At 41.4% G+C, this 143,618-nt stretch overlaps 5 protein-coding genes and 1 non-coding gene across 7 annotated transcripts; all 6 read left to right on the top strand.

Annotated features, from left to right (window-relative positions):
• Positions 1 to 11,625: 11,625 nt before the first annotated feature.
• Positions 11,626 to 14,595, top strand: TMSB15A (thymosin beta 15A). The gene is made up of 3 exons (XM_004590146.3): positions 11,626 to 11,631; positions 13,322 to 13,426; positions 14,173 to 14,595. Exons 2-3 carry the CDS (start codon positions 13,327 to 13,329, stop codon positions 14,208 to 14,210), a joined length of 138 nt encoding a protein of 45 aa, XP_004590203.1. The 5' UTR covers positions 11,626 to 11,631; positions 13,322 to 13,326; the 3' UTR covers positions 14,211 to 14,595.
• Positions 14,596 to 23,420: 8,825 nt separating this feature from the next.
• On the top strand, positions 23,421 to 52,229 carry LOC101520271 (T-complex protein 11 X-linked protein 2-like). Of its 2 annotated transcripts, none has more exons than XM_058658579.1 (10): positions 23,421 to 23,709; positions 40,368 to 40,502; positions 44,501 to 44,633; positions 46,521 to 46,641; positions 47,315 to 47,535; positions 48,609 to 48,745; positions 49,165 to 49,388; positions 49,637 to 49,818; positions 50,870 to 51,033; positions 51,852 to 52,229. In XM_058658579.1, the coding sequence occupies exons 2-10, from the start codon at positions 40,379 to 40,381 to the stop codon at positions 52,082 to 52,084; spliced, it is 1,539 nt and encodes a 512-aa protein (XP_058514562.1). In that variant the 5' UTR covers positions 23,421 to 23,709; positions 40,368 to 40,378; the 3' UTR covers positions 52,085 to 52,229. The 2 variants fall into 2 exon arrangements, with proteins under 2 accessions (XP_058514562.1, XP_058514561.1); XM_058658578.1 differs by lacking the exon at positions 23,421 to 23,709 and adding an exon at positions 40,020 to 40,264.
• A 14,241-nt stretch (positions 52,230 to 66,470) lies between these two features.
• On the top strand, positions 66,471 to 96,067 carry LOC101520027 (nuclear RNA export factor 2). The gene is made up of 22 exons (XM_058658573.1): positions 66,471 to 66,545; positions 68,859 to 68,944; positions 87,189 to 87,372; positions 87,582 to 87,726; positions 88,021 to 88,104; positions 88,211 to 88,315; positions 88,417 to 88,497; positions 88,624 to 88,693; positions 88,845 to 88,933; positions 89,053 to 89,160; positions 89,332 to 89,441; positions 90,652 to 90,688; positions 91,082 to 91,150; positions 91,227 to 91,282; positions 91,431 to 91,538; positions 91,656 to 91,714; positions 91,809 to 91,924; positions 92,021 to 92,063; positions 92,832 to 92,901; positions 93,393 to 93,575; positions 95,647 to 95,707; positions 95,845 to 96,067. Exons 2-22 carry the CDS (start codon positions 68,902 to 68,904, stop codon positions 95,881 to 95,883), a joined length of 1,860 nt encoding a protein of 619 aa, XP_058514556.1. The 5' UTR covers positions 66,471 to 66,545; positions 68,859 to 68,901; the 3' UTR covers positions 95,884 to 96,067.
• A 5,508-nt stretch (positions 96,068 to 101,575) lies between these two features.
• Positions 101,576 to 118,820, top strand: LOC131478634 (fibrous sheath-interacting protein 2-like). Its single transcript, XM_058659140.1, has 11 exons — positions 101,576 to 101,756; positions 102,111 to 102,236; positions 104,158 to 104,297; positions 105,865 to 106,006; positions 106,331 to 106,441; positions 106,852 to 106,969; positions 113,082 to 113,156; positions 115,495 to 115,595; positions 116,959 to 117,024; positions 117,143 to 117,197; positions 118,621 to 118,820. The coding sequence occupies exons 1-11, from the start codon at positions 101,652 to 101,654 to the stop codon at positions 118,818 to 118,820; spliced, it is 1,239 nt and encodes a 412-aa protein (XP_058515123.1). The 5' UTR covers positions 101,576 to 101,651.
• A 4,778-nt stretch (positions 118,821 to 123,598) lies between these two features.
• On the top strand, positions 123,599 to 123,701 carry LOC118760517 (U6 spliceosomal RNA). Its single transcript, XR_004996825.1, has one exon. It is a non-coding gene; the product is annotated as a U6 spliceosomal RNA (small nuclear RNA).
• A 2,403-nt stretch (positions 123,702 to 126,104) lies between these two features.
• On the top strand, positions 126,105 to 138,556 carry LOC131478587 (fibrous sheath-interacting protein 2-like). The gene is made up of 3 exons (XM_058658939.1): positions 126,105 to 126,155; positions 133,160 to 133,196; positions 136,622 to 138,556. The coding sequence occupies exons 1-3, from the start codon at positions 126,124 to 126,126 to the stop codon at positions 137,927 to 137,929; spliced, it is 1,377 nt and encodes a 458-aa protein (XP_058514922.1). The 5' UTR covers positions 126,105 to 126,123; the 3' UTR covers positions 137,930 to 138,556.
• The last annotated feature ends 5,062 nt before the right edge of the window (positions 138,557 to 143,618 follow it).

The following is a 143,618-nucleotide window of genomic DNA, read 5'->3' as shown; positions in this document are numbered from 1 at the left end:
GGATGGCATGGGTCTGTGATGAGCACCGTTCCTTGGTTAGCAAGGCTACGAGGAGTTTCTGGCTGCGTGGCAAGGCCCAGCAGAATGTCTCTGGTTAGCTGATTGCTGCCTCAGCCCAATGTATGGACACTCAGTCACCTCTCTGGTATTTCATAGAATTCTCCTGAGGGTGTTGTTGTTTTTCTGCTAATGTGAAATGATTTCTGTAACGAGTATAAAACCTCAAACTGATCAGTCATGTTATGGTAAAAGCGTCTTTAGCAACTTAAGGCAATGACACACAGCTAAAAGCATACAATAGTGCAATTGAGCCCACATGTCTCCAAACATCCTGTTATATGCCCTAATATAAGTAATGTTTTCCTTAAGAAATGGCCTGATACAGCTTCAAGGAGTGGCCTACAATCTCCCCGTGCTGCTGCCTGGCACCCTCTGAGGCAGGTTCCCAAGCCTGGCTCCCACCCCTTGGATCTTATGCAGGAAACAGCCAAGGGTCTGGCCTACAAGCCCTGTCTTGTAGCTGACCCTTAAATACCTGTGCCAGGGTCCAGCGCGGTAGTATAGTGGCTAAAGTCCTTGCCTTGAACGTGCCAGGATCCCATATGGGCGCTGGTTCTAATCCCGGCGGCCCTGCTTCCCATCCAGCTACCTGCGTATGGTCTAGGGAAAGCAGTAGAGGATGGCCCAAAGCCTTGGGACCCTGTACCCATGTGGGAGACCTGGAAGAGCATCTTGGCTCCTGGCTTCAGATTGGCTCAGCTCCAGGCGTTGTAGCCACTTAGGGAGTGAATCATTGGATGGAAGATCTTCCTCTCTGTCTCTCCTTCTCTCTGCATATCTGCCTTTCCAATAAAAATAAATAAATCTTAAAAAAAAAAAAAATAAAACCTGTGGCAGACCAGCCCCCTAAAAAAAAAGAAGAAGAAGAAGAAGAAATGGCCTGATAACAGATGACAATCATGGAGGCACAAAGAGTTTGTTTGCCATGCACCTCAAACTGTTACAACATATGAAATGATGCATTTTGGTTTCTCACCACAGAAAGGAGAAAGTATATGGGGCATCTTCTAAAGGGAGATAAATGTGAATCCCCTCAAAAATGGCTTAAAATTTCTACCTTATATTGGCACTTATATTTAGAAAAAGAAAACAACTTATAAAAACTTCTACCTTCTATTGTCACTCATATTTAGGGAAAGAAAACAGTTTATAAGATAAAAAGAAGTTTCTTGTAAAGGCCCTGAGTTTGTAGAATGGCTGAGTTGCCCTGATCCCTTTCACTGCCCTTTAATGAAAGAACAAAAAACAATTGAATCAGTACTAGATGAAGGTGATGGTAATTAATGGATGACTGATTATAAGATTTAATAAAGAATCTGTTATATGTTTTTATAAATTCCTCTCATTTATGATCTTTTGTTTTAATTCTGTACTTGTAAGGCCCCCCCAACAGGGACAACCTTACCGTCTGTCCCCAAGAGAGTGAGTTTCCCCAATGATCACCGAAGACAAGACTTGATGCAAAGGCAGGAGGCTTTATTCGATCACCAGCGCGCTGGGGCCTGGACCGGCACCTCTCGCAGGAGGGCAGAATCCAGAGCCCCAAGCAATCTCTTAGCACACATTTTAAAAGCAAAACCACAACTTGGGCAACTTGGGAGGGGGACCACGAGGTTATGTTACATCAAGATCATAAGTTCTTGCGGTCCCAAGTTCTAAAAATAAGTTCCCGTTTGTCTGGGTAAGCAGGGAGTTTAGCAACTTCTGTATTCTAGCCTCTCTTAGTTCTGCAAGTTAAGGTTTTTGCAATGGCTGTTGGCCTAACCGCAAGTAAGTTACAGAAAGCAAGAAAGCAAATTAAACCTCTCTATATTTTGTAGCCTTCTTCAAAACTTTTGGTCCTAAATATTCCTTTTCATACTCTTGATATTTTAAGTAACATTAGTTAATTTATTCTTAGTGAAAATTGATTTTGGATTTAAGTAAACTACTTATCACTATGTAACTGCATGTGCTGCCAACCATGGAGTTCCTGGCTTCAGCCAGGTCACTGCAGGTTTGAATGAGTAGTAGCTTGCTGAAAATATTTTCTCTGAAGTAAAATAATAATAATGTTTTTTAGGATTGTTTTTGTAATAATTCTTTTATTATTTTTAAAAGATTTATTCATTTATGATTACAGCCAGATATACAGAGAGGAGGAGAAACAGAGAGGAAGATCTTCCGTCCGATGATTCACTCCCCAAGTGAGCCGCAACGGACCGGTGCGCGCCAATCCGAAGCCGGGAACCTGGAACCTCTTCCGGGTCTCCCATGCGGGTGCAGGGTCCCAATGCATTGGGCCGTCCTCAACTGCTTTCCCAGGCCACAAGCAGGGAGCTGGATGGGAAGTGGAGCTGCCGGGATTAGAACTGGCACCCATATGGGATCCCGGGGCTTTCAAGGCGAGGACTTTAGCTGCTAGGCCACGCCGCCGGGCCCTTAATCATTCTTTTATAATGAAGTAAAAGTGGACCAATTGGATATTGTGCAAAAATTTAAGATGATTTATGTATAAATAAAGAAGGCAACTTTTCTGAGCTGTCCATTATGAGCATCATGCCATAGTGGTCCATGCCTCCTCTGCCTTGTCCCGCTCCCACTTCTTATCTTCTTGCCGATTGACGCATCCTTCATAAGCTCTCTAGTCAGTTGGAGATGTATCTCTGGTAACTGACCAACCAAAAGCTGGTCTGTCTACCTATCTTCTACTTTGTTAAAAATAGTACTAAAGGGCCCAGAGCAGTTTCCTAGTGGTTGAGGTTCTTGCCTTGCATGCACCAGGATCCCATATGGGCTCTGGTTCATGTCCCGGTGCCCTGCTTCCCATCCAACTGCATGCTTGTGGCCTGGGAAAGCAGTCGAGGATGGCCCAAAGCCTTGGGACCCTGACCCTGCACCTGCATGGAAGACCCGGAAGAGGCTCCTGGCTCCTGGCTTCAAACTGGTGCAGCTCTGGCCATTGTGGCCACTTGGGCAGTGAACCATTAGATGGAAGATCTTCTTCTCTGTCTCTCCTCCTCTCTGTATATCTGACTTTCCAAGAAAATGGGATAAATCTTTAAAGAAAAGCAATACTAGAGGAAAATGGGATAGTTCATAAAGATGCAATTCAACATTAAGATGTTAAAACAAATTTGTACCCATGCTTTAAAATGTACTGAGCCAAAACATGTGCATCAAAAATTAATAGAAATAAGCGAGGAAATTATACACAGTAGAAACTGACAGAAGTAAATAAATGGACAAAACCGTGTTTTAATGGGACAGTTTGACATACTCCACTGAATGACAGATAAAACAAAAGGACAAAAAGCCAGATGAAGGTTTAAACAACATATGAAACAAAATTTACTTAACAGAACTCTCTACGTGGCAACACAAGTAATACATTAAAACAAGTCACATGCTTAGCCATAAAAAAGTCTCAAGAAACCTAAGGGGTAGAACAGTTTACAGTGGCTGCTGTGAAAACTCAAATGTACTGGTGGCTTCTTTGCCCATCCTTCTTCCCCAGTATTAATCTTTAGATTGTCAGCTTCCAATACTCTCCATCCCAAATGACTGCTCACACCCTGTCCTCCCACAACTCCTCAAAATCTGGACTTGAGAACACATTATGACCCAGATCTCCTCCTAAGGCAGAAAGACATTCCAGTTCATCCAGCAGCATGGACACAGGAAGCAAGGTTTTCCAGGTAGGACCAGTCTGAATGTATTAAAGCCCTTTTGAGGGCCCGGCGGCGTGGCCTAGCGGCTAAAGTCCTCGCCTTGAAAGCCCCGGGATCCCATATGGGCGCCGGTTCTAATCCCGGCAGCTCCACTTCCCATCCAGCTCCCTGCTTGTGGCCTGGGAAAGCAGGAGAGGACGGCCCAAGGCTTTGGGACCCTGCACCCGCATGGGAGACCCGGAAGAGGTTCCAGGTTCCTGGCATCGGATTGGCGCGTACCGGTCCGTTGCGGCTCACTTGGGGAGTGAAACATCGGATGGAAGATCTTCCTCTCTGTCTCTCCTCCTCTCTGTATATCTGACTTTCCAATAATAAAAAAAATCTTTAAAAAAAAAATTTCTGAAGCCCTTTTGAGTCCAATCCCTCCACAAAATAGGAGCAATTAGCCTGGATCCTCACTACTTTCCATTTAAATGGTAGTCTGTTGGGTGTCCTATTGGTTGAAGTGGAGGAGACCAGAATCCCTCTGCTATGTTAGGGGCCTAACACCAGTGCCTCACACTGATCAACTCACCAATTTTGCTTTCTGAAGGCAGTGACCTATTCCCAATGCTCTTACAGGATCTTTTGATGAGACTGTGAGGTCTGGAGCTGCAGGTTAGAGTAGGGTGAAGTATGGTTCTGAGAACGGGGGAGTGCAAGCTACAAATGACCTTCTCAAGGCCACACAAACAGGATGGAGTTCTCACAGCAAATTCCACCCCCCAAGGGCATAGAGAGGGGACCCCTGGAGGCCAGAGCAAACAATTCCTGTACTTAGTCCCCTCTCAATTTGCTACTAGCTGAACTCGCAGGAAGTCTTTTCCAATTAAGCCACTCCTGCAGAGGCAGTTAGAACCAGGAGGTCTGGCACCCATCTAATTGTTACCAATGAATTCAATTCCATCTACCAGGCCCTGGTGTTGACTTCATTTCACTGCATTCTTTCTTGGAACACAAAGAGACTTTATTTACAGAATCCTGGATTCCTTGCTCTCCCTGAATATGCCAAGCCTTAGGGAGAGGTAAGGGTTTCTCTAGAGATAATGCCTGTCCAGTGTGCAGAAGGGCACACACTGGAACGAAGAGCTGTTGAAGGGAGATAATTCCTCCTTTCATAACTTTTAAAAACTCTCCCTACATACTTGTATATGAAATTTACTTAAAGAAGCATAAAATTACAAAAAATATTTGAAAATACCCATGTGGCAGGAAATAACTATCCAGCCCAGGAACATTATATGAAGGGCTGACCTTAAATAAGTATCAAAAAATAGCAAGCAAAATTTGATGGTCACATATTGTAACATCTCTGGATTTTTATTCCTTTAGCCAGTGTGGTTTAAACTCTGTACACATGTTTAGTGGAAAACAATTTTTCTTTTCTAGATAAGTTAATTATTTACTATTTATGTATAAGCATATTAACACAAAGGCTTTTGATACTGTTTGCAAGTACATTCTCCTAGCTTCTCATGTTTTAATACTTTTTTGGTTTGAAAATATATAAAATATGGCCTGGCGCGATAGCGTAGTGGTTAAAGTCCTCGCCTTGAACACATCAGGATCCCATATAGGCGACCGTTCTAATCCTGGCAGCCCCACTTCCCACCCAGCTCCCTGCTTGTTGCCTGGGAAAGCAGTCGAGGACGGCCTAAAGCTTTGGGACCCTGCACCCGTGTGGGAGACCCGGAAGAAGCTCCGGGCTCCTGGCTTCGGATTGGCTCAGCTCTGGCCATTGCAGCCGCTTGGGGAGTAACCATCAGATGGAAGATCTTCCTCTCTGTCTCCCCTCCTCTGTATATCCGCCTTTCCAATAAAAATAAATTATATATTATATAATTATATATTATATATATATTTCGTATATATATATAATATATATATATATTTCTCAGTTCTGTTGACTTTGGGATTCTTTGTGAGCAGAGGGCGAGCAGACCCCAGAGGAAATTCATCTCTCCATGTACTGTATGTGCTTGTATGTGTGTGTACCTATATAAATAAATAAGCTACTGAAAAGAACAGGAAAGAACATGATGGATTTAGGTAAACTCAGTGAGTTCTAAGAGGGAGCCCAGCCGGAAGGAAGGAGTAGTGGGGCCTTTAGGGAAGCAACACTTACCTCCTTTGTACAACCCATTGACAGAAAAGCAGAACAGTATTTCCTGAAGGGGGAGAACTCAGCTGCTAAGTTGCCTCCTCAGCATTCCACCTACATCTGGATTTCTGGGTCTGCAAGTTGAAAGGTTCCCAGAAGCTGTCTGTGTGTTATGGAGAATCTACTTTCTGTCATCCCCTGATGTATACACTACTATTCACCTGCAACTCCAATTTCATCTGACTCTCCCTTCTCCCTTCCTTTTGGAGAGTTTAGAATCTTAATTTTGAGGGCCTCATTTGTAACGTTAGTATGCCATCCAGTTGTTACAGTTTGTTTCTAAACATATTCAAAGACAGCAATTTGTCCCAGGGAAATGGCTGATATGGCTAATCCTCCACCTCCAAATGCCGGCATCCCATATGGGTGCTGGAGTGTGTTCTGGCTGCTCCACTTCCCATCAAGTTCTTTGGTTATGGACTTGGAAAGCAGTGGAAGAGGGCTCAATGCCTTGAGACCTTGCACTTGCGTGGAAGACCCAGAAGAAACTTCTGGCTCCTGGGTTCAGGTCAGCTCAGTTCTGGCCATTTGAGGATTACTCACTATAAGGGACAATAATAGTCTTTGTACTCAAGCTGGATGGTTTTTCAGTCTGCTCAAGGACAGTCTATTATTACCCAGTTTACCATCTGTTGGGAAACAACAGAGTTCAATCTTTCTTTTATAGGAAACATTCTAAAATTTATTTCCTGCCAATTTTGTGCATGCTATTTGATTGGCTTCTGTGTTGTAGCAGCCAATGATCTCTCAGAGTGGCAATGATGATGTGTGGGACAAAGCCATCAGCATTGCCTAGGATTACTCTAGCCCATGAGACAGACACATTAGATGAGATAAGGAGACATTTCCAAAACTGAGATATATAAAGTCTATGCCCCTAATCAGTAGAAAGTAGCTACAGAAGATGTGATGAATCTATGTCATTCAACAACCCATATGAAAAAAAGGCCACGATGCACTTAAATAGCAGAATATTAAACTAGTAACTGTTATTAAAGGACTATACTACTGAGATAATATGGGGGAAAATAGTGGAAGGAGAAAATAGGGAGGGAGAAAAAAGCTGGGAAAGGGAGGAATCCCTATATCTACAAAAATGTATCATGGGCCCCGGCATGATAGCCTAGTGGCTGAAGTCCTTGCCTTACAGGTGCTAGGATCCCATATGGGCACTGGCTCCTGTCCCAGCTGCTCCACTTCCCATCCAGCCCCCTGCTTATGGCCTTGGAAAACAGTAGAGGATAGCCCATGGCCTTGGGACCCTGCACTCACATGGGAGACCCAGAAGAAGCTCCTGGCTCCTGGCTTTGGATTGGTTCAGTTCTGCCCATTGTGGCTGCTTTGGGAGTGAAACAGCAGATGGAAGATTTTCCTCTCTGTATCTCCTTCTCTCTGTAAATCTGAATTTCCAAGAAAAATAAAGAAATCTTTTTAAAAACTGTATCATGGAAAATAATAACAAAAAAAACTTTTTACAAAGAGAAAAAGATAATAAGGCTCAGAAATTTCTGATGGTAGAATAAAATGGGATGGCGGGCCCGGTAGCGTGGCCTAGCGGCTAAAGTCCTCGCCTAGAATGCGCCAGGATCCCATATGGGCGCCGGTTCTAATCCCGGCAGCTCCACTTCCCATCCAGCTCCCTGCTTGTGGCCTGGGAAAGCAGTTGAGGACGGCCCAATGCATTGGGACACTGCACCCGCGTGGGAGACCCGGAAGAGGTTCCAGGTTCCCAGCATTGGATCGGTGCGCACCGGCCATTGCGGCTCACTTGGGGAGTGAAACATTGGACGGAAGATCTTCCTCTCTGTCTCTCCTCCTCTCTGTATATCTGACTGTAATAAAATAAATAAATCTTTTTTTAAAAAAAGGAATAAAATGGGATGGGCAGGTAGCTAGGCTACAGTCAAGAATTGGAAGCCATACCTTCCTGATCCTATGTAATAGTGCTGGCCTACCTATTAATTAATTGACCCATTTCCACAGGATGTACTCTCCCTAATCTGGGACTTGGGGTGGTATAATGTAACCACTCTCCTTCCCAAGAAACCAGACAATGGGGAGAGGCAACATCTCTCTTTCCTCCAACACAAGATGAAAGCAGAAACACCTCTCCCACTTTCTTCTTCCCTGCCAACTCTGTTCCTGAATGTGACTCTCATGTGCCTGTGATTTCCTCACCTTTTAAATAAACTTTACGAAAAGTATCATTGATACAACATTACAGATGTATTACTACTTCTCAGTGTCTTCATTGAGGTAGATAAGTGTGATGTGCTTAAGGTTATTCTTTTTAAAAAAAAAAATCCTTATTTTTTATTGGAAAAGCAGATTTACAATGAGAAGGAGAGACAGAGAGATCTTCCATCCACTGGTTCACTCACCAAGCAGCTACAACAGCCATAACTGAGCCACTCCAAAGCCAGGAACCAGGAGTTTCTTCTGGGTCTCCCATGTGGGTACAGCGGCCCAACACTTTGGGCCATCCTTCACTGTTTTCCCAGGCTACAAGCAGGGAGCTGAATGGGAGATGGATTAGCTGGGACATGAACCGGCACCTATATGGGATCCTGACACTTGCAAGGGGAGGATTAGCCAACTGAGCCATTGCATTATGCCCCAGATGACCTTCTTCATCACACAATGAATGACAATAAATCAATATTTTACTTCCCTTCTTCCTCTTGATTTTACATGAAGAGGTAAAAATATTCCTAGTACACATCCATTATCTCAAATATTTGCCTTATTTTATTCCTTTGCCAATCCTCATCCTCTTCATAACAGCCCACTCCTTGGTTACACTGTTAACTGTCAGGTCTGGTATACTTTCCTTTTCATTCTTCATCTGATGTTGAATATACGCGTTTCCTCACTTTGTGAACCTTTGAGATGTAATTAAATATGTCCATTTCATATGCCCAAGAGGACTAAAATATGTGTAGTTTTCTATATGTGTATTATAGTCAAGAAAAATGAATAGGAGGGCTTTTGTGGGAACTTCAGATCTGATTCTCCGTTGCACAGGGTATCTTTGTAGGATTTTGAGCATAGATATGCTATGATTTGATTTATATATATATATATGTATATATATATATTTTAAGATGATAACTTCGTTTTCCAGTTGAAAATACAACACTAAAGGGTAATAATAGAAGTAGAAAGATCTGCCAAATATTTTTGCAGTTATCCAAATGCTGAGATGTGCTTGGATTGTGGGCAGATTTTGATATAAAGCTAAAATTATTTCCTTATGGAGTAGATATGTAGAAACAGAGAAAGGGACAAATTGTAACTTCAAGGCGTTTGGCCAAGCAGATGGATTTGCCATCAATCAAGGCAATAGTGTAGAGGATGCAGATTTTGTAGGAAAAAAGTATGAGTTCCATCTGTGACATTTTGAGTTTGAGATGCCTTTTAGATATCCAACTGTAGGTGTGAGAAGTCAGTTGTATATATCAGATCGAATTTTTAGAGACAGATCTGGCTTGCACACATGAATTAGGAAGCTGTCAACATAGGGCTTGTTCTATGTTCTGGAAGAGACTATCAAAGCAATGTGAACAGAAATGACTAGAACAGAGGCTGAGCCCTGGGACACTCCTATTTTTACAGGTCTGTAGGAAGGGGAGCTAGTGAAGGAAACAAGAAGGAGAAGCTGGTGAGACTGCAGGGAACAGGGATATCCTGGGAGGCCAAGTGAAGAAAGCAAACCAACGAAAACGCACCACATGTGCCCAATGTTGCTGATAGTTAAAATAAGATGAGGGGTCACTGGTTGAACTATTTTCAAGTCGTTTTGTGATCCTGGCAAAAGTAATTTCAGTGGAGTGGAGGAAGTGGATCCGTGAGAGAACTAGAAGAGAAAAATCAGAAACAATGAATAGAGGCAACTCTTAGAAGGGGGTGTGACAGCAAGCCGGGGATCTGGGGAAGACATTTCCTGACAGATGGAATAGATATTGCAAAGGCCCCTAGGCAACAGTGACCGTGCTTTCTGTGAGGAACAGCAGGATGACCTCAGCAAGGAGCGAGTGAGTGAGGAATAGGACGGGCAGGAGGAGTGGAGATGGGGATGGATGGCCGTTCAAGGCTCCCTCTTGTTACCAGAGTTATGCAGGTAGAGGACCTAGGGGACTGCAGTCTCAGGCCAGGAGCTCTGATTCAAATGTAACTTAGGTAGTGCAGGGAGATGTAACATCATTAATAAGCTGAAGAGCTATCTGGGAAAGTGTGGGGTGCTTGCTAAAGACACAGTACTACCTATATTCTTGTAGATACATTTGTTTTTATTTGAAAGGCAGAGTTTTACGGAGAGAAAAGGAGAAAAAGAGAAAGAGGTCTTCCATCTGCTGGTTAATTCCCCAAATAACTGTAATAGCCAGAGTTAATCTGATCCAAGACTGGAAGCTTGTTTCAGATCTCCCACATCAGTGCAGGAGCCAAGGACATGGGTCATCCCTCTGATGAAAGCGCCAAAGTGACCTTACTGTGAAAGCCCCAATATTACCTGCATTTTATATTAATGGTTCTTAGATTCAGGGAAAATATCCAGAAACAGACCTCTAGCATTTAGTTAATTTAAGTAACAGCTGAACCCTCACTTTTGTCTTCGAACAGACTGTTCAAACATTTTCCTCAATCATGGATTCATGATTTCAAGCTATAGACTTTATTCTTATTCAAAGTCTCCTGTGAGGTAAGCAAATGGTAGGCACCGGGGACCTAAAAATGAACAATCACAGATTTCCCTGTGATTATTTGAAGAGGTCTGTTATCACGTTCAGTGCTCAAGAACGTAAAATCAGTGCAGCTGTGGGAACGCATGACTAAAGCAGCGGCCATTCCATGTGCACCATTACTCCATGGCCTCCCAAGAATTAGTACAAACACCACAAACTGTGGCTTCCAAAGCCCTGTTTGGCCATCTCAGGTTCCTAAGCACCACAGCCTATGCAAACGCCCAGAGTCTAAGCACAGTTCAATCAGCTCAGCTCTCAGAGTTCCCCATGTCCCTGATGACAGAGTACCGTGTGTTCTACTCCTTGCAGAAACCCCTGCTACCCTGGGCAATCAGAAAGGACAGAAAGGGCAATCCCTGGGTACAGGTAAGCGGGTTGGTGGGTCAACCATGTCATCATTACCAAGCCCTGTTTGGTGGACTCAGGCCCTGCAAAGCTGAAAGTGCAAGGTAGGGAGCCTGCTTTGTGGCACAAGGGGTTAAGCTGCAATGCAGGCATCTCATTTGGTCTGGAGTTGTTCTGGCTGCTCCACTTCCAATCCAGTCCCCTACTCCTGCACTTGGAAATGCAGCCCAAGATGGTCCCTGCCACCCGCCTGGAGACCCTGATGGAATTCCTGGCTGCAGCCTTCAGCCCGGCTCAGCCCGGCTCAGCCCGGCTCAGCCCGGCTCAGCCTGGCTCGGTGCTGGGCACTGGGGTCATTTGCAGTCTCTCGCCCCTCCTCTCTATAACTCTTTCAAATAAACAAGTAAATCTGTAACAATACTAGTAATAACAGAAAAATAAAGCGGCGCAGGGTGGGGCAGGGAGGAGCCTGGAGTCCCTCGGCCAATCAGAGAAGGGTGGGGCGGGGTTGGAGATGGAGCCTGCAGCCCGGCTATAAGTGCAGGGCTCCCCCGCGGAAGCGCCAGCCTGGTCCTGCGTGAGCTGCAGTGCGCTCTTCCCACACACGTCTGTTCTCGGGTCTTCTTGTGTCCAGGTGAGGGGGGGACAGCCCCGCAGGACAAGGATGAGAAGGGAAGCGGGAGAGCGCCAGGGCCGCGCGGCCGTGGGTGAGGGTCGCGCTTTGAGGACCTTCGGGCGAGGTTGTGGTGGCGTTTCGCGGCGACGCCGCCGGGCACCCGGCGTCTTTGTCTTTTCGTGGCGCCCCTTGGGGCGCCGCCCAGCCCTTGGCGGGGTCGGGCTTTGGGTGTACGACGCAGGGTGGGCGAGAGGAGCTGGGGAGTCCCAGGGTGGGCGTTCGGAGGCCGCGGGGACCCAGAGGCGCGTTTGGGCCTCCCGGGAGCGCGCCTGGGCGGGGCCCTCGCCTCCCCGCGCGGCGGTCTGGGCGCGGTTCCTGCAAGCAGCCCAGCTGCTCCTGGCAGGCTGTGCTATTGTCTAGTTCCTTCTGGCTTCCTGGCTTAGGGGTTGGTGTCTTCGTCGCGGCCACCCAGGGTCTTTGGGTAGCCTGGACCTGAGGGAAGTAGGGGGAAGAGGGGTCCATCCGGCTGCGGGGGGTCCGTCCGGCTGCGGAGGTTCCTTTGGCTGCGAGGGTCCCTTCGGCTGCCGGGGGGGTCCCTCCGGCTGCCGGGGGGGGGGTCCGTCCGGCTGCGGGGGGTGTCCTTCCGGCTGCGGGGGTCCCTTCGGCTGCCGGGGGTGTCCGTCCGGCTGCGGGGGTCCCTTCGGCTGCCGGGGGTGTCCTTCCGGCTGCGGGGGTCCCTTCGGCTGCCGGGGGGGTCCGTCCGGCTGCGGGGGTCCCTCCGGCTGCGTGGGGTCCCTCCGACTGCGTGGGGTCCCTCCAGTTGCGGGGGTGTCCGTCCGACTGCTTGGGGTCCCTGCGGCTGCGTGGGGGTTCATCCGGCTGCGTGGCGGCCCTCCCCATTTCCTTCCGAGCACCCGACAGCTGTTTCCCTGCCTGGGTGGGGCCGGGTACGCACCGCAGCCCCGCCTTCCGGAGTCTGCAATCTCCTTTTGTCCCTTCAGGCAGGCCAGGAAGGGCTTGGCAAACCCGAGGTTCCCAGGGTCCCCCGTCCCTGAGCCTCGTCCCTAGCCTCTCCCTTTCCAGAGAAAACCTGGCGAAGTAAGACCCTCCTCTGCTTGGTTGACTGCATCCTTCTGGAGTCCTGGGTCTGTCCCTTACAGAAAGTGCCCCCAGAGCTCTCAGGAGAAATGTAATCAGGACCAGATTGGTTGCCTCCCTTCTGTAGCACCTTAGCTAGTGTTCTTGGGCATTTAACATGGAAAGAACTTCACACAGCTGTGCCACCCTGCTTTGTGTCCCCCTCCCCCCATGCCTAAGCAGAGCAGTTGAAGGGAAAGTGAAGATGCTGGAATAGTGCTGTCTGCTGCTATGGAAGGCTTTACCTGCTTAACCCAGTCTCCTTTCTTCTTCGTTGCAGTCGGCTCTTGGGGTTCCATCACCTCCATTTTACCTTTGCTGTAACTGAAAGTCAGACATATTGGCTCTGGCTCTCTAGTGCCGATACCTTCTGATCCAGGGGCATTTACGACCCGTGAGAAATGACCTAGTGATGCATACTAGGAAAGTATTCTTATAAAAACATGATCGCTTAAAGATGTATTGCTATTTTCCTGTTGAAACCAGTAGGTGAAGTATACATAGATATAAAATGAGTTGACTGATAACTTTAATATATTTCTGTTAACTGAAATTTACTTTTTTCATTTAGCCAAGATGAGTGACAAGCCAGACTTATCAGAAGTAGAGAAGTTTGACAAGTCAAAATTGAAGAAAACTAATACGGAAGAAAAAAATACTCTTCCATCAAAGGAAAGTAAGTCATGGGGAGTTTCTAATGGAGACACAGTGAAAGTTACTAGGCTCAGTAAATAAACCCATGTTCTAGTAAGTATTGGCACAAAGTAAGCAATAATTAGAGAATGGTTCTGTTTAGTACAATAGTTAGAACAGCAAACATAATAGAACATCAAATGTTTATCTTCTTAGCACATTAAGTGGTGTTGACATGATAGAGTGGAGCAGTAATGGAGGAAATCATATAGTTTATAGTAGCAGAATACTAAAAACTGCATTAAAGCCGATCTTGAAATATTGGTCTTAGTTGTAAAGAAATACCAGTTTTGCCCACTTTATGTATGTTAGACATTTTTTTTGCCTCCAACAATTTGATTATATCCCGAAAGAACTCGGGGAACTCTTTGTCATGTCTGCTTTGAAAATTCCAGGGTTACTGAAAATTTTCTGAAAAGGTGAAATCACCAATAGAATCAGTACAGGTACATCTGAAGAAAATAACATGTGTTTCTCAGTTCTAGAATGACATGGTAAAGTTGGCAGTGCATAGATCTACCTTTGGACTGGGGTAAAAGTTGACAGGGAAACACAGTTGTACATTCTAGCTATTGTTCTGGTGATCAGCATGCATTCCACATGCCTTTAGTATTCTAAACTTAGAGCATGTGTGGCAGACTTTAATAACTTACTAAAGAGCTCTTTTGGAAGAAGCTGAACTTAACTTTAGAAATACTCTCTTAATGATTGTTATTTTTTCCCCCCTAGCTATCCAGCAGGAGAAAGAATCCGTTCAAACATCATAAAATGAAGATGTCTTCCCAAAAGCAAATTTTAACATTGTCTGAGAGTTTTGGTTTCGGGCTTCGCTTTTGTAAATCTATTGTTTTGCTAGAGATTTTAGGCAGATTCTGATTTCCTATCACCTGTATTCTCTTGCAAAGAGTTCAGGAGTATCCCTTGTTTGCTTAAGTTCATTTTTAAACTTCCCACTGCTAAATAATTTCTAATGGCACATGGTATCAGTGTCTCCACTGCTGATCTCTGTGTGTGTGGTTGGTGTACCCCTTTAGGATAAGCATCCTTCTACAATGGATCCTTCAATCGCTTTGTAGCTTTCAGGAGGTTGCATGGTTTTACAGGTTCTCATGGTTTATTTTTGTTTCTAATGTAAGAATAAAACCGTATTATTTGAAACTTTTGTGGTTTATTCTTGATAGTTTTCTAAGGAATTAAAGATAGATAGGGTGTCCTTTTCAAGCAAGCAAAAGGGGTTCAAGGAAAAACATTATTATGTTTATTTGTGTTTGAGGAAACGTTCTCCTTTGTCCAGATACAGAGGTTTCTAACTTAGGGATGCTAGATGCTTTTCTCCTGGAGTTAGAATCACAGAAGTAGGAAACCTTAGGAAAGGCAGTCTGTTTAACAAGGAGATGAAGATGTAGAAATACGGGGCTTGAAGAGATCTACTGAGGGGAATAAGGGGCTGCAATTCAAGCTGAGCTCCTTTGGCTTCTGGAAATTGTCTTTCTACTTAATGGGTAAGATAACCTAAGGATGGTATTAGATGGGAAGTATGTAGGAACCATTTGTCAATGTGGACTGTACTGAGCAGATCACATTAAAAATTTTTTTTTATTGCAAAGTCAGCTATACAGAGGAGAGACAGAGAGGAAGATCTGTGCAATGATTCACTTCCCTAGTGACCACAATGGTAGGTGCTGTGCTGATCTGGAGCCTCTTCCTGGTCTCCCACACGGGTGCAATATCCCAAGGCTTTGAGCCATCCTCAACCGCTTCCCCAGGCCACAGGCAGGGAACTGGATGGGAAGTGGGCCCGCTGGGACACGAACAGGAGCCCTTGTGGGATCTTGGTGCATTCAAGGCAGGGACTTTAGCCGCTAGGCCATCATGCCGGGCCCCAGATCACATTTTAAACTGAATTTTAACTAGGAAACCTGATACCTGTCAATGTACAGGTGTGCAGACAGCTCTCAATATCCTTGGTTTCCATTTCTGTGGATTCAACTTGGATAAGAGATATTTGTAAGCAATTTTCTCTATAATGCAAATGTGCAGGGTGTTGGAAGTCATTGTTTGAACAATGCAGTATAACTACTTAGATAGCATTAATCTGCACTAGGTATTGTGAGTGAAAGACGATTTAAAACATGGGAGGTGAGCCTGGCATGGTAGCCTAGTGGCTAAAGTCTTCCCCTTGTACACACCAGTATGCCATGTGGGCATTGCTTCATGTCCAGGCTGCTCCACTTAGACCTAGAAAAACAGGATGGCTGAAACCCTTGGGACCCTGCACCCATATGGGAGACCCGGAAGGCTCCTGACTCCTGGCTTCAGATCATCTCAGCTCTGGTGCAGTCAGTTGGGGAGTGAACCAGTGCATGCAAGATCTTTCTCTCCTCTCTGTAATTCTGATTTTCCAATAAAAATAATAAAAAATGAGTGTTTGCCCGGGGCTTGGGGCGAGAGGTGCCCTCTGTAGTGTGGCAGCTGTGAAGGGTGCCTGAGCCAGGTTGGACACTGTCGCCACACATGGTGAGCAAGTCCTAGGCTGTTGAGTGGTCAGTGCTCCCAGTGGCTGCCAGGCTCTGCCTGCTGGCCTCCCGGCGGCAAGTTCTAGGGTTTTTTACGGTATGTAATCGCTGCCTACGTACATCCATAGATAAGGCCAGTGTGGGTGTAGGTGAGGGATGAATCCTGTGTAACTCGCAGCTATGGGATTACGGAACTTGCTGGCAAACGTGGGGACTGAGCCCTGATGGTTTGGAGGGGAGATTCCATAAGATTTATTTGGGCCAGACTGATTCACCAGCCCACATGGGAATCTTGAGATGGACTGTTAGTGTATAACATCACTAACTGACACACACCAGTCCACATGAAAGCTATGGATGGGGGCCTGTCTGGCAGGGCTAGGTACCAGTATCTGACTGGTGGAACAGGTCACACTTGGCAGGGTCAAGACACTAACCAGCACATGAGAGAACCAGGTCCGGGGGTAGATTCTGTGGGGGATGTGTGGGTACAACCTTGTGGGAATACTAGTCCCACTGGTCAGCTCGTGAGCTGGGGTGGTGATGGGCTGAGTTAGGTGTGACCAAGGAACCTGCTATCACTCACTGACAACAGTCTGGGCAGGTCAAGGCATCTGTGCATCCTAAACCAGGATGAGGGGTGGGCCGGGCTACAACTGGAAGGGGGCAGACCAGGCAGGGCCAAGCAAACCTTAACTCACAAGGAAGAACAGAAATCAGGCTGGAGCACAGGTCATGTCGAACTAGGTTCTTACACCGACTGGTCTGCATGAGCCAGGGATGCTAGACCACAGTATCAAAGGCAAAGGCTGAGACAGGTGAGGGGCCAAGACAATTGGGTCAGAGCAACTACTGGCATGTCCGTAATCTAGGGCTGGGAATAGACCTGGTTGGGGAGCTATGAGAGTACACACTTGCTGGGTTGGAGTTCCCACTGTTGAGTGCAGGGGCCAGACTGGGGGCTGCATTCTGGTCTGGACATGGCTGCAATCTCCCTTGGCACAAGTGTGAACTGAGGTTGGGCGCACCTAACCAGGCTAGACTCCAGCACCATCTGGTGCTCTGAAGGACCAGAGCAGATGTGGGATGGACTAGGCTAGGTCTCTGCCTCTGCTGAGCCATGTATGAGGTGTGTCTGGGTATGGACGAGCCTTGGCTGGACTGAAACATCCAACAGTAAGAACTGGAATGAATTGAAGGCCAATGAGGAAAGGCCACTGTTACTGCCAAGACAGGAGGTGGACTAAGTAGGGCTGACCCATGGACCCACCAGTATGCGCAAGACCTGGCATAGAGAAAGGTTCTGATGGAGGAGCTTGGGAAACTCCTCTGTCGGGTCACAGTCCCTGCAGGTAAGTGCAAGAACCATGATAGGGAGCAGCCCATACCAGGCTAGAGAAAGACACCCACTGGCATACATTTGGCATAGGTCGGGGGCAGACCAGGCTGAACCAGTTCACATCACCCGCTGGTGAATCCGAGCACCAGAACAGAGTGTGAGTCGGGTCAGGTTTGGTCGCAACATATATCGATACACATTATGGCTGGGATTGTATGCCTGCTGGGTTGGGCTAGGCTGTGACCCTTACCAGCGTCAGCTGGAATTGTGAGTGGGCTGGGCTGGGCCAAGCTATAACACCCACTGGCAAATGCCAAGATGACGTGGGCCGTACCAGACTGGGCCACAGTGCCCAACCAGCACACATGAGAACCAGGGAGGGAGGGGGCAAAGCCAGTAGAGGGAATGGGGCGGGCTCCTCTGTTGGACAGTCATTCCCATAGCAGAGCATGAGTTGGGATGGGGACAGACCAGACCAGGCAGGGCTACAACACCTGTGGGCCTCATGTGAGCTAGATCAGGGAAAAGCCATACTGGACTGACTGTTCCGACTGGTGCAAGCATAAATTAGAGCGGGTGAGGGTTTGTTGGGCTTTGCCGCAGCATCAGCTGGCAGAGGCTGGCACTGGGGGCTAATTCTGTCAAGTTACACTGCAGAGCCAACTGGAGAGTGCATAATCTGGGACTGGGAGTGGCCCAGCAGGGAAATAGTGGGCACATCCCTCTTGGGTTACCACTCCTACAGGAGAGCATGAAAACCAGGACAGGGACAGGGGCAGAGGTGACTAGACAGAACGGCACCCACCAGCATGAGTGTGGTTTGGATAGTAGGGCTGGTTGGGTGCCCATTGACAAGTACCAGAGCTAAATGAGATATGGGACAGACTGAACAAGTCTGTGGTATATTGTGGCAAGCATGGGAACCAGGACTGGGGGCAGGCTTGGTGGGGGTTATTGGGAGTCGCCCTGAGTAGGCTGCAACTCCCACTGGTTTGCATGAGGACTGAGTATGAAGTAGGTAGGATTGGGCTGGACTGCAATACACATTGGTTTGTGTGGAAGACAGGGTTGGAAACAGAACTGCAACCACCAGCATATGCATAAGCTGATTGCGGCAATGGACTGTGGCACTCACACACAAGAACCGGGTCTGGGATCACCTCACATGAAGTTTCTTTGGAGATCCCTCCAACTGAACTGCTGATCTCAGAACACCAACCATGAAGAGACTATGTCAGCCAGTGGATTCTGAAGAGATTTCATCGTGCTTGGAATGGTGAGATTGGCAGCAATTCAGAACTGTTGAACTATCATAACTGCTTGAGCAGGACCCCCGGAGCATGCCCACATCAGGGACCTGGGATGGGTTGGAGGCTGGGTGGGGCTTTTCCCTTTGTTTCTCCCCTGACCCCAGATACAGAAAAAAAAATAATATTAATGTGGAAGCAATGGTTTTATCCAATTTTCTATAGACCTTGACCCTTTGTGCCCTAATCAGCCATGTAAAGATTATCAAAATAAAAAAGTAATACAAAAAATAATTTAAAAAATTGTATGGGAGGTATGACACAAAAGTGCCTGTGGTTTGGCTCCCTAACTAGCTTCCTGTAATGCTTACCTTGGGAGACAGTAGTGATGACTCAAGTCACTGTGTTCCTACCACCCGTGTTGGGGACCTGGATTGCATTTCTGGCTCCTAACTTTGACCCTATCCAAGCCACACCTCTTTTAAACCTTTGGGAAATAATCCAATGGGTGGGGATAATTACTCTTTTTTCCCCCTCTTTGTTACTCAAATGCAGATTTTATAATATATGAAAGTTTTGCACATGTAAATACTATGTCGGTTTATGTTAGAGACTTGGGCACCAGTGGATTTTCCTATCTGTAGAGTTCTGGAAACACTCCCCATATATAAGGGATAACCCCCAGACTGGGAATTCATTGATACTGTGTAAAAGCAATTGTGATTGAGCTTGGTGCAATGGCCTAGTGGCTAAGCTTAAACCTTGCATGTGCCGGGATCCCATACGGGTCCAGGTTCTTGTCCTGGCTGCTCCACTTCCCATCTAGTTCCCTGCTTGTGGCCTGGGAAGGCAGTAGAGGATGGCCCAAAGCTGTGAGACTCTGTACCTGCGTGGCAGACCTAGAGGAGTTTCCTGGCTTTGGATCAACTTAACTCCGGCCTTTGCGGCCACTTGGGGAGTGACCCAGCAGATGGAAGATCTTTTCTCTCTGTCTCTGCTTCTCTCTGTGAGTCTGCCTTTCCAATAAAAATTAAAGTAAATATTTAAAAAAAGAAAAAAACATTGATGATGTTTGTGTCTTCTTGTAACCTCAAATATTATCCTGCCTTCCTTTCCCTAAGGGTTTACATTCTTAAATAATCAGTAGAGTTAGGGAAAATAGAAGCTGTTTTCTACATCATAGCACAGCTTAAAATTCTGTAAGCAAAATGGTAGGTAGGGCAATTTTCATCACTTTTCTTCTTAACCAAGTGGAGATTTTTCCCCTTATGTCCACTATATATAGCGCAGAGATTTGCACCCTGAAATTATTCATTAATTGCAAAACTGAAAGTACTAAGGACTTGTAGTCATTAATTTTAGGAAGAGAGGGTGAAGAGGGATGTAAGGCCTAGAGGAGAATGAGAACTGCAACGTTGTGGAGCTGCATTTAGTAGGTGGAACAAAAAAACAGGCAAAGACAGGAAAAGAGATGTTTTAAAATGAGGAATAAAGTTTCTACTCGTTACATAAAGAATATAATTTACGATTGTGAAAAACTTTACTTCGGTGTGATTATTTGTGAATATATCCAAAAGAAGGCATGGCTGCCCTTGGTTATTAGCGTGTGTTCCCAGTCCTAACCCTCCGGAGATACAGATTCAGTGAGCCCAACAGATATTCTCTTGTGAAGTAATATTGCAAAGTTATGATGTGTTTATCCCTACTTATCTCATGGACTTAATCTTTTGTTTCCAATATCAATATTCTGAGTCCCTTTAATGTAGAATATCTTCTTACTCAAAATTGGTATTACTGATGCTTCTAGAGGAAAAGGGAGTAATAAGTCTGCAGGACTAAAAATGTGGTCCCTAGGAGAGCAGCATGAGCATTGCCGGGAACTGTGTTCGAAACACAAATCCTCAGGTCTTTCCTCGGGCCAAATGAATCAGAAACTGAGAGAGAAGCTTATCAATTGGTGGTTTAACATTCTTTTCAGGTGATTGTGCTGAACACTCAAGTTTAGAAACTATTGATTTAGAGAAATGTTTCATTCAGAACACACTTTCTGGCCTGCGCTATAAGAGAGCATATTAAGTCACACATGATGAAAAGGATTGTATAATGATACTCTGAGGGGCACGTCCTGGCAGGTGTACTGGTTTCTTAGTTCATCAAATCTGAAAAAGTTTTTTTTTAAATATTTATTTTTATTGGAAAGTCAGATGTACAGATAGGATGAAAGACAGAGAGGAAGATCTTCTATCCAATGGTTCACTCCCCAAGTGGCCGCAACAGCTGAGCCAATCCAAAGCCAAGAGCCAGGAGCTTCCTCCAGGTATCCCACGTGGGTGCAGGGTCCCAAAGCTTTGGCCGTCCTCTCCTGCTTTCCCAGGCCACAAGCAGGGAGCTGGATGGGAAGCAGGGCTGCTGGGATTGGAACCGGCACCCATACGGGATCCCAGCACATTCAAGGCGAGGACTTTAGCTGCTAGGTCACTGCGCTGGACCCCACTTGTTTTTTAAAAAACAAAATCCTATCTCCTGGACAGATTGAGTGTTTATGACTTTTGGAATCTGGCACCAAGAGAAGCTGGTTGTCATATTCTTTTAGGGCTTTTCGCACCTGATATAAATTGACAACATCATCAAAGCGCAGAAAGGGTTTCCCATAATACATCTTGAAAAGAGAGCTTTTCATGGTTCAGCTCTAATACCTTAGACAGCAATCAGCTTAAATTTCCAGGTTAAGCTGGTAGCAGACTGATATAATGTTCCTGAAAGCTACCAATTGAAGGGATATTTAGAAGGCATTAGCTAAAGAGAGGTTAGCAATAGGAACAAGGAAATTGTCTGGGAAAAGAAACCAAGACTCTTAAACAAATGCGATGGAGCAGAGAGTGGGGAGAAACTCACCAACTGATATCTGGGTGAGATTCCAACTCCTGCTTCAGGCTCTTTGCTGACATGTCACTTTATAAGGTAGGCCTCAGTATATAACAAGCTCAATCTGTGGAATGGGCCCACTGAGGTAGCCTTGTATAGCCTATGGAGCTGTAGTATATCCCTGATCCTGTGGGCCAAGGTCAAAATGGGAAGGATTTTTCCTCCGGGAAGGTACCATCACCATTACTATTCCACCCTTCTGCCCCCAAATTCCAAACATTCTGCAATGTCAACAAGGACTTTCAAGTGGTCCACATTAACTCTTGCACTTGACTTGCTTTCTTACTCTTTGGGGGTCAATTGAAATCTTTTGTATACTCCCAGCTGTTTCCACAGCCCTACTAGTACTGAATTATTAATCTATTGTGTCAGAATCAACCCCTGTCCTTAGTAAATGTGCCCACATTTACCTTCTAGGTTACTTTACTAGCCAAGTTTCCTTCGTTATCTTAGTATCTTTTAGGTTTTATACTCCGGCTCTCTGGGCTATTTTTCATGTTGCAGTATCTACTCATTTTCAGCCTTTTCTGTGTTATTAATCACCTGAAATGCTGTATCTACTCTGTGGTTCTTGAGAATTTGGGGTCTCATAGCCAGTTACTGAAGCACTGCCTTTAGGCTTAGGGATGAGTATATGGATAGAGAATTCTCCGTAGATTTTGTTAACCTGGGGAGAGAAAAGGCATGGCTCTATGTGAGCCCAGCTTTGCTCAAGCATTAACTTGAACCCTGGCTTATGCCTAATGGCGGGATACGACATTCCAAGGTTTCCTTCTTGCAATTGAGATTACATTTCGACTCTTCCAGTTCTTTCCACCTTTCCAGGGCTCCCCATAGGTTGATTTAGATCAGAGATTACCATTTAACTTCTCAGTTTCCCAGTTATTTCCAGTTTCTTCTCCTCCTCTTCCTCCTCCTTCTTCCCACTACACCTATGCTCTTGGGCTCTAGGGGGCACTCTACCGCGCCTAGCACTCTTGGACCTTAGCGGCTTCCACCACTCCTAGGGCTCAACATGAGCCATAAGAGACATATTATATCCGGGTATTATTTGACCACGAAGCTTCAATGTGCCAGGGTCTGGATTGCACCCCCAGGGCAGTAATACACGTTCAAGCATCCTCAGATGCTGTCACCGCAGCCTGTCCTTTAGGTTCACTAGAATCTTAAAGCTGACGCTGCAGTGGTGGGGGTCGGATCTTAGTCTTCACAGGCGCAAAACCGTAGCTGGCTAGTAGCAACCTGCCACACTAGCTGAGAACCAGGAGCAAAGTAAGGAAGGAACCACAACAACAGCGCCCGTTGTGGTCGATCCGCTTATGTGGCTCCAGAGACTGCAGTCATTCTGGCCTAGAGCAGCCTGTACGGACTGTGGAACTAACATCCATAGGGCCCCTGGTACATTTACTGAACCCGTCACATGGCTCCATGCAGTATGCAAGCAAACCTTCAAAGCTTGAGCCTGCTGACATGGTAGAGAAAGGTGGGAGCATGACACACCACATCAAGCGTATCTGCACGTCAAGCAAGCAAACTGACATGCCTGAGGGGTGAGTTGCAGTGAAAGTGCAAGATTTTGCTGGAGATACGGAGTCATGAGCTTTAGTTCAATCAGTTCTAGGAGCCAGACACTGGATGGTGTAAGACCTGCCTGGGGAAACCAGATCTGTTAAATCTGGACCACCACTTGTGAGTACTAGTCATAGCAGCCAGATCCTTAGACTCTAGCCCGGAACTTCTGGGTGCTTGTATTCATTCGTCTGTCCGGAACCCCTTCCTTCACCCCTTCTCCCTCTCCTCTCCCCACCGCCTCCCCTCCCTCTCCCGCCCCCTCGTCCGCCCCCTTCTGCCCCCTCCACCCCCTCCCACTTCCCGCCCCCTCCCCCCTCCCGCTCCCTTCCCCCTCTTCTCCCCTCCTCCTCCCACCCCCTTCACTCCTGCCCCTCCCCCTTCCACCCCCTCCGCTCCCTCTCCCACCTCCCGTCCCTCCCTTCCCCCACCACAGCATCACCGGAAGCAGTGGGGAAGAAACCCTTGCTGAAGGCAGGAAAGTGAAAATCTTTAGGTCGACCACAGGGGGCTCTGCTGTTGTGGCTCCGCCCTAGCAGAAAGAACTAGATAGGTGCTCTACGGCCATTTGGAAGTCGAGCAAAATGCTGCCGCTACAGGAGCAGAACTCGGTCAGATGCTGAGCATCCGTGTTTGGAGGCACTAGAACTGACTAAGTGACGAGAAATTGGTAAGTACGGCTCTAATGGAGTCAGGGATAAATGTGAGGGAGAAACAGAAAGGGGCTGTGATACTGTTTTTTAAAACATCTATTTATGTGAAACGTAGAATTACAGGAATAGGGGAGAGAAGCACAAAGAGAAAATCCTCCATCTGCTGGTTCACTCTCCTAATGACCACAGCCACTGGAGCTGAGCTAAGCTGAGCTGAAGCCAGGAACCTCTTCCGCGTCTCCCATGCAGGTGCAAGGTCCCAAGGATTTGGGCCCTTCTCCAGCCAGCAGGTGTTGCAGGTGGCGGCTTCATGAGCTGTGCTGCCATGCCCGCACGTATTATCTTATGGACAAGCACAATATTTGGTCCTTGTTTTAGAAGTATATTACGGGACCTGGTGCGATAGCATAGCGGCTAAAGTCCTTGCCTTGCACACGGCCAGGATCCCATATGGTCGGCCCTGCTTCCCATCCAGCTCCCTGCCTGTGGTCTGGGAAAGCACTCGAGGACGGCCCAATGCCTTGGGACCCTGTACCCGCATGGGAGACCTGGAAGAAACTCCTGGTTTCGGATTGCCTCAGCTCCAGTCATTGCAGCCACTTGGGGAATGAATCATCGGATGGAATTTCTTCCTCGCTGTCTCTCCTCTCCATATTTGACTTTCCAATGAAAATAAATCTTTAACAAAAAAAAAGGAACTATATTACGGACAGGGAAATTATAAAATTTTGTCTTCTGAACCAAGCACTGACTGAGCTTTTCCGTGTGCTTCAGAATAACACATTTTCCACCCTAAAGTACGTTTTATTAGAAGATAGTAGCTCCTCGGGCTGGTGGCAGAGCTTATTGCCTAAGACTGCCTGCAGTGCCGGCCTCCCACATGGCTGAAGGTTGTTGGACTCCCCGCTGTTTCACTTTCCATCCACTTCCCTGTTTATGGCCTGGGAAATCAGCGGAGGATGGTTCAAGTCCTTGAGCCCCTAAACTTACGTTGGAGACCTAGAGGAGGCTCCTGGCTTTGGATCAGCTCATCTATGACCCTTGTAACCGTTTGGGGCACGAATCAGGGAATGAAAGAGCTCTGTTTATATGTTGTCTTCTTTCTGTAAATCTACCTTTCCAATAAACATAAATACATCTTTTTTTTTTAAAAAAAAGAAGATAATAATTATCTATGGCATAAAGCATTTTCTTGACTCCTAGCTGTCTCAGTGGTCTGCCCTAATCGGCTTTTGTGCAGTAGCAGTAATGTTAGATAAATATGCAGTTTTGGTCATGTTTGTATGATTTGAGAGACAGCATTAGAACAGTTAGTGGAATCCAGTGTCTCCATCCCTCGGCTTTGTAAACAATAGTTTCCACTGGCTAAATGACTATATTGTAATTTGGGTCATTTGTAGAGATAAATGAGATCCATGGGCACTGGTTTTACACTTTAATCCCACCTGTAAAACTACATGGAGAGAAATGGCCTTAGAACTAGAAAGATAAGTTGTCAGAAAAAGGTTATATGTTGATTAATCAATTGAGAAAATGCAGTCAAATGGAATTTTCTACCTGCTAAATCTTTGCAAAATGATCACTCATATTGTTTGCTGTCATGACAAAATCATCACAAAATGGCACAAGCATGTGAATTTCATAGATACTACAGAATTTGTTATTTATAGATTATTCTTTTTTTTTAGAAAGTTTTTTTTTAATTTGAAAGGTAGAGGGAGAAAGAGAGAGAGAGAGATTGATTTTTCAATTTGTAAGTCAGGAGCTTTTTTTCTGTTCCTGCAGGTGAGTGCAAGGGCTTTGCCAGGCACATTAGCAGGGAGCTGGCTGTGGAATAGAGTAACCTGGATTAGATCAGACACCCATGTGCCTGTTTGTAGGCAGAGGCTTAATTTGCTATGCCACAATGCTAGCCCTATTGTAGTTTGATCAATAAATCAAAATTTTAAATAGTATGGAACCTGTTCATTAGCAGCAAAAACATTTGGTCCTTAATACTCAACAGGAAACATTCCAAAAATTTAGGCTGTTTGACATAGTCACTCTGACTTCACTTTCATTCTTAGCACTTACATTATTTTATGTTTACAATTGTCATTTTAAATATTTCAGTTTTAGTATAGATATTTGAGATGGATGGTTCCTTTCAATGAAGAATATCAAATATAATATTCTTTATTCCTAACATGGTTGCTTAAGCTATTTAATAGAATTTTAAGCCATTGGGTCTCATATTTATGCAACAATTCTCAGTGTAAGTATTATCCTAGGAATTGCCGTCAACAAAATGTTTTAAAACATTTGTTTTATTTTATCTGAAAGGCAGAGTAAAAGAGAGAGGTAGAGAGAGAGAAAAGTCTGCTGTATCTGCTGTTTCATTCCCCAAGTGGCTGTAACAGTTGGTACTGGGCCAGGCTTAAGACTAGAATTTGAAATTCCTTATTTGTCTCCCACCTGGGTTGCAGGTGCCCAAATACTTCAGCCTCCTTTGCAGTTTTCCTAGGCACATTAGCAGGGAGCTGTATCGGAAGCACATCTAGAATTGAAACCACCAGTCCCATGTGGATGCCTGCATTTTTAACTGGTGACTTAACCCACTGTGCCAAAATACTAACCCCCAAGAAAACAATTTTAAACTTGGTAAATATGTGAAGATGTTTTAACTATTCATAACTATCCTCATTTTTGCTAGTGTCATATGTTTGAAGAATGCGGCTTTTCCAATTTTTTTGTTATTCACCGAAGTTTGATCAGAGCTGAAAGCAGCATCTTAATAGCAAATTCCCTTGTTTTCCAGAAGCATTTTTGTCTGCCAAGCCAGAGAATTCCTGCTCTAGCTAGGATGCCACTGCTCTTGGACAATGTATGGAATTAATGTCCCTACAATAATTTGTTGTTGCACATGGCATATCCCTGCAGTGCTCTTAGTGAAGGCCTTATGAAGCTTTTAGACAGTTTGTTATTCCTTGCTTCATTTTGGAAGCAAAGACAGACCATTCAGTCACATTCAAGATGGTGTGGTTTATTGGTGAGCTTTCTGACATTGTATTTTACCTCATCAGGTACTGAGTTTATCTAAGACTTTGTTGGAAAACAGGGCCTATAATTGGCTACCCTGTCTACAGCCAGTTTATTATTATTTTTTTCCCCAAGACACTTGAAAGGTTTTCACAATGTCTGGATCTTCTGCTATATTTTGTGTTTAGCAAGGAGAATTTCGAAGAAGCCTTCTGCCAAACCCTAGAGTAGAAGTAGAAAAGATGCCACTGACATAGCATCTGCGTTAGTCCAGGGAGCTGGCCAAACACATTGGAAATAGGGGAGCCACGTTCATGACCAAGCACACAAGCTGCTAGTGAGTTGGTCTCATCATTAGAAAACGAAACCAAAATATTGTTCAGTGCCACTTAAGTTTTTGTAATAAGAGCAGTAGCGTGTTATAGTTTTATCTACCTTGTTTGTTTGGATTTCTTCTGACCTTTTCATTCTAGAAGCTTTTTTTTTTTGAACTAAGCATTATCAACGTAAGTTTGATTTATAGCTGGCTCAAAGTAACTTACTTTGCTAAATAATCATTTACTCAATGCTTAGTTCTGTTCCATTTTTAGATGAGCTGTTTCAAAGTTGCTCAAATATAAACTATTTATGTCATATGGATTTGCTGTTTTCTTTTTTAAAACATTTATTTGAGAGGCAAAGCTACAGAGAAAGAGAGGGGTGTCTATGGTCTTCTACCCACTGATTTACTACCTAAGTGGCCACAGTGGCTGGGGCTGAGCCAGGTGGAAGCTAGGAACTTCTTTTGGATCTAAAACGTGGGAATAGGGACCCAAACAATTAGACCGTCATTGGCATAATTTCCAGGCGCATTAGTAGGGAGCTACATCAGAATTGCTGCATCAGAAGCCAGCGCTGCAGGCAGTGGCTTCAGTCCACAATACCATAGCTGGTTTATGCCAGTCCCTGTTTTCAAAGATAAAATCAGTGTTTCGTATCTGTGCAAAATTGGCCCCAGGAACTCTAACAGACACTATATGAATATATCTGTTTTGAACATTCATGTACAGGTTTTTGTTTAACTAATGGTTTTCAACTGTTTTGGGTATATAGGAGTGTAATTTCTTGATGAAACAGTGATTACAGATTCAACTTTTTGAAAAAGTGCCAAACTCTGTTTCATAGTGGCGGTAACATTCCTGCAGCAATGCATAAAAGTTATATTTTCCTCACATTCTCATCAATAGTCATGTTTTCCACTTTTTAAAGATTTATTTTATTTTTATTGGAAAGGCAGATATACAGAGAGGAGGAGAGACAGAAAGATCTTCCAAATGATGATTGACTTCCCAAGTGGCCTCAACGGCCAGAGCTGAGCTGATCCAGAAGCCAGGAGCCAGGAGCCTCCTCCAGGTCTCCCATGTGGATGCAGGGTCCCAAGGCTTTGGGCCGTCCTCGAGTGCTTTCCCAGGCGACAAGCAGGGAGCTGGATGGGAAGCGGGGCTGCTGGGATTAGAACCAGCTCCCATAAGGGATGACGGTGCAAGCAAGGCAAGGTACTTTAGCTGCTAGGCTATTGCACCGGGCTCCGGATGGTGCTTTCTAAAAGCCTATGTGTGTCAGTAACACTGTAAATACAGTTTTCTAAAACTTTATACTTTTTTTTTTCAAATCATTGGTTAAATACGTTGTACTGCTATAATTTGCATGATCTGTTATTACTTTAAAATTTACTGTATATTGGTGAAATGGTTATTTTCATGCAATTATTGTTAATAGCTTTTGGCTATAGTCCCATTTAAGTAATGTCTTTCTGCTTATTAGTTATTAAACTTCTCATTCGATGAAGTATTAAGCATTTTATTGTAATGTAAATCTAAAAGTTAAAAAAAGAGAAATGAAGAAGGAAGGAGAATGGGAAGGACGGGGTAATATATTATGTTCTTAGAGTTCCTACAAAGCCTGAATCTGTTAAGTACTAACTAAAATAAAAATAAGGTTAATTTATAAATATAGTTTATTTTAATATAATAGATAGCTTAAAATTATATATTTTATCTAATACAATTTTAGTTATACATTATATATTATATATTTTAATTATATATAATTAGCAAAAGAAATTTTAAATATTAGACAAACAAAAAGCAAGCAAAGAAACAAAATAGGTAGTACTTCTCACTGTGTCCTTAAATAGTGGAAGGGGTGACACAACTTTCTCCACACAGTCCCTTTCTTTTATTGTGTTAAGTCTGGTAAGATTTTTTTTGTTTCTTACATATTGATTAATAGCATCACATGGATCAATCCCCTTTGTAAAAAATACAGAAAAATGCTGAAAGGTTCTGCACGAAGAATGCGAAGTCACCCGAACCAACACATAGTAGGAGAATTAGGGACACCCTTGCACCACAATCCCTACTCTAGGCACAGCATGATGTAATTGAGAGGGAACCTCAGGCTTTCTGCTTCTTCATGAGGAAGAGACAGAGGACCGGAGCAGAGCACTAATTTTCCTGTGTGCTGCCCAAGGGACTGACATCTCTCTCACCCCCCTTGGAGAGATGATGAAACCTAACTCATATTAGTCCCCTGGTGTTTACATGAAACAGAGTCAATTTGAAGCAGAGCGTTTGCTGCAGCGCCTCCAGAGTGGCTCAGCCCTAGTCTTTCCTGTCCCACCATCTTGTCACCGTTGCTTGATAACTGTGTATTCCATTTGCATTTCGTTTTATTCGTATACATTGGGTGTAGACAGCATGAATTTTTTTTTACTAGGTATGAGCTGATATCTTGTTATGGTTTTGATTTGCATTTATGTGAAAACTAGTGATGTTCAACACATTTTATGTAATAGTTGGCAATTTTTTTTAAAAAAAGAAGTATGCACCTATCTGTTTGAAATGTATAGTGACAGTGAGAGATACAGAGAGACCTAAATCTTTCCTACACTGTTTCACAGCCTAAGTGACTTCAATGACCAAAGCTGATCCAGGTCAGACCCAAGAGCCTGGAGTGCCATCTGAGTCTCCGACCTGGATGGCAAGGTTCCAGTTACTTGCATTACCTCCCATTGTCTTCTCAGGCATGTTATCAAGGGGCTATATTGGCAGCAGAGCAGCCTGAAATCGAACTATTGCTCTTTTTTTTTTAAAAAAAAAAATAAGATTTATTTATTTTCGTTGCATGCCAAGTTTATTCACAGTATACAAGACATGAAATCAACCAAGGCATCCATTAATGCATGCGTGGATAAAGAAATTGTGGCAAATGTATTTTTGTTACATAATAAAATGTTATTGAGTCTAAAAAGAATGAACCTGTGATTTGTAGGAAAAATGTATTTAAATGGAAGACTTTTAAAATACATATTTTTATTTATTTGAAAGACAGATTTACAGGGAGGAGAGACAGAGATCTTCTATCTGCTGATTTTACTCCTCAAATGGCTGCAACAATCAGGGCTGCAGCAGATGGAAGCCAGCAGCGTGAAACTCCACGAAGGCAACAGGGGCTCAGGCACTTGGGCCACCTTTTGCTTCTTTTCCCAGATGTGTTAGCAGGGAGCAGGATAGGAGGCAGAGCAGCTTGGGATTTGAATCATCACTCATTTGGGATGCTGGCCTTGCAAGTGGCAGTTAAACCTGCTATATCACAATGCCAGCTCTGGAAGACTTTCAGTGAGATAAGATAGGTGCAGAAGATCAATGCTACATAGTCTCTTTATTATATGAAAGCTTAGAAGTTTATCTCATAGTAAAAAGAGTAAAATAGTGATTACTAGAGTCTAGAAATAGGAGATGGGGGAATAGAGGGGGACTGGAAAGGGGTACCAAAACACAGACTGCAGTAATGAGTTCTAGTGTTCTTCAGCACAGAATGGTGATTATACAACAACCCGTTATGTATTTGAGAAGAACCAGAATAGAGAAGCTCAAAGACTGCATACATGAAGAACTGAGAAAGAGACAAAAGTGTTTATTATCTTAGTTTAATCACTATACATTATATACATTTATTGAAACATTACACTGTGACATACACATTTGTCCAATTATTTTGTGTTAAATATGGTTAAAAAAGCAACCTTTTCATCTTTATGCTGTGGCTTCTTATATGGCAGCTTGCATGCAAGTGAGTCAGGGAGTGACAGAGCACGAGCCGGAGTGATTTTTTTTTTTTTTTTTTTTTTTTTTACGCAAGAACAGGCCTCACTCTGAGTTGCTTCTAAGATACTACTACTGTTCTCTGCTGGCGAAATACTTATGTCACACCACTCAAAATGCCCCCTCTTTTTTCAAGCTGATACTCTTCATTTGTCAGTTTTGCTAGTGCAGAAATAAAAATTGATCAAATGGGAACAAGCAAAAACTGCTTAGAGCTTGCTATAGCGAAGGGTCATCAACAGTGTCACTTGTGTTTTGACAGAAACTCAAAGGTAGAAGAAGACTAAGGAAGCTTCGTAGTGGAAAAAAGAGAAGACTCTGGTAAGCCCTGATTGGAGACAGTTGCCCTAGGGAAGCTGTAGGTGAGCTAACTGGAAGTGTGACATTCCATGGGGGTTGTTACAGGAGCATATTTGGTTTGTTCTGGTTGATTCTAAGGTGGAAGGTAAAACAACAACTAGGGAAGCTGTTGTTATTAATCAAGTCCTGACTGATTGTGTCCAGTTTCAGAATTTATTGCTTAACCCCTTGCGTTATTACTACAGATAGACTATGGCTCCCTGGAAATCATATTTTTAGCAGGATGATTTTCTGGATCAGTTATTACAGAAAATCAAATGGTTTTTCTGGAAAGGTTGTGGATCATATTTCTACTTTCTACTAAGATGATTGCTTGAAAAAGTTTATTTACTTATTTGAAAATCAGAGTTGAGAGAGAGAGAGAGAGAGATCCATCTGCTGATGGCCTGGTTCACTCCTTAGATGATCCCAACAGTCATGACTGAGCCAGACTGAAGCTAGCAGCTAGGAACTTTTTCAAGGTCTCCTACGTGGATGGCAAGGATCCAAACACTTGTACCGTATCCTGCTGTTTTTCATAGGCCATTAGCAGGGAGCTGGATTCAAAGTGGATCAGCTGGGTCCCTGGAGAACATGGAATCCCCAGAGGAACTGCATCAAAGAACTGAAAAACCTGATGTGCTTTTAATATTCTTTTTATTCACAATAGGTTGGGAGGGCAGAAAAATCTTCCACCTTAGAATGTGTGAGGAAGATTTTCAGTATAATCTATTAAGATTCTAACAGGTGACTTATAGATAACAGATTTTTCACTGCATTAGACATTAGCAAAAACTATGGAGACTTACAGTGGGATCCAAGAGCAACCCTGACAACCTCTTAACAGGAGGTCATATGCACAGAGCAGGAGGGGACCCCAGAGTGGAGCAGGAGGATAAGAGGAGGTCTGTATCCTAATCCCGGAGACCCCCGGAGGCCTCCCAAGTGCTTTCACCACAGAAGCAGTGGATACCTCATCAAGAACTGTCAGTATGGGCACCAAGGATCGTAACCTGACTGTCGAGCAGATCACAGGGAATTTGTCCTTGTAGACTGAGAACTCTGAGGTCAGTCATTTCTTATCTGATCTCCCACATGGGATTGCAGCAGCCCAGAACCTTCCTCGTAGAGTCTGGTGACAGAAACAACAGCCAGGAGCCCCAGGTGGTTTTCAGAGATAAAAGAATTGTAAGTTTCCTCCGAAACTCAGGAGAGGAGCTTTCTCTGCTCCTTACTTAGTTCCAACTTTGGCTTCCCATCCTCTAAGGAGTCCCCCAAATTAACTCAGACACAGAGAGACTAATATAGAAAGCTTTGAACAGACAGGAAAAAGTCAGCCTGTACCTTACTGGTCAGACTCCCGATTTGGCTTTTCCTAGACCTCACTAGGTAGGATGCAGAGCTCAGTCATTCCTCACTTGCTAAGTTATTGGGGATTTCTCTGCTCAACCACCTTAAGACTGTTCTACTCTTCAATTGTTAATATATGACTTGTTAGAGTTATAAGTCTGTTTTGATCATCCTAAAATGCTCAAAGTTCTGTAAAATCTTGCTTGAGTACTATAAACTGCTAAGTTTAAATATAATAAAAAGAAAAAAATGACTTCTCATAAAATGCAAAAAAAAATCAGTGAAATAATGCTCAGTTATCACAATTGTGAGATGAACTAGACCATCAAGCTGTATGCTTAATGACAAGTCAGCAAATAAAACCACAAACTTAAAAACCAAAACAAAAACAAAGTGGATCAGCTTGGACAAGAACTGGTGCCTGTGTGGGTCACTGGCTCAGAGGTGGCAGCTTTACACTCTGGGCCACAACACTTGCTCCTGTAGAGATGCTTTTTTTTTTTTTTTTTAGACTTGGGGTTACATCCCATAAACCCATCATAAATTGAAAATGCCACGAAGTTGAAAATGCATATTATCCACCTAACACAGCCAATGTCATATCTCATTTGTATTTATCAAATGTGTATCCTTATGTAAATGATCAACTTTTGCCCCTCAATGCTTTATATAGTGTAGAATAAATGGGCTAAAATTTGGGTTACAGTCCTAATTTTTTCGTAAAGCAGTGATGACTCTAGATAAGTCATTTGCGGGCCTAGTTTAGCAGCTAAAAGTCCTCATTTTGAGCTCACCGGGATCCCATATGGGCGCTGGTTCTAATCCCAGTGGCCCTGCTTCCCATCCAGCTCCCTGCTTGTGGTCTAAGAAGGCAGTCTAGGATGGCCCAAAGCCTTGGGACCCTGCACCCGTGTGGGAGGCTCAGGGGAGGTTCCTGACTCCTGGCTTCGGATTGGCGCGACACTGGCTGTTGTGGTCACTTGGGGAGTGAATTGTCAGATGGAAGATCTTCCTCTTTGTCCTCCTGTCTGTATATCTGACTTTGCAACAAAAATAAATAAATCTTTAAAAAAAAAAAAAAAGAAAAAGACAAGTCATCTGCATTCTCTGAGCCTTAAATGGTTCTTTGCAAAATGGAATGCTTGATTTTATTCTGTGCTAACAAAATTGCCCTTGGCTGAGATTCCCCTTAAGATCCTTGTCACAAAAGCCTGACATTTTTTGAAACAGGTTTCCAAACAGTGCTATATATACCAAGAAAGAGCAGTCACAGTGCTTGCTTCGGCAGCACACCTAATAAGAGCAACCAAAAATATGCCAATGAGTAAAGGTAGATAATGAATATGAATGGTCCTTCCTCCTGGAGCAGAATTTTCTCAAAGATGTGGGACTGGTTTTATGTCAAAACTAACCATAGGTATTTCATTAATAATTACCATAAATCATTATTATACAGAAAGGAAAGATTTGAGACACATTTAGAAATTAGGGGTATTTTGTCCAAGGAATAAATTGAAAATAGTTGTCCTTAAGATAATGTACACATTAACAAGATTTTTTAAAATGAAAATTGGGGCAATACTGTTTTTAAATGATAGAGCATAGCTGATAAAGTTTCCATATGTTATGAAGATTTCAAGAATGTCTTATGTTTGAAAGGAGAGCCAGTCTGAGACCAACTCTGTGTTGAGTGTTCAGCTCCTTAATTTAAGACTAGATTAGTATTTGATATGAAATATCTCAAAGATATCTCTCCCTCTTCCTCATCATGCTACACTTTTTATATTTATACATGCCATTTTATATTTATACATGCCATTTCTAGTACCTACCACACCAATGCAGATTAAATTTTCCTGAATTTTGGTATATAGCTTCTCAAATAACATGGCATTATTAAAAAGAAAAAAAAAAGATCAAAAGTCATCAGTCTTAATATTTTGATGCTTATCTCCTTTGCTTGTTGTACGATCATTAACAATGAACCTGGACTCTGTTAATACTCAGTTTGGTCATCTAATACATGGATAGAAAATAAGATATTTCTTCCTTATTATGCAAATAGCATTGTAGGTAGAGCATATGGATTTGGGACACGAAAGTTTTGTATAGTTATATAAAATCATTGATTATTTTTTTTTAAGATTTTATTATTATTGGAAAGCTGGATATACAGAGAGGAGGAGAGACAGAGAGGAAGATCTTCCGTCCAATGATTCACTCCCCAAGTGAGCTGCAACGGGCCGGTACACACCAATCCGATACCGGGACCAGGAACCTCTTCCGGGTCTCCCACGCGGGTGCAGGGTCCCAATGCATTGGGCCGTCCTCGACTGCTTTCCCAGGCCACAAGCAGGGAGCTGGATGGGAAGTGGAGCTGCCGGGATTAGAACCGGCGCCCATATGGGATCCCGGGGCTTTCAAGGCGAGGACTTTAGCTGCTAGGCCACGCCGCCGGGCCCCAAATCATTGATTATTAACAGAGAAGAGGAGGATGCATTTCTCACTTCATGTATTTATTTGTCTATTTCTAACTTGTCGATTTGGTTTTTGCTAACTATGAATGCTACAGATCATTAAATATATTATCTGGGTATATCCTTAGCCAAATATAATTTGCCATTTTCTTCAATTTCTCTTCCATTATTCATCCTGTATTTCAGCTTTCCCCAAATTACCTCTTAGGGAATTTTTATATTTGTAGGGATTTCTTAACTTGCTGAATTAATAACAGAATTCTGGGCATCACTGTGGATAGTTTTTTTAAAATCCCTTTTTTTCTCTTTTAAAGAGCTATTTTTTTTTAATAAAGGAGGAGTGACAAGTGAGAGGAAGAGGCAGAAAAAGGGAGAGAAAGAGAGAATATGAAAATGAGAGTTGTGTCTTCCATCCCTTGATTCCCTCCCCCAATGGCTGGAATAACTTCAGTGAGCCAAACCTCAACTGGGAGCCACGAACTCAGTTTGTCTCTTGAGTGAGCAACATAAGTCCCTTAGAGTCATCTACTTTAGTATCTTTAGATTACAGCTGATCTGTAAGTCTCATATTTCGATTGTTTTAAGAACATCACAAGAACTCAGCTGGATACACCCAAACCAAAACAATTTTGCCTCAGGCTTACGGCCTGTTCCTTCATTACCTAGCTTCGATGACCAGCCCTAAATGATTCTTGTCTAATCTATTTGTAAAATGAAAGTTTAACAGGGAAAGATAGTTCACATGTCTCTCCTTTGTGTGGCGGATTCACTTACAAATAAGTAAAACAGGGCCCGGTGGCGTGGCCTAGCGGCTGAAGTCCTCGCCTTGAAAGCCCCGGGATCCCATATGGGCGCCGGTCCTAATCCCGGCAACTCCACTTCCCATCCAGCTCCCTGCTTGTGGCCTGGGAAGGCAGTCGAAGACAGTTGAGGACACTGCACCCACGTGGAGACCTGGAGGAGGTTCCAGGTTCCCGGCTTTGGATCGGTGCGCGTTGGCGCGTTTGCGCCTTGGCGCGTTGCGGCTCACTTGGGGAGTGAATCATTGGACGAAAGCTCTTCCTCTCTGTCTCTCCTCCTCTGTGTATATCTGGCTGTAATAAAAATGAATAAATCTTTAAAAAAAACAAATAAGTAAAACAAATGAACAAACAATTAATACTATAGTGTTGTAAACCTGGTCTTCATTCCAAACAAAAACATGGGGATGCTTCAAAACTTCATATACAGTAGAGCTAAAAATACATTTCTTGGGCCCAGCACAGTAGCCTACTGGCTAAAGTCCTTGCCTGCACATGCTGTGATCCCATATGAATTCCAATTTGTATCCTGGCTATTCCACTTTCCATCCAGCTCCTGTTTCTGGCCTGGGAAAGCAGTAGAGGACGTCCAAAGCCCTGGCAGCCTAGATCCGTACGGGAGACCAAGAAGAAGTTCCTGACTCGTGGTTTCAGATCAGATCAGCTCTGACAATTGTGGCTAGTTGGGGAGTGAAACATCGGACAGAAGATCTTCCTCTCTGTCTCTCCTCCTCTCTGCATATCTGACTTTCCAATAAAAATAAATAAATATTTTAAAAATACACATTATTTTTGGCTCAAAGGTGTTTCAAATCTAGACCTACTCATAATACTCCCTTTCCTTCCCATATGGGATCCTGGTGTGTGTACTCTGGTCCCAGTGATACCCCCGAGGCCTCCTAAGTACTTTCACTGTGAAAGCACTTTACTAAGGATTTTCAGGACAGCTAGGGCTATGTCCCTCTTGCCAAGGAGATTCTGCAGATTTGACTGCCCTCGAAGGCCAAGAACTTTGGGGGCAGTTTGTTATTTTAACATTTTATTGTTATAACCTAAAAGTATTCTTTACATTTTTCTAAGATTTATTTTTATTAGACAGATATACAGAGAGGAGGAGAGACAGAGAGGAAGATCTTACATCTATTGATTCACTCCCCAAATGGCTGCAATGGCCAAAGCTGAGCCGATTCAGGAGCCCGGAGCTTCTTCCGGGTCTCCCACAAGGATGCAGGGTCCCAAAGCTTTGGGCTGTCCTCAATTGTTCTCTCAGGCCACAAGCAGGGAGCTGGATGGGAACCGGTGCCTGTACGGGATCTTGGCACGTGTGAGGTGAGGACTTTAGCTGCTAGGCTATCACGCTGGGCCCTCATTTACATCTTAACAGTATTTTTATATGTAAGTTATTACCTTTACCAAAAGAAAGATGTAGCCACTGACACACATTTTTCTAATTTTGAAACCACAAAGGACCCATTTGGAAATCTCAAAATTAGAAGAATTAAATATGCCAGGAGACCTTAAAGGATCTGATTGAAGATTTCTCAGCATTATAAAGTAATTAAACATCCTTTAAAACCCAGCTCTTTTACCAAACCATGAGAATTTAGCAAAGACAATAGAGAACCCAAGAGGTTACCTTATTGCAAGGCAAAATATGTATTTCTTTAGTCGGTCACCAAAAGGAAAATAAAACCTTACATAGAGGAATTAATATGTAAAACTATCTCATAACTTTTAAGAATTTAGCAAAAGTAAAGGCTGGGACAGGAACACAGCTTACTGGAGCTGGCTAGGCGTTTGACAAAGTCACCAACTAATCAGAAACTATCTAAAGGAGATGTTTCGATGTTTTGTTTTTTTATTCTCTTAACAGATTTCAAAATCAGAGATTTCCTATTTTTACATATCAATTCTAATCTCAGCATACATTAGACATTAATGCTATAAAATGTAAATAATGCTATAGCAGTATCTTAAAAATTATAGCCAATTATATTACACATAAAACAAGATTTATGTCTCTCAAATTCTGACTTCCCCACCCTTTCTTCAACATCCTTAAGCCTTTAAATATTCTCTTAGTTTTCCCTTTCCATTTTATGATAGCCATTCTTTTGTACAAAAAAAAATTTTACAAGCAATGTTCTTCCTTTAATAAAATAATTTTCCTTTTATAACCTTTCTCACCAAGAACACATTTCTAGGCTTGCAGCCATGTTCCATTTGTTAATTCCCCTTGGTTTACATTTTGGAACAATTATTTAAAACTCCAAATTAAGACATTTTTATAATAAAAGCCTATCAAATGTTAAACACAATTGCTTTAAGTAGTCTTTAATCATTTTTCTCTATATATTCAATTTATGGGAAGATTTTTTAAACAAACCCGAATTGTCTTTTTTTATAGAATTTAAGAGGCTAGGAATTATTTGCCTCATTTACCTTTGTCCAGTTTATACTCAGTAACATTTCATGACCAGAAAACACAGAGATTAATACATTAACAATTTAAAAACTTTCATAAAGCAACCCTAGCTGGACAAGAGCGGCATAAAGCTCAGGTCTACTACAAGATCATCCCCCGTTCAGGCTCAAGAAGCACTGAGACAAGGAGTATCACTGTAAATAGCACATTTTAGAGCTCTTATTACCAGTTTTTAGATTAGCACTGGACCTATAGAGCCAAGTAATTTTTTTAATTTTTAATTTTTATTTTATTACAAAGTCAGATATACAGAGAGGAGGAGAGACAGAGAGGAAGATCTTCCATCTGATGATTCATTCCCCAAGTGACCACAATGACTGGAGCTGCACCGATCTGAAGCCAGGAGCCAGGAGCTTCTGCTGGATCTCCCACATGGGTGCAGGGTCCCAAGGCTTTGGGCCGTCCTCAATTGCTTTCTCAGGCCACAAGCAGGGAGCTGAAAGAGAAGCAGGTATGCTGGGACTAGAACCCACGCCATATGGGATACTGGCATGTACAAGGTGAGGACTTTAGCTGCTAGGCTACTGTGCCAGACCCGAGGCAGACATTTTTTAACCAGTGAGGGAACCAGTCAACCTGTAAAGAGGGCCACTACACAGAATAAAAAGTTGTTAATTTCCCTTTAAAAAAAACAAAAATAAAAACAGAATCTCCAGATTCCGCTGCTTTTTCTTTGAAGTCCTTGAAGTGTAATTTGACCAGGTCCGTTGGGCTAGGAGTGTAATGATTTTAACCCGTGATATTGAAGGCAATAAAACAACACAGACATATAACACAAGAAACACACAAACCACAGGTGAACTAGAGATCTTGAGGCCAGCAGGACTTGGCAGCTGCTTAAAGGTGGGATCCCTGCCAGATAAAACCAGACCAGATGGCATCCCCTGGCATCCCAGTAGGAACCCCGACTCAGGATCTGTAGCTGCGTCCATCAGACTGTCTTGAGTCTAGATGGTGCACCCCCAGTCCTTACTTCTCCAGTCTGGGCAAAGTGCCCTGTTTCAGGCGTTTAACTTTCCTGGCCAATGCACCAAATGTTGCATCCACTGAACCTCAAAAACAGAATGTACACTTACCACAAATTTTATTACAGTGTCCGACACAATAGCCTAGATACTAAGGTCCTCTACTTGCATGTGCTAGGATCCCATATGGGCACCAGTTCTAGTCCCGGTGGTCCCTGCTTGTGGCCTGGGAAAGCAGTGTAAGAAGGCCCAAAGCCTTGGGCCCTGCACCCATGTGGGAGACCCGGAAGAGGCTCCAGGCTCCTGACTTCAGGTTGGCTCAGCTTTGGCCATTGCGGCCGCTTGGGGAGTGAACCATTGGACGGAAGATCTTCCTCTCTGTCTCTCCTCCTCTCTGTATATTTGGCTTTCCAATACAAATAAATGAATCTTTGAAAAAAATTATTGCAATGAGAGGTTAGACAAGTGACTGACAACTGGGACCCACACCCCTTAACACAGTGCGACCCTGCACAGCACATTCATAGAGTTTTCATATGGGCACTTTACAAAAGCTTATTGTGGCTGGACAGCCTGTGCCTGGCTCTTCTCCGGTCTAGTAGTCAAGATAACCAGAATTAGGCCTTGAAACCACCGGTGAGATAACCAGACTCAGACCTTGATTCCTGGGAACTGAGAACTATCTGTACTGAAGGTCATGTAGGCGGCTCAGCCTGCGAGCTCACACAGCCTCACATAGTTTCTTAGCCAAGCAAGCAAAGCAGAAGTTACAGAACAAAAAGTATTGCAGTTAGCAATGAGCCATGTTAACTCCATTTTGTTTTCAACTCTACAGATTCCTGTTCTGCTTCACTGATGCTGGACTTCTTCAGTTTCGTTAAAGCTAGTCTCACTAGTCCTGTCTCCCTTGATCCCACCTGGCACCTGTTTGAGAGTTTGCTGTACTTCTTAAAGACTCTTGAAATTTTCCGTAATACACTGAAATTCAGAACAGTAGGTTCAGCCACCAGAGGTCTCAGTGACCATTGAAGAGCCTTCTTTTTCCCTTGGACATAGATTTTTAACACACTTTATCTTTTTTTCTCTCCAATTGCAGATAACATCAAGATGCCAAAAATAAAAGAAGATTCTGTGCTCCAGAATGACTCCAGTGAAGCAGAGAGTAAGGCCTCTGAATCATCTGGAAAGACTCAGGAAAACATAAGTGGCTCTGCAGATGACCATCCTCCTGGTACGTACAGAATAATCTCATCATTTCCTCGGGCTGCCCTTCAAAGTAGTTAGGTTAAAGGAATAAACAGAAAGTCTGTTTAGGATAGTAGTTAGGAATAAACAGAAAGCTTGTGGTTTAAGTTTATTCTAAGAACATAGACAGCTTGTAAGGACTGGCACTGTGGCAGTGAGATACCGCTTATGGTGCTGGCATCCCATCTCGGGGAAGAAATTTGGAGTCCCAACTGTTTTGTTTCCTACCAACCCCCTGCTAAAGCTCCTGGGGGAGCTGTGGAACATGGCTCAGGTTCTCTTGTCTCTCTCCTAGTTTCTCCATGCCACACAGGCAGCCCCAATGAAGTTCTGGGTTTCTGGCTTCTCCTGCCATTTGAAGGAGTGCAACATTGGATGGAAGATTCTTGCTCTTGCTTTCTCACTTTATCACTCTGCATTGTAGATTAGAATTTTTTTTTCAAAGAAGCTTTTATAGCCTTGCATCTGCAGTTTTTCTTTCTCTCGTGCTAGTTCACTGGGATTATTATTTTACTTGTCTTTTTAAAAAAATTATCTTTAGATATAAAAGGCTAGAACCTTTATTAATAAGAGAAAGGGATTAAATGATAATTCTTTGTGTTTGACAAGACTTGACAGTGGTTGTGAAAACATGGGAGATAGACAACTTTTTTTTAGTATATGTGGATATGAGGACTTGGATGAATCATAAATAATACAAATGATCTGATATGCGGATTGTGTTTTCGTCTTTTCCAGCGCTGCTTTGCTGACATAAGAATTATCACTATTCTAAGATAAAATTTTTAGATCTGTAATAACAGAGCTTTTATGTAAACTTTTTCACATGGTAGGCATTTGAGTTTAAAAAAAATTACTGATTCAACTTTATAGGAACTCAAATTTTATTCCTCCTAATATTAATTTATAATGACTTTTTCCAGCCTGTACAAATATAGTGCATTTTAAATCTTGAAAACTGGAAAGGAACCCATGAAGCTGTTAAGTTGAATAATGCATGTTTCTCTAGTGACCACTTGAGATCACTGCTATTAAACAGAATACCATAGTTCTTAGTTTGGAGTGTCTTTCAAATATCTTAATGAACTGATGAGATGATCTATTTTAAATTATTTAGTGAATTTTATTTGTTTGAAAGATTCCTAGTCCATTGTTTGCTGGTTCTGTCTATCACACACAAATACACACACACACACACAGACATGCACACACACACACACACACACACACACACACACAGAATAGTGCTTGCTTGCTCACTGCCCAAATGCTCTAAACAGCGAGGGCTGGATCAGGCTAATGCCAGGAATCTGGAACTCAATTTGGATCTCTCATGTAGGCAACAGGGACCCAAGTGCTAGAGCCAGCATCTACTACCTCTAAGGATGTGCATTTATAGGAAAATGGAATCAGCAGTGCAGTTGGGGATTGACCCGAGGTCTTGTCATATGGGATTATGAGCATCCCGAGTAGTATCTTAACTGCAAGACCCAACACTCACCCCTTGATGATATATTGACATATATAGCTTTTTAATTAGGGTAGAAAATGCCCTATAGCTGGGTCCAGCATAGTGGCATAACAGCAAGTGAGGCTGCCATTTGCCATGCTGTATCCCATTTGAGTGCCTGCTTAAGTTCCAACTGTTCCACTTCTGTGTTAGCTCCCTGTTAACGTCTGGGAAAGTAGTAGAATATGGATCCAGTAGTTGGAATCCTGCCACCCACCCATATATAGTTCCAGGTGCCTGACCTTGGCTTGGCCTAGGTCTGGCAATTGGTATAGGTCTGGCAATTGGGGCCATTTGAGGAGTGAATCAACAGATGGAAAATCTCTCTCATTTGTCTACTCTCTCTTCTCCTCTCTCTGTAACTGTGCTTTTTAAAATAAAAATAATAAATCTTGAAAGAATATCACATCGAAGGACAAATGCAAGTTGATAAAATTTTTGTTGAATGGCTTCTTAAAAATGAAAACTATTTTTTTATACATAGAAAGGATATACACAAAAAATTAAACACATAGTGCATCAAATGTATAAACCCGTAAGACTTGCTTTTATTATCAGTATTAGGTATTATGTTTTTATTCGCTTGGCAGCACAAAGCGTTTCTATACTCGCATCTTCACAAACATGTGAGTAATGTGTAGTCCTGGACATCATAATGGCTGTAGCTGCCATGTCAATAGTAATAGTTATTTTTCAGCTCCATTAGAATTTTCGTTGAAGATTTATTCTATGTATCTATCGGTCTATCTGAAAATCACAATCATGGAGAGAAAAGGAAAGCCAGGCCAGATCCAAGAGCCGGGGCTTCATCTGTGTCTCCCACATGGCTGGTAAGGGCCTAAAAGCTTTGACCAATTCTCATTTGCACAGGCCATCAGCAGGGAGCAGCCAGAACACAAGTAAGTGCCTCTACGGAATGCTTGCATTGCGATGGATAGTTTTACCCATTATGCCATACCACCAACCTCAGTTATAATTATTCATGCCAGTTTTTGTATATACAGTTCTTTGACCAAAATATTATGAAATAGACATGGTGTATTTCATTTTTTTTTCTTCTTTTTTTTTTCGCAAGTCAGTGTTGTGACAAAGTAGGTAAAGCCACTGTTTGCAATATCTGCAGCTCCACTGGATTTTCAGTTTACAATTTTATTAAATAAATTAAAGCAAAGGCCAATACTATTTAAATTTTATAAAGTATACACTTCTTCATTCTAGTCAAGAGTATATAATAGTTTTATTCTCTTATATTTAGAATAAAAATATTTGTAAATATCCTGAATCAAATGGCTTCTGAATAATATTCTCTGGGTATTGCTCTATCTTCTCATGTTCTTTATTATTCTTTATTGAAAGGACTGTCATTTTGTGATCTTCCTTTTTCCGTTTACTTGACTTGCATGTTGTATATTTGTTTATGATCCTTATGAGTAGTTATGTTTAAAACAAAATAAAACATTTTTAAAATTTAAAAAAAAATGAAAACTAACTAAAGCATCTTCCTGGAGTTTTTGGATTCTTATATGCGAATTTTATTGTATTTTTGAAACAAGTAGTTCTCATAAGTATTATAAAAATATATTGAGAGGATAGTTTCATTGCATGTTTTATTTCTCAGAAATTCCAAATAATTATTGCAACCTCCCCATATACTTATTATGTATTACTGCTGCAAACTGCTTGTAGGCTGAAGGTAGAACATTGGTTCCAAAATTCCAGTGCTGGTCTGTGATATAATTCTTGCCAATGTTGAATGCAATTAAATAATAAAGTTTCTGTAATGAATTTTAAGATAAAATTTAGTTGATTTTATTAAAAAGACTATTCTTAGTGCTGGCTTTATTCCTTTGTGTTTTTTGGAATGTTAACATATACTTTGTTTATGAAATGTTTGTTTTGATGATGGTAAGGTTGGATTTTTGTTTGTTTACCTAATTTCATATATGAAAATTTTGGCAAATCATGGTCAGTCACTCGATTCTTCTCAAAAATTGTTTTCTGTTGAATACCTAGATCTGAAGATAAGTTTAGAGGTATGATTCAGCTTTAGAACCATAAAGTAAAATTTGTGGTGTTGTCTGCAAGGAGACTGTAGCTGTCATTTGTACCTTCTCAGAGATAGGAAGAAGATAGTAAGAACTCAGTAACTTATAGGTAAATGTCTGTTTGGTGAAGCACAACTTGTTTCTTGATTCTTTTCTGCATTTTCCTTACTTTGCTGACATTTCAAATGGAAGATTTTGAAATCTCTTTCAGTTTTTCATAAAGTAGCTTTTTCCCATGCCGTTTCCCATCTGAGTGTTTCCAATACTGTTAAAGGGAAAAGAAACATCAAAATAATTCAGTGAGTGTGCATAAGGTGTATTTGATGAATCTAAATGTGAGGGCCTTACTTGAGTAAATACTTCAATAAAATCGAAATTCTGCTTGTGGGGGTTCCCTGCTAATGATTGTTATGCTTTTCTTTTTTCCAGAGAACCATTGTGCATCACTTTCTATCAAAGAGCTGATAGAAACAATTAACAAAGTTTCCAAGATGAGTATTGCTCATGAAATTGTGGTCAACCAGAATTTCTATATTGAAGAGAAAATGTTACCTCCAGATAGGTAGACTCTACTGTTTTTTTTCCTATTTTACACTTCCTTGCTGAAGATACAGCACAAGTAGATTTGACTAGTTTTGAAACATTTTGTTAATAAATTAAATGATCAGGTCTATTTGAAATTATACCAATAAATAAAATGCAAGGATATTGAGTGCATTTTCCAGTTTAAAGGAATCAGTGTGGCAGATTATATTTAAAGAAGGCATAAGCTGATGCAACTGTTATCGAAATAATAAACCAATGCAACTGTTGTCAAAATGATCATTTTAACATTTCAGTTATAGTAAAACATAGGGTTGATTTCATGAGATCTTTTCAGAAAGACTTGAATGAAGTAGCTCTTTGCAGTTACTCTTTTAACTGTGTGGATTAAAGCAGGCATAGATGCATAGCTCACATCATTATCAAATTTGCACCTTAAAAAAATTTATTTTAGCTAGATTATGTGTCATAATGGGGGATAAAACCTTGGGACATGGTGGCCACTTGACTATTGTAGTAATCTAGGTAGGAGATGATGACTCATTGGGTTATATTCCAGAGATGTTTAGCAAAAAAAATCTCTGGAATCTCATGATCCACATGGATAAAAAGAAAGAAGGGAAGGAATTAAGGAGGACTTCAGTAAACACCAGATAATTGGTGAAGTCTAACAATTTAGATTGGTGTGGTGGGAGAGCAGCTTGTCTTGTTTTTATAATATTTTTATACATTTCATATTGATTTTATATTTTATATTCTTTTATATTTATAAATGTTTATTATAGTTAACATATACATACATTTAATCAAAAAAGATGCATTGCTGTTACATATTTCAGAAAAAAAGGCTGCTCTTTCTGCTTTACAGGACCAAATATGGGCAAGAAACAGGTTTAAAGGGGGAAAGAAAGAGAATTCTGCTCTGGGTTGGCTAAATTTGAAACATTTTAAAGACTTTCAACTATTAGAAAGAAGAAAAGTGACCCTCTAGATTTCAGGATTGTGTCTGTGGACATGGGAACTCAATCAAACATCTGGGCTAGGTACAGAACCAGGATTAGACTAGAAGTCTTATTTCTAAACACACAATTCTTTCTTCTGCAGGAAATAGTTTCTTTGGAACCACCAAAGACTTTCTGAGAGGATTTGACCAGTGCTTTTATTTATTTATTTATTGATTATTTTGCATTATGTGACAGTTTCATAGGCTCTGGGAATCCCCCCACCCCTCCCCCTCCCCTCCCCCCTGGTGGATTCCTCCACCTTGATGCAGTATTACAGTTCAAATTCAATCAAGATTCCATCCTTGCAAACATATATCAAGCATAGAGTCCAGCTACTTATTGTCCAGATGGGTTGAACAGTTTCTTGGGGAGACCATTTCTGGTCCGAAGTTAGAGCTGGTAGAATATCATCCCAGTCAATTAAGAGTCCCAATATAACATCAACAGCAGTTTGCAATATTATGGAATTGACATGGTTTTGAGTAACCAGTATGTTAAAAAAAAAAAAAAAAGCAGGTCCTAACCACAACCTATGATTAGCTCATTGACATTTCAATTTTAGTTTATATACAGGACCGGCTGCTATATACCTTAAAATGGCTATAAGGTACCATTCAGCTGTCTCGTGTGTCTATTTCATTTTAGTATTTATACCACCCTGAACGCCCCCGATCTCGTCTGATCTCGGAAGCTAAGCAGGGTCGGGCCTGGTTAGTACTTGGATGGGAGACCAGTGCTTTTGTATCCAACTATAGTTTCTTTAGTCTTTTTTAGGTTTAAGCCTAACTTCTGCTGTCCTGTCAGTGTTCATGGTCTCTCATGAGTTTAAATGCTCTTTGTAAGATTATGATCCTATATCAAATCTAGGTAAAGAGTCATTTTCTCATTTCATCTTCATATAGTGTGCAAGGCAGATTTGTGGAGACAATGTACAATGTTTTGTGGGACCATCTGAGAGAGCAGCTGTCGCGTACTCCATCCAACTTTGCGTGTGCTCTTGATCTACTAAAAGAAATCAAGGATGTGAGTAACCAATCGTCCATTTGTTGATGTGAAGTTTCCTGGCATCCCAGCCTCCGTTAGATTGTGATCATCCCTGGTACACTGATTAGTAGGACTCTGTACACATGATCCACTATTTACGCAGCTTTCATTTTACCTGGATGAGATGAAGTTTAACAGTTGAATATGCCGTTCATTTAAACATATTTTCACTGAACCTCTGCTGTGTTTGATTGTTTCAGAAACACAGGGATGAATAAAAGCTTTTGGCAACAAAGAGCTTATACTGAGTCAAAAGCTATGTCAGGAGACCTGTACATGACTGCTGATTTCATCCCCACCCTTTGAGTAAAAATAAAAATGTTCTCCTTTATTGAGAATGCCTCATCACCTTGTTGTGGTGTGTACTTTATACCTCTGATATCCTGCACTCTTTTCTTCACATTTTTTGTTTGTGTCCTGTGTCATTCTGTCCTGAAAATAATGACAACTACTATAAATGATCCCAATGGAACCTTAAATTACAGTTGTCCCTGAAATAAAATAATAATACATTCTAGGATATTTAGAGACCCAATTTCCTGACCTTCAGAAGACATGGTCTGGGTTGCCTTTGGCCTAAGAAGATTGTTTTTGGAGAAAGTTCAGGGTTCAAAGCAGGATTTATCTCTTTTGATTTCCTTTTTCTGGTCAGATCTTGCTGTCACTGCTATTGCCACATCAGAGCCCCATACAATGTGAGATTGAAGAAGCCCTGGACATGGATCGCCTCAAAAAAGACGTAGAGCAGGGGACTTTGGATGTGCAAAATCTCTCTAGCTGCATTCTCAACTTTATGATCATGCTGTGTGCACCAATTAGAGATGAAGCAGTGCATAAACTGGGGAGCATAACAGATCCAATAGAATTACTGAGGTGAGACTCCACATGCTGTTCCTTAAATCTGCTTTACATGCTATGCAGACAACTCCGCGGTATGTGTTATGACACAGCCTGTGTGTTACCTATCTGTGGTGTGCTGAGAAGCTAACACCTCTTTCCTCCCTGAGTTACTGAGTTTAATTTTCCAAGGACAGTTACTCAAGATCTTTGTGACGGTCTTTAGATCCTTGGGGTCTCTTTATGACCTAGTAACTTCCCAAATGTTTTCGTGTTTGTCCTAAATCAACCTTTTTTTTAAGGGGATAGAACAGTGCTTACCCTTCTCCCAAGACTAATAAATGTAAAATGATTTGTTCAGTGCGTTTGAAATACACTTACATACTAAGTACCCACAGATAGATAGAGCTTTGGTGTTTTGATGACTTTTTTCTTTCTTTCTTTTTAAACATTTATTTTATTTTTATTGCAAAGTCAGAAATATAGAGAGAGGAGGAGAGACAGAGAGAAATATCTTCTATCCGATGATTCACTCCCCAAGTGGCTGCAATGGCTGATACTGTGCCGATCTAGAAGCCAGGAGCCAGGACCTCTTCTGGGTCTCCCACGTGGGTGCAGCGTCCCAAGGCTTCAGACTGTCCTCGACTGCTTTCCCAGGCCACAAGCAGGGAACTGGATGGGAAGCGGGGCTGCCAGGACTAGAACCGGTGCCCATATGGGATCCTAGAGTGTTCAAGGCAAGGACTTTAGCCGCTAGGTCATGGTGCCAGGCCCCCCTTTCTTTAAAATTTATTATTTACACATTTTTATAATACTTGAAAGGGAAAGAAGGGAGAGAAATCTCTTGTTTTCTAGTTTACTCCTGAAATGTTCACAACAATTGGAGGTGTTTGCCAGAAACTCAGTGGCAGTTACCCATGTACTTCAGGCATTCTCGCTGCTTTCCAGATTATAAGTTAGCAGAAAACTAGGAAGGAGTTATATTAAGGAGTTTAACTAGGACTGGAACCCAGAGCTGTAATATAGATGTGAGGCATCCAATGTGATATCTTAATCACTGTGCCAAATGCCTGCCTTCATTGTATAAATAATCTTTCTCCCTGTGGCAGGGGTGTTTTTCACGTTTTGGGCCTGATGAAAATGGACATGGTGAACTATACTATCCAGAGCCTTCGACCTTACCTGAAGGAGCATTCTGTTCTCTATGAACGAGCTAAATTCCAGGAGCTCCTTGACCGACAGCCCCGTATGTATACATTTTAAGGGCATGAAAGGGGAGGTTTGACTTTAGGCCTACCTTCTTATCATAAGTGAGAATATTTTCTCTATTTTGAATAGAAAGTTTCTTCTTTATGTAAAGAGTGGGGAAAAACCTACCAAAAATCACTTATTTATTAACCAAGATTATATATTAAAGCAGGAGTGAGAAACATTTTTGATGCCAGGGGCCATTTAAATATTTATATCATTCATGGACCTTGTAGGCTTGCATACTTGAAAACGAGCCTGATGTTGATTTATTGAACTTTGAGTCCTATCTCTGCTTATTTTGGCAGGACCAAACCAAGGGATATCATAGACTTAATATGACCTGCAGGCTGGCGGTTCCCCACCCCTCTCTTAAAAGCCTTAGTTTGAAAATACGTATTTCTTCCTTTCTACTAGATCTCCTGTTTTACACCAAAAAATGGCTAGCAAAAGCAGCTGCAGACCTCACTACACCATCTCTAAATTCTCCTGACTCTGCAAGCTGCTCTTTAAGGATGGTGGCATATTCCCAACAAAATCAGGAAGCTACCAACTCAGACATCCCCAGTCCCACAATGGTGTTGTACCAGGGTTACCTGAACCTTCTTCACTGGGATCACAAGAATGAAGAATTCCCTGAGGTAGGAATATGTGATGGGACATTGTTCTCTTGATTTATTATCATTATTTTTATTTTTCATGATACAGTTTTATAGGTGTGGGGAGTCCTCCGTTTCGCTCCTCTTCCTCTCTCCCTGTTTTCTCCTCATGCCATTTCCCCCCATATTATCACAGTAGTATATTCTCTTAGTAATGTTCACAAGTTTGTATTGATTGCATCCATAATAATCCTCCTTTCCCGACACCCTGTTATTCCATGCCTCACCAGACTCTACTGATGGACAGAATGCGGCTCCAGGAGATGGCATCAACAGTATGCCAGTTAACTATCCTGACTTCAGTCTTGCTGGTGGCCAGAAGTTTCTCTGGTGGTGTTTTATTCAGGTCACCTGGATTTGTGGATAAACTGAAAGACATAATCAACACCCTGATGGAAGAATATAACTCCAGGTGAGATGTGCACATCTTTCTTAGAATGGAAAATAATGCATTGTGTTTTGGACATAATCATGCAACACAGTATTGTTTATTCTTCTAAAAATATTTAAATACTTATTTGAAAGGAAGAGTTGTAGAAATACAGGAGAGTCAGAGAGAGAAAGAGATCTTATATCTGCTGTTTCAGTCTCCAAATGACTGTAATGGCTGGGGCTGGGAAAGGCTCAATGCAGAAGACAGGAGCTTCATCTGGGTCTCCCAAGTGGATGACATGGGTCCAGTATTTGGATCACCTTCCACTTCCCTCCCAAGGGTACTAGCAGGGAACTGGATCAGAAGTGGAACAGCTGGGACATGAACCTGTGCCCATATGGAATACTGGTGTTGCAGGCAATGCCATAAGCTGCTGTGCCACAATGCCAACTCCTGGGATTGCTCTTTACCACAAATTACCATCTCCAAAGACTGCCGGAATCTTTAATGAGTTGCATTGAGGCTTGAAAAAAACATGAAGTCTGTCCCAAGAGGAGGATGGGAAGCTTAGTTTGCTTCGGATATTTATCATATTTACTAAATCGAGTCTTTATGTTCTCTATTAGATGATGGTTGGCCTGTGTTCTGTATATTCAAAAGTTGCTCATTTGATCAGTACTATTTATTGATCATTAACTACATGTAGGGATACCATACCAAAATAAAAAGAGAGATTAGATGTCCAAGTTTCTTTTACAACTTATTTGATGATGTGAGAGAAATAAAACAGGAAAATTATCCAAGAAAATCTTAAAATAATAAATAAAATTATGAAACTAAAGGCTACTAAGGGCATCCATGAATGAAACCAAACCATTGCCTAATTTAACCTTTTTTGATCATGTCATATGGTATTATGTATGGGTTAGTTGGTACCTTAAGGACAACAGTGGGAGTATTTCATCTGAATACTATTTCTTGGTGTTAGGGGCTTTAAATCTACCTTAAAATGACTTAATGTCTGGTATGGGGTTCTTTAGCCCTTGCTCCTGTACTAGGGCAATTCTGATTTTTATCCTTTGTTATCTAGTCCTGAAGAGGCTATGCTGAGTGTGAATGAACAAGTGTCTCAGGAAATCCACCAGGGCCTAAAGAGCATAGGTCTTGATGCTTTGAGCCATGAAAATAAGAACTCTCTTAAAGGTCAGCTCCAGAACATTGCCAAGAAAGAGAACTGCATACGTGTCATCATAGGTAAGAGTCTATTACCATATAGTAATGGCATGGAAGAGTGGCAAGAATGTGGGGGATATAGAAAGGTAGACCTTACATTAGAAATAAGTTACCAATTACCTTGAAAATGAAAAAGTGTGTTCATTTGAAAAGTGTTTTAAGTTTTATTTCTTCATTTATTTAATATGAACTTCTTAGATGTGAAGAGTGAATGGATGGTTTTAAGTTAGATCTGCACCCAGACTAAGTAACTAATCGATTACTACTAACCCACTCAATCATTCATTGCTGTTATCTAGCAATGTTCTAAGATCTATGGTGCAAAACATTTTCTTTACCTCGTGATTTAAGTTACCATATATGGCCTTATTTCCCTTCATGAAATTGATTGGGTTAGGCTGTAGTATATGTTTCATGCTGTAATGGAAGCAGTAATTTCATCAGCTTACTTTTATTGTTAGCAGTTTCTCATATTCTGATGTTGATGTATGACTCTAAGTTTGGTGCACTGGTTGCAACATGTGATGTTAGAATTTCTGGTGGTTTCTAGGATCCTTTTGTTAGATCAACTGCACACTTGGATCTCACGTACAGCTATGTGAAACAATCATGAGCTCTTAAAAATTTGATAGTTCATGTTTTGATTATTTAGTATCTTTAGGAGCTTGGTAAAATTCTCTCTTCCAAATCAAAATAAACAGTTATATCATTTACATGATTTACTCAAATAAGTAGTAGTCAGCGAATAACTGTTAACTTAAACTGGTGACTAGAGAGTGCAATGGTTTTGTGAATGTCTTCTGAATATCTTTCCCTTCCAACATTTTTCCTGCTCACAGATCAACGGATCTTTATGTTTCTCAAATGCTGTTTGGTTCGTGGCGTGCAAGAGTCTTTACTAGATGTCCCTGGAGGCCTTAATTTCATTGAACAAGAATTGGCAGACCTGGGCTTGAAATTTGTCAATCTGATGCATCACAATCAACAAGTGTTTGGTCCATTTTATACCAAGATCTTAAAAAATATCTTCCCTCCAACCCAGGTCCAAGAACCAAAAGAGGAGTATAATTAGATTAGAGCCCAGTCATGGCAACAAGGACCCAGGAAAAGGTGTTCACTTAGTTCCTGGGATAACATCACCTGTGGCTGCCAGAATATAGGGCTGCGTGTAAATGTCAACTGACCCTCTTCCCTTCATTAATAAACCTTTGAGTTGCAACAAAGCCTTTGTTCCTTCTGTGTTGTAGCTGAAGCCATAATCATGTACCTTTATCTTCTGACTAGTTGAGAAACCAATGTGCCCTCTGTTTCTCCTTCACCTCAGTGTTCTGGATTGGTAAGCGTTAGTGCATCAGTTGCTAATGTTATTTTTTTTTTCAGTGTAAAATCATTTCTTTTAAGGCTATAAAAACTCTTTGGACTTACCTTGAGCAAGTATTGGGCTTTTCGCAATTTAAAAAAATCTCTGAATTGCACACAACCTCATTTAGAGTACCAAACTCCCTATGATTTTAAAGTATAGATAGTATATTAGTAGGCATCTTCATCTCATGTTTTGGTGTGTGGCTTGAAGCAGTTTGAAAACTGGGGACTAATTTAAAATTGAGTGTCCTCCAACAAGCATTCAGCTGAGGTTAAACCTCATTCTCCATGGGATTTTCATTAAGTGATCCTAGAGGTCAAGCTACTCTCCAGAGTTAAGGATCTCAATATCAAGACACGTAGCTAAGTTCTTGAGAGGGTCAACCTCTGTTTAAGTATGGGAACATTCTAGTGGAATATAACCCTACCTCAGGACCTTGTATCCTAGGGCTTAAGAACCTTGATAACTGAGATCTGTGCATCTCCTACAAACTTGTAGTAAAGCACTGGTTTGGAAGATTTTGTTTTAGTTTGCCAGCTGCAGAGTTTCCAGTTGGTCTGGACTTTTAGGATGTTTGGGTGAGCAAATAGGCCAGTTTAAATGCCTACCCTGAAATCAATGGTTTCCCATATCAGATCCTTGGAGGAAGCAGATTGCCACCAAGAGTCTAGGATTCAGGAGTTGATTTTTCAATTTCCAATACCTGTCCTGTCACCTTATGCAGAGTATAGAAACATTATCTGTAAGAGAGATTGTATTGACAGTCTGAACAATAGTTTCATCATCTGTAACTAAAACCTTTGAAACAACCCCACAAAATCAGTGGTATTATATCATTCTTTCACACATGAGGAACTAGCCCAGGAGCAGGGTAAGTTGTACAACATTATAACAGCTAGTTAGTGGTAGAGCCCAGAATCAAATAGTCTGCATTCCTAAGTACCTTGCTGGCATGACGCAGGTGGTAAGATTTGGCACATTCAAGGTTCCAATAATACTAGGTTTGGGAAGAGTGTCAGGAATTCTGGAACTGTTATGGAAATTGACCACCAGAGAGCCTACAGCCATTTGTGAATCAGGAAGAACCTTTATTTTCCTGGAGGGCATCATCCCGGATCACTCCAAAATGACTCAGTTCCTATCTTCTTTTGTCTCAAGCTTTGATAGGACATAGGCTTTTATGCCAGTGGGAGCAAACAAACAGGAAGACAGAAAAGCAAATATGTGGTATTTAGCCTTGAACTATCACAATTCTCTCTCTACCAGCTCCAATTTTATTCCTACTAGCTCTTACTTCTTTTGCTACCTGTGTAGGACTGCTGTCTATGTACCTCCGTAATCCCTTCTGGATCATCCATTTCATGTAGGGGGATTCTCTGATATTCTTGCATTACCAGTTCTAGCTGACTGCCTCAGTCTTAGATTGAACTATAAACTTTCTCACAGAATTTGTTCAAGCAAGAAATGAACAGGTCTCTTCTGGATAAGGAGCAACTTGGGCCTCCTGGGGCCCCTGGCTAGTGCCTTTAGCTTTTGCAACGCTAATGATTCTCCTTGGACTCTGTAATGTTTGGCTCCCAGGCCAGGTGAGTATCAGGAAAAGCTCACCAGGCCCAATCTTCTGGATCTAGTCTGTCAGTCCATCTTAGTCAATCTTTTGTAGCTATAGAGACTCACATTCGTCAGATTCAAAGAGAGTTGCCATGAGTTAGCAGTAGTTATTCCAGGTGGGAAGGTTGGTCTCCATTTTTGAAGTTACGATGTCAATCGTAGAGTAGGGCTTTTCTAAATGTGTGTGTGTGTGTGTGTGTGTGTGTGTGTGTGTGTGTGTGTTTGATTGTACCAGTTGAGAATACTGGTGGTAGGAAAGGGTTGATAAACCAGGACAGGAGGGCCAATGATGTAGGCCATCTTCTTGGAGGAGCGGTGGCTTTGTTTGCTCCCATAGAGGAAGTACTTCCTTGCGCTCTGTCTTTGGTTATCTAGTACTTGATCTAGGTGACCCCAGAAAATTCCCAGATCAGCCCCCTAACAGATTCACAGGTGTGATTTGGTGGGAGATGACAGGATCTTGCTCAGGTGAAGCCCAGGGAAATGGAACTGATTGAGATGACTCTGGAGGCTATGGCCCGGATACATCAGGGAGTTGCTGTATTTGGCAGACTGATGAGGTCACCAGAAGGAACCTAGACTGATATTGCATATGGTGGGGTAATGCCTTCCACATCATGGAAATTGGGACACTGGGCAGCAGGTTGGAGCACACCTTGGTAGTTACCAAGAGTTTGGTTGGGCCATTTTGAGATTTTATCCAGTAACAGACCCACCAAAGCAGCCCAAAGCAAACAAGTATCAAGAGTCTATGTACAGGAACTGAACTGGCCATCTGGAGCTCCTCTGACAGGTTTCTTGAATTCAGAAAGTAACTGAAATATCTTAATGTCTCATCTTTAGACCAGCTAACCCTGAACATCAGCCAATCAAATTCATAGAAAGCTTTTAGCTTAGAATGCTTCATTTGGATACTATAGTCTCAAAACCCCTGTCTTAAAGTTAACTAGCATGTTATCTAGGACAGACTCTGTCCTCGATCGGGACTGACAGGAACTCATTTTTATGTGCCTATTCCCAAATGTGGTTAGTGTCACAAGGATACTGAGAACTGAACCTTCCCTCTCCACTCCCACCCCAGTTGCTTACCTTGCTGAGCCTCTGAAGGGATCTTAAGGGATGAGCATATAAGCTCTGCTCTGGGTCCTGACTCTGGTAGATTGGAATCAGTCTGTAGTGGAAATATGGCTCCCCCCAGAACCATAGGTTAGAGCCCGCTGAGATTGTGTAGCTGGAATGAGACTGTGACACCACATGTACTCAGGTCTCAGAAGCCAGGCTGTAGATAGAGACAGATGTCAGAGTAAAGGGGCCAGGGTTTTACCAACTCTCTGGGGAACTGTAGAATGGAGTGAAGGGTTCACATGAGTCACTTAAGGAATTCAAACCCTCAAGAAGAATACTCGCAGGGTTACCCAGGAGTCTCACTCCTCCTTCACTGAGAAGCCAGCCAAGGACAAGGAGAGAAAGCTCAGCAGTTAGATTCCCTATCAGGCAGCTGACATTTGGAATCCACCTGGGGAATTTCAGATCACACAAAGGAATAGCCTCTGCCAGAGACAATCAGTCCCCCACCAGTTTTCTTCCAAATACAAACAGGCATGACTGTTCTCCTGAAATGGAGATAAAAAAGAGCCAGCAGGTCATATGGGGTTCACAGACTCACTTTAAGCACACTAGAGGCTATACATTTCCAGTTTAAAATTCCTGACTAGAAGTGGTTTCTCCAGTACTGCCTCAGAAGAAACTCCATTTTTTTTTTCCTGTGAGCTGGAGCAGATCCCTTTGTCTCCAGATGGGATGATCAATTTTGCGTCAACCTTTTTGACTACACTGAGGGAACAGACTTACCCATCCAGATGATCAGGTGAAGATGGTTTCTTTCTATTTTATGTCCTCATCTTCATGTGCATGGTCTGCTCCTGAGTCTTGGAGGGAGATACTGAATACCTTTTAAGGGCATGTGCTTCTTGGTTCTGAATCCCAAGTTGCAGGCCCCAGATCCATGAAGCCAACCACCCAAAAGCAACAGACCCTGGTGGTCTCAAGAAATGTTATGGAAAATAACCACCTTGGAGTCAATAAGACTTAGGAATAAGGAAAAACCTTTATTTTTCTGGAGGGCCTAGGCCTGGATCACTCAAAAATGGCCGGGTTGCTGTCTTCCTTTGCCTCAAGGTTTTATAGGACCGGGTGGGAGCAGGCAGGCAAGAAGATACAGAGGTTGTTAGCCTTGAGTTATCACAATGCTTAGAACTTTGTGAACTGATGCAGCTCCCGGTAATTTTATCTCTACCAACTCTTATCTCTACCACTGGCTGTACAGGCCTGTCTCTGTGTAACTCAATGCAGCCCTGTTGTCTACATGACCTATGTATAGACATGTTTTCTGCCTCAAAATCATATTTTCAGGGGATAAGCAGCTATTTTCTCTGATATTGAATAGCAACATCCTCAAAGTTCTCAGAGAAAAGCAGAGGCCTTCCAAAAGAGATAGATTAGAAGGTGGATTAAAGGATCTGTGTTGTGGTACAAGAGATTGGGCCACTGCTTGCAGTGTTGTCATTTTATATGAATACTAGTTCAGTCCTGGCTGCCCCCTTTCTGATCAAATTCCCTGCTGATGTTTCTGAGAAGGCAGCAGAAGATGGCCCAAGTAATTGCTCTCCTAACACCCATGTAGGAGATCCAAATGCAGTTTGAGTCTCCTGGATTTGGACTAGCTCAGCCTCAGCCATTAAGGCTATTTTGGGGAAGGGATCAGCAGATTGAAGTATCTTTGTCTTCCCGTGTGTGTGTGTGTGTGTGTGTGTGTGTGTTATTCTGCCTTTTAAATAAATATGTAAAAACAGAAAGTGTATCCTGGGCCCAGTGCAGTAGCCTAGTGGCTAAAATCCTGGCCTTGCATCTGCTGGGATCCCATATGAGTGCCAGTTCTAATCCTGGCTGCTCCACTTTCCATCCAGCTTCGTGCTTGTGGCCTGGGAAAGCAGTTGAGGATGGCCCAAAGACCCTGCATCCATGCGGGAGACCTGGAAGAAACTTCTGGCTTCAGATCATCTCAGCCCCAGCTGTTGCTTTCACTTGGGGAGTGAATCAGCAGATAGAAGATCTTCTTTTCTATCTCTCCTTCTCGCTATAAATCTGTCTTTCCAATAAAAATAAATAAATCATTTTTAAAGAGAGTGTATTCTGTTTCTAGGGTGCGGTAATGAAGTACAAAAATGGATAGCTTGAGCAACAGAAATGTATTTTCTCATATTTCTGAAGATTAGGTACCTGAAACTGTGTTGTCTGATGGGTTGGTTTCTTCTAAGAATTGTGAAGAAAGTTCTTTTTTGAGGCCACTTTTCTCTCTGTGTCTTCACAGCAGCTTCACAACAGTGCTACTCTGCAAATTTTCCCATTGTGTAAGAACCAAAGTCATATTTCACAATGGTTTACTTATTAATTTCATCTCAACTAACTACAATTGCCACTACTGTATTTCAAAATAAATATTCGGAGGTATCTGGGGGTGGGAATTTGAGCATTTTTTTCATAATATACTCTTCCATCTAGAAACAAGATACCCTTACTTCATATGCTTTGTTACTTTTTTCTGTCTCCACACTCTCAATAATGGCACATTCCATTTCCCTGAGGTCAAATCATGCATATAAAAGGGAGGTTGTGTTCATGGTTTGAAACATTAGTTTTGCAATAAATAAAGGAGGTGATAGTGAGTCTCAGTAGCTGTTTGAATCTGAGAAGCTTATTTAATCTATTTGACCTTCACGCTCCTCACATGTAAAACGAAATCCCCCCCCAATCCCACCCCTTAACGGATTTTCCCCACGTTGCTACAATAGTATAGTCCTTCATTAGGAATCATGATTCCATCAGTCTGTTATTTAAGTGTGCCCCGGCATTGCTGGTACAGACGATGTCAGAATTCCAGTCTCTATGAAATTGTACCATAAAATTCAAAAATTCAAAATAAAAATTGAGCAAAAAAAAAAAAAAAAAAAAGAAGAAAGAATAAAAAAGAAAAAGAAATCACTCAATCTTTGTCCAGATCCCAGCACAGCATTCAATGTATCTTCCACAAGGTAACGTTTGCTTCCTTTCTGTTCTAAATTTTCTGAGTTTTAAAAGGGATGCTGTTTATTAAGTTCAATGTCATCAAGGTATTTTAATGAATGAGAACATAAGAAGAAGCAAGAAAGGGAACCACATTTATTTCTGTGCATTACATAGGAAATCCAGTGTCATCTCTGGGCTGTGAAGTGTATTGGAGTGGGGCTGGGGGAAAAGTCTTCCCTCCTTTTCATGGAGTACTTGTGCTCGGCTAGGGTTTCTGAGTTCCTACTAAATGTGTACATGACCTGGTGCTCTTGGACTTTCTTGGAACTCCAGAGAAAGGTGCTGAATGTATAGGCAGGGACACTAGAGCAAGTCAAACTTCTTGGGTCCCAGGGCCTGAACCTTTCCCAAGAAAGTGCCTTCTCCTGCCTGGATCTCCGTTGGTCCGTGTATGTTCACTGAGTTATCTGCCACGCTTCACACTTCTGGTGACCTGGGGAGGAGGAGGTCATTACAATCACTGCACAAAAACTACCTCAACATATAAGGAGATGGTATGCTCACTTGAGTCATTGGAGAATGCTTAAAAAGGAGCTGGGCCTGATACCATGAGCAGGACTTGCAGGGGATGTCTAAGAGTGAGAGGATTGAAGGTTCATTTCAACCAGAGTGAGGACCTAGGGCTTTTGAGAGGAGCAGACACGGCTTCCAGAAAACTTACTGGACATTCCAGGATCTAGGCATATAGGTCTGGTACTGATTAGAGATGATCACTTCCTTGTGAAAGTATAGGAGCAGGAAGTACATGTGCAATCAAAGCCTTGCCTGACTTCGGATATAGTTTTTAAGAAGTGTGTCCTCCTAACATTATGTCATTAACTTTTCGGATGTAGGTTGACATGCTAAAATCTTCCAGACACCACTTTCCCCTGCTTTATTTTAGTTTGATAAGAATAAAGGACAGTGCCTAACCTTGTCTGTTCTAGATTTAAGGTCCTTGCTAAGATATGGCCACTAGAGGGATACAGGTGTCACATTTAGCACTTTTTTGCCCCTTCTGCAGAAGGGTTCCTGGAAGATGAGTAACAAAGACCAGAACATGGAGGAAAATTCTGTCACTATTAAGGGGATGATGTCATTTAAACCTTATTAGCAGCCAAACAGGATCAATAGAATCCTAGTTTAGCAAGATGAGTAGAAATTATACCCTATAGCTCTGAGTGAGAGTTATAGAAAAGGATTCCAGCAATTAGAGCATCAATTCAAACACAATTCTGGGACAACATGTGGAGATCAATGCACAGAACTGTGAGGTATTCTGAGAAATGCAGTTTGTTGGACGTGAAGGCTGGTGAAAGGTATCATTAAGGCCTTTCTCCTGGAACTCCTGCCAATGTTTCTGGGGATCCTTCCCATAGAGGCCCTGATGGGGAGACTTTTTGACATACACTCCAAAACAATAGTTTTAAGAAGTATACTTCAGAGTTGGCATTGTCACATAGCAGTTGAAGCTTATGCCTGTAACACCGATATCGCATATGGACACCAGTTTATGGCCCAGTTGCTCCACTTCTGATACAGTTATGTATTAATAGTTCTAGAGAAGCAACAAAAGATGACCCAAGTACTTGTGATCTCCCATTTTCATCACTTTCTGGAATAAGCCAGCTGTCATATTCTGAAGATACCCTAAAGCCCTGTTAGAGGTTAATATGGTAAGGAACAGAGAATACACATTTCAGAAGTAAAGTAATCCTGAGCAACATTTCTATTGATTATGTTTCAGTTATCTAAATATGTACATAGAACATTGTCTAAATGTACAAAATGGCACCCAAGATAGCACCTCATGAAGTTAATAGGGGTCTGGGTGCATACTCTACCCCACTCCCACATCTTTCTTTAGCGGCTTTGCTGCCCTGTCTCAGCTTGCATTTGAACAAAAGCTCAGAAAAGCCCACAGTTCTATGACTTGAATCACCTTCCATTTCTTGAGTGCTTTCCCCTTCCCTCTTATTTCCAGTGGAGCTTTGATCACCAGTGGGAAATCTTGCCACTGCTGCACCATCAGCTGTTTGTGCTGCTTCCTAGTTGCTATGCGTCCCCAGCAACTTCTCTGACACTGCACTGCCCGCACTGTCATCCAGATTTATGTCTAGTCCATTCTCTGCTGCCCTAGCTAATCCTTTTCTGCTCTGTTTTTTGTGTCTTCATCCTAATCTGCCATTTTGGATAGCCTCAAATACCTCTCTAGAAAGCAAAAAAAGATAAGTGATACCTTTGCTTTTGTCACACCAAAGCTGCTGCATTTTAAGGCAGACATGCTTTTGCTTACTTCTTCTCTTGATTCTCTCTGGAAGCTGCTATTGACAGGAAAATTGAGTTCTATTATAATGCCAGGAAATCCTGAAGGGTGATATGAAGCTAAATTTAGAAACTTAAACATTGCTTTGGGCCAGAAGCACTCAAATCTGTGGATACACTGAGTTAGTCTTGAAAAACTGACAAGCTTTAGGACGTATACTGATAGAGCAAGGAGAAGCATACACAGTGGTTAATGGAATCTTTCATCCTTAGGCTAACAGAGGTATGTTTACTGAAAAAGACATTAAGAATCTTAATATTCAGCCTAGATGGTTTCTTAATCTTCAAATGGATAGTTTATCAGCACCGACGATTTTGAAAACTGTAAGATATTACTTTCTTAAAGGGTATTCCAATTCGGATTTTTGTCTTAAAATTTTGCTCATACTGATTAATAAACTTATCTACATCATATAGCTACAATTTAAAGTACTGTGATGTATATTTCAATAGATTTTAAAATAAGGCCCAAGGGCTGTAGCAGAACAAAGAAAAATAGCTGGCAGGATATATAAGACAAAAACATTTACTTTTTTTCCTTTAGCTGGCCATGGCTTTGCAGCTGGAAAGACATGTGTGTGTCTCTCAAATGGCTGCCAGATATATCTCTGTCATGGTGTGCTGCCCAGGGATAGAAACTCCTCATAAGTAACTGCATCACCCCTACCACTACACTGACAGTAACATACCACCCCAGGATTTTGACTCCATTGTGCCAGGATATTATAGGTGGGGAGAATTGCAAGGAAGGATGTGTTAGCTACCTGCCTGTTCTGGCACCAACTGGTCCCTAGTATGTTAAAGATTGAGGCATAAGTGTACTTCCCCACTACACCCATGATCATAAAGCTATCATAAAATGCAGGACAAACTCCATCTGGTATAAAGTTGTGGATGGGTCCATTCTGGAATCACATTCCATTGACTCCAGAGTATAAAGCGTAAGACATTTATGTAATCAAGCACAAGATTGGTACAAGTGTTGTCAGAAATTTAAACAATTTGGTTAAAGCCAAAACAATAATTTATTTAATCTGAGTGATTTAAACAAAGCTGTGAGCTAGAACTAGTGTTTTAAATTAGGTAACTACTAACTTCCATAAGACTCCATTTTTCAAGCAAAAAGACTCAATAAATGCAGCAGAAAACATCAAAAACTTGCCCAATATGTACATTTTTAAGCCTATGTCTGCTGTGAAAACACAGAAAAATCTTGATGAGAAGGATTAGTACATCATGCCAATTTATGAACTTGTTACAGAGGATGGTTAAAGAAACATCATGATACAGAAGAGAAAATCATATAATACTGCTGTTTGAACTTTTAATATATAAGACCTAACCTTAACATAAATTTTCCTTTATAAGAACAAACTGAATTTTAACCCATAGTTATTTCAAAGCAGTTTAAAAAATATAAGGCGTTAAGTAGAAAGCAGACACACAATCATACTTTAACAAAATGTTGTGAATTCAGTTTTGCATGCTGATCATGGGGAGCTGCTTCCCTTGATCCATGGAGAATACAGTTAAAGTTGGACCCACAACTCCAATGCCTATTATCCACCAATGTGAAGGCAATCAGTGACTAACTGACATGTTCGTGAACCCTGTACGAACTAAACTGCTTGACAGCCTAAACCACTAGATGAACTTCTATTCAAAGTATTATCACTTCTGTGAAACCTCTTGGCATGGTTGGGAGCTTTCTGCTTTTCTTTCTTTTTAAAATGTAACCTTTCCTTCCTCTCATTGCATTGTCCATGCTTCTCATTCTTTTTGGTCATGGGACATGAACCTAGATGGCTAGAACTATAAAATCCTGCAATCTTTCTTGGGAACTCACTTGAGATTGTTGGAATGGTGAGCAAAGATGAATTGCTTCTGCTTCTTTCTTTTCTATTATCCTTGTTCTTCACTGTAGTCTCTTGTGAAAACAAAACACCTCACTAGGACCATATAAGCTATTTAAAAATGCAGTAAGCATAGCTGAAATTATTTTAAAAATTTATTTTGCATATGTTTACATAGCTGAGAAGGGTGCATACCCATGTGGACAACCAACCAGAGTGGAAAAGGCTGAGGAATAGGGCAAAGTGGACAAGATAATTGTTTCCAAATCATCTTTTTCTTCTTCTTGTGTCTGTGGGAAAGGAGCAGAGAAGGGAAGAAGCTACACCCAGCATCCCAACCTCATCAGTATCTGTTGGCATGACCACCCAATGTTGTCCCAGGATCCCTGATGTGGAGCATACTCTGAGGGTACCTCAGTTTCGATAGTCCTGAAATGCTGTTGATTTTGTTGCTCTATGGATGAGGAAATCCCTTCATGGTCCATTGACTGACATAGTCCACTTTAGAGTCTCCATTGGCCCAGATACTTGTTGTCAAAGCTTGGCTGGGAGAGATGTCCAATTTGTTCTTCTCTCCAACGAACTACCATATTCTCCATGTACATGCCTTCTACTACACTGTCTTCAGCAATTGAGGAGGCTCAGTTCTGACATGTGCACTCCATGGTCAGACCACAGAAACTCAGCAAGGAATAAATAGATTTCACCCAAACAACAGAAGAAATGGACCTAAATATATCTACAGAATGTTTTATCCCATAGAAAGAGAATACACATTAAAAAAAATTCAGTATATGGAAACTTCTTCAGGACTGAAGAATACAAGCCATGAAACAAGCTTTAGCAGAATAAAAAAATGTCAAAATCATACCATGCTTGTTCTCAGACCATCATGGAGTAAAACCGGAGATCAATATGTCAAAATATCCCAAATTATATGCTAATACTTGGAGACTGAACAGCATGCTGCTAATTTGAAGAAATCAAAGAGGAAATAAAAATAACTGTTTGAAGTGAATGAAGGCATCAATGCAACATTTCAAAACTTGTGAGATATACTCAAAGCAGTGCTAAGAGAAAAGTATATTGCAACTAGGGCTTATGTGAAGAAACTAAAGTATATAAATGGACTAACCATACATCTGATGGAGCTAGGAAAACAAAAGCAAGATAATCCCAAGATTAGCAGGAAAAAAAAAGAAATCAACAAAATATGGGAGAAAATACAACAAACAGAGAACAAAAGAACAATATAGAGATCAATGAATCAAAAGGCTGATTGTTTGATCAAATCAACCAAATATATTCACCACTAACCCAACTAAGCAAAAAAGAAGGGAGAAGATGAAAATCAATAGAATAAAAAAATGAAATGTAAAAACAGATACCTCAGACATACATAGAATCATCAGGAACTATTACAACCAATTGTATGCCAACAAATCAGAAGACTAGAAGAAATGGATAGATTTCTAGACACATATAATCTACCAAAACTGAATCGTGAAGCAACTAATAATTTATGAGCAGGATGGAGAGTAAATCAATAATTACATCCCTCCCAGCCAAGAAAAATCCCTGGACCATATGGCTTCACTGCTGAATTCTACCAAACGTTCAAAGAGGAACTTATACCAATGATCTATGAGCTATTCAAAAACAGTAGAAAGGGTGGCACTCCTTCTAAACTCTTTCTATGAAGCCAACATCACTTTAACACCAAAGCCAAACAGAAACACAATGGAGAAAGAGAATTACAGACCAATGTCCCTAATGAGCATAGATGCAAAAATCTTCAACAAAATAATAGCCAACAGAATCAAACACTACATGAGACAGATCAATTATCCAGACCAGGTGGGATTTATACCTGGCATGCAGGGATATATTAACATAAGCAAACAAGTAAATGTGGTATATTACAGCAACAAAATGGACTAAAAAATTAAGATAATCTCAATAGATGCAGAGAAGGCATTTGATAAAATCCAACAGGAATTTATGATAAATATCCAGCAAGACAGGCACAGAAGTAAAATCCCACAACACAATCAATGCAATATATGAAAAACCCAGTGCCAGCATTGTACTGAAGGGGAAAAGGCTGGAAACTTTCCCACTGAGTTCTGGAACTAGACAAGGATGCTCACTTTGTCCATTTCTATCCAACATAGTATTGGAAGTCCTAGATAGAGCTATTAGGCAAGAAAAAGAAATGAAAGGAATTCAAATTGCAAATGAGGAATTCAAATTATCCATGTCCACAGACAACACGATTCAAAAGACTAAATAAAGAGAATATTGGCACTCATAAGAGAGTTTGGAAAGGCAGCAGGGTACAAAATCAATGAATATTAACTAGTATACACAAACAGCTCCATGAGAAAGAAAGAACTTGTAAGATCAGTCCTTTTAAAATAGAAGAGAACTGCAAATACCTTAGAATAAGCCTAAAGACCTCTATGATGAAAATCATAAAACATTTAAAAACTAATAGAAAAAGACATCACAAGATGGTAAATTTTACCATATTCCTGGATTGGCAGGATCAACATCACCAAAATTTCTATATTACTTAAAGTGATGTGAAGACTTATTGTGACCCTAATGAAAATCTCAACCACATTCTTTTCATAAATAGAAAGGATGATACAAAAATTCATCTGGAAACATAAGAGACCAACACATAGTTAACAGTATCTTGAAGTATACAAATGAAGCTGAAGGAATCAAAATTCCAGACCTCAAGACAAACTACAAGGCAGTGGTCATCAAAAATAGTCAGGTACTGGTAAAGAAACAGAGAAGATCAATGGAACAGAATAGAAGCCTGAGAATGGAGCCCACACATGTATAGCCAACTAACCTTTGATAAGAGAAAAAAAACAAAAAAAAACACCAGGGAAAAAGTGTGGTCTCTTCAACAAGAAACTGTGGCACATCTACTCCATGGAATACTACTCAGCCATTAAAAAGAATAGAATTCTACCATTTGCAATAAAATGGTCCCAACTAGAGACCATTATGCTCAGTGAAATAAGCCAATCCCAAAGGGATGACTATCTACTTGTTCTACTAGAACAGGATTGAACTAGCCTTAACTGGAATTTTGCTTGGAAAAGTCAGCTCTAGGAGGCGCCACGGAGCTTCCAGAGAGCAAAGGGCTCTGGAAGGGGGCAGGTAGATAGGGGGCAGGCTTGGCTTTTTAAAGTGAACAGACTTGTCTCGCCCATAAAGCGTAGGGTGGCGCACTGTCCACAGAAGCTTGTGAAGTACAAGGAGGGAGAAAAACAGCATTGTTGCCGAGGTGGAGAAATATGGAGGGAAAGCAGGGGAGACAGGATAAAGTGTGGGATTAGAGGCATGTAGGACAAAGGATAGAATGTGAAGAAGGGAGGCGGGATGGGCCTCAGTGTGGGGGGCCACGTAGGCCATAGGGTGGGGTGTGAGGCAGGGACAGCGGTGGAGGGGACGTCACCATGGGGCGCAAGTAGGTTGAAACGTGGAGTGTGGGGGACAGTGAGAGCAGAACGGGGCGTCAGTGTGGGGCACGTAAGTAGAATGGTGAGGTATGAGGGAAGGACGGCGGTGGGATGCGCCATCAGTGTGGGGGGACGTAGGTTGAAGGGTGGAGTGTGAGTGAAGAACAGCGGCGGGAAGGGGCGTCACCGAGGGGGCAAGTAGGTTGAGGGGTGGGGTGTGAGGGAGGGACGGCGGAGGGACACGGCGTCAGCGTCGGGGGCACGTAAGTCGAAGGGTGGGGAGTGGAGGAAGGACGGCAGCTGGAAGGGCTTCAGACTAGCGCTTGAGAGAGGGGCGGTGAGAAGGTGTAAGGCATTGGTGGGCTCCTAATACAAAAGGTACGTTGTCCTTGAGAGGCAGTGGCAGGACGGGGCCCGCAGGAAGAGTGGTGGAGTGGGAGAGGAGGACTGAGGCACGAGGGGGCGCCAGCGTGCGGGGCACGTAAGTTGAAACGTGGGGTGTGAGGGAGGGGCTGTGGCGGGAAGGGGCGTCAGTGTGCCGGCACGTACTTCGAAGGGTGGGGTGTGAGGGAGGGACTGCGGAAGGACGCGAAGTCAGCGTCGGGGGGCACGTAAGTAGGAGGGTGGGGAGTGAGGGAAGGACAGCGGAGGGACACGCCACTGTGTCAGTGTGGGGGCACGTAGGTCGGAGGGTGGGGAGTGGGGGAAGGACGGCAGCTGGAAGGGCTTCAGACTAGCGTGTGAAAGAGGGGTGGCGAGAAGGTGTAAGGCATTGGTGGGCTCCTAATACAAAAGGTACGTTGTCCTTGAGAGGCGGTGGCAGGACGGGGCCAAGTAGGTCGAAGGGTGGGGAGTGAGGGAAGGACTGAGGCAGGAGGGGGCGCCAGCGTGCGGGGCACGTAGGTTGAAACGAGGTGTGAGGGAGGGACCCTGGTGGCCAGGTGGTGTGTCAGCGTGGGGGCAGGTAGGTCGAAGGGTGGCGTGTGGGGGAAGAACTGCAGCGAGAAGGGCTTCAGAAGAGAGAGTAAGAGAGGGGCGGCGAGGAGGTGTAAAGACATTGGTGGGCTCCTAATACAAAAAGTACATTGTCCTGGAGGGGCAGTGGGACAGGACGGGGCGTCAGCGTCGGGGGCAAGTAGGTCGAAGGCTGGCGTGTGAGGGAAGGATGGCGGCCAGAAAGGGCGTCAGCATGGGCGGTAAGTAGGTCGAATGTTTGGGTGTGAGGGAAGGACAATGGCGGGACACGGAGTCAGCGTGGGAGCACGTAGGTCTAGTGTTGAGGTGTGATGGAAGGAAGGTGGCAGGAACGGGAGTCACTGTGGGGAAGGCATAGGTTGAAACGTGGGGTGTGAGGGAGCGACGGTGGGAGAAGGGACGTCAGCGTGGGGGCCCGGAAGTCGAAGGGTGGTGTTTGGGGGAAGAAGGGTGGTGTTTGGGGGAAGGTTGGCGGAGGGACGCGCCGTCATGTGGGAGCACGTAGATCGAAGGGTGGGATGTGAGGGAAGGACGGTGAAGAGTAGAGTGTGAGAGAGGGGTGGCGAGAAGGTGTAAGGCATTGGTGGGCTCCTAATACAAAAGGCACATTGTCCAGGAGGGGCAGTGGAAGGCCGGGGCCGAGTAAGTCGAAGGGTGGGGTGTGAGGGAGGGACAGGGGAGGGAAGTGGTGTTAGAGTGCAGGAAACATGGGTTGAAAGGTAGGATGTGAGGGAGGGACAGCAGTGGGACAGGGCGTCAGAGTGCCGGGCAAGTAGGTCGAAAAGCGGGGTGAGGGAGGAAGACGGGAACGAGTGTTGTATTTGGGGCAGGAAAGACCAAAGAAAGTGTATCTGGGACTGGCAGGCCCGGTATTTTAGAGTATGTAGGTTGAAAGAGGCAGTGTAAGGGGATTGTGGTGGGATGTGATGTGGCATCTGTGGGCATGTGGGATTAAGGGTACAACGCGAAGGGTGGGCAACTGCAATGGTGAGACAGTGTGGTGGTTGTGGGCACATAGGTCTGATGGTAGCCTGTGAAGGAGGGACAGTGAGATTGGGCGTCAGGATTGGGGGCATGTAGGTTTGGAGCAAGGTGTAGGCTGTGGCAGGTGTGCCCTACTTGTTAGGTTTTTTTTTTTTTTTTCCCATTCCTGGAATTCCTAGGTGGCACAATAGTGCTCCCCTCCCCTGCCCTCTGAATCAATCCATCCCTTGGCTTCTCAGCCTAGTTTTGTCTCTATTTGTGCCTGGGGATGTCCTCCTGGGCTCCTTTCTTCTCACAGCATTATTAACAATGCCAGAAATTATTAACAATGCCAGAGACGACTGTTCATCTAGTCTTAATTTGTCTTTTCTTTCTCATGGTATATTGCCCTAGAGAATTTTCTTTTTGAAGATTTATTTATTTGGAAATCTGAATTAAATGGAGAGACCCAGAAATATTTGAATTACTTAGTTTCTCTCTAAATGGCCACCTGAGACTCCATCCCAATCTTCGACATGCATTCAGGGGCCTAATTCCTTGGAACATCTGCTGCCTTCCTAGGGCCAGTAGCAAGGAGCTGGGACTGGATAGGAAGTGGAGCAGCTGGGATGAGCACCTAAGCTCATGTGAGATGCCAGCAGCCCTGACTCCCTGGTAAACATGTTAATCCTGCTCAAGGGAGATGACAAGTTCCTTCCAAAGAATTTGATGTTTCTATAAAAGTGTGACAGTAACCAGGATCTGAATATTCAGAATTTATTTGTTATTCTCAAAAGTACATTTGGGAGTGGGAAGATGGTTTGAGCATGCTTATGATCTCAAAATTAGTTCAAGTAGTTCAGCCGGGCACCATTTGTTTCTCTCATATCACCATCTGAATTTCTGTGACTTGCTTCTAAGATCTTTTACTGTGTATACTCTTCTGTTCTTCATGTGGCTGTAGTGAATATAATTAAGGAGGAAAATCTTAAGTGAAATCATAGGTCATATTTGTTAATCCTGTGAAAATAGAATTGAATTTATGGGGTTGAGCAAATAGTGAGATGCTTTATTTATGGGGCTGTAAAGATTGCTTGAAGGTGGTAGAAATATAATTTGTTTGTTATTTTATCCTCACATTATATGTAGTTCATTCTGTTTTTCTCTCAGCTCTACACTTTGAAGATCTGCAAAACACTGACCAAGAGAGAGCATGTTGTCTACCCTAAAGAAAAATGGGCCATATAACCACAAAGGTAAATAGATTTACATACCATAGGTTTTTTAAGCGGTAACATGCTAAGGTACAGCATGATTCACAAAAGGAGGGATCATTTCACCAGTTTGAATGGAATGCAGCATTGTATGAGCTGCCAACATAAGCAGCTTTCTACCACTTCAAAATCTTGTACCGTTTTTCACTGCAAAGAATGGGATGCAATTTTGTAATAATTATTAGATATTCTTGTCATGAAGAAAGACTATATGATCTGTAATTAATTTTACCTCAGTTATTCTGCTTGTTCAAACTGCATGTTTTAATTATTCAGCTGTAACTCTAAGTTTCAAGCATGTTTTTGTTATCATTGTGACAGAAAAATAAGTATATAAATATGCCATCAGAAACTGTTAATCTGGGCCCGGTGCGGTAGCGTAGTGGTGAAGATCCTTGCCTTGCATGCGCTGGGATCCCGTATGGGTGCCGGTTCTAATCCCGGTGGCTCCGCTTTCCATCCAGCTCCCTGCTTGTGGCCTGGGAAAGCAGTTGAGGACGGCCCAAAGCCTTGGGACTCTGCACCCGTGTGGGAGACCTGGAAGAGGCTTCTGGCTTCTGGCTTCGGATTGGCTCAGCTTCAGCCATTGTGGTCACATGGGGAGTGAATAATTGGACGGAAGATCTTCCTCCCCGTCTCTCCTCCTCTTTGTATATCTGCCTTTCCAATAAAAATAAATAAATCTTTAAAAAAAAGTGTTAATCTGTAGCATCAGAAAAAGTACCCCACTGCTGAAAGCAAGATACAGCTTATCTGTCAGGATGAGCTGAAATGATAGCTCTCGTTTTATACAAATAATCCAAAGCTCTTCAAAAGCATTTTATTACTATGTAATGATTTTAGTTGTCATATTTTGAGCCCGTGTGATGTAGCAGGCATTTGATAATCTTCGCATGTGAATTTCTCATTTAATTCTCAGAAAAATTGTGAGAGGGCACGCCCTTTTAAAAAAAAACAAGATTTATTTATTTTTACTGGGCAGGCAGATTTACAGAGAGGAGAAAGAGAGAAAGAACCTTTATTCATTGGTTCACTCCCCAAATGGCCACAACAGCTGGAGCTGAGGCATTTGGAAGCCAAGAGCCAGGAACCTGGAACCCTGGCTCCCACATGGCTGCAGGGGCCCAATGACTTAGGCTTGTGGCTTTCTCAGGCAGGGAGCTGTATTGGAAATGAAGCAAGCAGCTGGGACATGATCCAGGACCCATATGGACAGACAGCACTCACAGGCAAAGGATTAGTCAATTGAACCATGATGCTGGCCCTAAGGACACTGTCTTAATTTGCAGATGAGATATGAGTCTGGAGAGACCAGGTGGTGCTGTGGATTATATCAGTCCCAATCTCAGCAGGTTATTTTGTACCCCAGTTCATATTTAGGGCAACTACCTGTCCTTTATGAATTATGGATATTGATGTTCAATTGATTTTTACTGGAATGGCTAGTTGATAGAAAAAATGATGAAACAGCCAACACATAGAAAGTTGTCAGTAACTGCCAGAGAGGAAGAACATCTTAAAGAGTCTCAAACCAGCAACTGATGTTTTCATTCGAAAATATCGTTATCACTCCCAATACATTGGCCAGAGTCAGTCACATATATCGTTATACCAACATGAAGGCGGTCAGGAAGTGTAGTTTTTCCAGTTGCCCACAACAGAAATGAAGGAGAAGCACTTGGTATGCAGCAGCAGTGAATACTGTATAAAAGAATGGAAGCTTGGAGAGACTAAGTTTTTATGTAAAGTTAAATAGGTTGCATATGTCAGCGCCTGGATAAGAATCCAGACTGGTACATTTTTTTTAAATTTTATTTGGGATTCCCCTGCAAACTCCGACCCCTGACAGGTTTTCCCCACGTTGCTATACTAGTATAGTCCTTCATAAGGAGTCATAGTTCCATCAGTCTCTTATTTAAGTGTGCCCTGCAAACTGGCACAATTTTAAAGTCAGTGTTCTAGGGTGGACATTTGGTGTAGTTATTAAGATGCTGCTTGGAAAGCTTGCATCCAATATAAGGGACCTTGTGTTGAAGTGCCAGCTCTGCCGAGTCTGCCTTCCTGCTAATGAACAGCCTGGGAAATAGCAGATGATTACTCATTTGCTGTGTCCCTGACAGCCTTGTGGAAAACTGCAGTTGAGTTCTGGGTTCTAGACTATGGCCAGGCTCAGCACTGGATGTTGAAGGCGTCAGAGCTGAGAGCTGTGAGGTTTGAGAGTCTCTCTTTTTCTGTCTTTCATATAAATAAATGTTTTAAAATTTTAGAAAGCAAATGTTAGGGAGAGACACAGATATTTTATCCATTGATTCACTTGCCAAATGGCTACAATAGTCAGGCTGAAGCCAGTAGCCAGGAGCTCCTTCCAAGTCTCCCATGTGAGCTCAGGAACCCAAGAACTTGGGCTATCTAGAGTGCAGCTTTCCTGGGTACATTAGCAGGGAGTTAGATAGGAGATGGAACAGCCAGGAGTGGTGCCTATATGGGATGCTGGCATCACAGACAGTAACTTAATATGCTATGCCATAATTAGGCTTCAGTAAATGCATTTTGTTAAAAAATAGATGTTCTAGAATAAATCTACTGAAAATATTTTCTGCTGTATATTCCATAATATTTGAAAAATAAGAATTCTGTTTCTACTCTTTCGTGCAGTGAATGTTACTCTCAAGTAAATTCCAGGTATATTAATAATAGAAATATTTACTTCAGTGATGTAATTTTCTCTTCCTTAGTCATCTAGTATCCTACAGGTTTAATGCAACTGATGTGAGGTTATTGGTCAAAATAATGAATTTATGTTAGCGTTGGGTGTTTTCCAAACAAATGAAAACATTGAGTATTTCAAGTTTCATTGTATTCACAGAAGAAAATAAGATCTAATGGTAGTACCAGTCTGTTAATTGAGCCTCTGATTAGAAAAAAAAGTTTCATACCTTTCTACTTTGTCAAGAACAGATGCTAAGTATAAGAACAGATATAGAGGAATGTGATAACAGGTGTGACAGAGTTGAACAAAAATGCTATATGTTTATGGTATAGAAGCACCTATAACAATGATAAAACCTCTGGAACTACGCTTGCATAAAATTGTAAGGAATAGAAAGGCACTTTCTTATTGAAGAGAGTGATACACTTGCAGCTGCAGGAAAGACTGAGAGATAACATTAAGGAAATGGTAGAATAATAACTGCAACTTAAGAAATGTATATTTATTTGAAAAGTGGAATTACAGAGAAGGAAGAGGAGAGAGAAAGTGATCTTTCACCTGTTAGTTCCATGCACTGATTTATTCCTCAGATGGCCTTAATGGCTGGAGCTGACGTAATCCAAAGCCAGGAATGAGGAGCTTCTTTCAGGACTCCCACACTGGTGCAGGGACCCGAGATTTTGAGCCGTACTCTGCTGGTTTGAGGTTGTAAACAGGGAGCAGGATCAGAAGTGGAGCAGCCAGGACAGAAATCAGTATCCATACAAGATTCGGGCATAGGAGGTGGAAGACTAACATGCACACTCACCTTAATAAATTCAAATTTTTGATCAAGCTGATAAGTATCAGAAATTATGAGTGCACAAAGGAGAAATAGAGAAATCTTATTAATAATAAATAAAATTATTCTTTAAAATTCTTTGACTTATTTAATTTTATTGCAAAGTCAGATATGCAGAGAGGAGGAGACAGAGAGGAAGATCTACCATCCACTGGTTCACTCCCCAAGTGGCTGCAACAACTGTTGCACCGATCCAAAGCCAGAAGCCCGGAACCTCTTCCAGGTCTCCCACGTGGGTTCAGTGTTTCAAAGATTTGGGCTGTCCTCGACTGCTTTCCCAGGTCATAAGCAGGGAGCTTGATGGGAAGCAGGGTGGCTGGGATTAAAACTGTCACTCATATAGGATCTCAGTGCTTTCAAGGCTAGAATTTCACCTGCTAGGCTACCTCACTGCGCTCCCAAAATTATTCTTGAGAATAAATGTGTGCAAAAGTAAGATTATTGGCCAATATAAAATAGATACATTTGAATACATTAGCTGAATAAATTAAAGGTAGAACATGATCACAAAAGATTGTTGGAACAGTAACAGTAATTCTCAGCAAATTGGAATTGTAGGTATATTTCTTGAAATAGGTAGTAAGACAGTAAACTCCATCAACTGCAATCTTTATTGATTTATTTTTTCACTTGTTGCAAAGTTGTATATAAGCGGCAGATTTCACACTTTTCACAGCATAGATTTAGAAGCATAGAGGTTCCTCCATCCACCTCCCTGCATATCCCCCTTAGTATTTTTCTCCAAGTCAATTTCAAAAGCATAATAATTCATTTCACAGTTACAAGCTTCGTTTCTGATACATAAATGTATCATGGCATGGCAATAGAAGGAAAGAAGAAAATAACATAGAAGTATAGTTAAAATAAAAAACGGAAGTCCTGCTGTTACTTAGGAGTAAAGACAACTGCTGTTTACAGTGTTAATTCCCACTACTTCTCCAGGTTATGTTGTGTGTGTGTGTGTGTGTGTGTGTGTGTGTGTGTATTTTCTGTGTATTAGTTGTTGATTAGAGAGAACACATTGTGTTTGTGTTTTTGGTCGGGGAGCTGGATTATTGCACTAAGCATAACCGTTTCTATCTGGGTTCATTTGTTTAGAAGCTAAGATTTCATTGTTTTTCATGGCTAAGCAGTATTCTCTAAACGTACTGAATTTTCTTTAGCTGTTCATTCATTGATGGGCATCTGGGTCATTTCCATGCCTCAACTATTGTGAATTGCAGTGATATAAGCATGGAGTTGCAGCTCACTCACTCATATTCAAATTTCATTTTATTTGAATATATTCCTAAGGCTGGGATGGCTTGGTTGTATTTTAGATTTATTTTCAACTGTCTGAGCACTGTCCATATTGACTTCCATTGATTTCACTAATTTACATTCCCATCAGCACTGGTTTAGTATACCTTTTTCTCTGTACCCTCACTTGTGATTGTTGTTTTTCTGATTTCTCTATGTTGGCCATTCTTAATGGGGCTAGGCAGGATTTTATTGTAGATTTTATTTGTATTTCCAGGAATGATAGAACATCTTCCTATTGGTCTATTAGACATTTTCATTTCTTCTTTTGAAAAAAATATGTTCATCTCTGTTTTCCATCTCAACTGGATTGTTTATTTGGCCATTGCTAAATTTCTGGAGTACTTTGTATATCCTGGCTGTTAGTCTTCAATCTGCTGTGTATTATGCAAATAATTTCTCCCATTTTGTTGGCTGTCTTTTTATTTTATTGACAATTCCTGTTGCAGTGCAGAAGCTTCTTGGCATCATGTAATCCCATTGGTTTATTTTTGCTTTCATGGCCTAGGTTCTGCATGCCAAGAATAAATCCACTTGGTCTGGTGAATGGTCTGATCTTCTGCCGGATTCTTTTGGCTAGTATTTTGTTGAGAATTTGTGCATATTTGTTCATCAGAGAGATCAATGTGTAAATTGTTTTCTTTGTTGTGTCACCATCTGGTTAGGGGATTAAGTTGATGTTGACTTCATAGAAAGAGTTTGGACATTTCCTCCCTTTCTGTTGTTTTGTATAGATTGTGGAGAACTGGACTAAGTTCTTCTTGAAATATTTGGTACATGTCAACAGTGATTTCATCCAGGCCTGGGTTTTTCTTTATTGGGAGGGATTTGATCACTGATTCAATATCTGGGTTATAGGTGATCTATTTAGAATTTTAATTACCTCATTGTTAGATTTACTGACCACCCATGAAAGAAAACACTGGTTGAGTACAAACAGGCGTTTTTTTAAGCGAAGAGAAGTCTATTCCTGGGCCTTTCCCCAAACAGTGGAAGAATGAGCAGGAAAGGAGGAGACCACAAGTGGAAAGACAAGCTAGGTAGTAGAGACAAAGGTTTTATACCTCTTCTGACGTGGCTATTGGCATCAGCCTTGTTTGGGCCCTGATAGGGCAAGTAGTGTTGGCCTTTGTACATCATTAGCCCGTACATGGTCTTGACTGCCTTTGGGGTGTGCCAGATCTCTGCTGAGGTCACTGTGGTGTCCACTCACTTCCTGTAACTGCAGTAGCCATCATTCCAGTCTATTGGTAATAGGAAAAGGAACAATGAAGTCAATCTGGTTACTTCTTTTTTGTTTGTTTGTTTTTTAAAGATTTATTTTTATTACAAAGTCAGATATACAGAGGAGGAGAGACAGAGAGGAAGATCTTCCGTCCGATGATTCACTCCCCAAGTGAGCCGCAATGGGCCAGTGCGCGCCGATCCGAAGCCGGGAACCAGGAACCTCCTCCAAGTCTCCACGTGGGTGCAGTGTCCCAATGCATTGGGCTGTCCTCGACTGCTTTCCCAGGCCACAAGCAGGGATCTGGATGGGAAGTGGGGCTGCCGGGATTAGAACCGGCGCCTATATGGGATCCCGGCACGCTGAAGGCGATTACTTTTAGCCGCTAGGCCATGCCGCCGGGCCCAATCTGGTTACTTCTTGATTGAGAGGGGCGTTGTCCCTAAGTGAGGTCTGGAGGTGACTCCATGGGTACCAGAGTGTAGGTGTGCAGTAACATCTGGTTGAAAGTAGCTCGTGAGACTTCATGATCTTTTTTTTTTTTTTTTTTTTTGACGAACCTTAGGAATCAAGGGGCAATATTTAGTGAGGGACCTATAATTATCAGTGGAGTAAGTATCTTAATGAGCCATGACATGCGTGGGGATTCCCAAATATCGAGACCAAAGTGGTTACCTGGGTTTTGTGGATTATTGAGTCTGTTACGTACTGATCGTAAGTTTTTTATACCAGATTTTACTATGCCTCATTTATTGATGTAGTAGCAAAAAAATTTTTTGTAGGAATATATAGGTTTCCCCTTTACTTGCAGTTAAAAGATCTAGTGCTAGATAGTTTTGTAAAGCTATTTCTGCCAGTGATGTGATCTGTTTTATGTAAAGGTCTGTTTAGTTATCAGGAGGTAGAGCAGGGTTGTTAGTAGGATCGGAGGCAGGGGAGGCATCCTGGCATTTAATGATTAGTGTAGTAGGCCCTGTCTGTTGAACCCCCTGCTGAGATGAGGTAGTGGCTCAGAAAGAATTGAAATGGGAGAGATGGTATTAGGAGGTGTGGCCAAGAAATTTGGCTGCAGTGGGTTTGGTAAGGATCACTGTGTGAGGTCTGGTCCACCACAGCTGAAGAGAGACCTGGTGAAGAGTCTTGAGCAGAACCAAGTCTCCCAATTGGAGAGGAAGGGAGTCCAGACCCACTGGCGAGTTGGGGTTGGGATGTGGAAAGCATAGGTCTGTGTGTTCTCGGAGAAGCCATATAGTAAAGAGGGGTCCGTTGTCTGTCTGGAAAACAGTTAAGAGGCCAAACTCTGAAAAAGTGTCAACCAGGGTGAGCAAGTTAAGAGGCCAAACTCTGAAAAAGTGTCAACCAGGGTGAGCAAGTATCTTAGATTTTTGTGCCAAGTGACAGTGCTGCTGAAGTGACGTCAGCAAGGCTGTGTTCTGAACAGGGTGAAAGAGGCCCCTCAACCGTTGTGGATAAGATGTCACGTCCCAACAATGGAGTGAGACACAAGGGGTTGACCAGGAAGGGAATGGGTGTAAGGTATTCCCTCAAGGGGGCAAAACAAATGACCCATCTGTAAGAGTTTAGAAGGAGTTCTGTCAATACCCTTAACTGAGAGATGGGAAGGATAGGTGCAGCTGGTGTGGGCAGACAACACAGAATAGGCACACACGTGTCCACCAGGAAATTGATGGACTTACCCACTGTCTCAGTGAAGATCCCAGACTGAGCAAGGGTGATGGGGGTGTCCATCCCTGGGGCAGGGGTAGTTCCGATGAAGAATGTAGATGTGACGAAGAATGTAGATGAGATGTCTTCCACAGGAGAGGCACCTGTGGATACAAAGAAGGAGAAGGAAGAGGCAGGTCTGGAGATGGCTCCAGCAATCTGCAAGTGATAGTGGATGTAGAAACAGCAGCGTCTCAGTCAGGATAGTTGGATCTGAGGGTGGGGAAGAAAGAGTAGGAGTAGGAAGAAAAGAAGGAGGTAGAGCAGGGAGAGCAGGAGTTGGGGAGAATCACGGAAGTTCAGGCAGCTGGGGGAAGTTTGATCAGGCTTTGGGTCGGAGAAATCAACAGTGGGGGGAAGCTTTGGCCTTAGCCGGGAGAACATGGGACACAGAACAGAAAAAGTAAAGCTTAGGGCAGGAACAGAGCTCCCAAAAGGTCTGCAGTAAGACATCTTGGACCACTTGCAGTTGTGGTGACAGAAATCGTCCAATTTCATGAGGATATTAAAACTGAACATGCCCTCTGCCAGTCATTTTGAATCATTGTCTAAAGGGCAAGACATTTGCAGCCTAAATCTTGGCCTAGTCCCATGCCGTTGAAATTAGCCAACAGACATCTCAGTGGAGTCTGGGGATCATAGGCCTGAGACTGTGAGCTGTCCATTCTGTCCCGGTTGTCTTATGGCTAGTTCAGGCTCCACGAAAGCATCCTCCTGCCGAGAGGCAAACTAGAAAGAGAACCCGGTTCCCCACGGAGGGCAGGCCAGTGAATGGGACGTCTCCCTAGACACTCAGAGCTCAAATGGAGTCCGACATGCACGGTTTCAACGAAGCAGTGAAGAGGACTTTTGGGATAGAAGTGACTAGGTGGAGGGGCTTACCTGGCTCACGGCTTTCAATCCGTGGCCAGAAAATGTTCCAGGAAGTCAGTGGCTCAGAGACGAGGGGGAGACCCAGGCTCCACAGATGGGAGCTGGTCTACGACCCACCTCCCTGGGCTTGGGAACCAAAATGTTAGATTTACCGACCACTCATGAAAGAAAACACCGGTTGAGTACAAACAGGCCTTTTTAAGCAAAGAGAAGTCTATTCATGAGCCTATCCCCATGAATAGTGGAGGAATGAGCAGTGGAGGAACGATCAGGAAAGGAGGAAATCACAAGTAGAAAGACAAGCTGGGTAGTGGAGACAAAGGTCGTATACCCCTTCTGATGTGGCTACTGGCATCGGACCTGCTTTGACCCTGATAGGGCAAGCAGTGTTGACCTTTGTCCATCATTGGACCATACATGGCCTTGGCTGCCTTTGGGGTGTGCCAGATCTCTGGCTAAGGTCGCTGTGGTGTCCACCCACTTCCTGTAACCACGGTAACCATAACTCATGATTCAATTTTGATAAATTATATGTGCCCCAAATGTATGTGTGTATACACACACGTATATCCATTTCGTCTGTTTGTCCTGATTATAAGCATATAGTTGCTTATAAACGTGTCTGTACGTGTTGTATTTTCCCTTTCATCTTTGATTTTATTGATTTAGTCTCACTCTCTTGATTATTTGGGTTAATAATGTATCTTTTTTATGGATTTTTAAAAAAGATTTATTTATTTTTATTACAAAGTCAGATATACAGAGAGGAGGAGAAACAGAGAGGAAGATCTTCCGTCTGATGATTCACTCCCCAAGTGAGCGCAGCGGCCGGTTCTGTGCCGATCCAGAAGCCGGGAACAAGGAACATCTTCCGGGTTTCCCACGTGGGTGCAGGGTCCCAAGGCATTGGGCTGTCCCCGACTGCTTTCCCAGACCACAAGCAGAGAGCTGGATGGGAAGTGGAGCTGCCAGGATTAGAACTGGTGCCCATATGGGATCCCGGGGCATTCAAGGCGAGGACTTTAGCTGCTAGACCACAGCGCCGGGCCCTTTTGTGGATATTTTTCAAAGAACCAGATCTCCAATTCATTCATCTTAGGCATTGTTCCTTTGGTTTCTGTCTTGTGTGTTTCTTCCCTTATCTTGATTTTTTCTTTCTGCTAATGTTGGGTTTATTTTGCTTTTGTTGTCTGGTTCCTTAAGTTGTATGTTTAGACCATGTACCTGGTGCCTTTCTGGTTTCTAGATGCAGGCACTGATTTCATTGAACTTTCCTCATAGTACTTCCTTTGCTGTATCACACACGTTTTGATTTTTTTGAGTGGATGTCTTCATTTATTTCAAGAAAATTTTTATTTCTTTTTAAAATTTTTTTATATCTTTTCATTCATTCACAAGCATGCTGTTTAGTGTCAGAGTATTTGCACATTTTCTGGGGGTATTTTGTGTTGCTGATCTCTAGTTTCACACTTGATTGAGAAAATGCATGGTATGATTTTAGTTTTTGAAAGTCTGTACCAGTACCAGACTTTTTTTTTTTTACGACCATTGCTCTGTAGCAGTATGTTTTGAGGTCTGGAATTGTGAGTCTCCCTGCTTGATTTTTATTCTTCATGATAGCTTTGTCTATTCATGGTCTCTTGTATTTCCAGATAAATTTTTGTATGTTTTCTTCTATTTCTGAGAAGAATGTTGTGGGGATTTTAAATGGGATTGCATTGAATCTGTATATTGCTTTTGTTAATATGGATATTTTGATGATGTTGATCTTGCCAATCCAGGAACATGATAAGTTTCTCCATTTTTTCCAATATATTCTATTTCCTTTTTTAATGTTTTATAGTTTTCATCATAGAGGTCTTCTACATATTTAGCTAGCTTAATTCCTAGCTATTTAAGATTCCTTTCCACTATTTTAAAAGGGACTGTGCTTACAATTTCTTTCTCAGCCTTGGAATTATTTGTGTACACTAGTGCCATCAATTTGTGTTAATTAATGTTGTATCCTGCTACCCTGCCAAAATCTCTTATGAGTTCCAGTAGTCTCTTGATTGAGTTTTTGTTTCTCCTATGTAGAGAATCATGTCATCTGCAAATAGAGATAGTTTCAGTTCCTTGTTTCCAATTTGGATTCCTTTAATTCCTTTTTCTTGCCTAATACCCCTGGCAAGGGCTTGCAATACTACGTTGAAGAGTAGTGGTGACAGTGGACATCCCTGTCTAGTTCCAGATTTTATTGGGAAGGCTTCGAATCTTTCCCCATTTAGTGTAATGCTGGCATTGGGTTTTTTGTAAATTGTTTTGACTGTGATTTCGATTGTTCCTTCTATGCCTATGTTGCTTAGGGTTTTCAGCATGAAGTGGTGCTGGATTTTATCAAATGCCTTCTCTGCATCTATTGAGATAATCATATGGTTTTTATTTTTCATTTTTGATGTGATTTATCACATTTATTGATTTGTGAATGTTGAACCATCCCTGCATGCCAGTGATGAATCTCACCTAGTCCGGGCGAATGATCTGCCTGATGTACTGTTGGATCCTGTTGACTAGCATAAATTCTTTGTTAAATTTTATAATCATTCATACACTAATTACTGTCACCTTCACCTATTACTGATTAAATTGTTCTTTGTTCTTTTGTTAAAGGGCAGTGGGAAGGATAAGGGCAGCTCGGCCTTTCTATGAATGGAAAGCCTTCACAAGAAACTTCTTTTTATCTTTTTAAACTATTTTATTTACCTAAATATAAATGCCAGTATAAGGTAAAATTTTCAAACCATTTTTCTCTAGGGGCTCAAAACATTTATCTCCATTTTAGGAGATATCCCATATACTTTTTGCTTTACGTGGTAGGAGGCCAAGGTGATTGCATCATTCCATGTTTTGTAGCAGTTTGAGGCTGCACAGTAAGCAAGCTCTTTGAACCTCCATAATTGTCATCTGTTCTAAGATATTATCAAGCCATTTCTTATGGAGAACATTACACATTTTAGGGTAAGTTCAGACAAAGTGGGCACATATAAAGGTGTGTGATAACAATATGTACTCAATTGTACTATTGTGTACTTTTACCTGTGTGTCATTGTCTTAAGTTGCTAAAAACCCTTTTACCATAACATGATTTATAAAATCAGCTTCCAGTTACAGAAATCATTTCACATTTGCAGAAAAACAGCAATACCCTCAAGAAAATTCCATGAAATATCAGAGAGGTGATTGACTGTCGTTACAGTGGGGTGAGGCGGCAATGAGGTGATTCTCCCCGGCCTTGCTACACAACCAGAAACTCCACATAGTTTTGCTAACCGAGGAGCGATGCTCCTTAAACCCTTGATTCCCACACCTGTCTTTGATCCAATTCTGTATTCTATGCTTTTGAATGATGAGTTGAAGCCATTTTGTGTTCAAGGTTAATATTGATAGGTAGTGATTTGGTCCTGTTATTTTAGCGTTGTGTTTCTTGAATTTTGATTTAAATTTCTTTTGTGGTTTCACTGAGATGTTCTCCATTTTTTTCTTCTTTAGTATGTATTGTTCTTTTTATCTGGCTGTAGTATGTCTTTAAGCATCATTTGTTGGTTGATTAGGTAGTGATGAAATCTTTTGCCTTGTTTGTTTTGGAAAATTTTTATTTCATTTTTCATACACAAGTGAAAGATTTGCCTGTTAGATTATTGGAGGTTGGCATTATTTATTTATTTATTTATTTCTGTAAGCTCCAGATTATATCTCTCCATCATCTTCTAGCATGTCAGATTTCTTTTGAGAGGTCACCTGTGAGTCTGACTGGTATTCCTTTGTATGCTATCATTGATTTTTTACCATGCACTTGTATGCATCTTTTCTTTCTGAGCAGAGCTTGGTTATGATGTGCTGTGAGGCTGGCTTTTGGTCAAATCTATTTGTGGCTCTCTGTATTTCTTGTTTATGCATTCCACTATCCTTTTTGATGTTAGGGAAATTTTTCATTCACTGTTTCATTTAATACCCTTCGGCCAAACCCTTCTAGTTTTGAGATTTTTTTTTTAACCTCGCTCAGTTTACTTTGAGTCTCTTTCCATTCTGAAAATTTTTAATAAGTCTAAATAGCCTACAATCAGAGACGTTAGTGGAGTCATTTCAACCTTGATTGTATACTGTAGTAGCAGGGAAGTGGTTAAGAAAATGTAATTTTATGGTTTTAGCATTATGACTTTAGAGTTCATTTACGTCTTTGCTTAAATTTGTTCATGTATGCTATAAATATCTAAGTTTTTGTCTATTGTGAATCTGGTTTATTTCTTGATTTCTGTTTCATGAAGATCATTATTTGTATATTAAAATGGGACTCTGCTTGTATATATGTTTTCCTTGGTTTTATTTAATTTGGTTTACAGTTTTAGCAGGTTTTTGTTTAGTGTGTAAGAATTTCCATGTACAAAATCAGTTTTCTGCAAATGTGGATATTTTCATTTCCTCTGTTTCCATTTTGGTGTCATTTGTTTGTTTAGCTTTCATATTTGCTTTGCTACACTGATGAGAATGGGCTTTTTCGTTTCTTATAATCTCAGGGATTATGACTCTGCTAAAGTCATTCTTTTTAACTCTTTATTTTTTGTATGGGTTATTTCAGGGATCCGGGATTCTGTTTCTTAGTCTATTATGTTGATGCTTTTAGTTTGTGTTTTTGAACAATTTTATCTCAAATTCCTAATTTTAAATTATTGCTATCTCTGTCTTGGATTTTTTTTAAAGATTTATTTATTTTTATTTGACAGACAGATTTACAGAGAGAAGGAGAAATAGGGAGGAAAGGTCTTCCACCTGCTGATTCACTTCCCAAGTAGCCACAACAGCTGGAGCTGAGCCAATCTGAAGCCAGGAGTTTCTTCCGGGTCTCCCACACAGGTGCAGGGTCCCAAGGCTTTGGGCCGTCCTCTGATCCTTTCCCAGGCCACAGAAAGGGATCTGGATGGGAATTGGAGCCGCTGGGATACAAACCAGAACTTATATCAGGATCTTGTACATAGTGGGCTTATTTCGAGTTACTTTCATACATTTCGCAGATTTCCTTCAAATCAGCATCTTATTTCTGAAAATTGATGTGTTCTTTGAAAGGGTCATGCTGCTTCTTCTTGCTTGGTTCGTCCCTATCTTGTCATCTACATGTATGGTTAATATTTTTTGTTTGTGGAGTAGGTTTCATCAGAAAATATTTTTCTTTATGTAGAATTTGGCGTATCACTTGGATTGCTGTTTTGCCTTGGGTTCAGCTTCTGAGATTGTACTACCAACAGCAGTATTTCCAGAGATTCATGACAGGGATAATTGCTTCCAATTTACACAGGACCCACAAAAGTGAAACTCAGGCTTGTTCTCTGCATAGGCAGCACCATGTGTGAGGAGACACAAATTGGGGTTTTTCTCACATCTGGTCTTCCGGGATTCCTTAATGTTCTGCTGTTGGTTCAAAGACCTAACAATCCAATGAGAATTTCCCACAGATCACATAGAGTAAGCACTGATCTAGTGCTTGGGTCCAGAAATTCCCAGGGTTGTGCTCAGAAGACCTACAGGATGAAGCATTCAGGGTTATTTCTTTGCCCTGTAAATTTTCTTGTTTCTTGATTGTGCTGAATTCTGCTGGTAATATGGCTGCTTGCTGTTCTCAAATCAACACAGTTTTGCTGTGGCTGAATCGGATGCATTGATGTTTGATGCTGGCAATTCAGGTTCCTTTTTTTTTTTTTTTTGAGTAAAATTAACCCTGTAGACTGAATTAAAAGTATATGAGGGCAGTTAAATTTTCCACCTATCTGTGGCTATTATGGTGGTTATAGCACTTTTAGAATACATTGTCTGCATAACATGGTGTCCTTGTAATCAAGGAGCCAGGTGGAAGATGAGACAGCGATGGACTATTCTGAATTCTTTGTGTTTTTTGCCATTTCTTTCACTTACTTATTGAAATAAACATAGCTTTCCTTTTGTTGTTCTGGCTTTTTTCTTGGCTAAAATGAGTACAGATTTCTAATTAGCTTTGTTAATCCAGCCCTGGGATCATATTTTTTGTCATCATTCACTTACCATCATGAATTAATTTATGTTTAGTGTATATCTCTTTGATTATAGAAACACAAAATATGAAATACTAACTATGGGGGTGGACATGATGGCTCAATTGGCTTTCCTCGGCTTGTGCCATCATCCTTTAGGGGCACCTTTCCTTGTCCCGTCTGCTCTACTTGCCATCCAGGTCCCTGCCTGTGGTCTGGAAAAGCAACAGAGGATGACCTAAGCCTTGGAACCATGCACACATGAGAAGAAGCTCCTGGTTCCTGGATCCTGGCTTCTGGCTTCACATCAGCTTAACTTCGTATATTGCAGCCATTTAGAGAGTGAACCAGCAGGTGGAAGATTTTTATTTTTAAATTTTACTTCTTTTTATTATTATCATTTTATCATATAGTTTTATAGGCCCTGCGATTTCCCTTATCCCCTCCCCAATTCTCTCCCCCCTCACTGAGTTCCCCTGTATCATTATTACAGTATAGTTCTTCATACACAGTCATATGTCCATCACTGTGGGCAAGGCCAATGGCAGAGAGTCCAGCATCCTATTGTCAAGATATAGTAAACAGTTTCATTGGGAGTCCATGTTTGATTTGGAAGTAGAGATGTATACTGCATTGTATCCTCATATCTGGACATAATAGTCTCCATTACACAGTTACTGTACATCCCCTTATATGAAAAGTCACAAAACAAACTCAACAACAGGGAAAAGAAAGGAATTTATAACACCATGAATTTAAATAACATGGTACTGAATGACTAATGTGTGACAAAAGAAATGAAAATCAAGAACCTTCTTGAAGAAAATGATGCTATTGTATGATCTATGAGTCGTTGAAAAATTTGATCAGAAGAAAGTGTTTTGAAGAGATGAAACTAACAAAAAATCAAAATTTATGAAATATATTTTTTGCAGCTTTTGTTGGTGAAATGTCTCCTGTAGGCAACAAATAGATGCGTTTTGTTGTGTTAGCCCAGTCTACTAATCTATCACATTTGCTTGATGAGTTTAATCTATTTGCATTCAGGGTTAATATGAATAGGTAGTAATTTGGTTCTGTCATTTTAGCAATGGGTTGTTCATTGATTTAGTCTTCTGTAATTATTTTACTGGGATGTTCTTCACATTTGCCCTTGATTTTGGTGGGCGCTATTCTTTTACTCTGTCAAGAGAACAGCTTTAAGTATCATTTGTAGGGCAGGTTTGGAAGAGGCATATTCTTTTCACTTTTCTTTACTGTGGAAGAATTTTGTTTCATTTTCAAAGACAAAGGAAAGCTTTGCTGGGTACATTTGTCTGGGCTGACAATTTGTTGCTTTTAGAGTCTGGAATATGTTGCTCCATTGTCTTCTGGACTGTAGCCTTTCCTGTGAGAGATCTCCTGAGAGTTTAATTGGCATTCCTTTGTATGTCAGTTGATTTTTGTTTTTCATCTGCACATTTAAGGATTTTTCCCTAATGTTTGATTGAAGAGAGCTTGGTTATCCTGTGCTGTGGTGAAGATCACTTTTTGTCAACCCTGTTGGGAGTTCTGTACCCCTCCTGGATGTTGTTTCCGAATTTTTTCTCCAAATTAGGGAAATTTTCCCTTATTATTTCATTAAATACATTTCTGCACCTTCTGGGACTCCCATAAGTTTTAAATTAGGCCTTTTAGTGGTTTTCAGTAATATTCATTGTGCCTCTGTCTCTTCTTTTGCTCTTGGTCATTGAACTTCTGGTTATCAGATTCTTCTCCTTGGGGCAGATTTCTATGCTCTGTCATCCACAGGTCTATAGTTCGTTTTTACTTATTGCAGCTGGTACACGGCTCTTTGTTTGCAGTCACTTGTGCCACTCCCTCCAGTGAGTTCCAGGTCTGAGTTCTTATGTTAGATTTCCACCATGGTCTCTGTAGCCCCAACTCCTGGCTCACCAGTCTCCATCTCCTGTGATACTGTGCTGAGGCTGTACCATTGACTGTACAACCTTTCTCCCACTTCCAGCTGGAGCAGTTCCCAGGATTAGGGATACACCAGGTGTCCTATATAGCTAGATTGTTTTTGGTGGTGATCTTGCCAGAACCTGTTGGCTGTTGTTCTGAGGGCCACACGGACCTATTTTGACCCATATAATACTCTAATCAGTATTATTTTCCTCTGAGCTTAATGCATGTGCAGCTCACTGTTGTCCTTGCAGTCTTAAAGTTTTTCCACACTGTACAAAATGGCACCTGATGTGCCACTACTAGAATTCTTGATCTGCTGGCCATCAGGTCTGAGGGCTACTCAGACCTATCTTGGGTGAACTCTGTAGGATGCCACATTGTAGCAGTTCACTGAGCCAGAAATGAGTTCACTCCCCGCTCAGTGCATGGACAGTACTGTCCCATAGCCCTTGCCTCCTTAAACAAAATGGTGCCCAATTCAGCTCTGAGTGCAGGGCTGTCTGGTCTGTAAAATCCACCCTGTTCTCACACTGTCCATCTGGGACCTACTGCTCTGTCTCTGCTCCGGGTCACATCAAACAGACCAGCAGGACGTGCAGTTCTTTCTCTGGATTTACTTCCTGAGCTTCAGGTGAAAGTTCTTTAGCATTCCAGTTTGTCATTTAGTGTGCTAAAGAAGAGTCCAATTTAGAGCCTGGTGAAATAGTCTAGTCGCTAAATCCTTGCCTTATATGCACTGGGATCCCATATGGGCACTGGTACATGTCCTGGATGCTCCACTTCCCATCCAACTTCTTGCTTGTAGCCTGAAAGCAGTGGAAGATGCCCCCAAGGCCCTGATCCTCCACCTGTCATGTGGGAGACCCAGAATAAGCTCCTGGCTCCTCGCTTTGCATTGGCTCAGCTCCTGGCCATTGCAGCCACTTGGTGGGTGAATTAGTGGACAGAAGATTTTTTCTCTCTGTAACTGCTCTCTGTAGATCTGCCTTTCAATAAAAATAAATCTTAAAAAAAGAAAAGGGTCCAGTTTAGAAAGTGTTGATTTCTTGGATATAAGCATTTCATGGTGGTCCAATAGAAAATTTGCCTGGATATTTTTAAGCCAAGTTTGTGTGGAAGCTGGGGAAGAGGTTAGGATGTCGTCGAATCAGTCTCACTTCTCTAAAAGCTTGCAATATGCAGTAAAAAAATTAATCTTTCACAGACTCAGTTTGATGGCTCATTGAGTTTGGAAGGCATGATACATTTTACCCTCCAGATAGTGACACAGTATTAAGATTAGAAAAACCTGAGAGAGGTAAGTAAGATTAGAACAACTTCTCAGTGTCTGGTTGGTGCCCGTCTACTCCATGAATGCACACATACATTGTGTTCCTTCTCCGTTGTTTGTGCCATCTGTGAAATATCTGCACAAGCAGAGAATTTCTGCTTTCTGTTCATTGTGTGATTGGTCCGTTGGGGGCAGAGTTTTGCTTTAAATGCTCTATTATGGGTGTTAGCCCATGATATACTATGTGGATTGTGACCATTGATGTATCTTCAATCTTGTATTTTGTTTCTGATCTCAGAATACAGTGCCGGGAGTAGTGATAATAAAGGAAGGAAGCAAAATCGCAATCGTCTCCAGGGTAATTATGGCAGAGAGAACCTTCATGATGAGCATGGTAGGTATGAACATGCACCTTCACAACCTCAGGACGATGATGAATCTGTGGCCATGAGGGATGTACGCCAGGAACAGCAGTTAAGACGGTATGTGGCTGGGGAGCTGATTTGCATCAAACACCTGCTGGAAACATACAACTGTTCAGTTTTCTGTTGCCATGATTTTATTCTGTGATGAGAGGATGAAAGAATGGTAAAAGTGGGAAGTCCTGCTTGAAGCCCTGCTGTCAGTGATGGGAGGGATTGCAGAAGACTGTATAATGCATATGGAACCTCACTTCTATCATTTCTCTTAGAAATCCCAGTGCTATGAGATGCAGCAAGAGGAGACTGAATGATAATCATGACCGTATGGATATGTGCGCATATAAAAAATGTTCAGAGAGAGAAATGAGGGAGGAAATAGAGGATGAAATGTCTCCATGCTGGTTCAAGGTCACAGTGAGTGTCTTATCAATGTCTTTGTGGGGAGATAGAATATTCTGAAGAATCTCATAGAGGGAAGAGTGCAGTAAAGAGCTTAAGGTGACTGAATGGAGGAGAGTTTATGAATGGAAAAGGAAGAGAGGTCTGTGAAGCCAATATTTGGCATAAAATAAGAAAGTCTGTCATCAATTATTTCAGGATTCCTTTAAAGCCAGCTAGAATATCCCAAAAAGAATATGTAGTTAATTGTTTTTTCTGTCTTTAATTCTGTGCTGTCATTCAGTGGTTATTTCTGCTTTTTGCGTTTAGATTCCCTATGGGAGGAACTACAACAAGACATGGCTGGTGAACTCAATCCAGAACGAATGTGCTGTCAACTTCACCCCGGTTGATGTAAGAGTTTTGTGAAGACAGATGGGTGGGCATAGTTGGGAAAAAAGGCTTGCTCAGCAGAGGCTACTAACCTATGAGAGTGTTGTTTTTCCTTTGTTCCCCATAGTTTCATTACAGCCACAACCAGGCCCGGTTCTTCGTGCAGAATTCCGTTACTGCATTTGCACTGAAGAATGTGAGCCGCAAGATTTGCGATGATGAGAACCGAAAGGTGTGGTGAAGACGTAGCCTGTATTGATTTCCAGGGCCAGGGGATGGTGTTTCTCCTTGGGATTAGAGGCCCTGGTGTTTACCACTGCCTTCCTTTCATAGATACCTATTTTTGTCAGTCGCTCTTCTGTACCCTACTCTGTGAAGAATCAGTTGAAGCCAGAGGAAATGCAATATCTAAAGGTAATGCAGACTCCAGACATCTTTTGTAATTTACACTTCCTAGACCCATCTCTTCTCCCCAGATTTCCCTAGCACCACCACTACCTCAGATCTGTGTCCCCACCCCCCAAACGTCTGTTTCTGCAGTTGACTTTGGACAAACGATATGATGCTTCCCAGCAAGCTCTGGACCTCCGAAATCTCCGCTTTGACCCAGGTACATCCCACAGGAAAATTATGAGCAGGTGGGGGCAGAGGTTCTTACCTGGAAGGGAGACATGGACATGACAATTTTGGAAGGGTGTTGTAGTGATGCTAGTCTTTCTGAATGCTTCTACTTTTGATTCTCTTGTCTCGGCCTCACAAAGGCTTGGTTATTCATAATATTGACATGATCCTGAATCGAAGACACTGCATGGATGCCACATTGAAGATTATTGAAGGGAATTTTCCTGAGGTGAGATCCTTGGCACAGTACTTGAATTTACATTGAAGTATAAAGATATGATGTGGAGGGAGAAACTGACTTCCTGGCGATAGATGGTAATTGTCATTCTAACTCCACCTCCCGCAAAGCTGTTGTCTTTGAACTTGCGTGGAAACAAATTGTACCAACTAGATGGCTTGTGTGACATTACGGAGAAGGCCCCCAAAGTCAGGATCCTGAACCTCTCCAAAAATGAGGTGAGAAGAAGGATAAAGGTGAAATTGGCACTGGGGGTGGGTATGAGTGCACATGCACATCAGGTAACAACATTCAGATAAAGGGTGAAAGTGGAGGCTGGGGTTTTAGAGTCCCAGATGTTTCTCTCCCAGTGAATGAATTTGCAGTTTCCTCTTTTTTTTTTTTTTTAGCTGAAGACAGCTTTTGAATTAGACAAAGTGAAAGAACTGAAGCTTGAAGAGTTATGGCTAGAAGGGAATCCGTTGTGCAACACCTTCCCTAACCACACTGCCTATGTAAGGTCAGTGATAGTTCCTGTCACTCTTCTATTAACATTCACCTCCTGGGAGCCTGATATACCCATGAAAGCGCCACCTGCAGGAAGAGGCAGCTCTGGTTCTATGGGAAGACCACAGCCCCACCTTCCCTCTCTCTGTTCCTCAGCTCTGCTTAGAGTTCTCTGCCCTTCTTTGCACATAACCACTTGACCCAGGGAATTTTAATTTATTCCAAAGTAGGGTCCAACTCCCAGCACTGAGCCAGTAGAACAGATGTCATAATGGCTTCAGTCTTTAGTGTGAGGAAAGAAACCCCATGTCAGTCTTGGTAAGTGCTGGGATCTTTTCTGCAGCAAAGGAAGGAAGGACCCTCTTAATGACATGTGAGGGAAGGGCCAAGTCAATACAAGACTGTACTGGATCCACCTCAGTCCATGTTACCTGCATCTGTGTCAAGGTTAAATATCTGTGACCCTGGTCAGAACATGAAGCCCTGCTTCCTGAAATACACCTACAGGAGGGTGTACTTGAAGAGGACAGGTGTAGAGAAAGGGAACACATCTCTGACCAGGTGGAAATGGGAGCATGTGCAAAGAAGGACAGAGAACTCTAAGGGATCACTTTGTGACCCCCCACAACCATGGAGCCACCTACCATTCGCTTTGCTCCTTCTCCCTCCTGTAATCTCCTATGTCTCCCCACCCCCGCCACCTATCCTTGATATGCAATTACTCCCTTTCTTTTATCATCTCTATGCATCCCTGTCTCTGCCACCTGAGTCCTGCCTTACTCCCCCCCACCCCGGATTCACTGTAATCCTGTACTATCTTGGGGGATGCACTCTCTTCCTGGACCATGTTGGAGGATGAGCTGGTCTTTTGCAGGCTATGCCAAGATGAATGAAGGACACTCAAAGAATAGCAGAGGACTGGTGTTCCTCCCAGTTACCTACTCCCTGAAGAGCCTTTGAAGTGACCTGGAGAAAGGGAATGGATACAGGGAGGAGAAGGAAGTCAGAAGTCCCAGTGATACCTTTTGTTGCCCTGAAGAAAGGTGTTGGAACAATACAGATGGGAATTACCCAGGGAGAAGAGGGGAGACAGTTCAGAGGTAGTGGGAGTCGCAAATGGGGAGATATGCTACGAAAAACTGACGGTCACTTCATATTCTTTTATTTATTTATTTATTTATTTATTTATTTATTTATTTATTTATTTTTGTGGATTTGAACAGTGCCATTCAGCGTTGTTTCCCTGATTTGTTACGTTTGGTAAGTACCTGTAGTCCTCATTCTCTCCACTTGCTTTGCTCCCAACATCCACATTTTCATCCTAATCACTTTGAGTCTTGTCTAGAAACATATTTGATTCAGAATGTCATTATCTGAGAACATTTATTATTGACAAGGGCATGAATATTTCCCTGGAAATATATTCAATGAAGACACAGATGTGCATTTGTACACAGAAAGGCAAACGATTACATGTAATAGGAAAGTTTGCCAGGTACCGTCATGCATATGCGCACTGTAATCTTGTCCACAAAATTTCTGGAAATGTTTTCACCTGAGCTGTGACCACTGTTCCCTTCTAAATGTGTTAATCTTGTGTGTAAACTTGCGTCATTTTCTTAATCTGCACTGCTATCTTCCTCTCCTCTTTAGGATGGCCAAGAGATAGCTTCATCCATCGACATAAATGTTGATCCTCCTGAGTTAGTACAACCCTGCAAGGTAAGGAAGAAAGACTTGGCAATATTTGAGATGTTGCAAGGTAGCTATATCAGTAAATCCAGTGTCTTGATTCCAGGAAATGCCCAAAGATGTTGAAGTGCTAAAGAGTCTGGTCTTGGAATTCTTGCAGCAGTAAGTACCCCAGGGGCCATAAGAAAGGTGAAAGCTAGGACAGGCATTCTACTCAAGCACAGATTTGCTCATGGGAGTTTTCAGGTCTCATGTGAGACCTGAAACACAGAGATAGCCTGTCCTCACTGTCCTCATTGCTTCCTCACAGGTATTACTCCATCTATGACCATGGAGATCGCCGGAGTCTCCTTGGTGCTTATCATGAGAAAGCCTGCTTCTCGCTCACCATTCCCTTGAAATCCATGGATGAAGTCCCGTGAGTACTGCAATTCAGACATCACCTATGACCATGTAGGTGTCAGCAAGGTATACATCAGCTCTTGCAAACATCCAGACTGTCTGGATCACTAATTATTTTTTGCTTGTATCCTAGGAATGGCTTGTGTGAGTATCTGAAGAACAGCAGGGATATCATGAATGTCAAGGACCCCTGTAAGCATATAATGGGGAACACGAGATGGAGGTAGTCATAGGGTCCAAAGGTCAGAGTATGGTTGTTCTGATTTTCTGTTCCTTTCTCATACAGACTTGAGAAGGCAGATGCTTAAGCACCCAAATCATTACATTGTAGACACCCTCAGTTTGTTGCCAAAAACAAGACATGACTTAAAATCCTTCTCAATAGACATGTGGCTCTATACGGTGAGCACCTGCTTCCTTCCTCCAGCAGACCCCAGGAAGCTGGGGCTGGGTGAGAGGTGAAGGAAGATCCTGAGCGCCTGAGTTCTTCTTTTTCAGGAAATGATGCTCTGCTTTTCTGTCAGCGGGGTGTTCGAGGGAGGTGAGTGTTTGGAGAGTCACATTAGAGTTCCTAGTTCTCCCTTCCTCGGACTGGGCTCCCCCTTAGAACCCACCCAGACTTCTATAGTCTTACCCTTCTTCCTATTCTTCCCCTCATATTCTTCTAAAAATTGTTTAGTTAATTGAAAGGCAGAGCTAAAGAAAGAAAGAATTCCCTTTTGGTGGTTTACTTCTCAAATGATAATGGCTGTGGCTGGGTCATGTAGAAGACAGGAATCAGGAGCTTCATCCAGGTTCCTCAGGTGGGTCCAGGAACCCAAAGACTTGTGTTGTCTTCCACTGCTTGTCCAAACACACTAGAAGAGAGTTGGATCAGAATTGTCCACCTGGGAAATGAGCCAGCACACATATGTGGTGCCAGCTTTACAGGCTATAGGTTGTAGCCAAGTGTGCTGCAACTTGGCTTCAGGCTATAGAATTTGATGATGTTATCCCAAGTGTTTACTCTAATTCTTGGATGGGTTATCTCAGCTCTCAGTTTCTCTATATGCAAAATTGGGCTGTATCAGCCATCTCTTGGCCAGCTGTGAAAGAGGAATCAACTGCATTTGTGAAGTAGCTTGTCCTATGTGAGCCCTATCACCAACAATTCATTCTTCTTATTGTCACCCTCTCCATTCCTGCCAGGCTGTTCTAACAGCAAGTGAACATTTGTTTCATTCTCAGTGTAAGATATGGATAAAATGTGGACTGGGCATGGTGTGTGAGTGGGTAGAGCATGTGCATATTTTTGTTGTTGTTTAAATAGAAAGCGATTCTCAGGATTCTGCATTCGAATTCACCCGGACCTTTACTGCTGTCTCTGGCAACAGTTTCAGGTATGTGTTGTGTCACTGGCTGGGAAATCGGTTCTTCCCTATCTAGTGTTGTGGGAATGTGGTGGTGTAGCGTTGAGAATTTTCTCAGTGTTGGGAAGGGCCAGCAGTTGATCCAAGGAGCACTGTGGCTCAACGATTAAGAGCACACACTCTGGAGTCATATGGGTTCTCTTCCTGACTCCAACACAGTTTATGTGAGGTTGATTTATTATTTGACAAATATATAGTCAATATCTTTCAGTAAATGTAGCTACCCCCTTTTAGTATCATAAAAATGCATTAAGGCTATGGCTATAGATAAAACATTGGTGATACACAGACTTTCTGAATGGGTGGATAGAGTACATGCCATGGACCTTAGCAAGCAGGAATAGTAATGATATGCAAAGAATCCAGCTGTTGTTTAGTAGTGGTTATGGAAGATGCTTGTGGTGTGAATCTGGGGATATCCACTTTTGTGGTAGTTTGAGTACACATTTTTTTCCTTCCAGTCTACGCATTGTGAATGACCATTTAGTTGTGAGTGGCATCAGCACCAGGACACCCCAAGGCACTGTTTCAACCCCAGAAGACACGCTTAGCTCCAGTTCCATTCCCATCCTCTCAGAGTTGCAGCAGCAAATGGTGCAGTCTTTCTCCACACAGTCTGGGATGAAATTTGAGTGGTCTCAAAAGTGAGTATTAGGTGGGCGTGGGAATAGTGAGCAGTTGAAATAGCAGGGGTATGCAGAGCAGAAATACCTTTACAATTTGCAGAAGAAGCTGTGCAATTATTTTCCTTTCTTATAAAAATAATGGATGGGAGAAAAAGGTGCTATACTCTTATGCAGATATGTGGGAAGAACTTTTAATTGATATAACATTAATAAATAAAATGATAGAACTTTCAAATGGCATGTATTCCAAATGGAAATTCAAAAGGCATCCACCAGAAGCTGGTAGAACTAATCAATACTTTCAAATAGGTTACAGGATACAAGGTCCATATACAAAAATTCATTGTACTTCTGTCTTAAAATGATCAATTGAAACAAGTTTCATTTTCAATAGTACCAAATGCTATATTCTAAAATATCTAAAAACATTTCTGTAATAAGCTAATGGAATAGAAATGAAAGTATTGCATGTTAAAAATTGGAATACTTAATTGTTGTTAATAAAACAATTACTTCCCAGTGGAATATGAAGATTCAACACACTCTCTCAAAATTTAAAGCTCTTTTTATTAAGAAAATGAAAAGTCAACTGACAGAATGAGACACAGTATCACTCATCATTCATTCACATATCTGACCAGAATATATGAAGAACCTTTACAACTCAACAATAAAATGACAATCCAAATTTTAAAGTATAGAAATTTGAAATGAGTGTTTCTCCAAAGAGGACATATAAATATCCTACGAGAACATGGAGAATTCTATCATTAGTCATTGGAGAGGTATAAATAAAGATCATAACAAATCATCTGTTTACACCAACTAGGGTAGCTGAATGAATAAAATGGTTGATACCAAGTGCAGATACTAAGTGTTTGTGAGGATTTGGAGAAATTGAAATCGTATATATTAATTATGGCAATATAAAATTTAACAACTTCTGGGGAAAACAGATGAACAGTTCATTGAAATGTTACACATGAAGTTTCCATATCTTACTTATACATATAGACCAAGAGAAACAAAAGTATGTATTTATTCAAATTCCTGTACATGAATGTTCATAGGAGCATTATTTATGACAGCAACAAATGGAAGCAACTTTACTGATAAGCATATGAATAAGTATGGCACATCACACAATGGAGTATTGATAGTCAAAAGTAACATTTTAACATAGATGAAACTTGTCATGGTTGAAGCTTGATGCTAAGTGAAGGAAGCCATCACAGAAGGTCACATATTTTGTGATTCTATTTATAAGAAATATCTAGAATAGGTAAATCCATAGAGACTGAAAACAGTCATGATTTCTAGAGACATTAAGAAAAAGAAGTGACTGCTAAATAGTTAAGGGTATTTTCTGGAGCCAGTAAACTGTTTGGGAACTAGTTTAGAGGTTGCACAAGCTTGTGAATATACTAGAAAACTACTGAGTCATACATTAAGTGGCAGATTCTGTGTTGTATATGTTACATCTCAATTTAAAAGTAATTGGAAGTATTGGAAATTTTCATTTGTTATTTCCTGAGCTTCTGTACTAAGATTCCCTTTTTATAAATCCTACTTTTATTGGAAAGGCAGATAGGAGAGGCAGATAGGAGAGACAGAACAATCTTCTGTCTGCTGTTTCACTCCCCAAGTGGCTGGAGCTGAGCTAATCTGAAGCCAGGAGCCAGGAGCTTACTCAGAGTCTCTCACAAGGGACTAGGGCTCAGGGACTTGGTCAGCCCTCTACTGCTTTCCCAGGCCACAGGCAGGGAGCTGGATGGGAAGTTGAGCAGCCTGGATACAAACTGGTGCCCATATGAGATCCTGGTGCTTTACAAGGCAAGGACTTTAACCACTAGGCTATCACACCACGTACTCCTTGTTGCTTTTAATACCTACTTTTTTTTTTCTGTTGCTAATTCCATTTGTGTGAGTGTTAGTGACAGACACCATAGTTTTTCTAAAGTTGTTCATAGTGACAACAGTACTCATTCTGGCATATATGTCCTAGTGGAAGAGTGGCATGGGTGAAGGATTGACAGACTGTAACTGGCATTTGGAGGTGACAAGGATCACTTGTTTTCTCCCACCCCAGGTGCCTTGAGGAGAATGGATGGGACTATACCAGAGCAGCACAGAACTTCATTAACCTCCAGGTGAGGTCTGGGGAATGAGTGTGTAAAAGATGAATGCATGTCTCTGAGCCTTCTGAAAGGTGGAGGCCATTCGACTTGCTGATTAAACTTTAATTGCTGACTGTTGTGATATCCTTGTTCCTTTCATCCATATCCAGGGCTCAATTCCAAAGGAAGCCTTCAATCAGAGTACCTAAATGGAACCCTTGGATATCATCTTCACCTTTATCCACATCATCTTTAGTTCTTTTTTCTGCTAAAGTCACATTCATGATTAGAATTTGAGACCTTGCCATCTGGGATGCAAGAGTTCATTAGAAACCATTCAAAAATACATCTTTTTCCTGTTTCCCTACTCAATATTGCTGTTTATATTTACAATAAAGAGTGTTACTACATGTTATATGTTGTGAGTCCCAGATTGATCTTCTGTCTTTGAAATGAGACAGCAGGACCAGAAATGAAAGTTCCTGCTCCTCCTTGCCCCAAGCCTTTTTTTCCTGGCTTTCTCTAGCAGATACATCAAATTTGCCTCCATGGGTGATTTAGGTGACTTCAAGGGACTGCCTCATTGTGACATGACAAAAACAAGGGCTTTGAAGGGATTATCTCCTGTCTACCAAGAAGCTGGGAATGAAGGAGAATAAAATAGAGGGGAGGCAGAGAGTAGCTTCTTTGAAAGTTGTCAGAGAGAGTCTTCCATCCATTAGTTCTCTCATCAGATGGCCATAGCAGCCAAAGCCGAGCCAGGATCCAGGATCTTCATCTGGGGTCTCCCACATGGGTTCAGGGACCCAAATGTTTGGGCCATGGACTGCTGGTTTCCCCAGGCCATTAGCAGAGATCTGGTAGGAAACAGAGGAACTGGACACAAATGGGAGCTCAATAGGATGTCAGTGTTCGAGGCAGTGGTTTTATGTGCTACGCCACACCACTGGCCTCAGAGAAATATCTTTTAATGGGTATTTCTTATTTATAACATTTGAACATTTTAACGGACTGTTCAGGTTTATGCTATAAACACAGATAAAAGTAGTAAACAGGCCTTTCATAGCTCTCATTGTGATTATATAAGTCTTTAAAACACTGTTGTGTTTGCGGGTATGGTTTGGTTCAGCCTAATTGCCAGTGCAGTCTTCAGAGAGCTGACACCATATGCTCTGTCTTAAGGTAGATCCATCAGTGGTTTGCACTTCCAGATAAGAATAGTAGCACAGAATATCACACTCTCCCTAGTTCTATGGGATTTTCCTCAGTGGTTGGCAACTGGTAGCACATAAGTGCAGGCAAAGGTTGAATGGGACACTTGAACAAGTTATTTTCTACACTTGTGTAATGCATGCACTTGAGACAACAGGCTTGAATAGTTTTTTTAATAGCTCATTAATTTATGACCCTGTGTGAGAGAGATCTCATCTACTTGTTCACTCAAGAAGTGCCTGCAAAGGAAAAGGCTAAGCCAGAAGTCAGAAACACAGTGTGGATCTTGAAACTGTTTCTGAAGGACTATGCTAATATAATAATGGAGAGGGCTAGTAGGAAGAAAGGGTGAGGAAGGAAAGAGGGAAAGGATTGAGGGAAGCGAATCAGTATACCCACAAAACTGTGTAGTGACAAATAATAAAAGTAATTTAAAAAAAAAAGATGTGTGATGGGGACACAAATTCTTGAGACATAATCTGCTGGTTCCCATTGTGTGCCTATACAGAAAGCTAGAATTGGAAGCAGATTGGAGACCGGAGCTCTGTCACTGCTTTATGGGATACAGAAGACTAAAATAGCAGGTTACAAGTCTATAAATCATGACACAATTGACATGCCACCACTTTACAGGTTATACCTCTATTTTCATTTTTCACACAATGTGTTTCTTATGCTTGAATCATTTGTTTCTATTTTGATATATTGTGGAGGAAATAGTATTTTAAATACATTTTTTAATCTTTCTAAAATGTTTATTTCATGAGGTCCATATGGTGGCTCAGCAGGCTAATTTTCTGCCTACAATTTCTGGCATCCCATACAGGGGCCTGTTTGTGTCTCGGCTGCTGCATTTCTGAACCAGCTCCCTGCTTAGGACCTGGGAAAGCAATGGAGGATGTCTTAAGTCCTTGGAGCCCCTGCACCATTTGGGAGATCCAGAGCGGACTCTTGGCTCGCTTTGGATAAACTCGGCTCTGGCCATCGTGGTCATTTGGGGCGTGAACCAGTGGGTGGAAGAGCTTTCTGCTTGTGTCTCTGCTTCTGTCTGTAAAACTGTCTTTCAAATAACAGTGAAAAAAATCTAATAAAATCTTATTTCCTAATAACTTTAAAGGTACAAAACCTACTAAGTAGTAATACAAACGGTTCTCATGTTTTTCTTACCGCACTTAGTATCAACATCTCATGTCAGTACAGGTATTGAAATGAATGAGCCATATCCAAGTTACCCTATTTTTTTTCACCTAAACTCCTATCCCTCCCAACCATACCAACCTGCAGGAATCAACATTCAGGACCTAGACTAAGTTATAACTTAATTTTAGCTTCCACACAGGAGAAGAAATTAGTATTCTTTTTTGTATGGCTCATTTAATTTGATGTGCTCTAATTTCAATGATTTTACTGAAGATGATAGAATTTCAGTATTTTTTTGTGGTAGAGCACTATTCTGTTGTGTTTACATACCACAGTTTTTTGGTGTTAAGTTTTGACAGTTGTAAATTATACAAAACTACCAATGGGATTCTCAAAAAAACTACAAAAGGGATTTATTAGTTGTTGTTAAGATTGGCAAAAAAATTTCATTACAAGAGCAAATCCATTGGTGCTGCAGTTATTTGTATTCTTTTAATGTTACCTTTAAATCAGTTCAAATGTTTAGATGGTGCATTTGCTTAGAGAAGGCCCAGGCCACAGATACTTTGGTTACTACTACAGAGAACCCAAGATGCTATCTTGAGTTGAGTCATTAGAACTGAATTTACAGAAGACAATCTAAGGAAAAGTTTAGGGAAAGAAATGACAGGAAGTACAAATAGCAAAATGACTTGAAAACCAGCAGAGAGAAAAACAAGCATGTTACTTTAACCACCATTGCTGCTCCTGCTCCTATCCTGGTTCCCTGATTGGGGAATTGAATTTTTCCAGGAATACAGTTCTATGTGTAAAATACTGGAAATAAGGAGAGAATGTACCATGACTTCCATAAGGAAATGATGAGAATTTTAACAGCACAAAGATTCTGAAAGTAAGCAGAGAGAGAACAAAGCAGGTTGAGTGGAGCCCATTGCTGCTATCTACTACTCCTAGGTCTGCAACATTATCGTGTCCAGAAAACAGAAGCAGAAAGGGCCCTGACCTCTACTCCACTGTGGCAGGCAAGCAACCATACGATGAGAGAATTCCACAGTTCTGAACTACTTTAAGTCTAGTCTAAGGACAGACCTGACATTTACATTACTTAAAATTATTATTTGAGAGGGTTTTACCAGCTACTAACTTCAAGAAGCCGAGGAAAACCTCCCTAGATCCCCCAGAATGTGTAAGTCTTGTTCTTGAGATGTGCTCTGAACTTCTTTTTTTTTGGGGGGGGGGGTAATTGACATTGTATTGAGTGACTGATATGTTTGAAAATGCAGGTTCATGAACTTCTGCAGGTGCAAGACTCAGAGGAGACCGATCTTTTCCCTGCATTGTGCCCTTGTTTGTTTCTGGAAGCTTCTGGTAGCAGCATGGCTGCTTGTCTCATAGGCAGATGGAATTTATCAGCTTCATTGCAGCAGTTGGTGCTTTGGAAATAGAGGCAGGCAAGGTAAGTTTTTTCTTTTTTTTGTGAGAAAAGTAGACACACAACCACACTTTCCTCACTCTCTTGCTACCCTCAATCCCTTCCTCTTCCTTCCTCAATTTTCTCTAAGGCAGAATTTTAATTCATTCTATATTTATAGGCTTAAGTAGATGCAAATCATTGCTTTGAACAAATAAGCAATAGGAAGATCTCAGTTCTAAAGAAGTATAAACATAGGCTAATAATGATGATCACATTCCAAAATTACCATTTCATTCTTTTTTTTAAAGATTTATTCATTTTATTACAGCCAGATATACACAGAGGAGGAGAGACACAGAGGAAGATCTTCCGTCCGATGATTCACTCCCCAAGTGAGCCGCAATGGGCTGGTGTGCGCCGATCTGAAGCCGGGAACCTGGAACCTCTTCCGGGTCTCCCACGCGGGTGCAGGGTCCCAAGGCATTGGGCCATCCGCGACTGCTTTCCCAGGCCACAAGCAGGGAGGGGACAGTCACTCTGCCAATGAAGGCTGAGGAGGTGGGGCTATAACCAGGGTTCCAGAGGAGGGAACTGTCACCCAAGTCTATGAAGTGTATGGATGACAATCAAGGCTGAGAGGGCAGGACCAAGGCAGAGTTTAGGAAGAGAAGTCTGACACCCTAACCTCAGAAGAATGAAGATGGAAGTAAGCCAAAGTACACATGACCACAGCCAGAGCTACAGAGGATACACCTACCACCTTCTGAGAAGTGTAATTATGTCAATCAAACCTGAGAGGGAGGGCTCTGAGCCAGGGCTACAGTTGACAGGACTGTCACTGAAGTCTGAGAAGTCTGAGTCTGCTACTCAAGAGAAGAGGGTGAGGCCCATCCATAGGTGGTAATTTATGCTGAGAGGGTGGTTAATGCCTCTCCCGCTCCGGATAGTATGCCATCATTGTGGACACAAGCTAGGGCAGGCAACCCCACTTATGAACATGATGATCATTTTGGACGTTAAAGTTGCCTGTCACAGTTGCCATGGAAAAACTCATTTACGAAAAACGCTAGAGTCTCCCACCCCACATGTGCACCACATTCACTGACAAACATGCATTAGAGCAGCATGTCCCATGGGAGAATGCGGTGTTCATTGAGTGACACAAACTAGAGCAGCCCATCCCACTGGAGAGAATGACGTTATTAGGCAACACAGACAGAGAGAATGACGTTATTAGGTAACCTCCCCCTGTCCCTGTCCCCGTCCCCGCAGTGTGAATGTGAAATTCATTGCTCAGCACACCCTAGAGCAGCCTTTCCCATCAGAGAATGTGGCCGACACATGCTTGAACAGCCCACCCCACTCCAAGAGTGTGACGCTTATTGGGTGTCACAGGTTATAACAGCCTGCCCCTGCATGACGTTCATTGACCTGTACACGCTAGAACAGCCCCTCCCACTCAAGAGAGTGACGCTAATTAGCCGACACACACTAGAATAGCCCTCTCAGCAGAGAGCTTAACACTCAATGGGAGACACACGCTACAATACCCCCTCCACTCGAGTGACGCTCATTGACTGGCACACGCTTGAACACACTTCCCTACTTGAGAGCCTGATGCTCATTTACCAACACATGCTTAAAAACCCACCCCAGTTGAGAGTGTGACACTGATTGTGCGAGACATGTTAGAATAGCCTGCCCCACTCAAGAGTGTGAGGTTCATTCGGCAACAAATGCTAGAGTAGCCCCCAACCCAACAGCATAACGTTCATTGGGCGAGACACGCTAGAGCAGCCCATCCCATGCGAGAGTGTGCGCCCCCTGGGTATACACGCTTGAACAGCCCGCGCCACCAGTGAGCATGACTCACACTGTAGGACACACGCTAGAACAGCTTGGCCCACCTGAGAGCCTGACGTTCATTGGGCAACGCCTGTTAGAGTAGCGCACCCGTGAGCGTGAACCTCATTGGGCGACACGCTTTCGGGTAGCCCGCCCACGTGCGGGGACGCTACTGGGCCACCGTTTGAAAACCTCAGTACTACCTCACAGAACTCTGCATTGTGAGGGGGCGTGGCCAACTGACTCCTCCAGGCCTCCTGGCTGCTCAGTCCTGACTGGGTCTCCCAGCGTGCGGAGGCGTCCTGAAAGCCTCCAGCCACCTCAGCCTCCAGCCTGTTAGTGGCCGAATGGGGGCTGACGACGACCATGGATCCGTACCGTAGCGACTGCAGCAAGGCTGCTCAGGCTGCGGAGGCGACTGCCGGCAGCCTGGACAAAGACAAGGAGCAGCATAGCAGCCGACAGTGTCCAGTGAGTAAGCCCTCCGTTACTGGTCCTCAGGGCGGAGATTTGAGGCTGGGTGGGACAATGACATGAAGGGAGGGCAAGGGGCGGATCCATGGCAGCTGAAATGCTGCAGGTTGAGCTTGGGTGAGACTAATGTTGAGCGCTAGGATCAGAGTGTGGCTGATGGTCCCAGGGAAACTGGGGGGTGGAGGGGGAGGGCGTGGGGAGGGGTTCTGGGTTGTCAGTTGTCTGGTGCTTTAACTCTGAGCCTGAGATAGTTTGGTTTACTGGGAGGTATGAACCCATTGAAGTATGAATAGCTTGATCTAAAGTAATCATTTCTAGAAGAAAGACAAGCTTTTCCATTATATCTGACAGCCCGTACCGAAAACCCTCCTCCCAGAGGAGGTCAGAGCATCCAACTTCTTGGATCTGCCTGGGGTCAAGCTGCCTAACATTCGTGGAAGTCAGAATGTATTCTATACTACAGAAATACGTGAAAAGGTAAACTAGATATTAATGATGCTGACATGATTTTCCTTTCCCTTTTCAGCTTAGTGTTAAGCTTGAAACCCTTGCAATGATTTTTCACTTTGTGTGAACTTAAGATTTATGCACCAATTGGAATTAAAGCAATTGAAAAGCTTAAGTTTATCTTCAAGGCAGAGCCACAGGTTTGAGGGCCCACACAGAGCCACAGGTCTGGGGGGGCACACCCTGCTTTGTCTACCTGTGTGTGGCATAGTGTTGCATCCTGAAGTGTCTTTCGTTACCCCTGGGTTCTGAACTTGGCATGCACTGTCCTCATTTTCCCAACTGGTAGCATTCATCTCAGTGTTCACAAATGGTACCACAGAGGTTGAGTCTAAGGCACATGGAGCAGAGTTCCAAATCTGAGATTCCACAGGTCATTTCCAGGCTAAAGACAGGCCTGCGAAAGGGGAGGGGAGGAACAGAAAAGCCTTCGGGTTACACACTATGTGCATTCTCGCTTTGGATTCTGTATGCATGTTTTATTTTCAATGAATATCCTAATCACTTGAATAAACTGATGTTGGAAGGGGTAAGCTCATTTATTCCAGATTTATAATACTTTGTAATCTTTGTCTGCAGTTTTATAAGTCATCTTATGATTTTAACCTGACCCCTATTGCTGACTTAGGGAGACTAGCTATAAAAGTCTACATGACCCACATTTAAAAACATACTATAAGCAAAAAGGTGCCCTGAGGAGATTAAGGAAAGCTGACTGCATCACCAGCAATAAAGTGCATTGGAATCTACTTCCTATTAACTAGCAAAAACCTAGAAACCTGATGGACACTGGCTTCTACAATTCACTAAGAACATTTGTCAATTTTCAGTTGAGCAACAGAGGATATCTTAAGAAAACCCAACAAATGACCCAGTATTGGAGTCAGGGACATCAGGAGCCTGTTTTTTGTTTTTTGTTTTTTTAATATGTAAATAAAATTACTCATTCCCTACTTGACCTTTTCCCTTTAACAATAGCAGAATACATAAAACAGACACATTTATTTATGTATTTACTTTCTTCCAAGTGCATTGCAGTGCCTTACCCCTGATTGAAAGTAACAATGCCACTGATTTTGTGTCAAGGATTATCTTGCATAACCTTTAGGACAACTAAGACAAAATGATAAAGCTAGCAAAATACGTTGTGATAAAGTAAGTTCTTTGTGGTGTTAAATATTATGTTGGTGTTACCATAGCACATTGATTGGGATTGGTAAGTTTTTTGGTTATGATGTGAACTACATTAATGGAATAATAGTATTTAGCTAGAAATTTCCTGGTGATACAGCAAAGCTGTAGAGAAATTGCCTTTAAACTTGTCACCAAAACGCATTATCATTAGACTTGATCCCAGAATTGCAATTAAAATGATTTACATTACTTTCTTCTCTGGAAAGCTATATGATTGTTATATCTTTGTATTTATATTTTGTGGGAGGGATTTTTGTAGGTCATATATTCCTCTGAGGAAATTAACAAATACAGGGATTATCTGAAAAGTATAAAATTAGGCTGTGAAAGAAAATCTATCATAGAACAGGGAAGTTAAATGGTTGAGTTTGTTTCATTTGGAACCTGTAAGAAAATTTTTTATATAAAATTTGGTCTTATGTGGAAAATTTTCTTACAGTGTTCTTACTTAAAGGTGTTACAATAACAAATAAGATCTCTATAAGAGATCTATAGAAGATAAAATAGAGATATTTATCTTCATTCACAGAGAAGATTTTCATTTCCCTGGAATAGAGCCACACTAGACTTAAATGGAACTGACAGAATTAACCATTTGCAATGCACAGAACATTTACTGAACAAGAAACATACGAAGACATCTCAAAGGACAGGTTTATTTCTGGCAAATATAAAAAGTTTACCTTTTTTCTTTCAGAGAATGATTGAAAAAGAGGTGCATAAGTTTTATGATAACAAGAGTGCTCATACGAGCTGTGAGGCTGCTCTGTACCAAGAATGGCTACTGCAAGAAGATACACAAACCACCCCAAGACAGGAGCGGCTAAAAAAATACAGGTGCAATAAAAGTTAATGCATATTTAATGGACGTAGTGTGAGTGCCTAAAAGTTGTTTAAAATGCTAGAAAGAACCAAATACAGGACAAAAATAAGAATAGACACTATTGGGCCCAGCGGCGTGGCCTAGCACCTAAAGTCCTCGCCTTGAAAGCCCCGGGATCCCATATGGGCGCCGGTTCTAATCCCGGCAGCTCCACTTCCCATCCAGCTCCCTGCCTGTGGCCTGGGAAAGCAGTTGAGGATGGCCCAATGCATTAGGACCCTGCACCCGCGTGGGAGACCCGGAAGAGGTTCCAGGTTCCCGGCTTCGGATCGGCGCGCATCAGCCCGTTGCGGCTCACTTGGGGAGTGAATCATCGGACGGAAGATCTTCCTCTCTGTCTCTCCTCCTCTGTGTATATCTGGCTGTAATAAAATGAATACATCTTTAAAAAAAAAAGAATAGACACTATTTAACCACTGTGAGATTAGGAATCTGGGAGCAAAGGTTAGGGAAGCAAATCTTCGACTTGAGAAATTGGAACAACTGGGAGTCCAAGAAGTAAACCAAACTGACATTTAAAGAAGAAAGTTGAAAGTCTGCAGTCTTTTCTATAGACAAAAAGTTGTTCAGGAACTTGTGACTCACAGGAGGACCAGGGTCCACTTATGTTCTGTTTTTAAGATTTATTTATTTTTATTGGAAAGTTATATACTGAGGAGGAGGGACAGAGAGGAAGATCTTTTGTCCAGTGATTCACTCCTCAAGCATTTGCAACAGCCGGAATTGAGCTGATCTGAAGCCAGGAGTTCCTTCAAGGTCTCCCACATGGGTGCACGGTCCCAAGTCTTTGGGCTGTCCTTGACTGCTTTCCCAGGCCACAGGCAGGGAGCTGAATGGGAAGCAGGTCTGCCAGGACATGAGCTGGTGCCCATATGGGATCCTGGTGCATGCAAAGTGAGGAATTTAGCTACTAGGCTATCACGCAGGGCCCAGAGCCCACTTATTTTCAAAGGGAATTCCAATCTCCTTATTCTTTGAAGTTGGTCCTTTGATTTATTTTGGCCACATTTGGGAATTCCATATCTCCATACTAGTAAGTTAGAAATAATTTCTGTATAAAATGCTTTTTTCTGAATCTCCGTGTTCCACCTTTTGCCATTATCCCAGCTACAATGCCATACAATTTTGCAATGGAAATTAGTAAAGCAAGTACAGCATGGGTGAGCTGATCGATTACACTAGCTGAAAGGTCCTTAAATAACATTAAATTCCCTGTAGTTCAACAAATACTACTACTACTACTACTACTACTAATAATAATAAAAACCACCAAGCAGGTGGTTTGGAAACATTAAAGTAAGTAATGCCATCTTTTTTTTTTTTTTTTAAAGATTTATTTTATTTTTATTACAAAGTCAGATATACTGAGAGGAGGAGAGATAGAGAGGAAGTGGAGCTGCCGGGATTAGAACCAGCAGCCATATGGGATCAAGGCAAGGACTTTAGCCACTAGGCCACACTGCCAAGCCCAAGTAATGCCATCTTAAGAGAAATGTGCAATTTGCCTTCACTTGCATTTAGGTATGGAGATCTGCTTCATGGGGAATTCTACAAATCCCAGCACGTGACAGAAAAGCGAAATGCAGTCCGTATGAAAGAACAGGAAAGACAACATCGGAACTACATACGAAGAAAACTTGACCTCTGTAAACAAATTGAAGATGTAAGAATTGCCAAATGCTAAATATTAAATGGGAAATTGTGTGAGAATATTTGTAAGCATTTTAGCATACTTACCTGGAGCTGTCTTTATGCTTGAAGTAAGCTTCTAAGAGCATATTTTTTTGTCCATTTTCTACATATACCAACAGACTATCAATAAGAAAGTGAGATGTGCCCATTCTAAAGCCAATGCAAGATTTTCATTTTGGTTCAACCAATTTCCAGTAGACTATTCATTTGATCTAATTTACTGTTAGCTCATTTGTACAAAAAAAATCAATATGAGCAAGAATCCATGCTGACTACTGTGTGCTGTTCTCTTTAGAAATGGAAAGAAAAAGAAATGTTACTTCTGACAAAGATTGGAGAAGAAATAAGACGAGAAGAAAAAATTGAAGAACAGCGTCGGAAAACCAGAGAAGAAATTGATCAGAAGGTGGAATGAGTTTTTAATCAATGGTGTAGGCTATTTATTGGAAAGGCTTTTGCTATTTTAAAAGGAGAATTTTTGAAACTGGCCTGCACTCATGAAGATGGCTACTGATGGAGAGATCCAGTCTAGCCTAACCCTGTATTACAAGGGCTGGTTAGAAATGGGGCCAGTCTCCAGAAAATGGGCAATGCTTTAAATTGATCTATGTAGTTATCAAAAATATTCATCTTCATGCTAGGATGTAAGAGTATGCGTACCTCTCATACCTTTCTAGCTTTGTGTTCATTGTGACTTTTAGAATTCTCAAAATAGGAAGATAGGCTCACTTCTTACGCATCATCATATCATGTATACCTGTTTTGCATTTCCACTGGCAAGTTGATAATATATTAAATATGTTTTCAATGTTTTAGAAAAGAGCATTTTTGGAGAAAAAAATTGCCCGCCATTTAGAACACATGAAAAGACATGCCATTAAGAGGGCAGGACAAGAAAATACCTTTTCAAGCAAAGGACAAGATGAAGCAGAAGGTGAGAAACAATAAAATACAAAGAAGATGGGGCACATTTATACATTAAATATTGATACCTTTAAAAAACCCCTCTTCTGCTTATACGTTGAGGACAAAGGCCCTTACGAAGGTGAGTCCTAGGACTTCATGCTACTTACTAGGCACTACGTAAGATATTTTGTATTTACAGCTCCAGCTTAAAGATTATACACACACACACATATATACTCATCTGTGTATATACAGTGTACATAGAACAGATTAGCTGTTTAGAAACAAGCATGCCTGTATTGTAGATTTGAAAGGAAGTTAGAAGAGACAGCATACAAACATAAGAAAGATGGGCAGTAAAGGAGGCAGCAGAGATAGACATATAAGATTAACAGGAAAGAAGTTTGAAGGAGGAGTCAGTAAGAAAATAAAATCGTAAAATAATTGAAGAGAAAAAGACATTTAATGAAAGGAGCCAGTGAAAATGAAAAAAAAAAAAACTGAAAAGGGAGACAGGTAAATGTATTTTAAAATTTTTAAATGAAGAACTAGTAAGAAAAAATTACACAGTGTATCTAGAGAGAAAAAGCTAGTGAAAGTAAAAAAGGTTTTCTATGGAATATAAAAGCAAAGATGTTAAAATATATAAAGCAAGAAAATATGTAATATAAATATATATTAAATTTTAAGATTTTAAACCTTAAAATATATGTAAAGATTTTAAAATATATAAAGCAAGAAAACCATAAGAACAAAAGTGTTGAAAAGGAGAAGGCAGAAAGAAAAGATGATGCAAAAATCATAAAATATAAAGAGAAGGGAAATAGAATAAAAGAGACAAAAGAATTAAAGGAAATTAAATGGAAGAAGGTAGTTGGAAGACACCTTCTGGATGAAGGAGCTGGGAAAGGGCAAGGTACAGACAGAAAAATATGACAGAAAAGTAGTTTCACAAGGGGAAAAGTCAACCAGGCAAAGAAGAGACAGTGAAAGAAAGGAAGTGAAAACATACAGGAAAAAAATAGGGGAGCAAAGAGTGAGGGAAAGGAAAAGAGGCATGCAAACAAGCAGAAAAGAGGAGAGTAAAAGAAAAGTATGGAGACATATTGAGATAGGGAAGGGGAAGGAGCAGAGGAGAGGGCAGGAATTGAAGGGAGGAAAGTAAGGGGGAAGGTAAGGGGATCACCGACTAGGAAAACATAAAAAGAGTCAAGAAATTGTGTGAAAAGGAGCAGCACTAAGTAACAGTTGTGGAGAGGGGATTATGGATAGAGACTAAAAGGTGGGCCTGGCGTGGTGACCTAGCACCTAAAGTCCTCGCCTTGAACGCGCCCTGGGATCCCATATGGGCGCCGGTTCTAATCCCGGCAGCTCCACTTCCCATCCAGCTCCCTGCTTGTGGCCTGGGAAAGCAGTTGAGGACAGCCCAATGCATTGGGACCCTGCACTCGTGTGGGAGACCAGGAAGAGTCTCTGGGCTCCTGACTTTGGATCGGTTCAACGGTTGTTTGTGGTCACTTGGGAAGTGAACCAGTGTATAAAAGATCTTCCTTTCTGTCTCTCCTCCTCTCTGTATGTCTGATTTCCAATAAAAATAAATAAATCTTTACAAAAAAGAAATGGAGCAAGGAAAGAGAAAAGAGAAAGAAGGAAGCTATTTATAAGTATAAGGAGAAAATCTCTAGAACAAGAAAAATAAAGGGAAGGTGAATATAAGAAGCTCAGGAAAAATTAAGTGTAATCATGAATAGCAGACATAAATAAAAGGAAGAGTCAGGTAACAAGGCAGAATGTAGAGAGATGCATCAAATGGACATTAAAAATACAAGCTTGGAAAAGTAGGAACAGAGTACATGCAAAAGGGAAGATAAATGTTTACAGAAGAGCCAACAACAAGTATATGTGCAAAGCAGGCAGGAAGGGGAAATAAAAAGGTTAAAAGTATAAGTTGGTAGGAAAAACAAAATTGAAAGCAGAGACGTTTGAAAAACAGGAATTGAAAAGAAGCTAAATTATTGTGATAGCAAGGAGAGGAAGATCTAAAAGGCAGTCACTTATAACAGGTGGGTGGATGACAGGCACGTTGGTAGTCAGGTTAGTAGATAGGTAAGTAGAACAGACTTACAGAGGAAGGGTACATGACAGGACTTTGACATGAGCAGTTTGGAAACCTACATCTCATATCACAGTGCCTGGTTCAAGAACTATGGAAGGGGGGAGTACGACTGAAAAAGAAGTCAGTTTAATAGAACAAAATAGAGGTATGGAAAGCTACTTGATGGTTGGTTGGAAGGATCAATAGAGATTAGGAGTTCAAGAAGGAGAAGCTCTAGTAATATGGGAGCAAAGAGTAAATATTAAATAATCAAGAGTGATCCAGTAGCAGAATAACATACCCAGCAAAGCTTTCCTTTGTCTTTTTTTTTTTTAAAGATTTGTTTATTTTATTACAAAGTCAGATATACACAGAGGAGGAGAGAAAGAGAGGAAGATCTTCCGTCCGATGACTCACTCCCCAAGTGAGCCGCAACGGCCGGTGCTGCGCCGATCCGAAGCCGGGAACCTGGAACCTCTTCCAGGTCTCCCACGCAGGTGCAGGGTCCCAAAGCTTTGGGCCGTCCTCGACTGCTTTCCCAGGCCACAAGCAGGGAGCTGGATGGGAAGTGGAGCTGCCGGGATTAGAACCGGCGCCCATATGGGATCCCAGGGCTTTCAAGGCGAGGACTTTAGGTGCTAGGTCACCACGCCGCTGGGCCCTTTCCTTTGTCTTTAAAAATGAAATAAAATTCTTTCACAGTAAAGAAAAGCTAAAAGAATTTCCCTCTTCCAAACCTGCCCTACAAATGATACTTAAAGATGTTCTCTTGACAGAGAAAAGGAATAGCACCCACCAAAACCAAAGGCCCAGTAAAATAACACAGATGACTAATTCAGTAAACAACCCATTGCTAAATGACAGCAACAAATTACCACCTATATACATTAGCCCTGAATATAGACGATTAAACTCATCAAGCAAATGTGATAGATTAGTAGACTGGATTAAAAACAAAAAACCCATCTATTTGATGCCTACAGGAGATACATCTCACCAACAAATATCAGCAGAACCTATATCTCATGGATTTTGATATTTTTGTTTTTAGTTTCATTTCTTCCAAACATGTTTTTCTTTTCTAATTAAATTCTTCAATGACTCATAGATCATACAGCAGCATGATTTTCTTCAAGAAGGTTCCTGATTTCCTTTTTCATTTCTTCAGCAATACATTAGTCATTCAGTAGCGTGTTATTTAACATCATGGCATTTTAAGTTTCTCTTTTTTCTTCCTGTTCTTGATTTTGTTTTGTGACTTTTCATTTAAGGGGACTTTTCATTTAGTAACGGTGAAATGGAAATTATCATATCCAGTGGCTTATTGTTTAACTTCATGGCATTGTAAATTTCTGTTTTTCTTCCTGTTGGTTTTGTTTTGTAACTTTTCATTTTGGGGAGTTATAATCAAAATACAAACAACAACAACAACAACAACAAAAAACTAGCAGAAGAAAGGAGTGGGAAAGGAAGAATAGTAGAAAGGAGAACATAATTAAAGATGGAGAGGGACGGTGAGAATGGCAGAGAATAGCCAGTAAAAGAACAAGTCTGTTGTATGATCAGGACAGATATAAAATTAGTAGAAAAACGTTTGTAAAATTAACTGCATAGATACCTAGGTAGGCAGATGATTCACTAATTGGCTATAAAAGCTGGGGCTAATAAAATGTACTAAAAACATAATAACAGAAGAGGAAGGAAAAATTTAAAAAGAAAATAGGGAAGAGGAACATAAGGAAAGACAGATGGAGGGAAAGGATGAAAAGAAGGGACAATATTATGATGCAAAACATCCCGTAAAAAAATACCAGTTCAGGTTCTGGTTGTTCCACACCCAGTCCATCTGCCTGCTATTGCATCTGACAAGCCGGGGAAGATGGTGTGAGTACTTGTGTCCCTGCCACCCATGTGTGAAACCACAAGGGAGTTCCTGGCTACTGGCTTCAGCCAGGCCTAGACCTGATTTGCAGCCATTTAAGTAGTCAACCTTAAGTCACTCTGTGTGTATCTCAAATAAATGGCTCTGTTTGAAAAGGAGAAATAGGGTGATAAATGAAAGAAGGATAGAGGGAGGATAGCAAGGTGGGAGATAAAGGAAAGGAGGATAGTGAGATGGAAAGAAGAAAGGAAGGAAAAGTGATACAGGAAAGAAACATGAAGGAGGGATGGAAGAAAAGCAGGTAGAGGATAGGGCAGAAGGAATATTTAAAGGAATGGAACTCTAGAAAACATGTTTCAAAAATGTACATGAGAAGACAGTGAAAAGGCAAAACTAGTGGAAAATTAAGTACAGTTGTGAATAGTGGATGTGAAATCGAAAAAGATAATGTCAGATAACAAATATAGTAAAGATAGACACATAGATAAAGAAGCAGAGCCAAAGACTAGACTAACCTTAGAGTCCAGGAAAAAGGGCAAAGGAAAAGTTACAGAATACAGAATGAATAGATGTGTGTATGTAAAAATGTATCTGTTTCTTTGAAAGAGAGAAGCAGAGACAGAGTGACGGAAGTCTTCCATCCACTAATTTACTTCCCTAGTGCTTACAACAGCCAGGGCTAGGCCAGGCCAGGCCAATGCCAGAAGTCAGGAAGTTCATCCAATCTCCCATAAGAACTCAGAGACTCAAAGTACCTGGGCCATCTTCTGCTACTTTCCCAGGCACAGTAGCAGGGAGCTGGATCCAAAGTGGAGCAGCTGACTTGAATTGGGGCCCATATGGGATTCTAGTACTGCAGGCTGAAGTTTAACTCATTATGCCACAGCACTGTCCTCAGAAAATACACCTAAAAAGGGATGAGAAAGAGTTTACAAAATACGGAAACATAGAAAGGCAAAAAAATAAGAGGGAGTGAGAGAAGACTGAAGAAGTTTAAAAGAGATTAGGAAATAAAAGAGCATGTGTAGGACAAGACAAAGAGAGAAGTTTATGGGGAGTTGCTGAAAAAATTAAGTTCAGCTATGGTTGGAGGAAGATAAAAGTTTGTTAAAAGTATAGTAAAATACACATTGGTGAGAGCTGAACAAGATATGAACAGACAGATATGAGCTAAGCAATATATGAATAGATAGATGTGTCTTTAAAAATGAAAAGCCTATAGGAAGGCAGTGGGAAAAATACAAAAAGTAGCAGTGATTGCTTCTTGACCTTTTGCCTAAGATCAAGTGCAGGAAGTAGGAGTGAAGGAAAGAAAAAAAGCTTTAGAAAGGAGGTAGAAAAGCATAAGAAGAGGGAAGGAAAGGGAAGGGACAGGAAGGAGAAAAATGAAGAGAAAGTTTAATAAATCAGGGGCTGGCATTATGGTGAAGCAAATAAGGCCACCACCTGCAACATCAGCATGCCATATGGGAAGCCAATAGAAAATAATGTGAGAAAAAAGAGAGACAATTGGGAGGGCAAAAAACAGTTTAAGAAAAAAAGCTGATGCCAACAGTAAAAGATAGGGAGAAAAAAGAAGGTGAGAGGGATGGCATGGGAGAAGAGAGGGAGAAATGAATGAAGAAAGATAGGGAGAGTGGTTAGTATGAACAAACAAAAGGATTGGTTTAGCTGAGGCCATTGTGGTCAATTGGGGTGAACCAGCAGATGGAAGATTTTTCTCTCTACTCTCCTTCTTTCTGTAAATGTGTCCTTGCAATAAAAACAAAATAAATCTTCAAAAAAAAAATCCTCATTAAAAAAAAAGGTAAGCAAGAAAAAGGTTTTCAAAAGGATTCAGCCAAGAGAGTAAAAGAGTGAACACAGGAAAGAAGGAAGACAGGCTAGCATGCCATAGAAGAGAAATAGCAATAAGGGATTGGAATGAAGAACAAAGGGAAAAAGGAAATTATAAAAGTGGGAAGGAATGACAAATGAAGAAAAAGGTATATATGTATATATACACATATATATATGTAAAGGTATATATGTATATATACACATATATATATATGTATATACTTTTAGATGTAATTCTCCTTATGGGTATGGTAAGATAAAAATATATCTGGGTTAATTTTATCATCTGTATTGCTAAAATGTTTTTGTTAATGTTCCTTTAAGCTTGCCCAAAGTTGAAGAAAATAACTGATGCTACCATTGGCCAGAAATCACGACAAGGACCCCAAGAACAAAAACGTAATTGAAATATTATGATTATGAATTAGTAATCTGTGGAAAGACTGGATTTGTTAATTGCTTCTGCTTATAATGCAGATAAATTCTCTATATCCTTCTGTCAAATAATGGCATTTTGAGAAATGCTTACCAAATAGTGCTACAGCGTCAATCACTGCCTGTAACCACCCTAATTGCTCACATGGCATCACTCCCATCGTACTTTCATAGCAGGGCAACTCACATTCTGCAGCCGGTAACTCTCCAAAATTGCTGCAGAGCCCTGACTCTTCCAGCCCGTACTCCTGATGTATGTGTACTTTTACATTCTCAAGAAGATCAAGAGACACTCTTTCAAGTCTGTGATTCAATAGCTGCTGCTGCTGCTGCTGCTGCCACTCCCGTCTTTCCACCTTCTAGAGATGTTTGTGCCTGCATCTCACTTGCTTCACCTGGGCAGCCATCCTTGGAGATTGCTGAATGCATGTGCTATTGATACTTCTGAAACCCCTGGCCCTAGAGACCTAGTGAGAACTAAGGCCCCTGCCACTGCTCTTTTGCAAATGCTGTCCTTCCTTTGGTTTTGGGCTTTTTACATTTGAGGTAACCCATGCCACTTCAATATTCAGGGGGAATATTTTATTCTGACATATTTTTTCTACAGCAGTAGAGCGTCACTCTTGTTCTTCTATTCTTTTTATGAAAGTCCACCTGATTAGTCATGATTGTTTTCATTTGGACATATCAGACTACCTCCTCAGGAGATGTTAAACCACGTGTAGGGTCAATGATATTTGCTGGATACAAATTTTTTTCTTCCCTCCACTTTTTGGCTTGCTCATTGGTATCTCTAACATATTCTAAATTATGCCTTTATGGGGCCCTCAAAAGGGCTCAAACATTGAGAAGAATCTCCTCAGTCTTTATGCTTCTTTGCCAAAGGCATGTTCAGATGTCTGAAGCTACAGGTGTGGCTTCTGTGTTCTTACTGCTTTAAAGTGTCAGTATCATGAGCATCACCTGGGAACTTATGAATGCACATTCGCAGGCATCACTCCAGAACTCTTGAGTCAGAATCTGCACTTAACGAGAGTCTCAGTTGCTTTTCATGCACATTGCAGTTTGGGAAGTGCTGGCTTCCAGAGCCTCATGGAGGCAGAATATAGTCAGGGTGCTTAAATGAAATGTTCTCTGCCCCAGTCTGTGTACACATTGCCTGCTAACATTTAGAGTTGAGTCTGCCGCCAAAGAATGACTCACATCTCTCTGCGCTTACTGGACTAGCCTTCTGGTCTTCTGAATTCATTATTACCTTCGATTCTAGCTGGTTACTCCATAACACTTGGAGCCCTTTCATAGGATTGCAGCTGCACTCACAAGCTCACTAGACTCTTACTCCTTTCACATCACTTGGAAACCAAGAGCACCTTAAGAAAGCAAAACCATGTTGTGCCTAATGGACGGTAGCCTTAGCGATCTCTTTCAGAGTCCCTCTTCTTTGCTCTTCCTGTTGATCACACTTACCAGAAGCAACCAAAGAGCAGATTGAGACAAGTGGAAAGCCACATCTGACTTCTTTGTTCTTCAGCATCTCTCTGTTACCAATGTTCCATCTTTACACTATGTGAACTGCCAAACAGGTGATCTTTTTAAAAGTATTTTTCCTTAAGTCATATTACCCTTCTTCCCTGACTTCACATACCTCTAAGTGGTGGATCATTTACGATCTGGTGGTAGCACTATGCCACAGGATAACTGTCTGAGCTCAGTACTCTGGGCTGTTGCTACATGAATTCTTGAGACGGTTTTCACATGGCATACTGCCTTATTGTGTCATTCTGTTTGGATAACAGGTGCTATTGCCTTGAAGCTTTATCACTGACATTTTTCCTGTTACAAACTAATCCCCCCTCCCTTGCCTCCAGCCTCAGACAACAAATGCTTTTAGGAAAGTAAGGGTATTTAAGTTAAAAAAATGAAAAAAAAAAGTAAAAAACTGATGTGATAAACTTGTTGCAGAATGGCTGTTTCACCTCTGTCAAGCTCTAAAAGCAAGCCAGACCCTGCCCCCAAAGAGTGTAAAGTAATTGCATTTAAATAAAATTCTTGAGAATGGAAACCAGTTTATGCTGACTGCAAAATCAGTAGTTGCCTGTTGTCCAGGATAGAGAAGGGACACAAGCAAACTTTAGGGATGATGGAAATGTTCTGTATCTTGATTGTGGTTATGGGTTCATGGATTCATACGTATATCAAAATTGAACAAATTATAAAATATGTCTTAAATGTAGGCATTTTGTTGTACTTCATATTTCAATATAGGTTTTTAAATTATGATTTCTTTTTCATTTGCTTTTAGGAACAATTCACTATCATGATTGTACTAACAAAGTTTCTGCTAAAAAACCAACAATTTCATTTTCTGAGAAGGAAGTACAAAGTAGCGCAACACAAGAAAAGGTAGAAAGTTGTATGTTTCAGATTTTTTGCATTGTTAATTTATCTAGTTTTATTTTAAGGGATAGCCCCTTTGCTAGTTTAGTCCTTGCTGAGTAGAGTTCTTGGGATCCTATTTACACACCTTAATTCTCTCCATGGCTAGAGAGGTCAGTTTCATGCTGAATGTACTGTGCAGTTCAGTTGATAGTTATTTGGAACCCACTGTGAACCAAATCCAGTGCTATGCTACAAGGAAGGGGAAAGGAGAAATGTGAGTGATGTAGAATACAAAGAGTAACACAAATAGAAGTCCTTAGACTAGACTGAGAGTGTTGAGTTGCACAAAATGCTGTGTGAGCACAGATTTAAAGACTAGGTCCACCTAGAAAGCTTTTAAAGATTTTATTAAAGGATGGATTAGTTGAGTCTTGAAATGTGAATTGGAATTTCTGGATGACTAGACATATTGAGCACGTATTTCACATAAAGTAAAAGCATAAAGGTGTGAGCCAGCATAGTTAGGGAAGTGCAGAAAAAGTAACAAAGGTAGGCTGAAGCTTACAACCTTGTATATTTCGCTGGTCTGACTTTATCCTCTCCATGTTAAAGAACTTTTAAAGATTTCCTTTTTTTTTTTTTTGCTAGAGATGTGAAATCTAAAAAATAGTTTGTTTGCAGTATATGAGATAGATGATGAAGAAATCAGCTTAGAGGTAATAGAGTTGCAAATCTATTAGAATGCCCAGAAAAAAATAAGGGCCCAAACTGTGGTGTGGCAATGAGGGTAAACAAAGACCACAGAATCAGATACTTCAGAGACAGACTGTGTTGGAACTTGATGACTCTTTCTACATATACATACACATATGCTTACACACATATATACATATGCACATACATATGTGTATCTGTGCATACAGACATATACATATACAAACACATATATCTAATATATATCATAAGATATATGATATTAGATATCATATATTATATATGGCTCAGAAAGGTTGGTGATGATTCACTTTTTCTGTATAGCTTTTCATAAGTGAAATGTCTTTTTCTTTGTGCCCCAACAATATTCAGCCTTAACTCCATCCCCAAATTTGTCATTTGTCATTCAGTGTCATATTTGTCTTCTCTACTCAGTGATAAAATTCTTGAGGTTGGAAATGATATTTCAGCTCTAAGTAGTATGTTCAATGAGTGTTTGATAGCATTGCCTTGGCCTTATTAATAATAGATTGAGCAACTCTGAGCTTTTTAGAATGGAGCACTGGTTGGGTAGCTATGCCTTTAGTCAAAATATGTAATAGAGAAAGAGGAGTGAGTTTGAAAAATTGGGGAGAACATGGGTACAAATAAGCTTCATTTTGGAATACTTTAGGTACCACCTGTAAAGGAGATCCAGAAAGAGGCCAATTTACCTTCGAAATCAGTGCTCAAGAAACAGGTAGGGAATTGGGGAGGGGGAGGGAAGAGGGTACTGAACAAACTGGATTGTTCTAGACTAGGTAAAATTTCCTTTTAGGAGCTTATTTACTAATGAATGTTTTTCCCTTGACTATTAGAACACACAGAAAAATAAAGAAATGACAAGCAAATCACATCCTGTAAATGTCAAAGGTAAGAAAATGAATCATACTCAATAATTGCTCTATTTTTAGTTGAACAATTAGTTTTGATATGGTTTTCAGATTATGAATTATTTTACCCATTATAAAGCTGATTATTATGCTTAGGAAAATAAAAATTACTCATTATTAGAAATGCTATTGCCCTACATTTTTTAGTAATTTTTGGTTAAATAGGCCCTTTGGAATTTGCAAATCTGTGGAAAAGTTAGAGTCCCTGCTCTGACTTACTGTTCAGAAAAGCAGAGTAAGTTGCAGACAGTGATTTAGGAGACCCAGTGCAGAGGATTTGTCCCTTCCCCTGCTATCCTTTCTCTCAGGATATAAAATTATACCTTATTTCCTATCACCCTAGGAAAGCTGCATTTAGCTTAGTTTAGCTTAGTTTCTACCACAGTTTCTCATGCATATTGTGTATGCACATATACACCAAGGAGAGTGAGGCATTTCTACCTGGATGGTCAATTAAGCTATACAAATCTAATAGCACAAAACCATTCATCATCTTTCAGTTACCCTACAAAATTCTGCTCTTTGTCCAAATTTTATTCTGAAGCAATGTCTGACTCAATCTTTGTTCAGGTACCAAATTCTATCAAATCTATTTTGTATTTTACTTTTTAGGATTTATGTATTTATTTGAAAGAGTTATAGAGAAGGGGGAAGAGGAAAAGAGCACACTGCCATTTGCTGCTGATTCAGTCCCTCAGTTGACTGCAATGGCCAAGGATGGACCAGGCAGAAGCCAGAATCCAGGAGCTTATTTCAGGTCTCCCACATGAACAGCAGGGACCCAAACACTGGGGTCATCTTCTGCTGCTTTTCCCAGACCATTAGCAGAATGCTGAATCAGAAGTGAGCAGCAGGGACATGAACTCGCACACAAGTGGGATGCTGATATTGTAGGCAGCAGTTTTACCTGCTATACCACAGTACCAGCCTCCCCAGTTTTTTATTGAACTCTTGCTACATGACTTCCTATTCATGCCACCCTGTCCTAAACTGTTGTGATAATTTGCCTACAACTTTTCCTTTTCTTATTCTGTGTTTTGCTGTGAATGTAGTAATCTTCATAAAGTACAACTTTAGATATGTAATTAATCTACTTGAATATCCCCAGTGGCTTCTTATTAAATAAAATGCATAATAGTTAATTCTGGTAGGGAGGGAAGATTGAGCTAGCAAAGAAAATTAGGGTCACAAGATAGGGAGTTGAGGTTTGTATCTGAGGGTAGTGGTGAGCCACTGGATAATCATAGGCAGGGGAATTAAAATGTCAAGTCATCTTACCATTAATGTCTTAACTTGTATAAATAAATACATCCTTGACTACCAAAATTCCAGACATTATAGTAGCCCAACAAAGAGAACTATATCATTTTCTCATATTTAATGGTGTCTCCTTTTTCCTCCAGAATTGAAAAGAGCTTCGAGTCACACAGCTGATTGTACAAAAGTGGCAAATGTCTCAAGACAATCTAAACAACATATTCAAAAAGGAGAGGCAAGTAATACTTCTGTTGTACCAGATACAGGCGACAAAAATGAAATAGAAACTATGATCAATATTGGTACAAACCAATTCTATCCATTGTTCCCAGAAGTGAACTTTTAACCATTAATGTTTTATTTAAAAAAAAAAAGAAATTCAAGCTCCAGTTGTAGTCTAAGGCTAATTCATTCTAGTTATGTTAATGTTGCCATGCTATCAACATGTAAAATACCAGGAACTGTTTCTATGCCAGTAAAAAGAGAACTATTGAGCCTGAGATTTGAAATTTACTAAAGATATCCGAAATCTGAACATCACATTTGCCTTAATTCTTTTTTTTTTTAAAGATTTATTCATTTTATTACAGCCAGATATACAGAGAGGAGGAGAGACAGAGAGGAAGATCTTCCGTCCGATGATTCACTCCCCAAGTGAGCCTCAACGGGCTGATGTGCGCCGATCCGAAGCCGGGAACCAGGAACCTCTTCCGGGTCTCCCACGCGGGTGCAGTGTCCCAATGCATTGGGCCGTTCTCAACTGCTTTCCCAGGCCACAAGCAGGGAGCTGGATGGGAAGCGGAGCTGCCGGGATTAGAACCGGCATCCATATGGGATCCTGGGGCTTTCAAGGTGAGGACTTTAGCCGTTAGGCCACGCCGCCGGGCCCGCCTTAATTCTTAATAGTGATTACCCAGAGCAGCTTGAGTATTCCCACTTAATAGTCTATGTTATAGGCCTTCTAGCTAATGGGCTACAAGAACCTTTAGGTACATGTTTATGCCCTGCACAGAATGTGTCAAACTGAACATTTGTCCACCACTTCTCTTTGAGTGCTAACAGGTTATGCAGAGACAGTCACGTCTGTTGTTACATTCTGTCCCCTTTGTCACCTGTGCTCAGCCATCTAGTGTTGTAAATTTAGCAGCAGATCTCATGGTGCAGTCTCTGGTCACAGCATTCATTCATTGCCCTTGGTGGTTACCAACATGTGATAGGAATGGAATCTGCATCACAGCTTTGACTCCATTAACACTGTATCAGCTGGTTCTATTCTATAATAATTTAACATGGCTTGAGAAATATTTAATGAAGCAAAAACTTTACTACATACCTTTCAAATGAGTCAATATAAAATAAAAAGCAGCATCACCAAATGTGAAAATCATAAAAAATGACAGATTTACTAATGTATATAACCACTGAGATGTCGTGTGTCAGTTATAACAAGGTTCTCTATGTATGCCAAAACCTACAAACCATATGTTGGTGTGCATAGCACCATGATATTTTAGCATCTATAATCAACATTCTCAGTCAATATCTAAAGACAGAGATTTAACTGCTTTAATAGTTTAGTAGCTGTAAATCAGGAATGACTTTTTTCAATAGCCTCAATAGACAGCAAAAACAAACGCTTTTCCATAAATATGGCATAGATAGAAAATTCAACACTACATAGCTTACCAAGAAAAGAGTCAATTAACACATTCAAGCCACAAGTATGTAAAACAGTCCTAGACATACGTTGGCTAATACAATTATCAGATGGCCACAACTAGCCAATTTATTTTGAGAAATAGCATAAACACTTTTGTTATAAAAGAATTAAATCTTATTTTCTGTGTTGTTTTACCTATCCCATCAAAGGAAGCATACTTGTCATGGCTGTGTTCAACTTTCAGCCTGTGAAAACAAAAACTGTTAGATTTATTTCCTTGTATTATTGTCTAGACAAGTCCAGTTCTTGGCCAAGCCAAAACGTCATGATCAGTGTATGTATAGGATCTGCTCTCTGCCTTCCAGTTTTCTAAAATATTTTCTCCTCTAGTTAGCTTAATTTAAAAATTATACACATTCTTTTAGCTGTTCCATTGATTGCCTTCCTTGGTGTTCTGTGCATTCCTCAGTTAATGTTAGAATGCTAAGTCCAAGCCTTTGAATTCCACAAACTATTTATGTATGTATTTACCGACACACACACACAAACATATAATCTATATATTTATATGTTTAACAATATATATAAAAATTTAAATTTCATGCAAAATTTAATTTTAAATTATTTAACTTTTACTCAAATAAAATTTAAATTTTATATAACACCATATATTATATATAAAATTAAATCAATTAAATTTAATTACTTTATTTAATGCATTTAATAAATTAAATTAGATTAAATTAATTGGGCCTGGTGTGGTGGCCTAGTGTCTAAAGTCCTTGTCCTCAACACGCCAGGATCCCATATGGGCGCTGGTTCCAATCCTGGCAGCTTCACTTCCCATCCAGCTCCCTACTTGTGGCTTGGGAAAGCAGTCGAGAATGGCCCTAAGTCTTAGGACCCTGCACCCACGTGGGAGACCTGGAAGAGGCTCCTGGCTCCTGTCTTCAGATTGGCACAGCACCGGCCGTTGTGGTCACTTAGGGAGTGAATCATTGGACGGAAGATCTTCCTCTCTGTCTCGTCTCTCTGTATATCTGACTTTGCAATAAAAATAAATAAATCTTTAAAAAAATAAAATTAAATTAATCTAATTCATTAATCGACCACTTCAAAAGTAATTAAATCAATTGAATAAGTATACAATGAATTAAATTTTATTTAATTTTAATTTAAATTGATTAACATTTTATTTAATTATATATATAGATTGGAGAGTCTATTTGGTATCCTAACAGTGACCGAGGAATACGTAGATCATCAAGGCAGGCAATCCAATAACATATGGATGTTAGGCTTGGACTTTAAAAATAAGCCCTTAAATCACTTTCCTAAATTTCTATTTTAAAAAAGATGTAATTGTTTATTTGAAAGGCAATGTTATGGAGGCAGGAGCGGAGGAAGGACAGAGACAGACACAAAATTTCCATCTCTGGTTCACCAGATTACTGAAATGACCAGGATAGGGCCAAGGCAAAACTGGGAACCTGGGACTCCATCTAGATCTTCCACATGGATGTCAGTGACCCAAGCACTTTAGCCATCTGCTGCCTTCCCAGGTGCATTGGCAGGGAGCTGATTAGGTAATGGATGGGACTGGAACTAGTGCTCATATCAGATGCTAGCATTACAGTCAGTGGCTTAACCCGCTGCACCACTACACCGACCCATGGTTGTATATTTTATATGTGAAAAATAGGCAATGCTTAAATTTTTTTTGAAAACTCCCTTGAGAATTTTATTCCATTGCTTTTATTTTCCTTTTGATTTACACAGAAATCACATGCTGATGTGAGCAGAAGAAAACCCAAGAAATCGAAAGTAAACCATAAGTCAGGTAAACATTAAAAGTAGTTCTTATTAAATATATCCTGAATTTAATAGCCCATTCCTGCATTCACTGAAACTCCTGCTAAATGCCAGGCTTTGTGCTTACTGTTGAACATACATAGTAGAAAAGCCATGTTTCATCTCCTGGGATTTTACAGTCTGTGACAACCAGTCATATAATAATCACCACCGAATATGGTGAGTGCACGATGGGCATATGTGCCAGGTCCTGTAGAAACATATAAAAGTTTTTTCAGAAGAAGTCATAAGTAATCTGAGCTTTGAAGAATGAAAGAATTTCTAGGCAAACAGAAGTTAAAAGAACATTATAGGCAAGACGCATACATTTTAGTTTATGGAAATGCAAATTATTTCCGAGTTGCTTTAGCTAAAAATTGAGGCCAGAAAATTGCAGAACATTTGGATCATTGAGATTCTGGTAGGCTATGCCAAGCATTTACGTTTTGTCCTGTAATCTAACAGCAAATATTGAATAATATCAGCAGAGACTTTTTTTTTTTTTAAGATTTTATTATTATTGGAAAGCCGGATATACACAGAGGAGGAGAGACAGAGAGGAAGATCTTCCATCCGATGTTTCACTCCCCAAGTGAGCCGCAACGGGCCGGTACGCGCCAATCCGATGCCAGGAGCCAGGAACTTCTTCCGGGTCTCCCACACGGGTGCAGGGTCCCAAGCCTTGGGCCATCCTCAACTGCTTTCCCAGGCCACAAGCAGGGAGCTGGATGGGCAGTGGAGCTGCCGGGATTAGAACCGGCGCCCATATGGGATCCAGGTGCTTTCAAGGTGAGGACTTTAGCCGCTAGGCCACGCCGCCGGGCCCAGCAGAGACTTATTATGGTCATCATTTACCTTTTTGAGAGAGAGGAAATGGAAATAAACAGATTAAAGAAAAAGAGACAATAAAATGAGAAGAGCAAAGGTTAAATGCCTACTATGTATCAGATATTATGCTAAACCCTTTATAATTTCTCCTTTTACCCTCCCAACAATTTACTGGCGTCAGTAACATTTTTATCTACCACCTAACACTGTCTTACACAACCACAATGCGTCCTGAACAAAAGCAGTAGCAGTAAGGATGGAGAAATGGGCCCAAATTTGACCTAATTGAGGCTGACAAATTGATTAGATTTGTCTATCAATGAAATAGAGAGAGGATGAAGGCATTAAAGACAACTCCAAGATTTCTAGCCTGGGCAACTTAGTGACTATAGAAGGGTGTTGTCATTTAGCAAACATGCAATAATCAAGGAAAGAACAAGTTAGGAAGAAAAACAATTCATCTTTGAATACACTGTATTTGAAATGCCTGCAGACACCCAAGTAGGACACCTAAGTGGAACAGCTAGGAAGTTATGGATACTGATCTGAGACTCAGGTTTTGATATAAAATGTTCTTTTTCAGGTAGATTATATTTTCTCCATCTAACACCCTTTTTGATCTTAAGAGTTACCCCTAGGTATGTTTCTTGATTACCAAGAAACTAATGCTTGGGCCACATTTTGTTAGGATCAGAAAATGTTCTTTACAAAAGCCTACCAATTGAAGTTGTTAATTTTCTTTGTGGCCAAATATATGGTTCATAATTGAAAATGTTTCATATTCCTTGCTTTGGCATCACATATATTAATATTGGAATGATGCAGAGAAGATAAGCATGGACCCTGCACAAGGATGACACGTAAATTCGTGAAGCATTCCATATTTTAAAAAAAGAAAGAAAGCGTTTCATGGACATACTAAAAAAGTATGTTCTCTGTTTCATAGATGTAAGGCTCTAAATGAATACCAAATTTTATGATATTATTCAGTTATTCTATGTTTACTGATTTTTGCATACGATGCTGTCTTTTTATTGTCTACTAAATGTATCCAGTCATCAGGTTTATTGAAGTTCTCCACTGTAATTATATCAAATTCTCATTGAATTTTTAATGGGTTTCACATATTTGGGTTCTTCAAGATATTTCACCCTCCATATTGCTGGAAGTAGTGGAATTTTTCTTCTTAAGATTTATTTATTTGAATGGTAGGGCAATAGATCAAGAGAGCAAGAGACAGCCTCTATTTGCTGGTTAACTCTCCAAATGTCTATGACAACCAGAGTCTCTGAGATGCATTAGCAAGAAGCTAATAAGAAGTGAAACATCTGGGACTCCCATATAGAATGCAGGCATCCCAAGCAATAGCTTAGTTTGCTATACTGCAACAGCCACCACCCAGTTTTTCATTTTTTAATAGTTGCTAATGCAACTGAGTGACAAATTTTATTCTCAAATTTAACAGTGTATAAAAATAAACATTTAGTATCACTCAGAGTTTTTCATGAGGTTATACATGCAGGGCTATTACAAACTGAACAGTTTACTTCCTGGGTGGCTCTCTCACTGAACTGTTGATGGACAGCTGAATTGCCACAAGGGTAAGCCTGTCTCACTTCCTCACTAAGTGGGCCTCCTGGATATCCTGATGACACGGCAGCTGGCTTCTCCCAGAGTGAAATATCCAAGAGAGAGGGTCTGAAGCCATAATATATTTTGTGCCTTAGAACTTACTGTCACTTCTACCAAAGGTTATCCATTATAAGGATGTCCCTAAGTCCAGTTCACTCTCAAGGGGAAGTTCATTAGTATTAACCCTTTGGAGAGAGGAATATTCAATGAACTTGTGAACATATTGTAAAATCACCACAACAGTATTTTCTCATAATTTATCCAGCGTGCATGCTGTTAATCCCAATCCCTTCCTTTCTAAAACAGAGCATGTGAAAAATGCATTCATGCACAGAGAAACTGAAGGTATGTATAATTTAAGAAAAATATTCTAAATACTTCACTAGACTATATTGATTATTACAATGAACTTTGCATTTATTGTGAGAAACACAAAATGCAATTCACCTTTACTTTGAACTGACTCTAATTGGTAACACTACTTAATATTTCCTCAAAGTATTCTTTTTGTTTAAGATTTTTGTTTAGGCATAAAATACATAGCTGACATACACCATCCCAGGATTCCTATGAACGTGTTCTTTATGCAGAGTTGCTTTACTATCCATACTATTCACTACAATTTCCTATGGAGATAAATGACATGCAGACATGTCAGACAGTATTTGGAAAGAGATGAATGACTTACAGATTAATGACAAGCATTGGGCAAGCACATAAACAAGGGTATTCAAAAAGTGTGTGGAGGGGGCAGCATGGTGGTGTAACAGATTAAGTTGTCATGTACAATATCCACATCCCATATCAGAGCGCCAGTTCAAGTTTGGCTGCTCCACTTCTGATCCAGCTTCCTGCTAATGAGTATGGGAAAGCAGTAGAAGACGGCACAAATATTTGGGTTCCTGGCACAAATACTTGGGTTCCCATCCATGTGGGAGACCACGATGGAATTTCTAGCTCTTTGCTTTGACCTCATCCAGAACCGCATTCTGCTGTTATTTGGGAAGTGAACCAGCAAATGAAAGGTCTTTATCTCTCTTCCTCTCCCTCGCACCCTACACTGTCTTTCTGATGCTCTGGCTTTCAAATAGAATAATCCTTTTTTAAAGTTCATGAAAATGCACATTATTTTTAAATTCGATTTCCATGAACATGTTCCGTTATACTGAAGAATTCAGTATCATATAAATGATATTGAATGCTTACTATATACAAGCACTGTAAACTATTTGCTGCAATATGCCATATAGGCCCTGTAGTAACAAAAGGCCGGATAGGGTGCTTCAGGAACATGGGTTAAAAATTCTGAAGCAGATTTTAAGGAGGGATCTCTGGTGGTGTTGACATGAGCTGAGTGAATTTCAAAGTAAGAGACTTAGAAAGAGGAACTTTCGAATTCCTAGCAAAGGAAATAGTTAAGGACAAAGGTTCCGAGATGTGAAAAACTTGATGGTCATGTTGTTGAGAATTTCTGGGGTGCAGAAAATAGGTAGAATGGTACAGTGGCCCCAGATTTTAAGGTCTATTTTATTTTCCCCTAGGAGTTCCTAGATAATGGAAACAGAGCAGTGAAAGCAGACAATGAACACCTAGTAACACATATTGATTACCTTACCAGTATCTTGTAAAGATTACTAACATTTTTTTTCTGTTTGAAAACCTAGCTACCATTCATGAAATGTCTCATGCTGCAAATTCATCAACAACAAAGTAAGTATTTAGGAAAATTGCTAGGTTAATGTTATTTTTAATAATTGCACAGGTGTACTGAGGGCAGATCCATTCAAGCATCCCTCCTCATTCATAGTTGTATGGAGTGAAACTCCCATGAATTGCAAGCTTTCAGAAGTCAACTAAGTAGGCAAAGCAAGTCATGCTCTTGCACCTCTTTCTCTGCTCCTTTGTTCTCCCTTAATTCTATGTTCCCCCAACACCCAAGGCCTTCATTCTATTTTCAGGTAAAACCCTACTATTACCTCTCTTCTCTGTGTCTTCTAGGATTTGAATCTATCCTTTTCTCCTCTTCCTACTCAAATATGCACCTTCACTTTTCCTTTTTGAGGTTATTGGTTGCCTAATGCTGTTAAATATTACAACATAATATTAATGACTTCATCGTTTACCCCCTCCTAAGGGTATTTGCACTGTAATCCAAAGTAGCCCATCTCTAATAAAAGAATATAGAGACCAGTGCAGAAAGATTTTTTCCCCTCAAATCTTTGTGCCCAGCTGTTCTACTGATAATATGCTGTTATCCCCAACTTAGAGTAATATTTCATACACACTAAATAACTCCCAGTGGAATGCACACATCCTGCACTGTCATCTTTTAATCACTCAGCAAGCCAAGTGATACACAAGATAGGTTTTACAAATCCCCTACGGTGAAAAAAGTTGGGTAAAATAAAGTAGCACATGGTGGTAACATTCGTACCAAGCATCCTGGAAAAGAGTTTCACTTAGGACTGGTGGAAATCAGTTTCTCTGACCTACTGAGTGCTCATGGGATACAAAAAGGCCTAAATAAGATAACCAGCTGGTAAAATCTTATTCACTGTAAATCACTCTAAAGTAATAAGGTTGACATAGTAATTATTGTGTATTGTTATATGAAATGTTCATTTCAGTCTCCATCTCCTCTCCCTTCACCTTCACTACAGAGTTACAGAATTCCTTGAACATTTTTAATAGAAAATGCTCTGTATACCTTTTATGAAAAAGAAAATAGCTTAGTTATGATGAGCCCCATGGATGATTTGGAGCTTCTTCGTTATCCCTGCATAAACTAAACTAAACCAAAACCTAGCTAACAGCACCATCTGGTCTTGCTGTGCCCACTGCAAGCATGTCACTCTTCTTACCTTACACACAGATTCACAGCCTTTGACTTAGTCTGCATGCTGATGCAGCTCTCAGGTCCCCAAAGTTCAACTGTGGACGTTTCACATCTGTTCGCACTATCCCCTCTCTTCTCACTTCTCGGCAGCTTAGTTCTGAGGTTGTGTGTGTGTGTGTGTGTGTGTGTGTGTATACAGACACACTATCACAAAGAATCTACACAGTAAGCTTAATAAAATAGAATGAAGAACCAAAGAAATCAGATCAAGAGAAAGTGAATGTGACAAGATGTTGGTGGGGATAAACAGTTGCAAAAATAAAGGTTTACATTTAGATAAATGAGAATGTGCTTATGATAGGGCTATAAGAGAAGCGGAGTAAACAAAGCAGTGACTGTGTTGCCCTGAAAACTGTGCCCATTAGCTTGTATTTCTTTCAGCTGGTGACAATGAAACCAAGCCAACATATCTGTTGAATGCCTTTGAAATGCAAGATAGTTAATTCACAGCCAGCCTTAGAAATACATTACTGATTTGTGACCTGCACAAAAACCACAGATTCAGAAAAGAGAGACAGATACATAGATCAAAGCCATGTTAAACTGGAATCTGTCTTCCAGTCATTTTAATGATGATTTTCAAAGTTTATTTATTTTATGCATACAATTCTAATAATTTTTTCTGTATAATTCATTACCTTGCTTCCACCCACCAACCCAACTTCCCTCTCCCTTTCTTTCTCACTTAGGCCATTCTCTCCTCCTTTTGCAGAGGAGCTGGCTTGGAACAGGGCTGGAATCAGTCAGTGTCTGTGTGGAAGCTGGCATTGCAGGAGACAGTTTTAGCTGCTATGGCAGCTCAATTCTTTAATCTATCTGCTATTCTCCTACATCACATTGAGTTTCCCTACAGTCTTACATGGAAGCATAATTTTACCTTGGTTCCTCATATTTCTTGTATCCCTACATTGACATCTATGCGTAGGATGTAATCGTCTCTTACTGTATGTTTTGTTTTGTAAAATTGATTTAAAAGGTGAGGAAATCACAGAAACATATTCAGTGATAGAGTGGGCAAAGTGAGGAAAGGTAGGAGAGAGATGTTTCTACTTTCATCTTGTGTCCACTGGAACAGAAAGGGTGCCTGTCCCATTGCATAGCTTCTCAAGAAACTGGGAAGGGGAGTAGCTACATGATACCACCTTCCAGTCCCTGGGTGAGGGGCAGTACAGCCGGGGTAAGGGATCATTTGATTGACAAGTAGGCAGACTGTATTACATAGGGTGGTGGAAGTATGGCTTTCAGTTCGTGAGTCAAAGCTTGCTACCTGTCCTATTGCTTTCCCTCCCCAGATTTCTAATCCCTATTCTTAAGGGTTGCTGAAGGATGTAATTTCATCTCATCTCCTGAAGCTACTTTCTGCTGATCTGGGGTGTAAGCATTGTATGCCCTAGGTTTGGAAATCTCTCCTTGTCTCATCTAATGGATCTATCTTACAAGCCATAGAAAGTGTAGTTGGTGCCAACAGCTATGTCCACTGCATTGTCATTGCCAGTCTGAGAAATCTCTGGTCTGTTTTTTTTTGTTGTTGTTGTTGTTTTTTTAAAGATTTATTTATTTTATTACAGTCAGATATATGTAGAGAGGAGGAGAGAGAGAGAGGACGATCTTCCATCCGATGATTCACTCCCCAAGTGAGCCGCAATGGCCAGTGCGCGCTGATCCGATGCCGGGAACCAGGAATCTCTTCCAGGTCTCCCACACGGGTGCAGGGTCCCAATGCATTGGGCCGTCCTCGACTGCTTTCCCAGGCCACAAGCAGGGAGCTGGATGGGAAGTGGAGCTGCCGGGATTAGAACCAGCACCTGTATGGGATCCTGGTGCGTTCAAGGCGAGGACTTTTAGCCGCTAGGCCACACCACCGGGCCCTCTCTGGTCTGTTTTTTTGAGGCAGCATTTGAGGGTCTTAACTGGGCTACAGGAGCATGGTGGATTATTGATACTGTGCTCTTGGGCATGACCCTCTATTCTGTGTAGGAGTCCAGGTGGCACAGCATGTGCTGTGAATTCTGATGCCAGAATGCACACCCTGGTCTCTGTCTCTTATCTTGTATATCTTGTTGTGTCTGGGAACAACAGGACATGAAAAGCCCTTGTTTCTTGAGAACACCATAGGCCATCAGTGTGGGGGGATCCCCAGCAGGACCCCAGTATCAGACCCTTGACATAGCACATTCGGACTTGTTAGGTTCTTTCTCTGCTTTTTCCCAATCAACACAGTGACAGACAATAGACCCAACCTGCCAGGGCTCCTCAGATGCCTGCGTGCCAAAGACCATCTGTAGCCATGGATACACAGGCCAAGTTCGTGGCCAAGCTCAGTGGTGTGCCATGGGTGTGGCCTAATAAGGGTCCCAGTGTCAGGTCCCTGGGACCAGTCCTAGGCCAGTGCTTTGGCACACCTTGGATGTGACCTGCCTAGGATCCAAGTGACCCCTGACTTACCTGTTCCTATACCAATTTTTGGCACTCCATAGTTGTGGCCTGCATAAGACCCCAGCATCAGGCCCCTAACCTTCCCACTCTTAAACTGGAGTTTTTGCACACCATGAGTGCAGCCTGGTCATAGGCATGCTTTACATTGCCTTCTCCTTTACACTGCCTGGCACAGTGCCCATGAGGAGAACTACTCTTCTGGACAGGATCAAACATGTCAGCCACCTTATGCCATCTCTCTGTCTACTTATTAGGATTCTCAGTAGAGCTTCCCATTTCCCCTGTTACCTGATTTAAGTCCTGCATTGTAAAGGGATTTACAGTTTTTATAGGGCTGTTTTGGTCCTGCAGTCTTTTATTGGGGAGTACATTGTAATGGCTTTTATGCTGGAGGCTAAGGGCTGCATGACCCTCTGAGAAAATGGGAAAAAAAAAAAAACTAGCAGGTCGGACAAGGAAGCAAAATTGTCCATTTTACTTTTGTCTCTCTAGCCAGCTATGGCTGCACAACTGGAAAGACTTATGCATTGTGATGTTTCTCTACCCCATACCCAGGCAATTTAACCGTTCGTGCCAGAACACAATAGGTAGAGGAGGGCTGTGAGCAAGGATGGAAGTGTAGTGAAGAAATAGCTCCCTGTGCAAGAGCCGACTGGGCTTAATCACATGCAAAAGGCAGGGGAGAGAGTGTGTACTTTTGTGCTACCTCATCATCGCACAGCTGAAATCATTTGCAGGACAACTTCTGTGGTATAAAGTTCTGGGGGAGGAATCCAGTCTCTAGTGGCATCCCACTGACCCCAGAGTACAAAACGTTAAAACTGCATAAACACAATATATGTTTCACATTATTTTATTTTTTGACATTGCATTTTGTCCAATCTAGATTAGCTTCAACAACTGTTACCTAAGTTAAGAATCTCATCCTTTGAAAATTTCAAGGATCTTACTGAACGAATCTTATCAAAGACTCAGTTTAGAGCTTTAAATGTAAAGATTCTTCAGATGTTTAAGCTATTTGGTCAAAGTAAATTCATTTACCCAGAGTTATTTAAATGCAATTGTGAGCTAGATCTAATTAGAGATAATATGATCACTCAGGCATTCTAAAACAGGCAAAAATGTCACCTCCTTTAAGACTTAATTCTTCTGAAGTAAAATTGAATAAATCAATCACAGTTTTCCAAGAGGCATAATATTTTTGTAACCTAACCCAATCATAAAATAGAAACCTGTGATTAAAAAAGATCTGCACAGGACACCAGCCTATGGAAACCAGCCTATATATATATATATATATATATATATATATAAACAAAGAGATACAGAATCAGGTAGTTTTAATTTTGGGGCTTTGAAGATATAGGAGCTAAATGTAGAAAGAGTTGTCTTATACCTATAAATTAAGAGAAAAACTCAAAGGGACATATAATATTTTAACCCCTTATCACATTAGAGTAATTTTTGTATGGCAGGAATTAAGCTATTTTGCTAAGGTATTGTGAAACCCTAGAAATCCAAGGAAACTCTTTAGCCTAGAAGACAAAAATTGCTCCAAGGATTCAATTATAAACATTTTATTAGAATCACACTGTAGATGAAAAAAGACTTAAAATAGACATGATTACAAAAATTGTTCAGCAGTTTAATAAGCACAATAGTATTTTATAGACCTTTACTCTTAGGGTAGTGGCAATCAGAGCTCTATGGTTTAACAAGGCATGTATTGCCAGTTGGAGAACAGAGAAATCTTAAATCAGTTGGCTTTTTTTCCCTTTAATTTAGCAAGTGAGAAAATGTAAAATCTGGGTCATCATGTTAAGGGGGCATTCCCTATCCAGCTAGAAAGAATTTAACTTGGAATTGGGAAAACATGGCCCTGTAGGTATTATAGTTAGGGGTAAAAACAGCAGTTTAAGACAAACCAACTTAAAATTAGCTCTAGTTTCATTTGAAAATATAGGGACAAAGAAATTGAGAAAAATGAGGCACATGGCACAACTTAATAGGGAATAAATAAGGATCATGGGGCTGACTAAGGTCAGGAGTTACATTTTGGTTAGCTAATAGGTGCGACATCTCCTCACCCCTCTTTCCTCTCTGCACATTTGAAACTGAGTATGAGGAGGGACAGGAGAGAAATAAAGTAAGAGAATGACTCTGTGGGAGTGGTAAAACAGGACTTTGGCTGAAAGGCATAGTGAGAAAAGGTCAAGGTGGCTCGTTCAAACAAAAGTGGGCTAACCTCTGTCCATGAAACATTGGCAAAAAGACTTTGTTTGATATTAGCCAAGTCAGAGAAACTACCTTGATATTGCATATGATCAAAAAGTATACTTTTTATCCATTATCATTGAATAATCATCCATAGATCTTTTTCTGTTGTGTTACTCTGGCAAGGAAACTAGATGTGAGGATTTGATTAGAAAGGAATTTATTAGAAACCTGTAATTAGAGTAGATATTTGGCATAGTGGTTAAGTTACTGCTTGGGACACCTGCTTCTCATATTGCAGAGCCTGAGTTTGAGTCCCAGTTTTGCTTCCAGTTCCAGATTCTTGCTGATGCACACCCTGGGAGGTAACAGATAATGGCTCAAATACTTGGGTCTCTAATACCCATGTGAGAGATCCAGATAGACTTTTGGGCTCTTGGCTTCAGCCTCGTCCCGCCCTGTTTGCTTTGGACATTTGAACAGTAAACCAGTGAACAAGATAACTCTCTCTCTCTCATCTTTCAGATAAATAAATTTCTTGAAAGATGCAAAAATGTGATCAAACAGAGTACTCAGAAAAAGACTAGCCCATTCCCTCTCTCTTCAACACCATATTCTTCCAAGACCACTACAAAATAAACATGGCTAAAGTGTACTCAATGTGTCATGTCAGGGAATGGTAATGTGGCATAACAGGTGAATTTGCTGGCTGCAGTACCAACATTCCATGTGGGTACTCATTCAAGTGCTGGCTGCTGTAGTTTCAGTTGAGCTCCCTGCTAATGGCCTAGGAAAATCGGAAGATGGCCCAACTGCTAGGGCTCCTGCCACCCACATGGGACACTTGGAAGCCAGGGGCACCTGGCTTCAACCTTGAATGTTGTGGTCATCAGGAAATACACCAGCATGTGGAAGATTCTCATTCTCTCTCTCTGTCTCTGTCTCTCTCTCTCTCTTCCTCCCTTCCCCTTTTCTCTCCTTCTCTCCCCATCTCTCCCCCCTCCCTCCCTCTCCCTCTTGTGCCCACCTCTATGTCTTCCTCTCTCTCCGTAACTCTGATTTTCAAATAAATAACTTTTTTAGAAAAAAGTGCATAATGTAAAAATTGATGAAAACTCTGTAAATTCTAAACCTTAAATAATAAACTCAATCTCTCTTAACGTTTCAGACAATGGGACAACTGTCAAAATCTCTGTCAAGAAAAAGTATGTATGATACAATTCAACCGTTAAAGCAATTCAGTAAATATATTGTTTATTATGGTGTATGAAAAAAATCTGTTTTAGAGAACCAGCAATCATTTGTTGACACTGTTCCAACTCCTTGCCTTTTTCTTTTCCTTGATTTTCACTGTTAGAGTTTTTCAGGGAAACAAAGTTAATGTTAGAGAGAATGTTGGCCTTTTAGATAGGGTGCTGAAGAAGGCAAGCTGGAGAATCTTAGGAAGTCTAGCCTCCGCAGGGAAAACACCAGACACCATAAACCCATTCCATAATTGAAAGTCATAATAAGAAATCCTTTGCAGACCACTGCAGTCCTGGCTCAGGTATAGAGTGTCAGGCAGGTAAGCCAGGACACTGTTACTTAATTGGGGGCGGTGGGGGGGGACTAAGAAAAATCTGAGGTAGGCTAATCAATTAAAATAAAAGACTTAGTCACCCAAGAGCTGGAACTTCTGCCAGGTAAATATTAGAGTATATTGGATGAAGCTCAACTCTAGAGCTAGACAGAACAAACATGAGCAAGTACAGGATTACAGGGAGTAGCACACTGTTAGGCATTGTTCTATTTTTGTTCAATTCATAAACCATGCAGTAAACACAAAGGCAGCACAAGGATATTTCTTAGTTTAACAGGATATAGTGACCCTGTTTTATATAACAAGTTTGGAAATATTTATTCTTAACTGCTCTAGGAATAAAAATGTAGATCTGCTCTATGTGATCTCTGATAATAAGAAAATATGTAGTGAAATTCTTAGTACATATATATTAAAATATAATTAGACCAAGAAAGTAGGTAACTTCCATATTAACATTCAAATATTATTCTTGAAAATATTTGAGTACATATTATATAAAACCAGGTGTTTATGATTTTACTCCTGTGTATGTTTTTCAGACTCTTTTGCCAATGTTCTTATCTTTGTAGTAGATTTTAAAATGCAGTTGTAAGTTAGATGGTGGTAATGGTTGCACAACATTGTGAATATATATAACAATGCTGAATGGTGCACTTTAAAATGGTGATTTATATGTCATGTGTTTTATTACCACAAAGAAAATCTGCACTGAAAGCTGTGAAAATTAAGAGTGAAACAAAATACCTGTTTTCTAAGCAATCTCTCCACTCTCAATGAGTTGAGAGAGAACATACAATGGTATAGCAAGGCATTAAGTTTCCTTTGAGTGTTGGCCTTAACCTGAGCGAGATGGCGCTAACTTCAGACATAACTGGAGGAGGGTTGTACAGCCACATCACGGAGATCCATTTACTGTCTCTAGTGCCCAAATGTCAGGTGTTCAACCAATACTACCATTGGCTTGCAGAGCTCCTTTTCTAAAAAACAAAAAATTGAAAAAAGATTGATCTTTTATTATTATAGTTCCCTTTTAATTTTATAACCATGCCAGTTTGAGAGGAACCTAAAATGACATTAGCACAATGCTTTTTTATTACTAAATATAACATTTCAATCCAACCCATAGATCAAGAAATAGTAGAATATTTAAAGAAGAAATTCTAGGATACTTGAAAATGTTCAGGGAAAACTACGATGGTGAGGTGGTCACAGAAGGTGGCTGGGAACTCGCATTTACTTTTAACATATTGGTTACTCATTACTATGTCAATTAATTCCATAATGATGTAAATTTTTGCTGATGGTATGTTGGAGCTTTCAATTGACTGGGATGATACTCTGCTGGCTCTGTCTTCAGACCAGAGAGGGTATACCTAAGAAGCCGTTGAACTTGACTGGACAATGAGATGCTGGACTCTATGTTTGGTATACGCTTGCAATGGGGGAATCTCAACTGAACTTGAGCTGTGGTTATGCAACAAGGTGGAGGAATCCACCATGGTGGGAGGGTTTGGGGAGGGGTGGGGAGAACCCAAGTATCTATGTAACTGTGTCACATAATACACTGTAATTAATGAAGTTAAAGAATAAATAATTAAAAAAAAAGAAAGTATGAGTTCATGTGGGAGGGAGTTAGCACTCTTGGTCTGACTTCTTGTGGGTAATAATACCTGAAAGTACATACAATTTTATTGTAGGGAAGAGGATTATTATGCTTCCCGAATAGATCTATAACAAGTGCATAATCCAAAAAATACATAAGCAGATACAGGGTTTTTCAGATGCACCTTATGTGTCAGCCCCAGAGTCAATTTAAAACTATGGCATGAGCACAATACTGAGGAAGTGGTCACGCAAGCCTGGCTCCTGAGTTTCCATTTCTGCTTAGACATTAAGGACCCTAACCACCATCTACTACTGTACCTTCCTGGCTTTTTGAAACTCAATTCTAGCTCAACACTTTCTCCTACCCACATCAGTGTGTTTCTTCACTTCATTATCTGTCCTCTACTTGCCTGTCAAGACAGTGTGCACTGATGGTATTTTTTAAAAGCAGGAAAGCTCAAAGCCCATTCATTCATCCTAAAGCAATAATGTCAATTGGTGTCCGTCAATTAATCCTTAATAATAAGCTGTGATCACTTGATTTTTTTTAAAGATTTATTTATTTTATTACAGTCAGATATACAGAGAGGAGGAGAGACAGAGAGGAAGATCTTCCGTCCAATGATTCACTCCCCAAGTGAGCTGCAACGGCCAGTGCGCACCGATCAAGAAGCCGGGAACCAGGAACCTCTTCCAGGTCTCCCACACGGGTGCAGGGTCCCAATGCATTGGATTGTCCTCCACTGCTTTCCCAGGCCACAAGCAGGGAGCTGGATGGGAGCTGCCGGGATTAGAACCGGCGTCCATATGGGATCCTGGTGCGTTCAAGGTGAGGACGTTAGCCGGTAGGCCATGCCGCCGGGCCCCACTTGCTTTTATAAACAATTTACAGAGGAAAGCATCAGTGGCACCAAGTCTTCAGTTTGGCCCCGGTCTTATTGTTTCCCTTACATACTTGCTGAACACAGGCCTAAACAGGAGGTTATCTCTTTAAAGGCCCGTGAATGCTTTGACCACATAGCTTCATGAAATTTGTTAGATGTAGTCTGGTTTGTATTTTTTTAAAATAGCACATGAATTATAAGCATATTTTAATTTCTTGTCAAAGCATTTGTTTTATAGGAGACTAGTCATGCTCTTAGCTTTGTCTTTTTTAATCTGAAAATTATATTTCCTGGTAATAAATGCTAAAAATAAAACTTCCAAGGAATTTTAAATTAAAGGGAATCTTGTTAGAAGAATAGATCACAGCCACAGAGAATAAACCAACTTGAAATTCATATTATTTTTTAAAGATAACCTTTCCTGTATCTCCTCTGTGTACCATGAATGTATTCTAATTATGAATTGTTTGATATATGGAATTAAAGGTCAGCCTTAATCTCTAAAATAGAGTGAATTTATGTTTGGTTTTCCTTGTGTCCTTGCTCAACTTCTTTTCAGGTAATCTTTGAAGAACTGAACAGTACAATTCATAATATAATGGCATGGGTTGTGGCATCGGTTACCAGCGTATTATACCCAGTCATCACAAATTCTGAAGAAAGAGTGAAAAGCAACACATATCCAGTATCTGCTGAGTCTGCCCCTTCTTTAGATGGTGCAAGTTGCTGTCACACATGCAGTGACATGATGATATATACAAGAACTAAGACATTTCAGAGAAAGCCCTATGCAGAAGCATTTGACAGGTCAGTGGAACAACCAACCACAGCTTTGATACCATCATCTTTTTCTAAAGTAAGAACCCCGGGAAAAGCTCAATCTAAAAAAAACTCGTTTATGCCTGCTAAAATTAAATTTAATGAGGCTTTGGAATACCCAGATCTCAAACTCTGTAAATCTGATACTCAACTTTTTGCGTCAACTGAATGCAAAACAAAGAAAGTTAGGAATGCTGCTACTGAAACAGCCAACCTAGAAGACTCTCTGTCCTCAGATGGGGAAACAAAAGACAAAAATGAGAAGCAGGAGTTAGTGAATGCTTTTGCTGACTTTAAATATTACATAAAAGAAGAAACAGAGTTGATTTTACAGAAAATTTTTGAAGAATTGATGTTCAATCTAACTGAAACCATTCCTACCCTATCTACTGCTGTAACTGATCATTTTTTTGACCAAACTGACAAGGACAGTGAAAAGTTGCTTGATGATATTGATATCTCCACAGCAGCTGATGAAATTGTGGGAACTATACTTGAGAAATTAAAATATGCAGCTGAGAAAAAATGCATCAAGGCATTTCCACAAGATTTGTCAGTTCACTTTAAATCGGACTCAGCAACTAGTGAAGAACATTCCATTTGCTGCAAAGAAGTTCATTCAGAAGCTTCACTGCCTTATTATTTTGAGAACATGGGTAATCTTACAGAAGATATAGTTCATGTAAATTCACAGAAGCTGATGCTTCTTGCACCCTTTAAACAAAATCAACTAGCTGATCTTGAAGACATTCCTAAATCCTCTTATCAGTTACATATGAAAGATCCAACATGCACGTTTTTTCAGCAGATTGGCAAAAAGAAGTCCGGTGCAGAATCTGAAGCAGCCAGTTTGACTGCTGAAGGAGAAATACAAAGTTTTGTGTCAAATATTTTATCTCATTCCTCTCTACTGGTCAATTTAGAGGAAGCGATCTCCACTACACTGGATTTTGTGCAAATGGGGCTCAATGATGAAAGGCTAACTGCAACTAAAGAAACCGTTCTCATTCTTCAGCTGCTTGATGATATCTTAACTCAGCTACAGTAGAAATCAAGGAGAACAGACATCAAAAAGAATAGACAGCCTAGATTGAGCAGTACTTGTATCACTGAGAAAATGGACTTATTGGTGATGGGTTAGCTTATGGCCCTAGAAATAGGCAACAACTTCCACCTACTAATATCCATGGCATAGTACTTTATCCTGAAGATGAAAACGAAGGAAACAAAATCATAGAAAAGATGCATATTTTCATGCATCAAGGATGAGAAGACAAACTTACAAAAACAGTTTCCTAATCATGAGTCAACAAAGAAAAATGCTGATCTTAAATACAAAGGAATGACCAATTCACCTGTCAAGCTCACTTGTCAACACAAAATGGCAATTAAAGATTGGGAATTAAAGACTGGATTTTCAACTTCTAATCTAAAAAACCTATTTAAAGACACACCATGTTCGAACAGAGATGCTGGGATTTTTCAGTTGACATGAAAAAAAATCAAATATGGAAGGCCTCAAAAGATGTAATTGAACATATTTTAGCAGAAGTACTTGAAGATACATCTGTAGTTTTAGATCAAGAAACTACACCTTTTATTCATAAAAATAATCACATGATTCATCACATCAAGAACTGGTGGACTAGTTGGTCACTGTGTCAAAATTAATACAGTAGCTCATGAGGTAACAGATGATATGTTAAAAATATTTCACATGGCTTCAAGTTACCTCATCAATGGCACTAAATATTCTATTGGCTCATTAAAACATCCATCTTCTGTTGGTAATGCTGAAACAGCAAATAAAGATCCATTAAAGTATGTTATCTACATTTAGTAACTATGTATCTACACTTGGTATCAATCCTGAGGACAGCCTTTGGTTAGAAAGTAATGAATCAACATCTGACACAGTAGTTAATATTAACGATAAGATTGCTCACATGGTTTTTAAGAAATTGAAGTAATTTCTTTGTAGAAATTCTCAAAAATGCTTTGAATCAGAGCTCTATACTAGCACTTTAAAGCTTATACTTAGTGAGCTTACTAAGCTTACTTAGTAAGCTTATACTTATTCTGCTTCGACCGGAACTTATTACATATACAACTAATGTAGTAAAAATTGTTCTGGAAGAGCCAGGGTGGGTGTAGAATGAGCTGGGCTAGGTATTGGCTCCTGCTGAACCACATGAGATATGTTTAACCATGGACCATGTGTGCCTGGGCTACAATATCCAACAATAAGAACCAGATTGGATATGGGCCAATTGGGCAAGGACACTGTTCCTGCCAGAATAAGAGGTAGACAAAGTCAACATGGGCTAAGGACCTACTTGTATGTGCAAGATCTGCCACTGGGAGGAGACCTGAGAGAAGAGCTTGGGGAACTCCTTTGTCAGGACACAAACTCTGTAGATCAGCATAAGAATCAATCAAGGCAAGCAGCAGCCCAAATCAGGCTAGGTTACTTTACCCGCCAGCATACATGTGGGTTAAGTCAGGGGCCGGCCAAGCTGACCAGTTCATAACATCCACTGGGAGATCTGAGAATCAGGAAGGGGTACAGGAGGAGCTGGATTGGGCTGCAACACCAGCCAGTTCACATTGGGGCCAGAACTGGGGGCTGGCTGGGCTGGGCTGGGCAAGACTGAGGCACTCAGAAGCAGCAGCTTGAACTGAGGGCAGGCTGGACTGAGACAGGCTGAAGCAGTTGCTGGTGGATGCTGAGGTGAGATGAGCCATGCCAAACTGGTGTGAGGGGTGGGTGCTGGGTCTGGGACACCCAGGTCACCTGGTCTGGTTCCTTGGATCCTCCTGTATAGTGGGAGGCTGGTTTGTGAGCCCCAGGCATGGGGGTTCCAGAGTGCCCAGGTTGTCTGGCCTGTGTCCTTGGGTCTACCTGTGAAGGACATGCTGGATTATTGAGCCTTGAGGATGGTGGCTCTGGTTGGGCCCGGGTTGCCTGGCCCAGGTTCTTGGGTCCTCCTGTTCGGTGGGTGCTGGGTCCATGAATCCTGGGGGTGAGTGGTCGGGTGATGTCCTGGTTGTCTGACCTGGGTCCTTGGGCCTGCCTGAACTGTGGGTGCTGGGTCTGTGAGCCCCAGGGGCAGGGGTTCCAGTGGGGCCCAAATCATGTTGCTTGGATACTTGGGTCAACCTTCACAGTAAGTGCCGGGTCCATGAGCCCCGGGGGCAGGGAGTCTGGCAGGGCCTGTGTCACCTGGCCTGGGTCCATGGGCCCTCCTTCATTTGCGTTTTCCTCTCTCCTTTGCATTTGGTTTTTATCTGAAAGGAATTCTCTACTGCCAGCTAGTCATTATAGTTTTCCCCCTCATGTCCTCTGGTCTTTGTTCACATCAATTTTTTTTTTCCCTCACATCACTTTGTTCGGGAAGCCTCTTATGACCAGCAAATCATTTGTTGAAAGCATAATGCCTTGGCTGTCAGGGACAGATTTCATATCTGTGGGGTGAGTATATGGCCCAGTGGTTAAAAATGCTTCCAGGTGACAGTATCTGGGTTTGATCCTCAGTTTTCTGCTAATTCAAGTGACAATGGGTCAAGTTGTTGAGTTTCTTCCACTCAAGTGAGAGACTTGCATTGAGTTACCAGCTGTCAGCTTTGGCTTATCCCAGCCCTGACTATTGTCATTTGGGAGGTGAACCAGTTGGGGGATGGGAAATCTCTGCCTCTGTATCTTATAAAATGAATGAATATGTTTTAAAATGTCTTTCCTGGGCCCGATGGCGTGGCCTAGTGGCTAAGGTCCTCGCCGGGATCCCATATGGTGGCTGGTTCTAATCCCGGCAGCTCTACTTCCTCTCTCTCTCCTCCTCCTCTCTGTATATCTGACTTTGTAATAAAAATAAATCTTTAAAAAAAAATGTCAGGAGTTTCCCAACACCTTTCCCTGTGAATCTGCTATACCTCTGTATTTGTGATTTCTGCATAGAGCAGAGGGCCCCAAACCCAGATGCACATTGGAACCACAAGGAAAACATTTTGATTATTCTATTTGAGGCACAAAGACAGAATTGGGGGGAGGGGATAGTAAGATCTTAGATCTACTGGCTTAGTGGGGAAGTTTTCATTTATTATTTTGTTGGATGCAGTTTTATTTTTTTATTTTTTTGAATTGCAAACTCAGATATACAAAGAAGAGGAGAAACAGACAGGAAGATCTTCCATTCGATAATTGACTCTCCAAGAGGCTACAATGGCTGGAGCTGTGCCGATCTGAAGCCAGGAACCAGGAGGCAGGAGCCAGGAGCCTTATCTGGGTCTCCCATGCAGATGCAGGGTCCAAGGCTTTGGCCTGTCCTCGGCTGCTGTCACACGCCGCAAGCAGGGAGATGAATGGGAAGCAGGGCTGCCGGTGCATTCAAGGCGAGAACTTTAGCCACTAGACTACCACGCGGGGCCCTGGATACAATTTTAAACCCATCTTCTCTTTCTGTGCCTTTTTGGACTCCTATATCTCTTATATTTGGCCTTTTAATAGTACCTCTTAATTCTTGAATATTTTTTTAGCTTGACCCAGCTCTGCTTTCAGCTTTTTGATCATTTCCCCATTGTGACAAGAAATATCTTCCAATTCTGAAATTCTTCTGCTTTATTCATTCTATTACAGAGACTTTCCACTGAATTTTTAATTTGCTCTATTGTGTCTTTCATTTCCATTTGGCTTGATTTTGTTTCAGTGTTGCTATTTCCTTTGTGACAAATTCTTTAAATTATTGACTCCTGTATGTGCTTCTCATTGTTGTTAAGAATTTAACATCAGTATTCCCCATTTTCCTTAATGTATTCCTTATTTAACTCTGAAGTTGGCAGAGGCTTTTGCTCCTTTGCAGGAGAATCTTCAGCAATATTCATTGTGCCTCTGTCTTCTTTTGCTCTTGGTCATAGCACTTTTGGCTAACAGATTCTTCTTAGGGCAGGTTTCTAAGCTGTGTTACAAACAGGACTACAGATCGATTTTATTGTGTTTGGTATCCCGTTCTTCATTTGTAGTCACTTGTGCCACTCCCTCCAGTGAGTTCAGGCCTGGGCTCTTGTGCTAGGCTTCCACCAGACTCTTTCCATAGCCTCAGCCTCTGGCTTACCACTCTCCACCTCCTGTGATTCTGTGCTATGACTGCACCATTGCCTGTGTAGCCTTTCTCCCACTCCAGGTTTAAGCAGTGCCCTGATTAGGGATACACCAGCTGTCCTAAATAACTGGTTGTCATGGTGCTGATCTTGCCAAAACCTGCCTACCATTAGTTCTTGGGTGGAACCTGCTGGGTACTATGTTGTTACTGTCTTCCCTGGGAGTCAGTGTAATGCACTGAGCCTGAAATGATTTTGCTTCCAGCTTAGTGCATGCACAGCTCACTGCTGTACCTCTCATCCCACAACCTTTGTCACACTACAAAAGGTGGTGCATGATGTGGCCCAGAAATGCCATATAGTTTTAAGAGCTCTATGCACAAAACCAGTGGTGTCAAAAAAATGGTTCTGAATAGAGACTCGTACTCTCACAGATATTTATAGCTCACAAACCAGTTAATGTGAGATCAAATGACTGAACTCACCCTCAGTGAGTGAGAATGATGAGACTTTATAATACACACCTTCTTTCACCTGCAGTTCTGAAATGGATGTCCACACTCCAGAGTTGAAAGTTACCTCTTCATGCAGGATAGGTTTGTTAGACTTTTAATTATGTATTTATTGGGGGGCAGTTATTTATCTGCTTGAAGGAGAAAGGCAGGTTAAAAGAGGTATACAGAGGACAGAGCTGACCCTACTGTCCATTTGCCCACTTGCTTACCCATGCACAGGCATGTCAGAAGGAAAAGACAAAGCCTCTGTGACAGGACTTTAAAAGCCAGAAGTTAGTAAAGAAATGCTGCTTCCCAAATCTTGATCTCTCAGTCCCCTTGTACAACTGCTTCAGCTGGAAAGCCTAAAATTGTAACTCTTCATATTTGTTCACAGGCAATATTCCTAGCATGTCCAGACAAAACTTTGAAGCCAGGAAGAAGGCACCGACAGCTTTGCATAAGATGCTTTTAAGACCCGAAGGCAACCCCAAGGCTTTGATTCATTCACTCCTATCCCCATCCACATCCTCAATCCCATCCCTTAATGGGAACTGAAGTTTAACCTGCTGCCTCTAACATCACAAGTATATTCTAGCAATAAGAAGTTCTCAAGTTTGACACGGTGATTCAATCACCCCTTTCTCACCCTCTCTCACTTCCACCCCCTAGAAAGAATTGAAACACAATCTGCTGCCTCTAACATGGCAAGTATCTTCCAGCAATATACAGTTCTCAAGCATAACTTTCCTACATAGTGATTCTTAGGAATACTAAAAATAAGAACAAAGTGCAAAAGAAAGCTTTGGTTGGTGCACTTGCTGAACTTTCTGGCATGAGAAGAGGGCCTTGCATCATAGATATATCCCCTGGGAAGTAAGGGATTTAAAAAAATTTTTAAAGATTTATTATTATTGGAAAGCCAGATATACAGAGAGGAGGAGAGACAGAGAGGAAGATCTTCCGTCCGATGTTTCACTCCCCAAGTGAGCCGCAACGGCTGGTGCTGTGCCGATCCGAAGCCGGGAACCAGGAACCTCTTCCAGGTCTCCCACGCGGGTGCAGGGTCCCAAAGCTTTGGGCCATCCTCCACTGCTTTCCCAGGCCACAAGCAGGGAGCTGGATGGGAAGTGAGGCTGCTGGGATGAG

The sequence above is a fragment of the Ochotona princeps genome, chromosome X (assembly GCF_030435755.1).
Source record: "Ochotona princeps isolate mOchPri1 chromosome X, mOchPri1.hap1, whole genome shotgun sequence".
In the NCBI taxonomy this organism is placed as follows: Eukaryota; Metazoa; Chordata; class Mammalia; order Lagomorpha; family Ochotonidae; genus Ochotona; species Ochotona princeps.
This window is presented reverse-complemented; position numbering and strand designations above follow the sequence as displayed.

What these genes read in the sequence shown, in the direction of transcription:
- TMSB15A (XM_004590146.3), top strand. Translation starts at nt 13,327, where the DNA reads ATGAGTGACAAGCCAGACTTATCAGAAGTAGAGAAGTTTGACAAGTCA. An exon ending in TACTCTTCCATCAAAGGAAA is followed by an intron (nt 13,427 to 14,172) that starts GTAAGTCATGGG and finishes TTTCCCCCCTAG; the next exon opens with CTATCCAGCAGGAGAAAGAA.
- LOC101520271 (XM_058658579.1), top strand. Translation starts at nt 40,379, where the DNA reads ATGCCAAAAATAAAAGAAGATTCTGTGCTCCAGAATGACTCCAGTGAA. An exon ending in TACTAAAAGAAATCAAGGAT is followed by an intron (nt 46,642 to 47,314) that starts GTGAGTAACCAA and finishes TTTTCTGGTCAG; the next exon opens with ATCTTGCTGTCACTGCTATT. An exon ending in CTGCATACGTGTCATCATAG is followed by an intron (nt 51,034 to 51,851) that starts GTAAGAGTCTAT and finishes TCCTGCTCACAG; the next exon opens with ATCAACGGATCTTTATGTTT.
- LOC101520027 (XM_058658573.1), top strand. Translation starts at nt 68,902, where the DNA reads ATGTTGTCTACCCTAAAGAAAAATGGGCCATATAACCACAAAG. An exon ending in CATGCTGGTTCAAGGTCACA is followed by an intron (nt 87,727 to 88,020) that starts GTGAGTGTCTTA and finishes TTTTGCGTTTAG; the next exon opens with ATTCCCTATGGGAGGAACTA. An exon ending in AAATCCATGGATGAAGTCCC is followed by an intron (nt 91,539 to 91,655) that starts GTGAGTACTGCA and finishes CTTGTATCCTAG; the next exon opens with GAATGGCTTGTGTGAGTATC.
- LOC131478634 (XM_058659140.1), top strand. Translation starts at nt 101,652, where the DNA reads ATGGATCCGTACCGTAGCGACTGCAGCAAGGCTGCTCAGGCTGCGGAG. An exon ending in GAGAAGAAATTGATCAGAAG is followed by an intron (nt 106,442 to 106,851) that starts GTGGAATGAGTT and finishes TCAATGTTTTAG; the next exon opens with AAAAGAGCATTTTTGGAGAA. An exon ending in AGGACAAGATGAAGCAGAAG is followed by an intron (nt 106,970 to 113,081) that starts GTGAGAAACAAT and finishes TGTTCCTTTAAG; the next exon opens with CTTGCCCAAAGTTGAAGAAA.
- LOC131478587 (XM_058658939.1), top strand. Translation starts at nt 126,124, where the DNA reads ATGTCTCATGCTGCAAATTCATCAACAACAAA. An exon ending in GCAAATTCATCAACAACAAA is followed by an intron (nt 126,156 to 133,159) that starts GTAAGTATTTAG and finishes TTAACGTTTCAG; the next exon opens with ACAATGGGACAACTGTCAAA. An exon ending in AAAATCTCTGTCAAGAAAAA is followed by an intron (nt 133,197 to 136,621) that starts GTATGTATGATA and finishes ACTTCTTTTCAG; the next exon opens with GTAATCTTTGAAGAACTGAA.